The sequence below is a fragment of the Macaca fascicularis genome, chromosome 14 (genome assembly GCF_037993035.2).
Source record: "Macaca fascicularis isolate 582-1 chromosome 14, T2T-MFA8v1.1".
Lineage (NCBI taxonomy): Eukaryota > Metazoa > Chordata > Mammalia > Primates > Cercopithecidae > Macaca > Macaca fascicularis.
The window spans coordinates 127,853,083-127,997,261 of NC_088388.1; the positions used below are offsets into that span (position 1 = coordinate 127,853,083).

The window sequence follows — 144,179 nt, forward strand, 5'->3', positions numbered from 1 at the left end:
TTATCCATTTCTTCTAGATTTTCTAGTTTATTTGCGTAGAGGTGTTTATAGTATTCTCTGATGGTAGTTTGTATTACTGTGGGGTCGGTGGTGATATCCCCTTTATCATTTTTTATTGTGTCTATTTGATTCTTCTCTCTTTTCTTCTTTATTAGTCTTGCTAGCAGTCTGTCAATTTTGTTGATCCTTTCAAAAAACCAACTCCCAGATTCATTTATTTTTTGGAGGGTTTTTTGTGTGTCTATCTCCTTCAGTTCTGCTCTGATCTTAGTTATTTCTTGCCTTCTGCTAGCTTTTGAATGTGTTTGCTCTTGCTTCTCTAGTTCTTTTAATTGTGATGTTAGAGTGTCAATTTTAGATCTTTCCTGCTTTCTTTTGTGGGCATTTAGTGCTATAAATGTCCCTCTACACACTGCTTTAAATGTGTCCCAGAGATTCTGGTATGTTGTATCTTTGTTCTCATTGGTTTCAAAGAACATCTTTATTTCTGCCTTCATTTCATTATGTACCCAGTAGTCATTCAGGAGCAGGTTGTTCAGTTTCCATGTAGTTGAGCAGTTTTGATTGAGTTTCTTAGTCCTGAGTTCTAGTTTGATTGCACTGTGGTCTGAGAGACAGTTTGTTATAATTTCTGTTCTTGTACATTTGCTGAGGAGTGCTTTACTTCCAATTATGTGGTCAATTTTGGAGTAAGTGCGATGTGGTGCTGAGAAGAATGTATATTCTGTTGATTTGGGGTGGAGAGTTCTATAGATGTCTATTAGGTCTGCTTGCTGCAGAGATGAGTTCAATTCCTGGATATCCTTGTTAACTTTCTGTCTCGTTGATCTGTCTAATGTTGACAGTGGAGTGTTGAAGTCTCCCATTATTATTGTATGGGAGTCTAAGTCTCTTTGTAAGTCTCTAAGGACTTGCTTTATGAATCTGAGTGCTCCTGTATTGGATGCATATATATTTAGGATAGTTAGCTCTTCCTGTTGAATTGATCCTTTTACCATTATGTAATGGCCTTCTTTGTCTCTTTTGAACTTTGATGGTTTAAAGTCTGTTTTATCAGAGACTAGTATTGCAACCCCTGCTTTTTTTTGTTCTCCATTTGCTTGGTAGATCTTCCTCCATCCCTTTATTTTGAGCCTATGTATGTCTCTGCGTGTGAGATGGGTCTCCTGAATACAGCAGACTGATGGGTCTTGACTCTTTATCCAGTTTGCCAGTCTGTGTCTTTTAATTGGAGCATTTAGTCCATTTACATTTAAGGTTAATATTGTTATGTGTGAACTTGATCTTGCCATTATGATATTAACTGGTTATCTTGCTTGTTAGTTGATGCAGTTTCTTCCTAGCCTCAATGGTCTTTACATTTTGGCATGTTTTTGCAATGGCTGGTACCGGTTTTCCTTTCCATGTTTAGTGCTTCCTTCAGGGTCTCTTGTAAGGCAGGCCTAGTGGTGACAAAATCTCTAAGCATTTGCTTATCTGTAAAGGATTTTATTTCTCCTTCACTTATGAAACTTAGTTTGGCTGGATATGAAATTCTGGGTTTAGGCCGGGTGCGGTGGCTCAAGCCTGTAATCCCAGCACTTTGGGAGGCCGAGACGGGTGGATCACAAGGTCAGGAGATCAAGACCATCCTGGCTAACACGGTGAAACCCCGTCTCTACTAAAAAAATACAAAAAAACTAGCCAGGCGAGGTGGCGGGCTCCTGTAGTCCCAGCTACTCGGTAGGCTGAGGCAGGAGAATGGCCTGAACCCAGGAGGCGGAGCTTGCAGTGAGCTGAGATCCGGCCACTGCACTCTAGCCTGGGCGACAGAGCAAGACTCTGTCTCAAAAAAAAAAAAAAAAAAAAAAAAAAAAAATTCTGGGTTTAAAATTCTTTTCTTTAAGAATGTTGAATATTGGCCCCCACTCTCTTCTAGCTTGTAGAGCTTCTGCCGAGAGATCTGCTGTTAGTCTGATGGGCTTCCCTTTGTGGGTAACCCGACCTTTCTCTCTGGCTGCCCTTAAGATTTTTTCATTCATTTCAACTTTGGTGAATCTGGCAATTATGTGTCTTGGAGTTGCTCTTCTCGAGGAGTATCTTTGTGGCATTCTCTGTATTTCCTGGATTTGAATGTTGGCCTGCTCTACTAGGTTGGGGAAGTTCTCCTGGATGATATCCTGCAGAGTGTTTTCCAACTTGGTTCCATTTTCCCCCTCACTTTCAGGCACCCCAATCAGACATAGATTTGGTCTTTTTACATAATCCCATACTTCTTGCAGGCTTTGTTCATTTCTTTTTCTTCTTTTTTCTTTTGGTTTCTCTTCTCGCTTCATTTCATTCATTTGATCCTCAATCGCTGATACTCTTTCTTCCAGTTGATCGAATCGGTTACTGAAGCTTGTGCATTTGTCACGTATTTCTCGTGTCATGGTTTTCATCTCTTTCATTTCGTTTATGACCTTCTCTGCATTAATTATTCTAGCTATCAATTCTTCCACTTTTTTTTCAAGATTTTTAGTTTCTTTGCGCTGGGTACGTAATTCCTCCTTTAGCTCTGAGAAGTTTGATGGACTGAAGCCTTCTTCTCTCATCTCGTCAAAGTCATTCTCCGTCCAGCTTTGATCCATTGCTGGTGATGAGCTGCGCTCCTTTGCTGGGGGAGATGCGTTCTTATTTTTTGAATTTCCAGCTTTTCTGCCCTGCTTTTTCCCCATCTTTGTGGTTTTATCTGCCTCTGGTCTTTGATGATGGTGACGTACTGATGGGGTTTTGGTGTAGGTGTCCTTCCTGTTTGATAGTTTTCCTTCTAACAGTCAGGACCCTCAGCTGTAGGTCTGTTGGAGATTGCTTGAGGTCCACTCCAGACTCTGTTTGCCTGGGTATCAGCAGCAGAGGCTGCAGAAGATAGAATATTGCTGAACAGCGAGTGTACCTGTCTGATTCTTGCTTTGGAATCTTCCTCTCAGGGGCATACTCCACCGTGTGAGGTGTGGGGTGTTGGTCTGCCCCTAGTGGGGGATGTCTCCCAGTTAGGCTACTCAGGGGTCAGGGACCCACTTGAGTAGGCAGTCTGTCCGTTCTCAGATCTCAACCTCCGTGCTGGGAGATCCACTGCTCTCTTCAAAGCTGTCAGACAGAGTCGTTTGCGTCTGCAGAGGTTTCTGCTGCTTTTGTTGTTGTTTACTGTGCCCTGTCCCCAGAGGTGGAGTCTACAGAGACAGGCAGGTTTCCTTGAGCTGCTGTGAGCTCCACCCAGTTTGAGCTTCCCAGCGGCTTTGTTTACCTACTTAAGCCTCAGCAATAGCGGGTGCCCCTCCCCCAGCCTTGCTGCTGCCTTGCCAGTAGATCGCAGACTGCTGTGCTAGCAATGAGGGAGGCTCCGTGGGCGTGGGACCCTCCCGGCCAGGTGTAGGATATAATCTCCTGGTGTGCCTGTTTGCTTAAAGCGCAGTATTGGGGTGGGAGTTACCCGATTTTCCAGGTGTTGTGTGTCTCAGTTCCCCTGGCTAGGAAAAGGGATTCCCTTCCCCCTTGCGCTTCCCAGGTGAGGCGATGCCTCCCCCTGCTTCAGCTCTGGCTGGTCAGGCTGTAGCAGCTGACCAGCACCGATTGTCCGGCACTCCCTAGTGAGATGAACCCAGTACCTCAGTTGAAAATGCAGAAATCACCGGTCTTCTGTGTCGCTCGCGCTGGGAGTTGGAGACTGGAGCTGTTCCTATTCGGCCATCTTGCTCCACCCATTCCCTCTTTTTTGTGTTGTTATTGATATGCTTAGTCTATCAATGTTATAAATGTAGCAATACAGTGTTATAATTAATTATTACTTTACCATCTGTGGTCATTTTCTTAGTCTCATACAGATTTGCTTCCTCCATCACCTTTGTGCTATAGTTGACAAATATATTTCACAGGTTAGGTTGGCACAAAAGTAATTATGGTTTTTGCTATTAAAGGCAATGGCAAAAACCACAATTACTGTTGCACCAACCAATAGATTTTATATGTTGTAGGCCCAACAATACATTATATATATATTATTTTATCCAATTAATTTTTAAATCAGTTAATAGAAGAAAGTAGAAAAACTATGTATTTAAACTCTCTTATAAACCCATAATTACTAAAAGGAAAACTATTTCCACTCTACCCTCACACAACATTTCTGACACCAATTCTGTGGATTTTCTACAACAAGAAATTCTCCAGTTCTCTGTCAACACCAACTAGGTAACTTACAATTCAATCCTGAAGCTAACTGTCTGGAATTAGTGCAGACTCCACAGGTTAAGTACTTAGGTCTACAAGACTGAGTACTTATAGATACTACTTCAGATACCAATCAAAGCCTGGGCCTTCTGTATAATCATTCTCCACAGGGGATTGGTTCCAGGACCTCGTATGGATACCCAAATCCACTGGACATTTGTCTCTTATATGAAATGATGTAGTATTTGCAAATAACCTATGCACATCCTCCCATATACATTAAGTCATCTCTAAATTACTTGTAATACTGGCCGGGTGCTGTGGCTCACGCCTGTAATCTTAGCACTTTGGGAGGTTGAGGCGAGTGGAATACTTGAGGTCAGGAGTTCGAGACCAGCCTGCCCAACAAGGGGAAACTCTGTCTCTACTAAAAATACAAAAATTAGCCAGGTGTGGTAGCGCGTGCCTGTAGTTCCAGCTACTCAGGAGGCTGAGTCAGGAGAACTGCTTGAAGCTGGGAGGCAGAGGTTGCAGTGAGCCAAGAACATGCCACTGCACTCCAGCCTGGGTGACAGAGCGAGACTGTCCCAAATAAATAATAAATAAATAAATAAATAAATAAATAAATAACTTATAATACCTGATACAATGAAATGCTGCATAAATAACTGCTATACTGTATTTTTATTTATGTTTTTAAAATTGTTGTATTGTTATTTTTATTGTTTCTGTTTTCTTTTTTTTCTTTTTTCTTTTTTTCTTTTTGCAAACTTAAGGGCTAAGACTGATTTTTTTAAACCTTGAATGGTTAACCTTGGTTGATTGTTTCCAGGATGCAAAACCAGAGGATACAAAGGACTGACTGTATTTCTGATCAACCTGCTATAAATCAGGAGTTTACACAATCCGCTCCTCAGGTATGTTAATTTGCTAGAATGGCTCATAGAACTCAGGAAAACATTTACTTACTATAACTGGCTTATTATAAAGGATATTTTAAAGGATACAAATGAACAGCCAGATAAAGAGGTACATAGAGCGAGGTCCAGAAAGGTCCTGAGCACAGGGGCTCCTGTCCCCATGGAGATGGAGTGTGCCACCCTCCCGGCAGCACATGGATGCATTCACTAATCCAGAAGGTCTCTGAATATTATCATTCAGAGATTTGTTTTGTCTTGAGATGGAGTTTTGCTCTTGTTGCCCAGGCTAGAGTGCAATGGCACAATCTCGGCTCACTGCAACCTCCACCTCCTGGGTTCAAGTGATTCTCCTGCCTCAGCCTCCTGAGTAGCTGGGTTTACAGGCATGTGCCAGCACGCCCAGGTAATTTTTGTATTTTTAGTAGAGATGAGGTTTCACCATATTGGACAGGCTGGTCTCGAACTCCTGACCTCAGGTGATCTGCCTGCCTCAGCCTCTCAAAGTGCTGAGATTACAGGTGTGAGCCACCACACCAGGCCAATTCAGGGTTTTTACGGAGGCTTCAGTAAGTAGACATGATTGATTACATCATTGGCCATTGGTAGTTAACTCAATCCTCAGCCCCTCACTTCTCTCCAGAGGTCAGGGAGTGGAACTAAAAGTTTCAACACTGGAATCACATGGTTGTTTCCTCTGGCAACTAGCTCCACCCTGAAGCTATCAGGTGCTTTAGCCACCAGTCATCATTCTCATCACACAAAAGATTACAAGAGTCTTGAAGCTTAATATCCAATCCCTTACTATTTTCTAGATATCTGTGTTGTATGCATTGAAAAAATCATGTGGTTCTATTGAGTATAGCACACCTCCTCATGTGTTACACTTTCTACATCTGTCAGGGTCTGCTGGAAGTTGAATCTAGTTATAGGTCTAGAGGCAAAGATGGGTGGTGAGGGCAGGAGAATCAGCAGTGTCCTTTGGTGGCCATTACAGGTTCTTCAGACAAAGTAGGGTTAACTTCTTTATAGAGAGGTGGGAGGACTGCTTCTATTGGCTAAAAAACAAAAACAAAAGCAAAAACAAAACTCAACAGAATTTAGGAGTTTGATGGCCCCAGCTTCACCAGGATCTGCCCATATGTCCACATTCCAATTTTCGGGATCTCAATTTTTTTTTTTTTCTAATCAATGCCTTTGCTTTAACACAGATATCCTGTGAAGCTGAGAATTCAATTCATGTCATAATTCAGCCACTCACAGGATGAGGCTGATTTTGCTTTTCAGCAATTTCAGCTCTGCAGCTATGGGAGATGATGGTTTCTCCAGGGCAGATATAGAATCTTTCATATCAGTTTTGTGAAGCATGAGGTAGAAATTAGAATCCCTGAGCTCATCATTTTCTTTCCTCACATTCTCCAGTGCAGTTTTGCACAACTAGTTAGGCAATTATATTATATTCATTAGTTTGACAAAAATATTCTAAGGTGTCAAATACATGGTCTCCCAGAACTTTGCCTCTTACAAGTACTTTATCAGGAGCATCCAATAGTAATATTTTTTGTATCTCTATTGCCACATCATGCCATGAGCTCAGTGGGAATGAAATCACTAGTGCCTTTAAATCAAATTGTATTAGGAAACCAATTCAGGGAGAGTTTTTAAGACTCTGGTTTTCTAGAATCATACTGAGTTCCCAAAATCTGTATTTATCAGAGTTCTCCAAAGAAATGGGACTAATAAGAGAGAGATCTATAGATCTCTTTATCATTTTTAAAAAAGGAATTGGTTCACACAATTGTGAGTGGTGAGGGACAACTGGCAAATTCAAAATTTACAGAGAAGGCCAGTAGGCTGGAAGATTGGAGCAGGAATTGATGCTGTAGTCTTGAGGCAGAATTGTGTCTTCTCCTGGAAACCTCCGTTTTTGCTTTTAATGCCTGCAACTGTCCATTTCCCCAGGCCGATAATGTTTAATTACTGCATAGCTTTTGGTTACATGAATGTAAAGTAATTTACACATTTCACTGCCAGATTATATCACTAATGGTGATGATATGGCTCCGATGACTGGAGGAATACCAGGGTTCTTAGTCTTACACCAATTTTGATAAAACGACACCAACACATGTGGAGTGGTTTTAAGAAGCTGAGAGTTTAATAGACAAGAAAGAGGGAAGAAGGGCCCCCATACAGAGCCAGAGGGAGGGGGGCTCCAAAGCCAAGAGACGAAACCCTGAGTGCAGTGGAAATCAGCCAGTTATATGAGAAGGCTGGAGGAGGTGGTGTCTGATTTGCACAGGGCTCAGCGGATTGGTTTTTTTTTTTTTTTTTTTTTTTTTTAATGAGACAGAGTCTCGCTCTGTTGCCCAGGCTGGAGTTCAGTGGCACAATCGTGGCTCACTGCAAGCTCTGCCTCCTGGGTTCACGCCATTCTCCTGCCTCAGCCTCCCGAGTAGCTAGGACTACAGGCACCCGCCACCACACCCGGCTAATTTTTTTTGTATTTTTAGTAGAGACAGGGTTTCACCGTGTTAGCCAGGATGGTCTCGATCTCCTGACCTCGTGATCCGCCCGTCTTGGCCTCCCAAAGTGCTGGGATTACAGGCATGAGCCACCGCGCCCGGCCAATATGGTCTCTGAACTGATGCTAATACCAAGGTTTGAAATGCTACTATGGTCCACTGGTCTGAAGGGGAACTTACTCAGGACAGATAAATGACCGTGTCTTGCCCTAGTCTGTCTCACTGTGAGTCCAATGGGATTGCAGTCCTATTCTGTGCTTATTTTCTCAGTCCAAGTGCAGTCATTTCTGCATAATGATGTTGATCAACAGTAGACCATATATACGACTATAGTCCAATAAGATTATAGTGAAGCTGCCCTATACAGATGTACCATTAAAAATATTTTATACCCCCCCTTTTTTTATTTACCATACCTTTTCTATGTTTAGGTAAGTTTAGATACACAAATAGTTACCACTGTGTTACAATTGCCTACAGTGTTCAGTACAGTAACATGCAGTATTAGGTTTGTAGCCTGTATGCTCTACCACATAGCACAGATGTGTAGTAGGCTACTTCATCTGACTGGTGTAAGTACACACAGTGATGATCACACAACAGTGGAATTACGTGATGACACATTTCTCAGAACATATCCCCATAGTTAAGCCGTGAATGACTGTATGTATAGCATAGGGAACAGGTATACTTGGTAACTGGCAGAATTCCCACATGGGTTCCCTGACCCATAGATTCCTATAGAGTTTCTCTCAATCCAAATTTTGTTGGCTGAATACTCAGGCATAGTTCAAAATATTCCCCTGTTTTCCTAAACATTTACAGCTGGGTACAGAGCTTGATCTCATTCAGGTTTGATCCCTTTGGCAAGAGTACAGGAAGTGTTGTGGTCTTCATGATGAAGTCCATAGGGTCTGGTAGTGTCCCGTTTTATAATGTTAGCAGTTGTTGATGTTCAAAGGTCAGATCTATTAATTCACTGAGTGTGGCTAAATGCTGATATTCTTTTTTTAAGTCTTATTTTATTTTTTGAGATGGAGTCGCACTCTAGTGCTCGGGCCAGAATGAAGTGGTGGGATCTTGGCTCACTGCAGCTTCCAGCCTCATGGGCTCCCGCAATCCTCCCGCCTTAGCCTCCCCAGTAGCTGGGACTACAGATGCACACCACCTTGCCTGGCTAATTTTTGTATTGTTTGTAGAGATGGGGTTTCACCATGTTGCTCAGGCTGGTTTTGAGCTCCTCAGCTCAAGCAATCCTCCCACCTCGGCCTCCCAAAGTGCTGGGATTACAGGTGTGAGGCACTGTGCCCACCCAATGGTGATATTCTATCATTTATTTTTTTGCTTATTAGACTTCTTTTATAAAGAGGTAGTTCCCCTCGTCTACTATCTGTTATCCAGTGACACAGTTGATATATGAAAGGCAGAGCAAATTTTTGATTCTTTTCTTTTGTTGACCAGTTTTCAGGATAATGGATTTGTTCTTTAACGTGCTCCAGAGGTAACCCTTTAGTTTTCTAAAATAACACTTTGAACTTATAGGGTTGAACATAGTTGAGGAATTCCAGACACTTGCAAGTATGTATTTTCCTTTTTGAAGCTCTGAATGTACCTTCTTTGGCCAATAAAAGCTTCTTCAGTTTGATTCCTGATTCTTTCTTGGCAGGATCCTAGCAGTACTTGACAGCTTCCTTGCTTTGTAGAAAGACAAGCTGTTTTAGGCCCGTCTTGTACATTTCCTTCCCTAGATCTGAAATTCAGCGATTTCTCCAAGAAGCCCTAGTTTCTTTTAGTGGGAAATGATGTTTTATATTGAGGTCTAATGCTCATTGCTACTGGTTTGGTGACTGTTTCTAGGCTTCTTTAATAGGGCTAAGTAAGTTTTATTCCACATTACCTACTTTACAGTCATGGAATAACAACACTAAAGTGATCACCACATATATAATTACTGAAAACAAGTTGAAAATGTCTTCATATAGCTGTACTATATTTTCATCCATATGTGATGGTTAGTGTTAGGTGCCAACTTGACCGGATTATGGAGTATCCAGAGAGCTGGTAAAACATCATTTCTGGGTGTGTCTGTGAGGACGCTCCAGAAGAGATTCTCATTTGAATTAGCACACTTCGTGAAGATCTGCCCTCAACAATGTGGGTGACCATCGTCCAATCCACATGAGGTCTGGGATGGAAAAAAAGGCAGAGGAAGGACAAATTTGCTTTCTTTTCTGGAGCTGAGCCATTCACCGTCTATCTTCCTCTGCCCTTGGACATTACAGCTCTAGGTCCTCAGGCCTTTGGCCTCAGACTGAGAGTCAGACCACTGGCTCCTCTGGTTCTCCCGTCTTCAAACTTAGTTTAAATTGCACCACTGGCTTTCCTGGTTCTCTAGCTTGTGGAAAATATATCATGGGAGTTTTCACCTTCCATCATCAAGTGGGTCAATTCTCATGATAAAAACCCCTCTTGTCTAGATCTAGATGTAGATTTAGATCTATCTGTTTCTCTCTCTGTATATATCTTACGGGTTCTTTTTCTCTGGAAAACTCTGACTAATATAGCATATAACCATTACATACTATCCTCTTCCATTGAATCTTCATTTAGCGTTCACTCTGCAAGTAAGCATATGTTTAATGTTCACCACCAGTGCTTCTATCAATGTCTCTAGTCATCATGGTTGCCTGAAATTGGTTTTCTTGCAGGGCCTTCAAGCAGGGCTCATGAGAGCGATCCTCCCTGTGTTCTTGGAAGTAAGTGTTAGGAACATCACGGCAGTGATGCTGCGCTCTTCTCTCTGCGTTCCATCAGGTAGCACATGGTATTGACTTGCTCCACCTCTGGTGATGTTACTTTGACCCCTTGATTGAAGTGATATCTATCAAGTTTCTCCTCTGCAAACTTATACTTTTCCCCTCTGTACTTAGTCATTATTTTGTGATGAGATATTTCGAACCTATGTAAATGTCCCCTTCCTCGTTCAATGTTAATCCACTAGCTTAGGATGTATTGGTGCTTCTTATCTGAATTAATTATTACCATGATGATTCCCAAATAGTGATTTTCTTATTCCATCATTCCTTCTACATTTACTACTTAGTACTTACCACAGGAAGGCTTTCTCTTCTCCTTATTTATTTATTAATGTATATATTTATGTCAGTGTTGGCTAAGGTATCTCTGTAATATGCAGTGGGATATATTATTTGTTACTATCATTATTTATTTTGATTCTCAATTTGCCTCAAATTTGGCCAGTGGAAGCCCCTTTGTGCTGGTTTCTGTGCCCTTTTGATATGTCCCATCATTCTTTTAATTCTCTTACTTTGTATCACAGTAGGATGCTCCAGGCTCATCCTGTACTTTCTCTGCCACTGTCCTAGACTTAGCCTCTTCTCCTTTTAGTGGAGAATGGCATTTGTAACCCAATGTCTGGGTATGATATGTGCGCTCATTGCAAATTTGTGTGTTGCTGCTCTCATGCAGTCCTAGTGGACAGAGATAGGAATTATATTTACACACACACACACACACACACACACACCCACCCACCCCTGTGTTTGCCTATTCTCTATATATGGAGAACCAAAAGTTCACACCAATACCTCCAATTCCAGTTCAACAACAGAGTATTCCTTCTAGCTTTCCCTCATTGCACATTTATAACTCCTTTCTCTAATCATCTGAAACCTGGTTCTCACTGAGGTTACCTGCTCAATTGCCCTGTGTTACCAATCTTTGGACCTCACTGGTATGACTTGGCCACCTTCCTCACTCTTCCCAATCCCTGCCAAGTAACCTCTCTACTCCATCTCCTTTGCTTGGGCCTGAGGAATGGTTCTCAGACTCAATTATTTAAGAAGGAGGGAAGTTTGTATTATCTTAAAAACATCTTTTAACGTCTTCTGAAATAGAAGTTTACAAGTTTGGACCTCTTTTATGGATAAGATGTAGGCATGTTTTATTGTCTGTGGGAGGGTTTCTGCTGCTCCTTATTCTTTTTATTTCTTCGTAAGAATTTCCAAGGATTCAACTCAATGCTTTCTCTATTGCTAATGTTTATGTGAAATTAGTTTTCCTGAAATTTTGGAAGGAGGCATAGTTCAGAGTGGCCCTTCTAACTTCACAATAGTGTGAAATATATATATATATGGTGGCTTGCTTTGGAAAATTTCCTTTCTCTCTTTCTTTCCCTCCACTGTGTCTGGGATTTTTCTCCCTTTGTCTGTATTATCCCTTCCTGTGGAATGTTGATTTTACTCTTAGGACTTTCTCCTCAGTGTGGGCCTGGTTCTGGGAGGGGGTCTTGGAGAGCCAGTTTTGACAGTGACAGATGTTAGGCTGCTGCAGAACTTTTGGCCTTTACCTTGCGCTTCTTGCTCACCTACCACTGGGTTAGGCAGAACCGCTCAGTTTCAGCTGCTGTGCTCAAGTTAGCTCACCACGCTTTCTGGGGAATACCAGTTGCTATTTTGGGGTTCACCTGTTCTCGGCTTGTCAAATACCATATTGCTTCCATCTGCATTCTCTCACACATGTGCCCATACCATGCGCCCTTGTGCTGTTGGGTTGCCCTCGTCAATTGCATTTTGTAGTTCACGGGGATACCTTGTCACTTAGTTTCCCTGCAAGTGCTGCCCATGGGTTTTTGGCTTTTCTATTAGTTCTCTTTATGTGTTTTTTTGTTTGTTTTTGTTTTTGTTTTTTGAGACAGAGTGTCACTCTGTTGCCCAGGCTGGAGTGCAGAGGTGCAATCATGGCTCACTGCAACCTCCGCCCCCCAGGTTCAAGTGATTCTCCTGCCTCAGCCTCCTGAGTAGCTGGGATTACAGGCGTTAGCCACCACGCCTGGCTAATTTTTGTATTTTTAGTAGAGGCTGGGTTTCACCATGTTAGCCAGGATGGTCTCCATCTCTTGACTTCATCATCTGCCCACCTCGGCCTCCCAAAGTGCTGGGATTACAAACATGAGCCACCGTGCCTGGCCTCTTTCCATTTTTATGTAGAGACTCAGAAAGAATAAAAAACAATGCTGTCACTACTTGTAATCTTTTCCAGATTTCCCTATCCTTTTCAGGCTTTCCTGTTTGGTTCATGCAAGAGTCAGAGGAGTAGTTGAGAATGATTACGGGTTAGGGTAAACTTAATCAGGTAGTGATGTCAATCACAGCTGTGTTTCTGGCTCAGGCATCTTTGCTGGAGCAAGTCAACATAGTCTTTGGCCCCTGGCAGGTAACTATTGACTGCACACATTTCCCCTTTCCACTCTTTTCAGAAAAGATAATTAAAAGCAATTTGCCTTCTCATGGAGGTAATAATAGCATTACTTTTACCACCTTAGAGCTATGTCAAGTCTTCTGCTCTGTGGCATAAAATAATATGGAAAAACTTGATCTTCATATTATCCCACAGAACATCATGCTGGCCCTTGACATCGATGACAGTTTTTTGAGTTGCATCTGGAAAAAGGAATTAGCAAGCATGGTGAGTGCCTTAGTAAGACGCATGCATGTCAGAGAGTGAGAGCTCAAAAGTGCTCACTGCCTCAATGAAATTACTAGGAGTCGAATGGTCTGGGGCATATTGGGATATCTTTTTAGGTGAGACATAGGTTGCTGCACCTTGCACTACTCACCACAAGAAAAAAGCACACAGTCTGTGGGCCTCTTTGGATTCTGGAGTGTCCCATATGACATTGGGCTATGCTGCTCTGACTGGAACCCTGGATTATCCATACAGTTGCCAATCTTGAATGGCACTCAGCACAAGAAATGTCTTGGTGGAGGTCCAGGCACTGTTTCAAACTGCCCCACCAATTTCCTTATAAAATCCAGCAGATCTAAAATTATGTTAAGCATCTGTAGGAGACAGAGATGCTGTATGCATCAACTGGTGAGTTCTAATAGGAGTCCACAGGAAAAGACCGTGCCCTCTCCTTAGGGCAATATTTCCTCTATCTGAAAACAGTATTTGACTTGCTACTGGGCCCTGGCAGAGACTGAATGTCTGACTATGAGACGTGAAGTGATTATACAACCTGAATGACCCACCTTGAACTAACTCTTAACTGCTTGACTAAATTATAACACTGGACCTGCAGAATAGCATGCCACTGTAGGATGGAAATAATATCTGTGAGGCCAAACCTGAACAGGTCCAGAAGGCACGAGTGTTTTCGTTTTCCATTGCTGTGTGACAAACCACCCCAGAAACTAGTGGTTTAAAATATTAATGACTTCTTTTCCCTCAGGATTCCGTGGGTCTGGAATTCAGCCAGGCTCGGCTGGGAGGTTCATCTGCTCCTTGTTGTGCCTCTATGTCGTGAGGTTACTACCTTGTTGAGGCTGGATAGTCCAAAAGGGTTCCATTCACATGCCTGGTGCTCCACCACATGGCCCCTCTCTTGCCACATAGCTGGTCTGGGTCTCCTCCCAACATAGTGGTCTCTGAAGGCAGTTGGACTTCTACATGGTGGCTGGCTTCCAAGAGAAAAAAAGTGGACCTGCCAGTTATCTTAAGTGCTCAGCCCAGAGCTGTGACGGTGTCATTTCTACAGCATTCTACTGGTCAAAGTGAGTTAAGAGGTCAACTCAGACTCATGAGAAAAAGGAAATAAATTCCACTTCTTGACAGAAGAAACAGCAAAGAATTTGTGGCCACCACAGTTAAATTATATGAGCAGGTGGCTCGGATTTCCACAATTCTTTTAGCATCAGCTGTTTCCACACTTAGCTTCCCAAAACTTAGTAGCTTAAAACAAGAACCATGTATGCATACAGGCTGGCAGGTTGGCTGAGGGTTGACCAGTTTTGGCTGAACTTGGTGGAGTGACTTGGTTCTTCTCTGTGTGCCCCTTCTCCTCCTTCTGGGAACAGTGGCTTAGCCATATTTTTCTCATGGCAGTATCAGAGGTGAAAGGTACCAGTAGAAACGGGACAGGTCTCTTGAGTCCAGACAGACATAGAATAGTCACGGCATGACTTCTGCCTCATTTTATTGGCCAAACAAGTTACATTGCTGAATGGAACAGTACTGAAAAATTACATGACAAATGGCAGGAATACAAGAAGTGGTGAATAATGGCGGCTAATAATGCAACCTACAACAGCACCTGAAAAATACAGTGGAAGAATGTGAGGTGGGACATGAAAGCACAAACCAGAGCGTGTAGTGCCTACGGAGTCTGGATATTATTCTACAGGAAGGATTGAAGCAGGGACGATCTGGACCCTGAAAACCTGACTATATTTATCTCCTACTTTCTGTTCCTTAGCAACACTTTTCATTCCATGCTCTATGCATATGGGACTGCTCCTTCTCTGAGTCTTAGTGCCAAAGCAGGCTGAGGTAACTGACAAACCTTCACTTGTTCATCCATCTCCACACCAACTCTGCTTTCTCAGGGAAGCTTTTCATGAATTCCTCAGAAGGACATAGGATTCCCTTCACTTAATGCATTTTGTAGAAACATTGTTATCTCCTCATCTTGTAACTGTCAGTTTACATGGTGAGAATAGCTACCACTCCTTGAGCATCTTTATTATACTTGGTGTTTTACCTATATAATCTCTAAACCTGTGACCATCTTGCTGTATTCATTTTGTTTTGATGTGTAGCAAATTGCCACAAACTAAACTGCCCCAAGCAGCATCCATTTATTCGTTTACAGTTCTGTAGGTCAGAAGTCAGTACTCTTATGGAACTATAAACTAATATGCAGATACTGTTTTAGGCAGTTAAGTTTGTATCAATTTTCTACACATCAAAAGAAAACTAATGCGGCAAGAGGGTCATAAGTTTAAAGATTATATATGTGAAACACCAAATACAATAAAGGTGCTAAACAGGTGGTAGCTATTACCCACCCCGCCGCAAGTAAATGGACAGATACAAGACAACTAGGAACAATATTTCTACAAAATGCATTTTGTAGGTATCACAGGGCTGAAGTCAAGGTGGCAGCTAAGTTATTGTCTGGAGGGTCTAGTGAAGAATTTGCTTGCAAGCTCAATCCTTGTTGCCAGAACTCAGTTCCTTGCAGTTGTAGGACTGAGGTCTCAGTCTGCTTGCTGATTGTCAGACAGGGGCTACTCTCAGCCTATAGAGACGGCCTGCATTTCTTGCCACATGGCCTTCTCAATCTTGAAGCTAGCAAAATGCATCCATTTTTTTCTCACGCTTCAAATCTCTGTCTCTGACCCCAGGCCCCAATTTAAAGTCTCATGTGATTTGGCCAGGACTACCCAGGCTATCTCCTTATTTTAAGGTCAGCAGATTGGGAATTTAATTATACCTGCGAAATTGCGTTTGCCATATAATCACAGGAGTAACAGCCCATCATAAGTGCGGTGCCAGGTATACTACAGAGTGTGTATACGCGGGGTCAGGAATCTTGGAGGACATCTTAGAAGCCTGTCTACCACACCTGCCAAGGAATATTTTACTTTTTTCGTGTCATCTAGTAAGTATTCTTGAATTTATATAATATGAGTCAGTTGGTTCTTTTATTTTTGCCCATGCTGTTTTTAGACTTCTCTAAATTGAGAACCTAACACAGAGATCATCAGCAAGGTCAGCAGCAGACAAAATTGAAATTGGCTCTCCTTTTTAGGATATTTTGCTCATTCTATAATTTGCTTCAATAAGCCAGTCATTAACTTGTAAGGACATTTAAAAACATTTTTTAAAAAAACTAAAGTATAAGACACACAAAGTACACAAATCTCAGGCATATAGCTCCTTGAATTTTTATAAAAGTATAAATTCATTTAATTTCCATCCAAGTCAGGGTATTGAACATTTCCAGCATCTCAGAAGGCTCCTTTATGCACTGCCTGGCAATACCATCTGCCAAAGATAAACATCATTCTACCTCATTGCACTATAGATTAGTTTAGCCTCTTCTTTCTTTTTCTTTTCTTTTCTTTTTTTTTTTCAGACAGAGTTTCACTCTTGTTGCCAGACTGGAATGCAAAGGCATGATCTCGGCTCAATGCAACCTCCACCTCCCAGGTTTAAGCGATTCTCCTGCCTCAGCCTCCTGAGTAGCTGGGATTACAGGCGTCCGCCACCACGCCCAGCTAATATTTTGTACTTTTAGTAGAGACGGGGTTTCACCATGTTGGCTAGGCTGGTCTCGAACTCCTGACCTTATGTAATCCACCTGCCTCAGCCTTCCAAAGTGCTGGGATTACAGGCATGAGCCACTGCCCCCAGCAGCCTCTTCTTTTTTTTTTTTTTTTTTTTTTTTTTTTTTTTTTTGAGACGGAGTCTCGCTCTGTAGCCCAGGCTGGAGTGCAGTGGCCGGATCTCAGCTCACTGCAAGCTCCGCCTCCCGGGTTCACGCCATTCTCCTGCCTCAGCCTCCCGAGTAGCTGGGACTACAGGCGCCCGCCACCTCGCCCGGCTATTTTTTGTATTTCTTAGTAGAGACGGGGTTTCACCGTGTTAGCCAGGATGGTCTCGATCTCCTGACCTCGTGATCCGCCCATCTCGGCCTCCCAAAGTGCTGGGATTACAGGCTTGAGCCACCGCGCCCGGCCGCCTCTTCTTAAACATAATAGAAATGGAATTATACTTTGTAAATCAGTTGCGTTCAGCTTCTATCACTCAGAATTCTGTCTGTGGAATTCATACGTGTTGTTTTACCTGACCATTGTTAATTATTTCTCCTTGTTGTGTAGTGCTCCATTGTATGAATGTAATGCAGTTTACATATCCATTCTCTGGTTGACAAACATTTGGGGTATTTCAATTTTTTTCTATTAAGAATGATGCTGGCCGGACCCAGTGGCTCACGCCTGTAATCTCAGCACTTTGGGAGGCCGAGGCAGGAGGATCACGAGGTCAAGAGATTGAGACCATCCTTGCCAACATGGCGAAACTCAGTCTCTACTAAAAATACAAAAATTAGCTAGGTGCTGTGGCACGCGCCCAGCTACTCGGGAGGCTGAGGCAGGAGGATCACTTGAACCTGGGAGGCGGAGGTTGCAGTGAGCCAAGATCGCACCACTGCACTCCCAGCCTGGGCAACAGAGCGAGACTCTGTCTCAAAATAAAAAAAATAAAAAATAATAAAGAAAAAGAATGATGCTGCTATAAATAAGACTTGTATCCCCATGGATTTTTAATTTTGAGGTGGTATATACGTAACAGTGGAACTGCTGGATCATATGGTAACTCTGGTAACTCTTAGGTTTAACTTTTTGAGGAATTGCTATGCTGTTCTCCACAGTGGCTATGCCATGTTACATTCCCACTAGCAATGTATGGAGTTCCAATTTCTTCACATCCTCTTGACACTTGTTATTTTCTGTGATTTGTTTTCTTTTAATATTATAGCCATCATAGTGGGTATGAAGTGGTACCTCATTGCTGTTTCAACTGACATTTCCCTAATGACTAACAATGTCGAGCATGTTTCTATGTGCTTATTAGCCATTTGCATATTTTCTTGGAAAAAATGTTTACTCAAATCTGTCCATTTAGAAAATAGGGTTATTCATCTTTCTATTATTGAGTTTTATAATTAGATTTAAATTTTGATTCACTTCTCTTAGTGGTAGAATAAGAAAAGTGGTAATGATATAGAAGATTCAAAAAACACAATTAAAATCTAAATATCTTGACCTAATTTATCATATAGAATAGGGATTGACTAAATTTTTCTCTAAAAGACCACATAGTAATTATTTTATGCCTGACAGGGCACAGATAGTTTCTGTCACATATTTTTCTCAATCATTACTAGAATCTTACGATTTTTAATTCCATTTTCCGCTTTCTTCCTTATGTGCTCTTATTGTCCTATGTTTTTACTTCTGCATGTATTTTTAACCAACGGCAACATATTATTATTGCTATAAGCAGTCTATATTTATTTACATTTATCCTTTCTTTTGCTGTTCCATCCTTCTTGAACTTCCGTGTCTCTTCTTTGATCATTTACCTTCCCCTGAGGAACTCACTTTAATATTTATTTTAATATAAGTGGGTAGGGTGCGGTGGCTCACACCTGTAATCCCAGCACTGTGGGAGGCTGAGGTGGGCAAATCACGAGGTCAGGAGATTGAGACCATCCTGGCTAACATGGTGAAACCCCGTGTCTACTAAAAATACGAAAAAATTAGCCAGGCATGGTGATGGGCGCCTGTAGTCCCAGCTACGCAGTAGGCTGAGGCAGGAGAATGGCGTGAACCCAGGAGATAGAGCTTGCAGTCAGCCGAGATCCCGCCACTGCACTCCAGCCTGGGTGACAGAGTGAGACTCCATCTCAAAAAAAAAAAAAGTATATATATATATACACACACACACACACATACATACAGACAATGAAGCCTGTTGGCTTTGTTTTATAGACAATGTCTTTCATATTGCTTTCATTTCAAATGTTCTTTTAAAAAGAACATTTTAAAATTATTATTATTATTTTTTGAGATGGAGTCTCACTCTGTCACCTATGCTGGAGTGCAGTGGCACAATCTCGGCTCACTGCAACCTCTGCCTCCTGGGTTCAAGTGAGTCTCCTGCCTCAGCCTCCAGAGTAGCTGGGACTACAGGTGTGCACCACCACTCCCAGCTAATTTTTTGTATTTTTTAGTAGAGACAGGGTTTCACCATGTTGGCCAGGATGGTCTCGATCTCCTGACCTCGTGATTCACCCCCCTTGGCCTCCCAAAGTGCTGAGATAACAGGCATGAGCCACCGCTCCCAGCCCAAAATTAATTTTTAAGTTTTTATTTTATTTTTAGTTGACAATAATAATTGTGTGTATTTATGGGGGTACAATGTGGCATTTTGATGTATGTGTACATTATGGAATGACTAAACCAACTAATTCACATATCCATCACCTCACATATTTTTTGTGTGTGGCACAAACTTTTAAGATCTACTCTTTTAGCAATTTAGAAATATACATTACATTATTATAGTCACTATGGTGTGCAATAGGTCTAAAAAATTTATTCCTCCTGTCTAACGAAAATTTTTACCCTTTAACCAACATCTCTACCACGCACTCCCCACCCGCCCCAGGTAACCATCATTCTACTTTCTACTTTTATGAGTTCAACTTTTTTTCAATTCCACATATAAGTGAGATCATTTGTCTTTCTGTGCCTGGTTTATTTCCCTTAGCATAATGTCCTCCAGGGTCGTCCATATTGCTGGAAATGGCCCAAAGCAGATCCTGAAATGTCTCAAGAATATTTTTGTAGGATAGATCTTTGGTTGATATTTATCTTTTCCCAGCATTTTAAAGATGTCATTCCATTGTCTTTTGCCTTTCAGGGTTTCTATTGAAAAGTTAGGTTTGTCTCTTATTATTTGCCAGTTAGCCTTCTCTTTTATAACGGTTCCTTTGAAAGTAATGTGTCTTTTTTATTTGACTTTTTAAAACATTTCTCTTTATCTTTAGTATTTAGGATGTTATAATGACATGCTTAGTTGTGGTTCTTCGTATTTATCTTCCTTTGAGTTAGTTCACTGAACTTCTCGAATCTGTGGTGTCATGTCTTTCATCCATTCTTGGTCAGCATTTCTTCATGTAATATGTCTCCTGATTTGAGTATTTGGTTGTAAGACCTTATTTCTAACTTTAAAATATTTTACCCTCTGTTCTAGGAGTTTCAAACATCAAGGAGCAGAAAAGGAAGAGATTTTTAGATTAAAGGACATTTTTTTTTCTTCTTTTTCTTTAAGTTGAAACTAATAGTGAGATGCCTGCTTTTTTCTCCCACTGATTCTCTGTCTGTCTCTCTCTGAATAAGCAAACTGATTAGGTTTGTTTGGTACACATTGCAAAGTTTTTCTGAAGGTTTGTAATCCAAACTTTCTAATTTGAAACAACTTGGACTTTAGGTACAAGGACAAAAAGAGATAAGAAAGATTTCTCTTCTTATTTAAACCTTTTCTGCCATTAGTTTTCTTTCATTAAATATAAAGGAAATTATTATTTACAGTAGTAAAAGATATAGAAAAAATGTCCCTTTTCCCCATAGTGTGTTTTTTCTTTAAATGACTTTTCTTCCTATATTACCCCTCAGACTTCTTTGTGGATGTCTCTGCCTGCCCACCCCTTAAATGTTAATAAAGCTTGAGATTCTCTTCTTGGTTCTTGTATCTTCTCATTTTCATATTCCCCAAATAATTCCATTTACTCTCAAGGCTTTGATTACTATATACATACTGATGGCCTCTGAATTGTACCTCTAATTTAGATTTCTCTTCCAAATTTCAGACACACACACTCAACTGTACACAGTGCATCCCCATTTGTATGTCTGATGGACATCTCAAATTTAACATACCCAAAATGACCTTACTGCTTCCTCCTCAAACTGCTTACTTTCTCCCCTTATATTAGTGAATGGTAGCCCCATCAACTTATTTGCCAAGTCAGAAATCTGACTTCTATTCCTTTTTGTTGTTGCTATTTGTTTGTCTTCTAATGACTTCATTAATCATTGATAATTTAATGACTATTGATAATTTACATACAATACCATTCACAGATTGAAGTGTACAATTCAATGTGAGCTTTTTTTGGTCTATTACATTATTGATTCTTAAAAATTGTGGTAAAATATACACAGTATAAAATTTGCCATTTATGCAATTTTAAAGGGTATAATTTAATGCCATTAACTACATTCACAATGTTGTACAACCATCACTACTATCTACTTCCAAAACTTTTGATCACCTCAAACAAAAATTCTATAATCATTAAACAATAACTTGCCACTTTTCCCTCTCTCTGGCTCCTGGTAAGCACAACTCTGCTTTCTGTGTCTACGAATTTACCTATTCCAGGCACTATGTATAAGTTTAATCATATAACACTTGTCCTTCTGTGTCTTTCTTATTTCAGTCAGCATAGTGTTTACCAGATTCATTAATGTTGTAGCATGTATCAGAACTTTATTCCCTTTATGGCTAAACATTATTCCATTGTATGTATATACTACCTCTTATTTATCCAATTTTCTCTTGGTAAACACTTGGATTGTTTCTACGTTTAGCTGTTGTAAGTAATGGTGCAATAAGCATTTGCCTGAAAATATGTTTGTTTCTGTTTTTGAATTATTTGGGGCATATACCTAGGAGTCGAATTGCTGGGTAATATGCTAAGTCTATGCCTAGCTTTTTAAGGAAGTGCCAAACTGTTTCCCACAGCACCTGTACTATTTTGCTTTTCTGCTAGCAATATAGAAGGGTTCCAATTTCTCCACATCCATGCCAACGCTTGCTATTTTCTGTCTCCTTTAATTGCAGCTATCCTAGTAGGGGTGAAGTGATGTCTCATCCTGGCTTTGATTTGCGTTCCCCTAATGACTAATGTTGTTGAGCATCTCTTCATGTGCTTAAGCCATTTACATATATATATATTTTTTGGAGAAATTTCTATTCAAGTCCTTTGCCCATTTTTTAAATTGAGTTATTTTTTGTTTTTATTAAGTTGTAGGAGCTTTTATGTTCTGGATATTAAATAGGGTTATTCTTAACTTTGACTTCTTTATTTTCTTACATCAAAATAATTATTGGGTTTCATGGATTCTATCTCCTTGAAACCATTTCAGTCTCTCCTTTTTCTTCATCCTATGGCTTTGGAAGTCAATTACCCCTCCCTTGGATTAACACTGAAATACAGTATTTTTTTTTTTTTTTTTTTTGAGATGGAGTTTCGCTCTTGTTGCCCAGGCTGGAGTGCAGTGGCATGGTCTCAGCTCACTGCAACCTCTGCCTCCCGGGTTCAAGTGATTCTCCTGCCTCAGTCTCCCAAATAGCTGGGATTACAGGCACCTGCCACCAAGCCCAGCTAATTTTTGTATTTTTAGTAGACATGGAGTTTCACCATGTTGGCCAGTCTGGTCACGAACTCCTGGTCTCAGGTGATCCACCCACCTGGGCCTCCTACAGTGCTGGGATTACAGGTGTGAACCACAGCGCCTGGCCTACAGTAACTTCTTAACTGGTTTCCTTCCTCTCTATGTAGCTCTTCTTGAATCCACACTCTATAACATTGTGGCCAGGACTTTCAGAAGCACATCTGATTTTGTCACTCTCCTGCCATAAATCATTTAGTGCTTCTTGTTGTTTTCAGAATAAAATCTAAATCAGTAACATAGCATAAAAGATGCTTTATGATCTGGCCCTTCTTTCTCATTTTGTTGGGACACTTTGCTCTTCAAACCCGCACTTCTGTCGCACTCAAATATTGCAGTTCCTAGGACACGAGACACTTTCACTTGCCTCTAGGCTTTGGATGTTTTTCTCGTCTGCCTTCAAATTCCTTTACCCCTTCCTAACTCATATTCTTCCTTCAAATCTCACCTTATATGACAATTCTTTCTGAAATCCTTCCCTTATTTCTTTTCAGACTGGGCTAAGTGCCCCTTCTTTGTGCTCTTAAACCTCCCAGTTCATAACCATGGGTGTAGGCACCTGTTGACTCATCTATCTCCACTACAGGTCTGTTACTGTGAGGAAAGGGAGTGTGTACTGTTCACCACCACATTTCTTTGGACCAATACAGTTCCTGGGACAAAGTAGATGCTCAATAAATATATGTTAGATGAATTATCTCTATATCCAATATGTATACACTTATCTCCACTACAGATTTACAACACGCTGCTACAAGGAAAACAATTCAATGTAATACAAAGAACAAAATGTTGCTATTCAAGAAGGTGTTATTTAAACATCCAGAAATATAACAATATCCTGTTATAAGACTCAGCTATCTGATTGACTAAACAGTCATTAGGAAAGCACCTCAGCCAACTTCACCATTCTCCATAGTTTTGTGGTATTTTTAGCCTGTCCCAAGAAGTGGAGTTTTGTTTTTATTTTTTAGGGGGAAGAATGGTTTGTAGTTATGTATAAACTTGTTTTCCATACCTGGCAAGACTGATTGGCTCTGTGTGTTCTATTGCAGGCAGGGGGGAAATAAGGAAATATATTTTTATAGGAAAATAGCAAAGTCACTACCAATGACTTTGTATTTGTAATTCATAGAGTCAGGGCAGAAAAATTAATGGCAGGAAAAATTGAATTATTTCTATTTCTCTTCTTTTATATTCATCCTCTTATTAAGATTTTACCTTTTACATTTTCCTTTTTTAGCCAGACCCTCCACTCCCTGTATTCAAGAGGGTTTACAACCTAAGTTAAAAGAGACCAGGTGTCATCTATAAATTCAGGGAACTGTAAATGTACCTAATCCACAAAAGCCAGAAATATTTAAGCATGATCTAGAGCAGACAAATGTATACTGGAGTTAATGTAAATGTAATATATGAACGTATTGTTGATCATATTCAAGATTTACCACCGTAAACTAATTAGATCCCTGAGACTAACTTAGGGAAGCAGAGCTTTTGCTTACGGTTGAGGTCCACAAAGCTTGGTTGTACTGGAGCTGCCTTTGCTCTTAAATGGTGATACCAGGGCACAGTCCTAGATCTTAGAGTCGTATGCTACAGACTTTCTACTGGTATTATGTGCGGCTTTCAAATCCTCCTTGTTCAATACCCTTATTAATACAGAAATAGAGTTAAGTCATTTACAATGATTTTCGGTGGAGAATTCAAGTCCTTGATGGTGAGAACGATCAGGACTAACCCTAGAGTGTAGGGCCGGCAAAGAGCCTTCCCTGTCCAGTCTAGAGAGTCCCTTGATCTGTTTTAGGGAAGAATAGCAACAGGTGACACTTCTGACAGTGCTGAGGTCAAGGAGCCCCCCAAGTGGCCTTCCCAAGACAATGTTCTGGGACAGTCATCAGCGCCGACGCAGCACCTCTGGAGAGCCTGTCTCTGGTAATGTACCTGCTCGGTGCCGATAGAGGGAGACCGGATTCCACAGCACACACGCCATGCGTCCCTGCTGTCCGGTAGAGGGCAGTAGCGGCCACACTGCAACCCTGAGAAGTGGCGGGTGCCTTGGGATCCTTTCTGATTGCAGGCGTGGTCCGGAGCCAAACAGGCTTGGCTGGGAGGCTCCGCGAGACGCCGGGGCTGGATTGCTAGGAGGTGAACAACTTTCGAGAACTCCGAGCAATCCAATGGACAGTCCACGTTATACATAATCATCGATCCATTTTCCCTGCTCATGAAATTTCTGTTAATTTTTAACAAGTGATTGGGACGTCTATATTTAGAGGATTACCTAGTAACCAAAGCTCCTGACACATGAGATGGTTAAGTTTTCCTACCAGACCTAACTGTGATATTTCCTGACTTTAATCTGTTTTAATATCAGCCCTCTTAATATTCAGTTTACCTCAGTTTTATCAAATGCTTAGCATTTTTTATGAGGGGGTGGATAAGTGAAAAATAGAAACTCATCAAACTGGAATTTCATTTCTTTTGACAAATATGACTGAGATCAGTGAAAACACACTGTCCCACAGAGGGTATGGTGAACTTGGACTCAAAAGACTCGGGTTTGAGACTTGGCTCTGCAAGTGTAGATGTGGCTGTGTGGGGTAACCTCAAGTAAACCACTTTTCCTCAGTTTCCTTTTTCGTAAAATAGGAATAATAAGACTTGTCTTCTTTCATATATAGGGCTGTATGAAGTTCACATGAAGTACTGCATTTGAAGATTTTCTGTAAATGGAAATGTTATGCAAATGTAAGATATTGAAGTTCACTTTTTATTTTTGAACATAAAGTATTATAATAATTTTGAACTTAAATATAATTCTTAGGGAAAAAAGATAAATGTCAATTGTAAAACAATGTAAACAATATTCAAAACTACAAAGAATAAATTATCAGTACATAGAATAAATAAAACTACATAGAATAAATTATAAAACTACATAGAATAAATTATCACTACATAGAATAAATAAAACTACATAGAATAAATCATAAAACTACATAGAATATTATGGGCTGAGTGCAGTGGCTCACACCTGTAATCCCAGCACTTTGAGAGGCCAAGGCAGGAGAATTCCTTGAGGCCAAGAGTTCAAGACCAGCCTGGTCAACATAGCAAGACACCTATCTCTAATAATAATAATAATAAATTTTTAAAATAAATTTTTACATGTCAGTCATTGTCTAAGCCATTTATATGTATCTTTAGTGTTACAATAGCACTATTGGGTATGACTTTTTTCTCAAAGACACGGAAACTGAGGCTCAGAGAGGTAAAATGACAGATTTCCTACTTTCCTTAAATTATAAGAATAGTTGTAAGAATTCTTACAACTAACATTCTTACAACTAACATTTTTTTCTTCTTACAACCTGTCCCACTTTTATCATTTTTATCTCTTTGGCAACCTGTTTGTCAAACAGCAGCTAAATCAATAGGACTGCCTGTTTTAAAATGTCAGTTCTCACACCTACACATTTCTGGGGGGAGGAAATCTAGGAATGGGCAGTTTTTAAGCAAGCACTCCTAGGAAATTATGTGTACAATCATATTTGAGAACCACAGCTTTGGTTTCAATTCCTAGGTTGGGACTGCTGGATCGATTTTTTGTTTGAGATATAATGCCAAACTGCCCTCCAGAAATATCATACCAGTGTACATTCCCACAAACAGCTTGTGACTAATTCAGTCTCTTTTATGTGGGTCTTTGCACTCCAAAATATTACCTTGTAAATGACTTCTTAGTTTGTCATCAGGACAGTAAACTACTTGTTAGCCTACAAGTATGTGGGGTGTGTATATTCCAAAGCTGAATTCAAGACTGGGCACTTTTTTTTCATTTGTGTTAATAATTTTGAGGTTCTTTGGAACTACCGAATCTGCATATTTTGTGTGATGTCATACCCTCTCTTCTCTTCATACCCTGCTCCATTTCTATTCTCCAAGTCATCATCTTCAGGGCGGTCAAACTTACTTTTCCAAAACTATACTGGATAAATAAAAGCATAAACTCTGCATCATTAGTTCTTACAGAGGGAAAACAAATTCTATTCTGTCCACAAGAAGTTAACAAAGATCTACCCTCCCTAACCCCGGCTTGACCACCTTGGTTTTATCCTATTCTTAGTGCAGGGTCCTTCTGCTAATTCTCCAAAAAGTCTTGATCCTACTAACTTCCAATCTATCTGTGTCAAAACTAAAATCCTCTTTCGGCTACCTGAATGTTATTCTTTATTGGATCCGAGATCTTACTCTTCAGTTCAGTTGAGCTATAGTAAAATTTCTGTTTTCTTTTTTTTCATAAACAAGAGTCTACTCCTACTGAGATTCTAAATAAACCTTTTTCTCTTTTAAAAAAATTACCTTCCTCCTACCTAGAAAACTGAGTTTTAAAAATTTCTTTGTTCTTGAAACAAAGAACTATTTTCTCTCTTAAAGGAAACAGAAAGACTTTCTTGCTAATTCATTAACAAGCAACTCTTAACAATTAAGCTATAGACATTTAACAAGTTACACACAGACATCAGCCTAACAGATCATGTACTCTGGAATATTGAGTAGGAGGGTGAGTCACCTCAGACCTTAATACAAAGTTGATATTATTCAGTTATGACAATAATTGTTCCTAATTATCTCAGGTTTCAAAAAACTTCAAATCTATGTACAGAGAACAAAGTCATATAAAATTAGACATGGGTAGGTTATTTGTACTTAATGTTGCCCCAAATGAATAATGAAACTGTTTTCTTCTTCCAATATGTTTAGTCAAGTGAGAGCTTGTACTCTAATACAGATTTCTGAACTAAATAGTTTTTCAGAATGTTTCATCAAAAATCCTCTGGTCTGAAACATTGAATGAGTATGTAAATGTGAAAGGAAAAACAGGGTAATAGGAACAGGAGCCTGGGCCGGGCTCCTGAATCTCTTCCTCCCTGTATCTGAGCGTTTATTTCTCTTTGGGGTTGTCTGTCACTATGTAGTCAGTAAAGATAATCATTTGAAATTTCAAATATCCATTGAAGATACCATATAAAAGACTGAAGAAATAATAGGACTGCATTAGTTTGATTTTATAGAGCAGCATTTTATTTCACAGAGGTGCCAGTGAAACGCTGTATATTTATCTGTATTTTGTAATTCAAATCATGTGTCAGATTTTGTTAAAGTGAGGACATACATCCATAGGAATGCCGGTGGGTTTTAGGGGAAAAGGCACTATTCTGTGATTTCTAGTACTGCTACTTTTATTTTTCAAAATTTAGCAAAAACCCATTGGCTTAATTCTGACTTGGTCCCAACCTTGAGAACACAGGATTCAAATGAGTACAGAATTGTCTCAGAGACGTGGTTAAGTCCTTTTCATATCCATTACATTTTGGACTATAGATCTGTCAGAGCACCTCCCAAACACTGATAAAAATCACAACCTCCTTCAGGAACTATAAACTGTATTCTGGTTTCAGAAGATAAAACCAAAACCTTTTAAGCTATATCCATGTACTGTCTACCCGGAGAAAACAACCCATTGTTCTGCCTATACAAATGAGTAATTTGACTAATTTTCCCCCCTGACTTGGCAGAATCTTTTATTGAACTGATTGAAATGACCAGATGTTTTGGCAGCTTCTGTAGACATAATCTAAGCAACTCGATAATTGACTTAAGTAAACGTATCAGGATGTGGACTGGCAATAGAATTGGGGATTCTCTTCTGTGATGACTTCAAATTCCATTTAAAAAGGCAAGCTGCTTGCGTAATTGAAACGCAGAGAAATTGGCACCATATCATTCATTTACTTTAGTAATTTATAGCCCCTTTAGATCCGAGCATCCTTGCAACTTTGGAAAGTAATGAAGGAAATGCCACGGCATTAGAGATCTATAAAAACTGTCCTCGTGGCTGTGTGCTCAAAGTGAGGTAAAATATTTCTCTGCATAAAAATCCCCAAATGGAAAAACTTAAGCAAATATTCACTTGACTCAGATTATCATTTTCTTGATGACATTTTGCATTTTCTTAAGCTTTTGAGTGTTTTACCTAAGAATATTCAATACCAGAATTTTCCGTATCATTTTTTGTTTCTCTATTTTGCTTCTAGCATATTTGCTGTGTTATTTCAATTTCTGCTGATATAAAAACATTCTTTATAAACAGCTCACAGAGGTCAATTTTCTCTTAAAAGCCTACAATTGTAAGAAATATTTCAAATTGTGGAATATTTCTTAGAAAGGGAAACAGTCTACATTTCTTTGCACACATGAAAGCCTGTTAGCCATGGCTGAGCACAGGACAGAAAGACGCTACAAATGTGAAACCTCGGGCTGGACGGCTCCCTCAGCTCTCTTTTCTCTTTTTCCACCTATGAGACTGAGGATTCCTCTTTAATTTGTTTAATAAACACGATTTTCAAGTGTTTTCTTTTCCCTTTTTATCACTTCCTTTTGCCTTCTCTTCATTCTTCAAAAAAAAAGAAAAGTTACAAAGTGTGCACAGGGAGTATATGTGCAGGCACACAGAGAGACACACACACACACACTCATATACACATGCATGTCTACACTTCGACCTAAGTAGATGATTAGCACCTGTGTCCAGGAGTTTGTACAAACTTCCTCTTTCTTAAGGACTTGGAGTGCAGAGACCATTACAATTCTCTGATTGGCATATTACACCCAGTGTTCTTGGTAAATATTGTTTTGTATCAGCATAGTAACAATTATGCCAGCAGATTGCATTAATCATCCAAAGCTCTCTTTGAGCATTGTTTTTCCTTCATGTGTTCAGAAGGCAGACTGGCTCTGCAAGTCTTTCCCTGTGCTGCCCAACACGGGAGCCTTCTTGTCCTTGATAACAGGCAATGCTAATGACTGACTGACCGCTTGTTCACTTTGAAATCCTGCCTCGCTGGATGAGGGAAGACTACAGAGAAACAAAACCTAACCAAGGACTGCTTGAGGCCAAGGACAGAATGAAAATGTTTTATGAGATGATTTAATGTGCTGTCACCCAGTGGGTGCAGGATCATGGCATTTTTTGGCAGACAGAAACCATCAGAACTACAAATGACCCAGTCCGCTGTGAAGTGCTGGTTAGACTAACTGACACCTGCAGATGTGCTGAGTCTGTGGCTGTGGGGCCAGATGTTAAATAGCACTTAGGGACTCTCATGGCCAGGGCCATTTCCTTCAGTTAATGATAGTCCTACCCTCCTACCCTACTCCTGCCCCTCACTATTTCTTGGTTGGATCCTGGGTTTTGAATGTGGAACAAAAGCCAACCTCACACACTTATGTATCAGCAGAAGCTGGCTTTGGTGCTTTTAAAAATGCAGTTTTATTTTGTCATGGTTTCTGATAGCAAGTTGCTTATTTTATTGAAAAAGTAAAGGTGGTGGGGAGATTGGCATTTCATAAGTTAGTGTCCTGTACACAATCTCCTGTGAAATCCTCCAGCAAACCCTGAGCTGGCTGTCATTATCCACATGACATGGTTGAGGACTACAGGTCAAGGAAGTTACCAAGTAAATGTGCTAGGAATAGAACCCAGGTTTGCCTGACTCAAAAGTTCTTTCCTCTTACCCCAGGCAGCCAGGACGCTGTTCCATTGCATTTTTATAAAAGTGCTGTTTCTCTCTTGTGGCAGCTTTCTCATTAGTGAAAGGATATCAGGTAGAAAAAAAAAAAGTCAAAGCCAATGATGCCCCAAACATTCATATTTATTTTCACAATATTATGAGAAACTTAGGAAAGATTAAATTTTATTTTCCTGGCTATATCTGTTGGAATAGTATAAGGGCATGGAGTATTGGCATAAATATGGCTGTTTGATGTCAGGATAGCACAAATTTAAAAGGGAGATACTCAGCAAATTTTAATCTGTATGCCAAGCTTCGAATAATTGGGAAACATCTGAATGATTTATTGCATTTTTGTTCTTTGTGTAGATGTTTAGTGCTCTGTAGAAATAGCCATTGTCTTTTTTTCCCCCCTCAACTTAGACTTTTCATCCAGAAAGATGTTTTGAGAAAGGATAGAAAGATGTATTTATTCCTTTCTTCGCTGGGCGTGGTGGCTCACGCCTGTAATCCTAGCACTTTGGGAGGCTGAGGCGGGCTGATCATGAGGTCAGGAGTTTGAGACCAGCCTGTCCAACATGGTGAAACCCCATCTCTACTGAAAATACAAAAATGAGCTAGGCGTGGTGGCACGCACCTGTAATCCCCGCTACTCAGGAAACTGAGGGAGGAGAATCGCTTGAACCCAGGAGCCGGAGGTTGCAGTGAGCCGAGATTGTGCCACTGCACTCCAGCTGGGCAACAGAGTGAGACTGGGTCAGAGAAAAAAAGAAAGAAAGAAAAGAAAAGAGAAAGAAAGAAAGAAAGATCTATTCAGTTCTTTTCAAGTCCATTTGTCAAGTGAATCGCATTTGTGCTTTCTCTTAAAAAGATGGTTTATAGTGTATGAGAGCAGATTTTGTAAATTAATATGATCATTAAAAACAAGCTGGCCTCTGCGTACACCTCCTTTAAGTTGTTATTTGAGGCTGCCATGCTGAGCTCCACAGACAGCAGTTTTGGCATGGACCTGGGGCCCAGGGGAATATTAACTTACAAGGCTTTCCCTATTTTGCTTTTACTTGTCTGAAACTATTTCAAAACGTAGCGACTGAAATACAAGTTGTTAAGTACACTTTACTAGAATCTAAGAAGTGTTTTTACCTCCTCTCTACTCTTTGGAGAAAAGATGGTTGGGGAGCGAATTAGTGCACTCATAAGACATGTCCTGACTGCCTCGGAATATCTATATCGACACATAGCCCAAAATTACAACAGGAGAGTTAAATTAAAAGTCAAGCCAAGATCATCCACAGTTAGATCCTATAAGCAACTTAAGTGTCACCCTAGGATTTTTAAAAACCATTTGTTTTATTAAACTTCATGAGTTCTAACAGAGTGGAGATGCCTTGTGTGAGTTGACATGATAAAGAGGAATTCTTTGGTTTCCAGTTGACAGAAACCAAAGGAGACAAATCTAGAGTTTCCAGTCCTAACTTTGCAAAGATGTCCTTGTCCCTTTCTCTCTGGTTGGGCTGTGTCCCTAGGAATCAGCTGCTAGAGTGGGGTGGGAGTGTGAGGGGCTGGGGTTTGGGAACGGGGTGATCCCCTGAAGCTCCATGGGGTGGGAGCGTGAGGGGCTGGAGTTTGGGAACGGGGTGATCCCCTGAAGCTCCGTGGGGTGGGAGCGTGAGGGGCTGGGGTTTGGGAATGGGGTGATCCCCTGAAGCTCCGTGGAGGGTGCGAATTTTTATTCTTTCCATGTCTGCCTATGTGTGGCTCAGGGCACACCCACCTGTTCCTCCGTGTGTGGTGTGTCCCCACTCCTCCACCCCAGGGTGCAGGGTCAGACACTGCCTGGGTACAGTCACAGGAGGCTGGGAAGTGTCTGTGGGTCTCCAGCAGCTGGAAAAGGTTTGAGTCCCGTTGGCAGATGTTTGCTGTTCCAGCCACTTCATTAACGTTGGAAACAAAACCCCTTACTATTCTGACCAAAGCCCCACTTCATGATTGACAGCTGGGGTGTGCTTCCTCCCACAGAAGCCCTTTACAGTCTGAAAGCAGGAAAGAGGAAGTGGGAAAAAGAAAAGGGAGATGAGGGCGAAAAGGGAATTGGGCTAGACGCCATTGCTAAAAACCCAAAATGAGAGAGGCTCCTTTAAAGAGAAAGACAAACTGAAAACGACTAGTTAAGATTTGATGTCCCATCTAACGTATTATTTTCCCACTCATTCATTTATTCATGACATATTTACTGAGAACCGACTGTGTGCTATACGGGTATTGGTGATACAAATGAATGATATAACATTAGGGAGTAGGCCCACCTGATCATTGTCCAGTGGGTGAAATAAACATGCAAAGGACAATACAGTAAAGGATATGCCACCATAAAGGTAGGAATCGGCAGCCTTGGGGAGTGGGGAGACACTTCACAAAGGAGGTGACATTTGAGATGAGTCTCTAGGTTTTGGGGCAGAGAAAGAGGGGATAGGATGTAGAGGGCATTCCAATGAAAGGAAACAAACTTGTGCAAAGGCATAGATTATGAAAGCCCATCCTTGTGAAGCAGGTTTTGTGGTCACCATTTACAAATGAAAAAACTGAGGCTCAGCTTAGGGAGTAAGTGACAGAGAGCGCAAGGCTCTAGACTCCAAGATCGGGTATCTCTCTCTCTCCACTGCACAGGGGACTTGTGCCCCCAGACCCCTTCTGAGATTTCTTGCTTCTGTAGCGCAAAATAGAAAAGATGGAAAATCCAAGGAGGTGAATTGGAATTTTTACCTCTTCACCTATTAAAACACTGCAGATTTCCAATCAAAGAACTCGTCTGAGGGAGTGTCTGGATTTTGTGAATTTTGTGCCTGTGGCCGAGTGGAAGCGGAGAGGAGTGAGAGCGCTGGGAGACGCGGTCAGCCAAGGCGAGGCCGGTCCCTCCTGGCCCCTGGTCTTGGGCTCTGTCCGTGCGAGTGAGCCGCCTGCAGCCATCTGCGGGGCAGCGCCGCGACCTCCTGGACACGCGAACGCGAGTCCAGACCCGGGTTTGGACAGAGGGAAGGAGGAGAGGCGGAGAAGGGAGGTTAAAAAGAGAGAGGGAGAGAGAAAACAAGGATGAACGATGGGGAGAAGAAGGGAGGGCGGAAGAGAGAAAACAGAAGCGGGAAATTCGACAGAGGAGGAGAGGCCCAAAGTGCGGGGAGCAATGCGCGGAAGGGAGAAGTGGGAGGGAAGAAGAGGAGAGGAGTTAGTGGCGGTGGAAGGAAGGGGAAGAACCAGAGAGAAAAGAGATTGAGGAAAGCAGAGCAGTGCAAAGTCGGGGCCCGGAGTGGTGCCCCGAGTGCGCGCATTCCGTCGGAACACGCCGGGCAGATAGAAAGTATAAACGCGACGCGGTCGGCCCCTCGCCGGGCGTGGGGTCCTGCTGTCGCTCAGGTGCTGGTCCCCAGCTCCAAGCCCGCCTCGTAGCCGGCGCTGCGGGTGAGATCGCCCGCAAGCACTCAGTTTACTGGCAGCTGCCTACCAGCGGCTCACTTTCCTGGGGGCGCCTAGAGCTCCTCGCCCGGCATTGCCCTGGGAGCGAACGCTGAGCCCCTGGACCCCAGCCCCGACTCAGCGCAGCGGTTTCCCTCTCGGCTTGCGTTGTGGAGAACACTCTCCGTCGTGGCGTCGGACGGCGACGCTCAGGCTGAGCGGTGAGCTGTCCCGGGTCCCGCGCCTTGACCGCGGACCAGCCTCAGGGTCCCGCCGCGGAAGCAGGGGGCGAGCCTGGGACCAGCCTGGCGACCCCAGAGTCCGGCGCAGGACCCCCGGCGCCACCCGGAAACCTGGCAGCAGTTCTTGCCTGCCCTTCAGCCGCCTCTGCATGGAGAAAGAGAATGAAGGAAAATAATTATAGATGGAGAGGAGGGGAGGGGAGGCCAGTTTGCAAATACTTCGGGAATGAAGTTCCTCAAAGACGCGTTGCGGGCCTTGTCTAATGCTAGGCTGTGACTTGGCCTGTTAACATCTATTTTCTCACGCCTGCAATCCCAGCACTTTGGGAGGCCGAGGCGGGTGAATCACGAGGTCAGGAGTTCAAGACCAGCCTGGCCAAGATGGTGAAACTTGGTCTCTACTAAAAAATACAAAAGTTAGTAGGGCACGGTGGCAGGCGCCTGTAATCTCAGCTACTCAGGAGACTGAGGCAGGAGAATCACTTGAACCTGGGGAGCAGAGGTTGCAATGAGGCTAGATCAAGCCACTGCACTCCAGCCTGGGCGACAGAGTGAGACTCAGTCTCAAAACAAAACAAAACAAAACAAAACCCCTATTTTCTCTAACAGCCTAAGGATTAGTCCTCTGGGCGTGTCCCTCCCTCCGAGTTTAACCACCGTCCCAGGCGCCGGCACTGACTTGCTTCCGCGGCCACCAGGGCCCCCTGGGCAAGCAGCTCCGCGGAGAGCCCGCCGGCACTCGCTGACGCTTCTAGACTGGGAGCGGGGAGGAAATGTCACCGGCCCCAAACTCGGCCCTAGGGAAGGCCATCCGCGTCTATACTTCTCAGTGTCCCTGTCGTGCGTTTTCCTTCCAACCCCGCACCCACTCATTCCAACATAAAGTCGTGGAAACGGGTGTGCCCTGGGCTGTTCCCGCCTAACACCGGGCGCGACTCAGGCTGCCGGAGGCTTCCCGGGCGCGGAGGCTCGGTGGGATCCCCTTTGCGCAGTAATTCCAATGAACAACTAAAGTCCGTACAGACCCTGATTGGAGCAGACCCTAAGACTAGGAGACTGGAAAGAAAAAGGCAAATCACCCAATAAACACCTGTCTTCGCGACCCTCTAACCCGGTCGTATCGCTAGGGATCCGGAGATTGAAAGCCGCTTTGCCGGAAGGCTGGGGCGCTGGGAGAAGCCCGAATGGGACAGACTACCCCAGTGCCCGCCTGCTCCCTAGAATCGTGCAGCTCTGGCCCTTTCCAACGAGGAAAAAATGTTTTTATAAACAGTGTTTGTTTTTTTTTAAAAAACGCACACTTTAAAAAAGTCAGAATCTCGCTCTTGTCGCCCAGGCTGGAGTGCAGTGACGCGATCCTGGCTCACTGCAGCCGCGAACTCCTGGGCTCAAGATTTTCTCCTGCCTAAACCTCTCCAGTAGCTGGGACTACAGGTTTCCTCTTGCTTCAACCTCTCCAGTAGCTGGGACTACAGGCGTGCACCCCCATGCCTGATTGTTTTTAATTTTTCTTTTGTAGAGACAGGGTCTCCCTATATTGACCAGGCTGGTCTCGAACCTCTGGCCTCAAGCTATCGTCTCACCTCAGCCTCCCAAATGTTGGGATTACAGGCGTGAGCCACCGCGCCCGGCGATAACTCACACTTTTATTAATTTTTCTTTTCTTATCTTTTTTTTTTTTTTTTTTCCTTCTCAGTTTCTTATTAGGGTAACGGACGGGACCAGGGTCATTGGTTTGGGATCTTGGGTCAGTCAAGTTTGCAACTTCAGTGCAGAAGTCCTACGCTTCGAGCGCGCAGGCTCAGCGCTAGCTGCGAGGCTGCGAGTGGAGGGCTTGGGAAGCCGCGGTCTTCGGGAAACCATCCACACAGGGAAGGAGAAAAGCACGGTGGGTCTTCGGGGGCACTGGAGCTGTGGCCCGAAGTCCCGGGAGCCTAGTGACGACTAGACTTCTTTCTAGTAAGAGAACTGAACGTGCCCTCCCGCTGGGTTGCGGGCATTGGGAGCCAGGCCGGCGGGTGGCAGGACAGGCACTAAGGTGAGCACGGGGGACACTGCACGGGGAGCTACCGGCCCGGGCCTTGGCCGCGGCGCGCGCTCCCCGCACCGCGCACACACTCCTGCACACACACCTGGAGCGCGTCCCGGCGGGGAGGGGGAGGAGAGCCAAAGCGAGCGTCTTAAAATAGAGAGGCAGGCAGAGGAGCGCGAGACACCAGAGCTGGAGGCAGCGAGTGAGAGCCGCCGGGCACTAGGCGCGCAGGTCGGCGCCGGAGTGGCACGGGCGGGCGGGGGCGGGGTGGGCGCGGACGCCCCTCGGCACACACTCCGCACCCGGCCCTGCAGGAAGCTCGCGCTGATTGACAGCTGCGTTGTCCCAAAAAGGCTTAGCGAAGATGCTGATCTGCGGGTGGGTCTAAACGCGCTGCAGACGCGCCCGCTACCCGCTCTCCTCCGCGCGCCACCCGAGCCCCGCCGCCTCCCCGGCTGCCGGGAGCGGGGCCGAGGCCCCGCCGTCGTGCCAGCCCAGCGGCCCCGGCCGGCCGGGCACTCGCAGCCGCGCTCGGGCCGGCGGACGCTCGCCCCGGCTCACCATGCACTGCCACGCCGAGCTGAGGCTGAGCTCGCCCGGCCAGCTCAAAGCAGCCAGGCGGCGCTACAAGACTTTCATGATCGACGAGATCCTCTCCAAGGAGACCTGCGACTACTTTGAGAAACTTTCCCTCTACTCCGTGTGCCCGTCGCTGGTCGTGCGACCCAAGCCCCTGCATTCCTGTACGGGTAAGACGCTCCGCTAGGGGGTAAGTGGGGTTCGGTAGCTTTCACGTCCGTGTGGGTCGCCTGTGCTTTGCAACCCGAGGTCGAGAACAAGGGTTAAGTTAAGGGATTCTTTTCCTGCACCTCAGTAAACAGTGGGCATTGCAAAGGCATCTGCAACGCGGCCGGGAAGGGCCACGCAACGTGTGGATCGCACGAGTGGAAATAAAATAAAGGCACCGGGGCCTTAGGAGAGGGAGAGGGCTGCTCGCGCAACGCCTGATTGTCCTGCTCGGAGGAGAACGCTTCCTCGTTCCATGCTGAAAGTTAAAACACTAGACCGGGTTCAGCGCCTAAATCATTGTTTCAGGAAGTGGTGGTGTGAATTTCAAACTTGAGCTTGGCGGCCTTGCATCTCACCTTGAGTTAACTTGTCCAACCTCTTACAGTCTCCTCTGTGAATTTTACAAGTAAATCAATATCCTGAGGTTCTCAACAAAATCCCGAATTCACTGAGCTTTGCTTAAAATGATCGCCCTCTGGGAAAGTAGTTCTGGAGTACGTTGCCTTTGTGGCACAAGCCGAAAAGGTCACCCTCGTTTGTCTTAAGTGACCAAAACCAACAACGATAACAGTGAAAACATTGCTCAGAACTGTTTTTCTCTCTTCACAGGAGCTAAGACCAATAGAAAGGATAAAGAGAACTTAACACATATATTGAAAACGTAGTAGAGTTTCTATCGAAAATAAAGCCAATGTATTTCGAAAACTTTGAATGCATTAAGAGAAGCTCCAAGTTTCAAAGAATCTTGGCATTGTTAGGATTTAGGTTATGGAACGTGGGTATAATAAAACGAAAAAGAAGTAGGAGCACTGTTTATCAGAAAAAAGTTATTAAGTGTGCTTTTCATTAAACGTGAACATAAAGTACTTCCAAACCAAAAGAACCTTTGAGGTTATGTTAGTTGCATGAGAGGCATGAGATAAATTAAATTACACTTACAATGAAAAAATGAAGGGCCAGCAGTTTGGGAAGATATTTTTTGGAACGTTCAGTTGTTAATGCTCAATGCGTGGAATCCTGTGTTTTCTCTTGGTTCCATTGATGGTCCCTATATGACAATCAGTAAACACATGATAAATACATTCAGTGTAGTTCTTTTAAAACCAAATTGTTCCTACATGTATTTGGTTGTAAAATGTATACTGTATTCAGTTATGCCTTTTTAAAGTTATTTTTCTGGAAGGTGGAATTAGCCCTGATATCCCATAACAAGCCTTGTAATACTGAATTTTTAAAACCAAGAAATATATGAAACAAGGAACAAATAAGAAATTTTAAAAACAAGATAGATCTCCTGAGAATTGATATTTTTACATTTGTGTGTAGGTGGTTGTGGACCCTTGGACACATGTATACTGAATAGGGGTGATAGGTTGAATATTGTTTTGAGCACAAATCATCCTTTGCTATAATAATTCAATTCCCTTTGAGGAAAAAAAGAGGATCTGTTTCAGTCATTAACATTGCTTATGGGACATTCCCAGGACAAAACAGAACAACTTCTAAGCACCTAGGTAGAGCCTAGTGCCGACAGAATTTTCAGTGACTTTGTGCTCTGCGTTGACTTGAAGGCAGCTTTTCCTGGCTTATAGGAGTCACAGAATTGGATCATAGAAGAAAACATGGCAGAAGAGGAGTAATAAATAGCTGCAGAGAATAGTCATTCAGTCAGAGGTGGCTGAGTGAGTGCTGTGTTTTATTGAACCTTGTGTGGGAATTAAATCAGAGGAAAATAAAATGATTCATATGTAGTTTTGTGAGTGTTATAAGTGAAATGCACATATGTCACAGACTTAAGTATTGCTCAGTCTTGTGCTTTTCGAAGTTCACTGATGGTTCATGGCAGAGGGTGGTTGTTGGCAATGGTTTTCTGGCCCCATTATTCCAGTGCTTTCTTCTTTCAGGTTGTTAGTTGAAAATGTGTCGTGATTTTGCTCTAGTTGAGAATTAAAATATAGAAACTGGGATTTGCTGGTGGAATTAAACCCATAAAAACTGGCTACAATAGTTCATACTTTCAAATCATAAGCCTTCATTGGGTTTACAGTTACAGTTAAAGCCTTACATGTATTAGATCATGGGAATCCCATTAGTGACTTCTCAGGGCTTTTGCAAATACCATACTTTCAAAGCATTTTTCTTTTTTCTTCAGTTAAGGTCAGGATAAAAATCTTTGATTAGATGAATGTAACCTTTTTTCTTATTAATTGAAAAAAACAACAATAAGTTGCTGGCATCCCGATGGAAACTGTAATTTTTTTCTTTTCTTTTCCTTTTTTTTTTTTTTTCTTTTTTCTTTTTTCCTAGATAGAACAAAATGTTTAGCACTTGTGGTGGAAGCAAAATGCATAAGAAGTTCAAGTGAAAGGCATACATTGGAATTAATGTTATTGAACTTTCTCAGCCTTTCATTTGGTGGTTTAAGATTTAAGTAAGTGTAACAGAAGTGAACTGTGTCAGGTAAAATAATGAAAACTAAGAGAAAAAAGTCCTCAAAATTAAAAACTTACCAGCATGTACAAAAAGTACATAAAATTGGGATGGAAAGAAAACTACAGCATTGGAAAAAAAAAAAAAAAAAAAAAAACAGTGCATAAGGAAACAGTTCATGCTGTGTAGATTTAGCAACCTAAAGGTCAATTTATGATACCAAATATCAGGCGGAATGGCATGTATTCAAGCAAACCGAGACATGGAAATAGTTTTCATCTCAGGCAGATAATCACCTGACAGGATTTTGTTGTTAGACACTTTAGCCTTGATGGAATCTTCACCTTCCAAAAGTTATTGTTTGACAGGCCCTTTCTTATTATAAACACAGTAATTTTAGTCCTAGAAAGCTGTCTCTAAATTTCTTTCGGTTTCCTAGTATGTCTCGTAAATCACCCTAATAGATACTGCGAAAGGGAATCCTTGCCCTGTAAGCCGTGCGGCACAAAGGTTTATCGTTACATTTAAACTAAAATGTAAACAGCTAAGCCCAAAAGAATGCCTCCATTTGACAACAGTTGTCATGCAGGCCATTGGTGAGGGGTGGAATATGTTTAGAATTAAGTTAGTATGTAACAAGTTGGTTTTATTTTTAAATCTGTAAGCAGTAATCCCTGTTCAGAGGGAAGTGTATTGCCATTTAGAAATCAGCAATGAGTTCCCAAACTTCAGAGCACTGACCGTCATTACAAAGGCCAAAAAAGAGGTGCGTTTCAGGATGTCATAAATATGCTTAACTTTAGGATGCTTTATTTTCTTTTTCTGGTTGTGATTAATGTTTCTTGGTGGAAAAGCCCACTTGAAGAAAGCTGGTTTCTTAGGGCCGAATGGTTTGCGGAAGCATCGGCGTGGTCATGTTCGAAGGCTCTGCTTTCTGTCTGATCTTTAGAATCAGGCAGTGTCTAAATGTGAGGCATGTTGAGAAAAAATGGATAACTTGCTTCATAAAAATAAGGATTGTTACAATTTAGCCTAAGGGTTTTCACATGAAGATACTGATAAATGAACCTATGGTACTAATTACTTTTATTACAATTTATGTACTCAGAACCTAGAATTACCTTACATTTGCACATGCACATTTGTGGGGAGGTGAGTGTAGATACTTGGACATTTTACAACCTGAGAACAGGATGAGACTTTTAATTATTCCACTAACTATAATCGAACTCCTTTCCCCTTCTCTGGCAGAATGATTCTGTTGAATCTCTCACCTCTCTCTGATCTTTGGTGGTTAGACCTACAGAGCTGGAGGGGCGCATAAAATCACAGATCAACATCCCCAAGCAGAAGGTAGTTTTTGCAAAGTGCCAGGGTCACGTCAGTGCTTCGGTATCATTTCAGTCCACTGTATGCCACTCTCCTCCCTGTCATAGTACTCAGAAATCAGGAAGACTTTTCCAACTTGGTTACACACCCAGGACTAACCTGTGCAGTCACACCCAGGGGACAGTCAATCAGCCAATTAGAAGGGACATTTGGGGAAGGGTGTTTATCTTTTAGGAGGTGGCATTGAGAACATTTTATCCTTTGGTGGATCCAAGAGAAGCAAGTTCTTTGGGGTAGTGTCCTTGGGTGCATTTTTATCACAAACATTGGGTGTCATCCCAGCAAAAAATTAAATGCAGTACAGGCATGTGTAATGTCTCATTTGGGAGTTCGGGATCTGGCTAGTGCTTTGGCTCTGGTGACTCTCCCAATCTCAGCTTGGTCTTTTTTACTCACAGACCCAAACCCGTAGGATCTTGGGAACCTGAGAGTTGGACACTGGAATGTTAATGGAGAAACATAAACCAGGGTCTGGGAAAAATGATCATTATCAACAAGCATTTGTATTTCTGCCAGAGGCACATAGGCTTTTATTAGCAATTACTCATAACTGATTATCCTGTTCCCATTGGAAGGGTGAATAAATAGAGGGATGCACTGGGTCCGGGACTCATCGACGGTCACAATATATTTGGAGCCGAGCTCTTTTGGGATCCTTAGCTGTTATCTCACCACTCTTTAAGTTTTATAACTCTTTTGTTAGAGATGCCAAGGGATTCCTTAGGAGTCAGTTGTTGCTTTTTTTTTTTTTTTTTTCTTTCAATAGCGCGATCTTGGCTCACTGCAACCTCTGCCTCCTGGATTCAAATGATTCTCCTGCCTAAGCCTCCCGAGTAGCTGGGATTACAGGCTGTGTTTTTAGTAGAGACGAGGTTTCACCATGTTGACCAGGATGGTCTCGTACTCCTAACCTGGTGATCCACCCGCCTCAGCCTCCCAAAGTGCTGGGATTATAGGAGTGAGCCATCGTGCCCGGCTGTGAAGTCAGTTTTAACTCATGAATAGTTCATTAGCAGTGTCTTCTCTGGCTCTGATTTTTCTCGTAGCAAAGGAGAAAATGATTAGAAATTTTGTTCACGGGTTGAAATGCCCCTCCAAATGTCCACTCTTCACTATCATTTAATTCAATAATTTCATTCAACAAATAGTTGTATTTGCTTGGTGATAGCATTGTCATTGAGTACATTGTTTTGAAACTTAATCTAACTGTTGACTAGCAGTTAGGGTGTTTAAAAAAAATTCCTCTCAACTACTTGTAGAACCATTGCTTAACCCTTCTTTGTTTTTATTTGTTTTGTTTTTGTTTGTTTTGTTTGTTGTTGTTTTTTTCCTAGTGTATGTGAGAGGCAGTTGGGATATGGGAACATTTGGAATATGGAATTGGGATATGGGAACATTTAATACTTTTGCTTACTATGTGGAATTTTCTCTTTGAACTCTACCTACAGGGTGTTATCACCAGTAAAATTGTCAAATCAACTTTGCTGAATACAACTCAAATGGAACTCTATTATTAGGCTGATTTCCTACAGATATGTTTGGTTTTTGCTGGTTGTATTTCTGTATCCAAGACTGAATTTGTGATAGAAACGTGGATAGTATAAAGTTGTTAGTTTTAGCATACTCTAGAAATCAGAGTGAAAAGATTAAATGTAACATATCCCAAAAATCTCTATGAAAAGGAGTAAGGATTGCAAAGGATTGTTTCAATTATAAAGAGAGATTAAAGGAGAAAAAGAAGGGAAGAAGGAAAGCAAGAGTGGGTTTCTTTGAAATTCTTGAGGCTGTGCAGATTCAGGGTCATAGCACAGTGTTCCTCCGAAGGGCTCTACAGGCAACACAAAGGTGGCCTGTGAAATTCTGTCACTCCATGGATACTAAATGGCTAAAGTCGATTCTACTTAGACGTGTGCTGGGGCCTCTTCAGGGTTGAGATCCAGAGCCTAAGCTCTGCGCAGCATTTAGCCTTCACTCTGGAAGGCTGAGTAAATGTTAAACCAGAAGCAGTTTTCGGTGTTATTTGCACTTTGTTTTGAGGTCAGGTAGGAGGAGCAACAGAGATGCAAAGGTAGGTACGTCACATGGGCTGAGGCCTCTTCATTTGTTTTTGTTTTTGTTTCATTTTTTTGTGAGACAGGATCTTGGTCTGTTGCCTAGGCTGGAGTGCAGTGGGGCGATGTTGGTTCACTGCAACCTCTGCCTCCCAGGTTCAAGCGATCCTCCCACCTCAGCCTCCCTAGTAGCTGGGACTACAGGTGCGTGCCACCATGCCTGGCTAATTTTTATATTTTTAGTAGAGATGGGGTTTCACCGTGTTGGACAGACTGGTCTCGAACTCCTGACCTCAGGTGATCTGCCTGCCTTGGCCTCCTGAAGTGCTGGAATTACAGGCGTGAGCCACTGCTCCCAGCCGAGGCCTCTTCATTTGTTCTGAGCTTGTGAATGTGCATGCCGTGGAGCCTGAGGGTCCTCCTTGCCACATGTCCTGCCCACGACTGTTGTTAGTGGACTAGAGTTGGTGGGTCTATGGCTAAGCCCATTGACAAGCTCTTAGGTGGAGTGTGGTTAGAGGACTGCAAGGACTCAGATGGGATGCATAGATTGAAGCCTCATTTTGCATCTTCTGTTGGGGATGCAGTTCAGTTTTACACTCTAGTCTTGTGGAACTGGTGTTTCTAGTGTGGCTCTAGGGATGCACTCACAACTGGGTTAGCCACCTTTTACCCGAGAACTTGCTAAAGCCCACAGGTGCTCAAAGGACGGGCAAAAGACCACTGTGCTGCAGGCGGCACGTTCTCTTGGAAGCAGCATGACAAGAAGAAGAAGAGAAGGATTGAGGGCATTCGCGTAAAAACTGCACACGTGGAGAAGCACACTGGGCCTGCCTGTCGGTGCCTGCCTCCATTTTACCTGCCTGAGAGGACTGAATGGTAGTTTTCTGTCCACAGCACAGACGACAAAATCAGAATTCGCATTAGGATTTATTAGTAACGGGATTCAGACTTTGTACAAACTTGGTGGCATTAACAAATACTCTCCAGGAAAAGAGGTGTTTGGTTTGTTTGTTTTTTAACCAGAAAACCTCTGCAAACCCTCAGGATTTAATTTATTTTTATTACAGCTTAATAACAGTTAGAAGAAGAAAAGTCTTGTTAAAATAAATGCTCTAAATAAAAACACAGTTAATTTTCCATTACCGTGTCTAATTACTCATCATCACCAGGGCATTTTTATATGGCAATTTAACTTCTTGAAAGTGGAAACTTGGCACACATTTAAGGAAGAAAGCCATGCACCTAGATAGATATCAGAAGATGGTCTAATTATATTTGGGCTCGAGTTGAATCTTACATATGACTGCTCTGAAGAAGAGAGAAGAGAGGGCCTCTGTTCCTAGTCACTAAGGAGAGCGCCAGTTGAAATTGAATACAGAGGGAGAGAATTCTGAATATTAGATGATGTTCGAGTACATCTGAACAGGGCCCCTGCCAGTCACCAGTTGAAGCTGATTTCAGGACTACTTGAGAGGTCTGGAGGGCAGCTCTGTAGGCCTCCTCGTGGCAGAGTGCACACAGATGACACAGCCTTCCTCCATGCACAGGTCAAAAGACAACTGAAGAGAAGCCAGGCTGGGAGGATCTCAGCACCAAATTAACTACGTTCCGTGTACAAGCAGACACCCTTGCAGGATTCCTTTTTATCGCATCTTTCCAGCTTACCAACATATCCTTAGGAACATATTCTTCTGGAGATTGAGGAAAGATGAGTATTTTCTGTTTTTTTTTTTTTTTTTTTTTTTTTACTTTGAGACAGAGTCTTGCTCTGTCACCCAGGCTGGAATGCAGTGGCACAATCTCGGCTCACTGCAAGCTCCGCCTCCCGGGTTCAAGTGATTCTCCTGCCTCAGCCTACTGAGTAGCTGGGATTACAGACGTCCGCCACCACACCCGGCTAATTTTGGTGTTTTTAGTAGAGATGGAGTTTCACCATGTTGGCCAGGTTGGTCTCAAATTCCCAACCTTGTGATCCACCCGCCTTGGCCTCCCAAAGTGCTGGGATTACAGGTGTGAGCCACCACGCCCTGCCAGATGAGTATTTTCACAATGTGCATTGAATAGGATTGGCTACTGCCTAGGTGATGTCAGTGCACTTCTGATCATTTTTTTAAAAAGACCCAACGTATGCATTTGGTAAGTGATATGATGATTAACCTTGGTTTTTCTTATTCGAGGATTACTTACCATGTGGAGAAATGGAGTAGTCTTGGGCCTGATGAAATTTCATGAAATGGTGGCTATATTTCTGTCCTGGGAAATACCTGGTACTGGCAAGTACCTGATATTGATAACCTGCCAGCCTCCACTGCCCACCTCTTTCTTTCCCAGAGTCCTTTTCATCTGGTGAATTAACCATCCCTGAAACTCAGGATGAGGGGCTTTTCTCAAAAGAGGTCCCAGTCTCGTGTGGATTGAAGGAAGTGTAACTTCCATGCTTAGTTTAACCAATATCTAGGGGAGCTGACTTTGCACATTTCCTTAATGGTAAGTTATAGACAATGGAATGCTGGTATTGTATCTTCTTATCTTGAGGAAATATCATGGGCAAGAAGAGTTGCTGAGACTCCTTTTTCTGAGTCTTACAGTACTTATCCAAAGGGAGCCATAAACTTGAGAGAAATGCTAGAAATGCTTTATACCCTAAACCATATTCATAGGCATGGCAATAATAGTAATAGTGACTTTTTAGAAATTACTTAACAGGTAATAGGCACTAGACTCAGTGCTTTTTGATCAGCTTCGAAATATCCCTATGAAATAGGTTTATCATCTCCTTTGGTAATGGTAGAACCCTAGAAGCTAAAGTCACAAGATATAAAGAGAGCTCTTATGAAGCAACAAGAAAAATGGGCAAAGGCTACAATCAGGCAATTCATAGAAAGGACGATCTCAATGCCCAGTAAATGTAGAAGGATGCTCAACCTCGCTGATGAGTGGGAACACCCGAATTAATATGAGATACCATTTCACCCTCACCGGGTAGGCCAAAATGAAAGGACAATATTGGTTGATGACAAGGAGATGGAGCAACAGACATCCTTCCCACTTCGGCGGAGTGTTGTGTGGTACAATTACTTTGGAGGGCAGTTTGGCAACACGTGGCAAAGCTGCAGACGCACATACCCTAGAGCTCAGCAGTTCCACTTCTGGGTATGTGCCTGGAGAAACCAGGGTATGAGTGCAAAAGGACACCTGTAAAAATGTTCATCTGTGTGTTATGTTAGTAAAAAATAGAAAACAATTTAGCTGTCCTTTCAGAAGGAAAAAGTCAAAATAATATATGCTATATCCATGCAATGAAATTCTATGCAGCAACTAAAATAAATGAACTAGATACACTTGTATTAATATGGATACATTTTAGGAATACAACGTTGAGAAAAAAAAAGTTGTAGATTGATACATACTGTCTGATACCATTTATATAAATGGTTGAAAAGGCAAAAACTAATGCTACATATTGTTTAGAGAGGCAGGGGCATGGGAGTGGGGAGTGCTAACCACAGGTTTTTATTTTCCTATGTAATTTATTTATTTATTAAGACAAAAAGGCCTAGTGCAAATATGGCTAAGTATTACGATGTGATGAAACTTGGGTTATGGCTACATAGAAGTTACTGACATTATTCTTTGTACTTTTCTATACATCTGAAATTTTTCATAACATAAACATTGAAAAGTGGTAGCACAAGAGACCACACATGTCCACAGAACTCTTAATCTTGTGGAACTTTTGATCTTTTTCTTAACAGCTTTTCTATCCTGAAACAGTAGCTTTTAAATACAGAGCTTGTTGTACATAGTCTCACAGTGGGAAACTGAGAACACTTTATAACTAAGCATATGCCCAACTCACACTGAAGCAACCACTGTGGCTTCTGAAAGTGGCTTTTGGATCTTACTAACCTTGCCTGGCTGGTTGAGGGTATTATTTATCACCAAGATAACTGCTGTTTCCCTGGTAATGCTCTGGCATAGAATAAATAGTCTCTGAGTTGGGTACATGCTCTTGAAGGATGACTAATAGAGTATTTGGTCCCCCAATTGTGCAAGAGAGAGTTGTCAGGGTTTTTCTGCTTCTTCTTAATGATGTTTAAAATCATTATAAACTGCCTCTGACTGCACCTTGCTTTTATGAGTATTTGTTGATATGGCAATATCAACAAATTTCACCTTAGCATTTCACCAGTGGTCCTCTGTTATTGACAGTTTCATTTACAGAAATTATCTAAGGACAGCTGTGATTGAACCAAATCATCTAAAAATGTTAACATGTAGCTTCTTAGCAGGAAAGAATAAAGTTGATATTGGCATATTATCTGTCCAAGTTCTCTTTATAGTCCATATCATGATTTGATTTTAAAACTTTGTTCAATATGTGGTATTGGGGACTGTTAGAAGGGATGAATGTTACCATGGTGATCTCACAGAGATGTCTGTTACCAGTAATCAGTGGTCGTCCTGTTGTTTGGAGGAGTTAACCTGGACCACATTTCACTCTCTAATGACAACCGTAGTGGCAGAAGCTTTATTCATCCCAACACCAAAGACATTTTTCTGTTCTCTGCAAAATAGTCCCAATTTAGAAATGTTGCTTTTAGACATTTTGGCAAAAATGTGGCCTTTTGGGAGCTCTATCTTTCTGTGTCCTTCCAAAGAGAAAGTATTAGTGTGGGGGAAACAGTTTGTACAATGAAGAATTTGCCAAAGCATTTCCCCTCCTGCAAGTGCTCCTGTCTGCCTAAATAAATACGTAGACAGAGAAACAAATTAAAGCTCCAGAGGGGGCTTATCCCACCCACACGGTCTGTGGCCAGTGTTGCTGTACTTTCTTTGGTGCTAAGAACGAGGGCTGTGCCCAAGCTGGATGTGATGGAAAGGATGGTGGCTCTATCAGATTCGTTATCAGGGTTCAGACTTTCGTGGGTTACAGGACAAAGTCCTTCTGCATTTTATATTACCCAGGTAGTCGCACAGTCTGGCTGGGATCAATTAGACTGACACTTTGCTTGTGCCTCACTCTTTCGACCTCCTGGAACTCTCCAGTGAAACCGTATTCCTCGTAAAATGAACTAGCCAGGCTTGGGGCTGTGAATGTAGGAAACATGATCAAGGAAGATATTCCAAAGAGCTGCCGTGGGGCTACATAAGTCAGAAAAAATGTGGAGGACTTCCTCCTGCAACCCAGGAGAGTCTGTTCACTGGCAACAAATCTGACAGATCCACTTTTGAATCCTCTGTCTGGGACTACTTGGGAAAAGACAAGCAAGGATTTAGGATATTTAGGGTAAATTTTAAACGTGTTTCACTGAAAGGGAGAGAGAGAGGAAGGTGTTTTAATATGGTTCCAATCTAAGACCTTTCTTTTCCATGACTAAAAATTTTACTGAAATAGTTGGTAAGTCACCCCAGAGGAGTTATTTCGGGAAGGTGTTGTTAATTTTGTTATCCCTGGATATCATGGTAACTTATTAATGCTCTCAGCACGTTAGACAGCTGTGGCTATTGGAAGCATGTTTTCAATCATCAGTTTAGAGCAAGGCATGAAGGAACATCCTATTGGAGTGCTTGCCTTTTTGCCTTTTTTTCTACTAGGAGATTGGGCCTTTGCTGGTTAGAACAATCAGCTGCTGAACAGCATGTTTCATTTCTTAGGGAGCTGCTAAATAGGAATAACAACATTAATAAATGGCGCCCAGCACTGCGCTAGGTGCTTGTGTACATAAATGTGTTCTAGCGAAATAGTTACTATTACCACTGCTTTTCAGGCAGGGAAAGTGAATCTCAGGGAGGTTAAGAAATGGGAACGGGGTCACATGAATAAGTGGCAGGGCTGAGATTGGAACTTGCAACTGTCTCTTTCAATATAGAGTCCAATACTGGATATGTTTATATGAGAATGTGTAAATTAGAACATGTCTGTCTCTTTACATATAGGCAACATACTATATATGTATGTGTGTGTGCGTGTGTGTGTGTGTTTGTACAGATACTAAAAATATATATGGCAAGGCCTAATTAATGTGTCAGCTCTGTTGGAACTTATTTTGAACCTGTCAACTCTTTTACACATATTTATACTAATTTAATGTGTGCCAGTTCATCTTTCATTTCCTGTGGTGATTGGGGTTTCTGAATGATTCCAGAGGGATTCCAAGAGGCAGTGGGGTTTTGGGAGGAAGCGAAGTGACTGGAAGATTGCAGACCTGTTGCCGTCTGGCTGTGTGACTCTCCGCTCACCTTACTGCCCTGGGGTCTGCGTCCGTATCTGTGTAGCATTCGCTACCACTCTGGGTCACGGTGCTTCCATCAGCTGTCATTCTTTGAATAAAGCTTTCCTAGGGGAATCAAGGGTGGAATTCCTTCTCATTCATTCATTATCAACTAGAGAGAAAGTGCTGAACAATTAAAGCCAACCAAATGCCTTCAGAGTTAACACTTGGGATATTTTTCATGGAATACTCATTAGGTTCAGTGAGAAAACATGTCTGGCTGTTGACTGGCATCACTTAAAAGAATGAGATTATTTTTTCACATTGTATCTGGCTGAGCTAGGGTGGATTCTGGGAATCTCTATTTTTAAAAAGCTTTCTGTATGATTACAATGAAAAGTCAACTTTGGTAATCACTATAATGTAGCTAACAACTTAAAGATGGGATTGACGTAATTTGCACCCCATGACTCAAATGTATGAAACCATTTAGTGGAGTGATCCTACTGTTGGGGTTTTGAGTCAGACGGTCCTGGGTTTTATTGCCTGTGTGACCTTAGGTAAATTACTTAACTTCTATGACACTCGGTTTCCTCATCTGTAAAATGAAGATAATAATAATCACGTAATGGTGTTAGTTGTGGAGGTTAATGAGATAATGTGTATAAAGCTCTTAGTATTTTATTGGCCGTGTGACCTTAGGTAAGTTACTTCTATGACGCTTAATTTCCTCATCTGTAAAATGAAGACAATAATAATCACATGATAGGGTTAGTTGTGAAGGTTAAATGAGATAATGTATATAAAACTCCTAGTAAATGAGATAATGTATATAAAACTCCTAGTTTGTGGCAACAAAGTGCTTAGTAATTGATAGCTTCTATTAAAAATAATTATCTTACAATAATAACCTCATCACTGAAGCACAACCCTTTAGGGAAAGATTACCATTATTGGTAAATTAAACTTAAGAAAAACTAAAATCTTAAAAAAACTCCACTTTACTCCAGGGCATGTTTTCAGAGTTACAGCGACTCTAGCTGCTTCTAAGGCCCCTTGCAACCTGGGTGGTCTGTGAGTTGTTTGAGTTCAAGTCTTCGTGAATTAGGTATGTTTCATTCCTCCCACTTTTCTGTTTTGTAATATGAATTCAGAATTTTATAAATTCATGAATGAGTGGCACAAACAGGTAAACACTACAACATCACAAGATGTCCTTTGTTACTTTATTTTTTTTACAAGAGTTGCCTAGGATTAATTGCCCCTAGGAAATGTTTCATCACGCAGCTGTAAGATTCTTGAGAACTGTCCTAGAATAGAGGCAGAATTTCTCAACAGGTTTGATTTCTTTTCTTCTTTCAAGAGTAGAGTTAGGGATAACTTTTCTTTTGGAAGAAAATGAAACTATTCTTTTTTTCTTATTTCCGAGCACTGAAAGAGGAAAATAACTCCATTGAGATGTTCTTTTCCAATTAGGTAGCATGGAAAAAGGTGGCAGTTTGACAACGAATCACTTTCCTAGTATATTATTGGGTCTGTGATTCAGAGTGAGTTCCAAATGAAGTGCCTGTGTGACAGCTTTTAAATTCCTGGTAGGGCTAGCTTCTGAATGTTTTCTAAGTGGTGGTGATGGATGGCTGTCATGTGGAGGAACTGCCTGAGGAAGAGTTCCACATGGATTTTTTTAGAATTGTGTTTCTCAGCTGATCACTGATGTTTTATGAAGTTTAGTATCTGCTGATGAAATACTTTAATTGATGAATCCCCCCCACAGTATGAGAAGAACTCTCTTGATGAGGAGTTCTCACCTTCTATGGTGCAAAGGCATCGCCAATGAACAGGGTGGTGCCTCTGTCCAGCCATTTATAATGATGATTCCGACAGGCAATCTTTAGTGGCCCCATCCAGGTTCTGTGGTGGGTGGGGGCCAGGTGGGATAAGACAGGTGGATGTGTCATCACCACTGAGACCGAGTGGCATGTATTTATGAAGAGTGAGAAGGCTGACTTTGTCCCCTAGGGTCCTCAGAACCGTAGAGTCTGAGTTTTCTGAATTGCTGAAATAGGACTCAGTCAGAGACATGGATCGTTGGCATCTTGTTGAGAATGTTCTGTTCGGCCTATGGATTCAGAAAAACAAAATGCATGTGTTTGTGTTCCAGTAGGAGGGGAGTAGGCAGGAATGGGGTGGGAGTGGAAAAGGAATGTTGGCCAATGGGGAAGGGAGAGTGAGGGGTAGGGAAACAAGTTAGTTCACTGAAACAGGGATCCAAATGCTTGCTCAGCATTTGTTGTCTCCAGGAGAAAAACAAATTGAAAAATGAGAATGGAAGATTTCATTTGGAAATGGCCCTGTGAGTACGTGCTTGTTTTGAGAGGCGTTCCTTGTAACTGACAGCAGTCAATGACTTCTGATTGGGCAATGGCCTGCCCAGCCACACAGGTAGCCCAATCATCATATGTATTAATGGTGCATTCAAAAATTTCATCATCCTGGGTCACAAAAGATCATGACGATTGTATTATCATACAATAATGGTATTCATGCAGTGGCACACAGGAAATTGTGTGTACTTGACGTACAGGCAGCGTGGAAGCAGGGTTTACAGTAGAACTCCTGTCGAACACCTTTCTTCCAGAGCCCTCCACTGCCTCATTCTGTGATATTTCAATACCTCAGTTTCTGCTGTTGGTAAAACACATCCTACCTCCCCAGTATGTTGAGGAGCAGTGATTGATGAAGGAGTATTAATTTGCTGCTTTTTGAGAGGAATTCCCTGAATTCTCCAGGGAATTACATGTATTACGGTGTTCCCAGAGAAAGCTAGACCAGGGATTGGCCAAATCTGGCCCACTACAAATTGTTCCACTGCCACAAGCTAAGGATGGTTTTCACATTTGTAAACGGAGGAAAAGAAATCAAAAGCAAAACATTTTGTGACCTGTGAAAATTAAGTGAAATTCACAGATCGGTGTCTGTACATAAAAATGTTATTGGAACACAGCACATGCACCAGTCTGCGTGTTGTCTGTGACAACTTTCATGCTGTCACAGCAGAGGGAGAGAGGTTGTGACAGACATGGCCCATAAAGCCTAAAATATTGACTCGTCGACCCTTTACAAGGAAGGTTTGCCAACCCTTCAACTAGACTGTTGGAAGCAAAGCTCCTCAGTTATGAAATAAGGTTTTTACTGATCCACAAACTATGATGTCATTCCAGGGCACAAAAATACCTCCTTTGATCCAGGGTTCTGTTGTCATCCTGTGACATGAGAAAGACCCGACAGTGGGAGTTTAGTGGGGAATTTTGCAAGGACTCTCTTAAAGTGAGATCAGGCTCTGGGCTCTAAGGATAAATTTCCAGACCTTTCTGGAAGTAACACAGGATTTTCTGCACTGAGAGACGGGTCAAAAATATTTATAGTAAAGTGGTAGAATTCAATAAAGTGTTTTTGGGACTTTCTCTTTGCTGCTGCAGCCCCGACCGGTTTTCCCAGGGGGAATACGAGGATGGCCCCTGAGGAGAAGCTGGGCGTGTCAGCATCACTGGCATTTTTCAGTTTGAGATTTGGGTGACAGTTTATGCGCTTCTTAATTGACTTTAACTTGTTGCCCATCCCTAGAAGTAATAGTAATGGTAATAGAAGTTACACAATCACATCGCCACAGCTCTGTTCTGAAGGGCTTGCATAGCTGGATGGAGCACTTAATCAGCGTGGTCCACTCTGCTGGGGAAGTGCACGAGACTATGTGCCTTTGGAATTTTCAACTCTTCAGGGCCAGGAGCTGCCAGACCTCTCAGGAAGGACGAAGCCCGACTCTAGTTGCTCTTTTATTTACATGGAGGCCCTTGGGTCAGGGCCTTTGAGCTAATGAAACCCACTGGGGAGTGAGAGATGTGAAATTAACCTGATTTGCTGCAACTTCCTGTGCACTGTCAGGCTTACCAGCCAGTAGAGGCTGAAGAACCCTTGAGATCTGGCCCTTACCATAAAATGGAGAGGAGTGTGCACAAGTGCAGGGTCGACTAATGTCAGAGGAGATGACTGATGTTGGTAGGTAAAATTCCACCTCCAAGAAGAGTATGTGTGGTGCAGGTAACACCTGATTTTCTTACTCCAAATCACAAATGATGTTGAAAAACCAATAACAACAACAATACGCACACATAACAGGAAACACTGGTATAATACTATATGCCAGGAACTGCTCTAAATGCCTTATATGAATTAACATTTTTTTGTTGTTGCTTCTTATTTTTTGAGACAGAGTCTCGCTGTATTGCCCAGTCTGGAATGCAGTGGCATGATCTTGGCCCACTGCAGCCTGTGCTTCCCGGGTTCAAGCAATTCTTGTGCCTCAGCCTCCTGAGTAGCTGGGATTACAGACACGTGCCACCATGTCCAGCTAATTTTTTGTATTTTAGTAGAGACAGGGTCTTGTCCTGTTGCCCAGGCTGGTCTTGAACTCCTGGCCTCAAGCAATCCACTTGCCTCAGCCTCCCAAAGTGCTGAGATTACAGGTGTGAGTCACTGCACCCAGATAACTTATTTAATTATACCACAATCATATGAGGAGATACTATTATTCTTCTCATTTGACAGGTAAAGAAACAGAAGGCTAGATATGGTGGTTCATGCATGTATTCCTAGGACTTTGAGAGGCCAAGACAGGAGGATCATTTGAACCCAGGAATTTGAGACCAGCCTGGGCAACATGGAGAGCTCTTGTCTCTACTGAAAATAAAAATTAAAAAAAAAAAAAAATAGCTGAGACCAGAGGATTGCTTGAGCCCAGGAGTTGAAGGCTGCAGTGAGCTATGATTGCATCACTGCATTCCAGCCTGGGCAACAGAGGAAAACTCTGTATCTACAAACAACAACAACAAAAAGAGTGGAGGAACAGAAGACCAATCCAGTCCTGACCACACTTCGGGAACTCTGTTGTCTAATGTGGCTTAGACTCAATAATTTCTTATTTTGAAAAGTGTGGTGCTGGGTACAGAGTAGATAGAGCCTCAGTAATGCTTTCTAAAAATATTAAATACTTGATATTTAATTTAAATATTTTCTGATTTTCTTTCCATTATTATTGATTTGATTTTCCTTACCTAGTTCTTTCTTCGTAGGCCATTAAAACTATCCCTAGAATGATTAGAACATCCTTTTTTTTTTTTTTTTTCTCCCCTGGAGCAGTAACGTTTTTACATAGCTGAAGTTCTAGGGAATGTATTAGTGTCCAAATTTGCAAAGTAAGTTAATGACAGGGACACAGTTCAATATTTTATCCACAGCCTTAAACTATTCCAGAATGGCTATGATTTAAATTAATTTTATCTTACTGTTAATATTTTTTAAAATTAAATATTAAGTAAGGAAAATGTTTATAAAATATGTGTATAATAAAAAGAATAGTAATACAATGAACATTTGTGTCTACCCACCACCCAGTTTAAGAGTAAGATTTCAGCCAGGCAGGGTGGCTCGTGCCTATAATTTCAATACTTTGGGAGGCTAAGGCAGAACGATTGCTTGCAGCCAGGATTGAGACCAGCCTGGGCAACATAGTTAGACCTCATCTCTATAAAAATTTAAGAAATAAATTTAAACAAAAGAAAAAGACCATTTCTTCTGGGTTGTCTGGGTTCCCCTCCCCGATGCTGTCTACATCTCTCCCCCATTAGAGGTCACCAGTATCTCAGTTCTCAGCTTTTCTCTGTAGTTTTGCCATGTATCATCCCTAAATCATATATTATTGAGCTTTGCTCATTCTTAAACTCTGCATAGATGGGCTCACACTGTACTTTTTGTGATTTGCTTTTTCACACAGCATTGCATTTCCCAGATTCCGATCTGCTGGTGTGTATAGCTACAGTTCACTCATTTTCGTTGATAGAGTGTCCAGTGTGTGCATAAACCACACTGTTTATCTGTTCTGTTGATGGGCGTTATGGTGGTTTTTGCTGCTTTGAACATGCCTGTTAAATTCCTTTTTAGAAAACTAATGATCAGGAGGACTCATTTAAGTGAAATAGTTTTTCTATGAGAAAAGTAGTTCTACAGTTTAATGAAAATTGTAATATCTGTGCCTTGAACAAACAGATGTAGTTTTTATTTTGGGACACATGCTACCTACCTATTAAGTGGGTTTATTTTTAGTGGCCTTTTTGTTGTTGTCAATTTTTTTCCCCAGAGTTGAACGACGATTTATTTTAATTTCTAAACCAAATCAAGGCATTTATTGTAAAACCGCTAGAAAATAAGCCTTCCCAATTTAACAGTATATGTTTTATAAATATTTTAATAAAATGAATTTTAAAATATGAAATAATTTTAGTTAGAATGTGAAGTACTTCTCTAAATTAAACATTAAAAAAGCTTTTTCATCCATAACAACAAAAGAATTGCATTATATAGGTAAAATGGCCTCTGCCCTACTCACATTTATTTGCAGACTGGAGAAGAAATGTTTATTTCTAACATTTTTTAGCTTCAAAAGACCTTAGAAACCTTTTGAAATAATCCACAGAGCTGTGCAAAGGCACTGAGGTTTAGGACAGGCAGGAAGCTATAGTCCACTCAGCATTTTTTTTGTTTGTTTTTTGACTGGAAAGAAAACCAAAGCCCAGAGTAATTAAATTGCTCAACCAAGATCACTCCAAGGCTTGCAATGCCTTTGAAATATAATGACTCTAAAATAGCTGTATGAATCTGTAGTGCCATTTCTAAATTAGAAGCCACAAGTTGCTTTTTATAATAGTGTATTTTTTGCTTCTATGCATCTTAATTCATTTTTTATAATTTAAAAAGCAAAGTCACTAATCAAATCCGTAACAACAGTTTGGGATTTGATTTTTAAAATGCTTTTCTCCACCCTGTTGACTGTGCCGAGTCTAGAGAGTCTATTTAGTTCCCATAGGCTGGTTTCTGGGATTGACAATATTTCCATTGTCTTACAACTGGGCTGTCGCCAGTGATGTTCAAGGACCAGCACTACCCTTGAAGGATCCTGCTGTTGTGTCAACAAATAATGTCACAGGCCCCTCTGACAGCTTGTCCACAGACTGTCCTGAGGCTTTCCGTCTGAAGGAAGCGGCAGCTTTGCAAGAGTGATTTTAACGAGGTCGTTTGGATTAGATTGGGTTAGTGGGCAGTGAGTTCCATGCATTTAGGGTTGGGTGTGAGGCTTTTCATGTTCTTGGAATCTCCTCCGGCCCTCCCGGTCACACCCCTCCAGTGCCACATTCAGCCCTCTCTCTATGCACCCATCCTGAAATAGCCATGGTTCAGCATGGAAGAAATTCACTCCTCTAATCCCTCAGTGCTAGTCAGCTCTGCATTTGCCTAGGGGTGGGTTTTGACTGATTCTCCTTGAAGAGAATCTCTGCACGCGTGAAATCTGTTTCAGGAAAGTACTAGGAAGGCAGCAGGACTTGGAGCCTGACGGTGTGGATTCAGCTTCCAGTTCTGCCTCTCATCGGGTGACCTGGGCAGGCTGCTGATGGTGAAATGGGTACGATAACACCCGTGCTCAGGGTTTGCTATAGAGATTGAATGAGCTCAGTCTCCTGAATCTCGTATGGACAAAAGATTTCACCTCTGAAATAATTGAATAATATAGAATAATATAGAATCCTAGATGTTTCTGTGTGTTTCTACAGCGGAAAGCCAGGAAACACAATCTGCAAGAAGCTAGGGGTGTAATAAAAACCACCAGATTCATCCCTCAGCCGCCCTCTGTCTGTGTGCTCCGGTAGCACTGGCTTATTTAAGGCATGAGATTGACTGTCTCTCTCATGGGGCTCTGAGCTTCCTTCCACCAAAGATTGTTCCTTCATCTTGGGGCCCCTCACACCAGCATATATTTTTGCATTTAGTAGGTGGTCAAAATAGTATGGTTTTGAACCTTACTAAACTGCCTCGTGTTTCTTTACAGCACTTTCTTCCTGTAGGTAATATGTTTTCTCTTACTTGACGTCTCCCTGCTTTCTCCTCACAGTTGAACTTTCTCCTATTTAGGGATCGCCCTGGCCCCACACCTGTGGTTTTCAGATATTGCCACTCCTCCCCTACTCACCTTTTCGTTTTTGTCTAAGTATTTATAATATGCAGTTTGTCACACGTAGCTGGTAGACGATATTTTCTGCAGTGATCTCTTCCAGCTTGGGAATTCTTAAAGGATTTATTTGTAGGTACTAAACAGTCTACTTTTTAAAAAAATTCTCTAAGTTCATATTGTCTGTACTTCATCATGAAGGATAATGGTTCATTTCAAGTTAATCTACACGACTAAAGTGTAACCCATGTGGTGGGTGGGGGGATGGGGTGAGGTGGCAGCTGTTAAACAGTGCATAGCAACTCTTCACAACAGTTTAAACATGAAAAAGGAATTGGAGTAATAGAATATGCTGGAATTTGATGAGGACACTGAGAGCTACAGGACGTGGGATTTGAACTTGCAGCTGTAGACAATGACTGTGTCTCCTAGAACCCCCGAACTCTTTGCCCCAAGATGCCCCAGAAGAAAGACTGGTGGAGTTACCAGCTCATGGATTTTACATCCTATCTATTCTCACACACAAATGAACTCCCGTAAAGTACAGGCAGAGTAGTTCTTGTCACCTTAGTGTCCCATAAAGCTGATGATAATAATTAGAAAACCATTAGAAACTTACAAGGCTGGGCACGGTGGCTCATACCTGTAATCCCAACACTTTGGGAGGCTGAAGCAGGAGGATTGCTTGAGCCTGGGAATTCAAGACCAGCCTGGGCAACATAGTAAGACATCATCTCTACAAAAAATCAAAAGTTAGCCAGGTGTGGTGGTATGTGCCTGTAGTCCCAGCTCCTTGGGAGGCTAAGTGGGGAGGAGCTCTTGAGTCTGGGAGTTCCAGGCTGCAGTGAGCTGTGTTCATGCCGTTGCACTCAGCTTGGGTGACAGAGACCCTGTCTCAAAAAAGAAAAAAAAAATTCAGGGATGAAAAGTGCTAAGAAACTGAAGTAATTAAGTTATCTAATGCATATAACTAGTATTAAGCATCTTTTCATGAAAGAACCTGGCTTGTGCTAGTAGATATTGGAAAATGCCCTAAGAATGTTTAGAGTATCATTTAACAGTGCTGACTCATTTGAAATAAAATTATTCATGAACTCACTTGCCTCTTTTTGTGCACAGGAAATTGTATAGGTGGCTATGATTATTTTTATAAAAAATTGGATTCTAAAGAAGTTTATCAAATACTTAGTATCTACCTTAAAAGCTTTCATGAATTAAATTTAACCCTTAAATGATGCAGTGATCCACATTGAACTTTCTGATTAAAACAAAGGAAAGCTAACAGCACTTACCATTTCAACTAGAGTTCATTAAAAAAATTTTGTGGAGCATTTACCTACCAGGCGCTATGTGAGGACTGCACAGATAATGGTGATGTGAGTGTCAGAGCCCCTGCCCTCGTTCTTGTAGAAGATACAGATGAGTAAATACGCAGTTACCAGAATCATATGACCAATTCCATGATGGGGAAGTTGGGTGTGCTGAGGGACACCTGAGACTGAGACTTGGCCAAGCAGTTGGCGAGGGGAGGGCAGGCTCTAAGTTGAGACCTGCAGGATGAAAGGAAGGCCGAGAGGGTGATCTAGCAGAGACAGCACATTTCTAAAATGAGTTCTTTTCCTGAACACTATGTTGAATACAGCTGAACATTTTCTGATGGTTGAGGATCTCATGACCTTCAGGGTAATTGTTTTTATCACCAATCTTTAGATATCTAGTGCTGTGAATGTCATTGTATAAGATGTAGTAGGCGGCTATTAACGATAACATGATCTCAACTACATCTTTAGAAGTTGTGTTTTTAAAATGAACCTGTGTAAACTCAACCTAATACTTGTATAATGGAAGCATGATGCAGACTGTGATGGTGACTTGGGTGTTTTTGTAGTTACGTGGTTTTGGACTTACTGTTGCTCCATACATTTATAGCTGTTTTGTTTTCTTCTCTTCATCATTGCTGCCTTGGAGGGTCAGAGTATGACCCATGTCTCTTGATGAAATTAGGTAGGGCTTTGCGTTTTACCAGGAAAAGAGGCTCACTCAATTAGGCTGGGTTTACTTCTAGTTTTGTAATGTGCCCCTGGAGTGGCATGGATGAGTTGTTTCGCTTCTTTTGAACTCTGTTTCTCTTTTTGGACAGAGATATTATGCTCACTGGTGAAGTGCCTGAAGATTCTTAAATATCAAATAAGACACTTAGGAAAACACCAGATATGATTATGTATGAACATTTGCCTATTCCAAGCACATACTCAATAAATATTTGCTGAAGTAATTCTAACTGAGAGTTTAAACATTCACAGTTCATGGCAATGCATTGGAATAGTTGCAACAGGTGAACTAAAAATAATCTTATTGCTGTTCCCATTGGAAATTTAGAACCCCATGTTTGGGTATTTTTGATTCGGGTTCATCCATCATTTTGTTAGCTAGGTTTATCAACATTCTGCATGGGAGGTCAGGAAATGTGTTAGCTCACTCTGTGTAGAACACAGTTCAGCATTGTTAGTAAAAGCTGAGTTTGATTTAGTTCCAATAGTTGGCTTAATAGAACCTTAGGAGAACCAACTAGCTAAGCAGGGCAATGAGAGAAGGGATCTGTGTGGTTGTGAGTTTGCTTGACCTCAGAAGCCTGGGGATAACTGTGTTTTGTTCCTTTATAATACAGTTGCTCAGAGAAAGTCATGCTGTACTCTTTACCTCCGTGAGCACCATTCTGGAATTGCAGTTCAACCTAGGGATATTTTCAGCAAAGGAAAAAGCATAAACACTTTTCTCAATGTTCAAGGAACATCATGACAGACTACCTATATGATGGTCCCCTGGGTCGGCTCAGATCAGCCCAGTGGATTAGCCTGTCAGTGGAATATTGAATTCATAATATATAGAGCTTCAGTATTATAGGTTCTCTGGGAGTGCAGTTAATTAGACAGCTTCCTATTTGGATTGCTGTTCTTATGGGAAGACCTTCATATTGACCAGAGAGGCAAAGTGGGGTGACAAGTCGTCCAGAGTGTCAGCAGAGCAAGTTTCACTTTAGATTGGCTGCTGCTTTCTGCTTCTCTTGAATCTAGAGACCTTCTCTCTCTCTCTACCTCTCTGTCTCTCTCTCTCTTTTTTTAAACAAGATTAGGTCTCACTATGTTGTCCAGGCTGGTCTTGACCTCTGTGGCCCAAGCAGTCCTCCTGTCTCAGCCTCTCCAGCAGCCAGGATTGATGCAGGACAGGTGAGTCCCAGAACTGGGGCTTAGTCTGGGTGGGTTCTTGGCTTTGCCCAGAAAAGAATTCAAGGGTGAGCTGGTGGTGTTAGACAGCACCTTTTATTGAAGTGGCAGGGTACAGCAGCAGCAGAGGTACTGCTCCTTTCAGAGCAAGGCTACCCCACAAGCAGTGTGCCCAGAATAGCAGCTCAGAGGCAGTTCTACAGTCACTTATACCCCCTTTTAATTATATGCCAATTTAGGGTCATTTATGCAGAAATTTCTAGGAAAAGGGTGGTAACTTATAGGTCGTTGGGTCATTGCCATGGAAAGGGGTGGTAACTTCTGGGTGCTGCCATGGCAATGGTAAACTGACCAGCACACTAGTGGGCATGTCTTCTGGGAAGGTGCCTCCCATCCCAGACCTGTTTTAGCTAGTCCTCAATTTGGTCTGGTGTCCAACTTCCACCTGTGGTGTCTGAGCCCTGCCTCTGGCCTGAAGTCCCACCTCCTGCCTCAGGATTCCAGGTTTGCATCACCATGTCCAGCTGAGACTTGGTCTTTGATTAGAACCATAGACCTTTAGAGCCAAAGGGTACTTATGACTGCTCATCTAGTGAGCACCTTCATTTGGGAGAGAAGTAGAAGTTTAAGTCAACTCTGAAAACATTCATCGAGTGCCTACTTTTTGCTAGGTTGAGGGAGCAGCTATAATGATGCATTATCCTCTCAAAGAGTTACTGAGTAGTAAAGGGATACAAACATACTAGAGTCAATTTAGATACCCTGGGCAGTGCTGTGAAAAAGGTCGTAAGCAAGGAGGCACCATGGGAGCACGAAGAAAGTGGGATTTAGCCCAGTCTGTGGGGGAGGCTGGGAAAGATCTTCTGGATGAGAAGACCTAAGCTGAATCTTAAGGATGAGTGAGAGTTAACCAGGGGAGGAGACTTCTGGAGTGAGGCTTTGGACATTCTGAGAAGAGGGGAAAATGTGACCAAAGATAAAGTGGTTGGAAACAGATAGTATGTGTCTGGGAACTAAGGGTAGGCCAATATTAATAGAATGAAACGTGTACATTCTATACTCAAGAAGGCTTGTGCCATGGAGATTTTATTCTGTAGGCTCTGGGGAATCACTGAATGGGTTTAAGCAAGAGAATAACATAATTGGATTTGGGTTTGGGGAGAATCATTGTGGAGGATGACTTGGACAGGGATAAGACTGAAGGCAGGAGAGCCTGTTGGGAGGCTCCTGCCATCATCCAGTCTAGAGATGACCCAGGGGGGTGGCAGGAGTGGGTCAAGGATGGAGCAGAGGGACTCCCAGCATGTAATGGGCAGGAGAGAATTAGGTGTCTAAGCAAAAGCCTACCCAGAGAGATAAAGACATATTAGGAAAGAGAGTCAAGAAGAGAATTTCCAGAGGAATAAGTGATCAGCTGTGTTAAAGGCAGCTGAAGGATCCGATGGGATAAAGACTGAAAAGTGGTCAGAGGGCTAATAATGGGCTAATAATGGTGCCCTTTCATTTATAGGATTTTATAAAGAGAAAAATGAGCTATTCATGAAAACACTGTTAATGAAATTTAATGTTTCAGAAATTAAAGCAATCAATTCACGATTTTGTAAATACTGGGGAGACTTCAGTGGTCAGAGGATTAACTGGTTGGTTAACTCCCTTTGTCTCAGGTTCCCAGCAGATCCTCTAAAGGAGGAATCAGTGAATTAATCACTCAGTCAACGACTGCTAATTGAATGCTTAAACTATGGAAGGTGCCATTGCAGACACAGAGGGAGATCCAAACCAAACAGACAACGACAAAAACCCCAAGAGTCCTTGTCCTCAAGGAGCTTAAAGTCTATCAGAACGTAAGACAGCCCAGGAAGGAAGTGATTCAGGCCAAGTGAGGAGCCAAATAGCACACAGTGAAGAAAGTATTCAGAGGAGGAGATTGGTATTTGCAAATCAACTCTATATGCAAATGCATATTTGGAGAAGTAGGCATGTAATAAGACCAGGTGGAATGCTAATGGTGTCTTTGAAAGAAGGCGCAGCTGTCCTTGTGTTGCAATGGCCTCACCTGCAGCTTTGCTGCTTTACAGAGCTCCCAGCTCAAATGGGTTTTTCCAGCCTCTTTGTGTTTCCCAGTCAGGTGGTCACTGTCAGTCATTTACTTAGAATCTATTCCACTCCTTCTTGCTTACAAAATAGGTGGTGGGAGACACTGAAGTGGATATATTAGGGTGGTGTTGCAAACTTCATTTTTATCATGGGAGTGAGATGGCCTTGCACTGGATCACATTTAAAGGCTTGTGTGAAATCCAGATGTCTCTGGATGTTATTCCTGGTTCCTCCAGGAGGCTGCTACTGGTTTCTCAGCCTTCAGGAGAGGCGGCCTTTACTCTTGCACCACCACTTCCCAACATGCTGTGGGCCACAGTCCCCACTCGGCATTCTGGGAATGTTTCCCCAGCTAGAGGTGGTGGTGCCCTGCTTCCCCACATGACTGTCCATTTCATGTTTGCCATACCACTGGCTGGCATTTCCTACTATAGATTTTGTGTGGAATTGCTAGTGCCTGGATGGGAAAACAGTAACTTAGCCCTCACCCTGCTTCCAGCTGAGATAATTGTTGGTTGCTTTCATTACAGTTGGAGTTTGGATCACATGGCAAATTACATTTAAAAAATACTTTTTAGAGACAGGATCTCATTCTGTTGCCCAGGCTGGAGTACAGTGGTATGATCATAGCTTACTGCAGTCTTGAACTCCTGGGCTCAAGTGATCCTCCTGCCTTAGCCTCCTGAATAGATAGGACTATAGATGTGTGCTGCCATGCCTAGCTATTTTTTAAAATTTATCTCAGAGACAGGGTCTTGCTATGTTGCCCAGACTAACTAGTACTTTTCTGAAAGGCACAGAAAGGTCCATAGGTATAAAGACACCACCAGAAAAAGGGTTTGGAGTCCTGCACTGGAAACCCACTCTAATGAATGATTCTATCGAAGATTCCATGAAAAATAATCCAGTATCTATGTTGCCCTGAAATTTTCAACAAGGAGCACTGTGGAGACCCATACGTACACACGTTGCTGTGCAGCCATTTTGGTCATGGTTCTGAATGACGTTGCCACGTCCTGAAGTAAACCCCAGTCAGCTTGGAGAGGGCAGCGAGGGAGGCCGCAGGCTGATGGGGTGAACAGTGCACCATTCACAGGTTACAAGGACATGCCTGCCTCATGTGCCAACCAAAATGATGGTGGGAATCAGTGTCACTCCATGTGACACTTTTCACCTTGCTTCGGGTGATTAGAACCAATTGAGAGGGTGACACAGAGCAGAGATGGAGAAAGAAAACACAGCGGCGTCAGTTTTTTCCCATTTGCCCAAGAGAGAAAGCAAGTGTCTGCCATCTGCCCACTTCCTAAGTCCGCTTTCAAATTGCTGGATAACCTTTAGTTTGTCAGTTGACCTTTCCGGGCTTTTCCCTGCCTCCCACTTGGTTCATAAAACATCAATGATGTTACCTGTTCGGTAAGAGTAAGGTTGTTTCAATAAGCCTGGTGGGAAATGCTTTTCTCTTCTGAGGGCCTTGCTGTTATTTCATGTTTCATTCCCAGGAAGACACAAAGCCTGTCCATTTGGTGTGAGCAGTGAATGGAGGATTCCGACAGGTGCCCTCGCAAGCTTCCTGGTGGAGGAGCCATTCCGAGGGCATCAGTCTTGTTTTGATCTTTGCTCAGATGCAAGGCTTGAATGGAGCACTCTCTCAGCCTGGTTAGGGGGCTCTTTGATCTTGGTGTGCCTAATAGGCAGAACTCTCTTCTCTTTTTCCTCTGAGGACAAAAATAAACAGAGACGCTGAGTTTGTGAACAGCTGCATAAACAATGCAATTTGGAAGTATGCAAAAAATATGTGGGTTATATATACATCCATACGTATAGCCTCTTGATCCGACTTTTGTATCCTTGTGACCACCACTTGATCTGAGAGACATTTCCATCTGATGCAATGAAATCCAGTCCCTTTTAATGCTCCGAGGGATTTAAGGCCTCAGAGCATTTGGGCAGAAGCATTTCTTTCCTCTGGATGTGGCTCAATTCTGGGATATCCCAACTACAGTACAATAAAATAACTCTCCTTAATGTGCCAGGAGTAGACTGCTCACTCTTGAGGGTAGGCGACTTGGGTTAATTTTCTTGAGGGTAGGCGATGATAGAGTTAGCAAGTCTGAAACCAAACTCATCAACTTTCTGCTACCGCTGTCTCCTGGGGAACCCTTTCTTTTGACATCCATCCCTATTTATTTAATGCCATCCCCATTTGTCCCCTCACATAGGAGGCATGGGGCTCCAAGTACCCTTTATTTATCTCCTTCGCTCCTTACCTCTGATTAGTCTTTATAAACTGTATAGTTCTTTTTTGTCTATTTCTTCATTGACACTCTTAGTTCAGGCCATTTTTACCAGCACTAGTATTGTGGCAATTCCATAACTGATAATATAACTTTGCACTTTAAGATGATAGATAAAATGTGATTGTTTGGGGAATACAGATGACAAAACAGAGAATGCCGACATATCCTTTAGGCTCTCGGGAGAACATAGAAGAAATGATGGCTTTCAATAGGCAAAAATGGTTTAAAGTTTAGAAATTCTATTTTGCATTCTGACCCTAGTCTCCACGTCATACATGGTTTTGTATTTGTGCCTCTATTGTGGTGTCCCCTCTGCCTAGAATGCTTGCAATTCTTCCTTCTACCAATCAGAGTTCTCTCTGTTACTCAGAGTCCAGATCATGTACCGTCTCCTTCCCTGACCACTCCAGGCAGAAGTATTTGCTCTCACTGCTAATTTCTAGGACTCTTGTATTCTTTAGTCCACATTTAAGTGATTGTCTTGCTTTATAGGTACCTATGTATGTTACTTATCTATCTCGTTACTAGATGATGAATTCCTGGACAAAGAGGTTATTTTCTTAAACGTATTTGTTACCTGCCTGAGCATAGCACAGTGCCTTGCCTATGGTAGCTCTAAATCAATATTTAAAAAATAATAAATGGATGGTACTAAATCATGATAAACGTACATTCATCTGAAATTCCTTGTGCCCATTATTTTAAACAAACGTTTAAGGAGCTCTTCATTCACAAAAGTCACACAAATCTCATTTAATTCTTACAGCAATCCTACGGCAAGGTTATTACTTTTGTCTTCATTTCACAGTTTAGAAAAACGGCTCAGAAAGACTAATTCCTTCGGGGCTACCCAACTTGGTAGTGGCAGAGTCTAAACGCAAATTCAGGTCTGTCTGACACCAGAGTGCACACTCATTCCCAGGCTGTATTGGTCCTTGGGTGACCTATGTAGAGATACAAGGTGAATAAGGCACAGTTCCAGCTTCTAAGGAGCCTCCAGCTACTGGGGAGACAGATGTGCAAGCAACAGTTGCATTGCAGTAACATAGCTAGCGTAGGAGAGGTGGCTGCTGTGACAGTGTTTGGGGAGGTGGGGAGGGAGGACACTGCAGACACCTCCTAAGACTCTGCTATCTGAGAAGGGACCCTGAAAGAGGTGGAACCCCAGTCCTGGGCTAACCAGCCTCAACAGTGATTGAGTCCATAACTGCCTCTTTAGTTCAGTTGAGCCTGCATTCATGACAAACTAGGACATCGACCCTCAGTTTTTGGATTCACATAAAACAGTTGATGATGATGATGATGATGATGATGATGATGAGAGAATGGGAGCAAAGGGACCACGGGAGTAATTAAAGAACCGGTTTTATAGGAAGATTTTAAAAATCAGGTTAAAAAATGCAACTGTGACTTTCTTTTGTTTTCAAGTATCCAACCCATGGAGTTGGAAGCACTCAGTGGGCAGCTGATTAACAAAGCTGACACCGGTCTGCAGGAAGGATGTTCTAGGATTTGTTGGGCAAACACCTCTGCTCTTGCGTATATTCCAGTATAGACTCAAGTCCTACAGCTTGCTGGATGGGACCTCAGAAGTCACTTGTTTAACCTCTGGCATGCTGCAGAGTCTTCACCCACAGAGCCTACAGAGCCTCATGTTGGTCTCAGCCTCTGCTTGAATACAGCTGGTGGAGAGGACTGCTTCCTATAACCCTGCTCAGTCACATCAGACCAAACTGCTACATCTTCATGTAACACGTTTGAGAAACCCAAGTTGAGCACCTATTTTGTGTATGATGCCATTTACTAGGGATACAAGTTGAAGAAGACACAGTTTTCCCCCACTAGGGGCTCATTTAGTTCTATTAGCAGTTCCTTAGATGACATTGTTTCCAAACCCATCCCTGTTCTCAATACCCTCTTCTGCAGAGTTACATGTCATTCAAAACCTGACTTCAAAATTGGGCACAACACGTTATGCACAGTCTATGTTTTGCACTTCCATTGGGACTTGAGCTAGGATCAGCCCAAATCCCATGTTTTACTCATCCCCACTTCACAGATAGCTGTGAAATCAGATGTTTTTCATATTATACTTATTAGTGGATAATAAAGTTCAGTAAACTTTGAGTACCTACTAAATATTCAGCACTCTACTAAATGTTGTTTCGAAAATATGTTTCTGGACTAAGATGCAGTTTTTGGGCTTAAGTTCAGTCCAGTAGGAAAGACATGCATAAACAGAAATCATCCATACAGTGTGGTAGGGATGTGATAAAAATGCATGCAAGATGCTCGTCAAACACGGAGGAAAGGCTCTTACCCCTCACTTGCAGTGGAGGAGGGTGTGGCGGGGGTCAGAGAAGCGCCCTGGAGAATTTGGTACCTGTGTTAAAGGTTGGAGCACAGGCTGGGTGCGGTGGCTCACGCCTGTAATCCCAGCACTTTGGAAGACCAAGACGGGGCAATCACCAGGTCAGGAGATTGAGACCAACCTGGCTAACATGGTGAAAACCCGTCTCTACAAAAAATACAAAAAAATAGCTGGGCGTGGTGGCAGGCACCCGTAGACCCAGCTACTCAGGAGGCTGAGGCAGGAGAATGGCTTGAACCCGGGAGGTAGAGCTTTCAGTGAGCTGAGATCGCACCACTGTACTCCAGCCTGGGTGACAGAGTGAGACTCTGTCTCAAAAAAAAGAAAAAAGGTTGGAGCACAAATGAAAGCTAACCAAGTGAAGAAGGAGAAGCGGGTAAACAGAACAACCTTTGCAGGAGTGTGGCATGAAAAGGTCTGGGGCATTTGGGGGACTGACAGAAGGACTAGAACAATACATTCAGGGATAAGAGAAGAAGCTAAAGAGATTGGATTCCCGAAAACCACTGGAAGATATATTTGGTTCTGTTGATGTTAGTCCATTTTAAGCTTTAAAAATCCTGGTTATGTCATGCAATACATTATTTGTTTTGTGACATGAGATTTGATAGAATACCTTTTGTTTCTAGACACATTTTAGTAAAAATATTGAAAAAGGAATAATAAAACAAGGACCACAGCCCCTCACAGGTCCTGGAAGATGGCCATTAATCAACCCGCACAGGGATGTTTAGCTCATGGTGTGTCAGTTTTGTTCCTGCATGACCTGGCCCTGCCTGTCTCTTCGCTGTGCTTCATCCACATCCTCCTTGCTGTTCCTAGAACATACTAAGCTTTTCCGTGTTTCTGGTTCTTAACCTATGTTGTTCCACTATCTGGAACAGTCTTTCTCTGGCTGGTGCTTTTCAGCCTTTTGATTTCTTCTGAAATGTCTCCTCTTTGGAGACTATCTCGGCTTCCCCACCTTCAACCTCACCCAGACATGCTCCATCACTGAACCCTGTTTATTTCTTTCATGGTAGGGTATTTACTCCAAGTTATGATTAAATATCTGTTTATGTACTTCTTTATTGGATTATTTGTTTGTTTTTCTCTCTCTAGACTGCAGGTTCCTTGAGCAGACCATGTTTATTTTGTCTACCACAGGTGCTCAATAAATATTTTTCACCATTTATTACATGAGAAAGTTTCCATGCAAACACCCATTGAATATGATTGAACCTGAACCCTAAGAGATGGGCTGTGATCTTTGCTCCCCTCAAACTAATCAAAGGGGAGTGGGATTCACCATCCAGAATCTGGAATAACTTAGACCTCGTGGGCCAGGAGATACCCATATGATAATACAAGAGCTGTCAGAGAAATCATGGAAGTTTTGAGCAATCCGTCTCTCCCTTTGCTAATTTACTTTTCAAAACTGAAATATAATGGAATAACTTCCCCACCTCTCAAATGTCAGCATTCTCTGAAATTTCATGTTCTCTCAGGGGAGAGATTCATGTTTTCCATCCCACCCACCATTCTCTGCCTTGTGTTTAAGGATGTGAGAGATAGTCTATCTACTAGGATGCTACTAAAAAGTAAAGCAACTAAGTACTTGCTTTTAGTGAATTTTTCAGTCTGTTTTTTTTAAGGGCTCAAGCACAGTTTTTAAATGGTCTGTTCTAGGATCTCTACCATCCCCCACCACATACACATTCCCCCCACGCTCCAGGGGTTTGGTAACCAAACTGACTGAACCATAGACTCGTTTCTCTTTTATGAAACAGGAACATCTTTTAGATGACATGGTGAAAAGTGAATATATTTGATGGGATAATTGCTGTCCATTCACCATTTTTAGGATTGGTAACTTTGGAAGAGCTGGTAAAGGTTAAGTTCTGCCTTAGAGAAACTTTTACCAGTAACTGTTCTTTTATTGTGCTTTCATTATGATATCAAAAGTGCACGTGGTCTGGTTTGATTTTTTTCCCCTCTTTGGAAACTTTTAGGACTTGATTTCCACCCTGTTTTCTGAAACTTTAAAATGATCTGCATTTTGGTGAGTCTTTTTTCATTCATTGTTAAGATGGCCGATTCATCTTATTCACCTTCATTTAAGAAATATTCTATTATAGTCTTTCATTTATAATTTCCTTCAATATTTTTTCTTGGAATTTCTACCAATTGGATATTGCAAGTCCTAGGTTGACCCACTAATTTTCTTATCTTTCTCTTCCCATTTCTCTACTTTGTATTCTGGCTCTGTGTCCTATCTTAGAACCTTGACTTAACTTACATGGGCCTTAATAGCCTCATCTGTAAAATGGAATTATCGACAGTACCTTTTTACAAAAATCAAATGTCAATGTACATTTACAAATGAATAGAAAATGTTTATGGAACAGTACCTAGTATTGTTGTTAATATTACTTTCTACAGATTTGTCTTTGCTGTACTATTGTTAATATTATATTCGATATCCATGTGTTTTAATCTATTTTTTATTTTTTCCTCAATTTGATCTTTCAGCTGTCTTCTGCTTTGAAAATTCAGCTATCATATTTTTATTTTCCAAAAGTTCTTTCTTGTTCTTGAATTGTTTCCTTTTTGAAATCACATACTATTTCCTGAATACAGTATTTTTTTCTCACCTCTCTGAGGATGTTAATGATAGCTTTCTTTATAAGATTTTCTTCTACTCCCTGAATTACCTCTGATTATGCCAGCTTCCTTTTTTCTACCTGTTTGTTTGATTTCTATCTTTCATGTTTGAAGCTTTCCTCAGATATTTAGTGACTTGGGCTGTCTCTTTATCTGCAGGAATGAAGCTCTGAGACACTGAGTGGGAGGGGTGTGTGGGGCTGTGTGTGTGCATGAATGAAGATGTGCACACCCTGTGGACCAGCAGGCCTCCCTGTAGGGTCCAGGCAGGGAGCAAGCTGTTAGTTGGGGACCTGTGAACACCAGGGCCAAGAGGTCATTTGTGGTGGCCATTTGGTTTCACTGAAGAATCCCCCAGTTTTCTGCCAGCAGGTGGGGTGAAGATACATGTCTGCTTCTGGGATTCAGAACCCCAAAGTTCTGCACACAGCCATCCATTAAACTGTCCGCCCTCTGCTGTGCCTGACTCTGCCTGGTCCAGAGCCTCTTCAGATCCTGAACTATTGAAATCATGTTCTCCTCACAATATACACTGTGCAGCCACGGTATAGACAAGCCCGAATTATAACGAGATTCTTTCCAAGTACATTCTTAGACAGGCTGGAAATAGGTCTGTAATACACAGATGTCCCAGTCTCTCTGTTGGTGCTATGGTGACACTCTATGTGGAGCGGAGTGTCTAAAGAATAGCAGAGGGGCCAGGCGTGGTGGGTAACACCTGTAATCCCAGCACTTTGGGAGGCCGAGGTGGGCAGATCACGAGGTCAGGAGATTGAGACCATCCTAACACGGTGAAACCCTGTCTCTACTAAAAATACAAAAAATGAGCAGGGCATGGTGGCGGGCACCTGTAGTCCCAGCTGCTCAGGAGGCTGAGGCAGGAGAATGGCGTGAACCCGCGAGGCGGAGCTTGCAGTGATCCGAGATGGCGCCACCGGACTCCACCCTGGATGACAGAGCGAGACTCCGTCTCAAAAAAAAAAAAAAAAAATTAACAGAATAGCAGAGTGGGTATTACTGAGAATAACATGGACATGAAGAAGTTTTGCTCAGCAAGTAGCACTTTCAGGGGAGCTTTGCTTACATGGCAATTCTGTAAGTGAATTGCGGGCTCATGGGCTGGATGATATCAGGAAGAAAATAGTAAGAATCGGGATGAAGCCCATGTAAAGGAAAGCTTGGAGAAAAAGCGTTCACATACCCAAAGACAGAAGCACTGAGAGACTTCATTATAGTTTGCAACTTGCCAATTAGCAAGTCAACAAGAATTTGTTGACTTTTGATATGTGCTGGGTGCTGAGTTACTTCTCAGCTCTGGCTACACAATAGAATCACCAGGCCCTGCCACAGGCAAATTAAATTAAAATCCCTGGGGGTGGAGCCTCAGCATTAATATTTTTTAAAAGCTCACAAGGTCTTTTGATTGCAGCTGGGATTGAGACTCATAGGAATGGCGCCTTTCCGGAAGAGCATCAGATATAAGATAGGACTCCTGTCCTTTTGCGGGACTCAGTTGGAGCTTGAAATTTAACACACAAAATTTAAGCAACATATAAAGTGTTTATAAGTGCCAAAGAAGTAGTTTATGGCCGGGCGGGGTGGCTCACACCTGTAATCCCAGCACTTTGGGAGGCTGAGGCAGGCGGATCATGAGGTCAGGAGATTGAGACCATCCTGGCTGAAACGCCGTCTCACTAAAAACACAAAAAATTAGCTGGGCGTGGTGGCGGGTGCCTGTAGTCCCAGCTTCTCAGGAGGCTGAGGCGGGAGAATGGTGTAAACTGGGGAGGCAGAGCTTGCAGTGAGCCAAGATCATGTCACTGCACCCCAGCCTGGGCTACAGGGCAAGACTCCATCTCAAAAAGAAAAAAAAAAAAAAAGGGGGAAAGAAAAAAAGAAGTAGTTTATAAAATATAGGTAGATGATTTTGGATAGGGAGTTACTTTGGTACTTGGAATGTTTATGATTCAGGACAGGCAAGACCCCAAATTGGGACTTAGCCTGGAAGGGTTCTCAGCTTTGCTTAGGAAAGAATTCAAGGGCAAGCCAGTGGTATTAAACAGCAATGATTATTGAAACATCAGTGTACAGCGGCAACAGAGGTCCTGCTCCTTGCAGAGCAGGCAGTGTGCCCAGAGCAGCAGCTCAAAGGCAGTCTGCACTCACATTGATACCCACTTTTAATTATATGCAAATTAAGGGGCAATTTATGCAGAAATTTCTAGGAAAAGGGTGGTAACTTCCGGGTCATCTGGTCATTGCTGTGGAAAGGGGTGGTAACTTCTAGGTGTTGCCATAGCAATGGAAAGCTGACGTGGCACACACTGGTGGGTGTGTCTTATGGAAAACTGCTTCTGTCTCGGCCCTCTTGCAGCCCTGTTGTCACTTTGGTCCGGTGTCCGAGTCCCGCCTCTTACCTCAGTTAGGGACTATTAATTATGTGTCTGCCCCTAAAATAAGTTCTGAAGAGGTTCAGAGGAGAATAATACAGAGTGTATGTTCTCAAGAAACTTCTATTTTAGGTAGAGGAAAACCAAAATATAAAGCTTAAAAAGAACCAGAGAGCTATTTGATGCTAAATTATGTTTGGAAACTTAAGTGCAGTAGGAGTTTGAAGATAAATTCTTAGATATGTTTGGAAAAAGTTTCTAGTTGTAGGTAGAATTTGAGTTTTGCCTTAAAAAGCTGCAAAGAATTCATCTAATTTCGTAATTTAAAAAGTGAATAATGAGTACATGCTACTTCCCAGGCACCGTGCTAAGCATTTACATGGATTATCATATTCTCACAATATATTTTTGAGCTATGCATTATTATTTTCTCTGTTCTACAGGTAGAAAAACCAAGGCTTATCAAACTTAAAGAAATTTGTCAAAAGCCACGCAAGTTGTTAAGTGGTGGAGCCAAACTCAAAAGCAGGGCCGTATGGCTCTTGAGCTGGGCTTGTAACCACTATCTGTAGGACCAGAGTCGGCAGCAGAGAGAGGCCAGAGCGTGGCAAACGTATTTCTTGAATATTGAGTAAGTGGCAGGTTATGCTGAGTAGATATTTGCTTAGAAAGGTGAATTGGGGCCCAGTTCAATTTGTCAGGGGTTTCGACGACCATTTCACGGAATTTAACTTTGTTTTCTGGACACTGGAGAGTCCAGAGGTTTTTGAGGCAGGGAATACAATGTTGGAAAGCATTTTCTAGGAAACCGTAAAGACCGGAGACAGGGGAACCAGGTAAAAAGATATCTCAGTGGTGAAGGCATGAAGCTTAGGGGCCTGAGAGAGGTGGGTGGCACGGAAAATGGTGGGAAAGGTGTCGTCGGCACCGTGAAGAATGTTTCTAAGACAGCAGGGATATGAGAAAGGACAGTAATAGCTCAGGGGTTATTTAGGTTTGATATCGGTTTGAACTTCCTTATGTTACAGTGAGGAAGGGAGGTTTGAGAATGTATTAATACATTCTTCAGAGACTTTTAAGGAAAAGGCAAATTGTGATTTTTTTTCTGATTTGGTTTAAGTTCTATCTACATTAGTTCTAGGCTTGTAACTATTGTATGAGCTTTGATTCATTTCAGTTCTGGATATAATTTAATTTAGGCCCTGTGACTAAGCTGTTTTATATGGCTTATCTAAGAGCTACTGAGATAAAGGAATTACATAAGTACAGTCTTTCATTCTAATGTTGGACTCTGGTAATACTTCTCAGAATGCCAATAAACCTTTTTCCCCGTTCCCCTGCCTTCTTTTCTTTAGTATTAATGATAGCTACTAGGTTGGGTGTAGATCTCAAGGCCTTTCTCTACTGGGTGAGATTCTCTCCAAGTCTTAGATGAGAAACTTCCATAAATCCTTTCCCTAGGCTTCCATAACACTATGGTTACACCTAACCCAAGTCCTCAAATCCCATATTAGCATGACATGCAAATGACGACAGTGGGGAGAAGCGGGGAGTGAATCAGAGCCTGTTGATGGCTCTGTTGTGATTGTAGCCATGGGTTTCCTTAAGAAAGATACTGTGCCTTCATTGTGACTGGCATCAAAGGTATGTGAAGATACTACCTCAGCTAGGTATGAGAAGCCCAAATACATTATTACTAATGATTTTCATAAGGGCTAAAGAGTTTAGGCCAAAAATAATTAAAGGGAACAACAGTGCTGCCAATAAAACTCTTAAATAATGAGATAGTAATTAATGGATGAATGATCTCATTGTTCTTTTTGGCTCTAGGCATTAAGCATCTCATTTTAAAAGTTGTGATAAGTAGTGCAATATTGCTCATTTATATTTTTTAGTACTGTTAATTTAATTTTAATTTATTTCACTTTTTATTTAATCTTAAATCTTCTATTTTAGTATAAAAATTGGAATGATCCTCTCCTTCCCCGCCCCCCCCATTATAAACTTTACAAGCACGATTGCTTTTGGTGCTTCGGAACTTTCTCAGTTCACTCCCAATGATAGATCCTATAATCAGGCTCTTGTTTTGATGGTGTTATTGATGATAGTGATGAGTTTCAGGTGTGTTTTTGTTGCCTAATAATACAGATTCTTTGGTGTTTTCTATGACTCCATTGTACGGGGTCAGCCTGGCCAGTTCTCCTCTTGGTCCTTTCCCCCTTTAAGCCCCAGAAGCCATCAGAAAAGCCTTTCACCTTATTTTTTCAGCAAAGCCTGCAGGATGCCATGGGGGATACTCTTACAGGACTATTCCAGGCAGCAAGCTTTCTTCATACAGTGGTTCAGAGATTTTGGATAAGCAATGAAGACTGTTCTGCTGGGCCCACTGGTCATAACTTGTCTATTAAATGCATCTCCCATTACTTTTGGTATGTCTCCCTTCTCCCCAGGAAACATCAGATGCTTGCAAACCGTTTTCCCAATCACAGAGCACTGGGCCCTGGAAGCTTTCTTGGGCCCCTTCTTGAGACTAGATTGCTCAAAGAGTTGTAGGCCAAGGAATGAATGTATCCTGTGTTACACAAAATAATTTAAATATTTATCAAGACTTAATTTAATAAACTTTTCTTCCCTTGCTCCAGCTTTCCTTTGTATCCCTCCTCCTGAAGAAAAGGTGCCAACATTCCACTTTAAGTCTAAGCTGAAGTCATAGATGATCCTAAGTGTTTTAGAAGCAAATTAGTGACTTCAGTCCCACTAATTTTCCTGTCTTCCAAATGACACTGTTTCCTGAGGCTTCTGATAGGATTTGATGTGACTGGGGCTTTTAGCCCCCTTCTCAGGCTCCTCAGAGTCCATGCGGAGAATGACTCAGCCAATTTCAGAGATATGGATTCCTTTTGAAGACCCCTGTTTCATCTTTGACTCTTACAGGAAGGACTGGATTGGATGGGCTGGCTGTTCTCTGTGTGGGCACTTGAAAGGCAAGGCCTTCGAACTTGGCCTTCAGGTGTGTTCAGGGCCAGGGGCTGGTACACGGAGGAAGTATGGATGTGCTTTTTAAATCTTAGCACTGTGACTTGAGTTTTGCCATTTCATCTTGTAGTGTTTGGGAATTGTGTCATAGATTGTTTACCTAGCCTTGACACTCAGTGGTTGTTGAGGAGTGAGTAGGGTGTGGTTAGGGGGCGGAGGCGGGAATGTTGGTTGAGAAAGACTACCAGAATGTTAGTGTGTTGAGAAGTAAGAGGAACAGTGCTTGGGCATGGAAAAGTTTGGCATGACAACCTCTTCCTACAGACACTTTCCCAGAAATTTCTCAGGAGGAAGGAGTTGTTTCCAGTGGATTATCTTTGTCTATGATGCCCAAAGAATCTTGACACTAAGGATTTTTAGCTTTTACTAGTTCAGAATATTAAGAAATAGTAGAGTCCGTTAAAAATGCTTGGAGTTTGTTGATCTGTTAGGGGCTGGTCATTTCCTCCTTGAACTCTGACCTGCTAGAAGTTCTAATGAGTAATGAATGGGCTAATGAGTTGTCACCTTTAGTTGATATTTAAATACTACCTTAGAGATGTGAAAACTTGAACCTGACTCTGATAGCTTCATTATGGACCCACAAATGTAACCACCTGGATGGATGGTTTCCCCTGAGATTTTGGCTTGGTGTCATTCGGCGGCTGCTTGCGGCTATTTTTGGAAGCTTTTGGAGTGTCGTAAGAGTACATCTATCCAGTGTCTTTATTTTTATTTTAAAAGACATTACAGCGCTCCTGTCTTCTGCCAGTGCTTTGCTAAGTTGTGGGATAAGCAAATGGACACAGCTAGATAGGAAGGGTCACTGCTTTGCCCTGACTAAACTCCATTCCCCAGGACAGGGAGGCCACGTCCCCTGAATATTTCTTATCTCCTGCTCTCAGCTGCGTGGTGAGGAGGGAAGGCAGATCTTTCCTGAAAGGATCAGGTGGCAGCTGGACAGAGAGTGGTGGGCTTGGGTCACTAGAAGAGAGCTGGGGCCCAATGAAAAGAACGCGTGCCTGCAGGGCAAACTGCACTTTAAACGCTTCTCTTTCAGGGCCTAAAAGTTGCTTTTGTCAAAAATCCTCTTTTCTGTGCCAAACCTGAATAGCAGAGATGAAAGCACGCTGCAGCTGTTGGGGGGTGTAGGTCTGCTGCAGAATCAGAGTCTGTGTTGGTTACTTGGTGTGGGAACTGGGTTCTCCGATGTTGACTGCAAGAGAGGAGATGTTTGGCAAAGGATTGTGCTAGTCCAGAGTTCCTCTGTCATATAATAACAGTAGCCTCCATTTGTATGGCCTTCGCAGTTTACAATAGTGCCTATAAAATAAAATATGTCAAATATTACATGCCATTTTCATAAGTTACTATTTTCTGATACAATTTCAAAACTTTGTCCTCATATCCATCTTATTAAGTAGGCAGAAGAGATCCTACATTTTAAAATTAAGATACTTTAAAACTCTGTGCTTCGAAATAATCTTGGTAAAATTCGACACTGCAGTTTATTGACCTTATTTGTCTTTCTGTAGAGAGAATGATGATTTTTGACCCTGTAACCCTGAGCTTAGAATCTAGGGAGAAAAGGAAGCATTTATTTGTTTTTGCATTTTGTTTTGTACCACATTTGGTAGCTTGTTACCAGCTGAGGAAGTAAATTGACTAATTAGGGGAAACCCAAAGCACTATTGATGTCTATCTCTAGGCGTAATGGTTGCAAGTTCTATAAAAAGGCCTACTTCTCATGTGGTCAATAAGGAAATGGCTCATGGAAAATGAGAAAATACCTGAACAGCTGGCTGCCAATCTGAGTTCTCTGCCCATGGGTGTGGCTTGGCTCAGTTCTTTGGACTTGGTAATGGGGTCATTATTTCTGTGTTCGATGGATTTCAGAATGTCATGTTATTTCAGCCCAAACGGTTCCCCAGGAAACATAACGATTTGCCCTCTTCTTCCGGGCACTGAAACTAGAGCGCCTTCTTTCTTCCAGGCAGGGAGACACCTCTCCAAATAGGGCCTCCTTTATCTTGTACAAGTCGCTTAGTTTTTCTGTATGTGGGAACATACGTAGCTTTCTTTGGTGTATACATTTCTACAGTTTGAAAATTTCTACATTGAAACATATTGTTTCCTATTGAGAAAAAGTTGATGTGATCTCTATCACAGAAATGAAAACATATCCTTTATACTGCCTTTTTCTTTTGGGAATTGGACACCCTGTCACGAGAATTATGGGGGCCTATTCTCATGTGGTGTAACCAAGGCCTGGCATAGCTCATTAACACACCTTACAAGGTCTTCACTATGTTGGAAGGCACATCAGCTGCCTGGAAGACAGAATGTCAGAAAGGAAAGCCTCTAGTAAGTTGTATAGAAAGTCTTCAAACAACATCGTTTCATTCAATGTTGTTTCATTATAATGTTGATGAAAAAAATTAATCTTGGCCTGGCCGCTGTCTGTGTGGAGTTTGCATGTTCTCTCCATGTCTGCGTGGGTTTTCTCTGGGTCCTTCAGTTTCCTCCCACATTCCCAAGCTGCGCGCATGAGGTGAACAGGCGTGCCTACATGGTTCCAGTGTGAGTGAGCGTGGGTGTACATGTGAGTGCGCCCTGCGATGGGGGGTGTCCTGTCCAGGGCCGGCCCCCGCCTGGCACCCTGAGCTGCTGAGACAGCCTCTAGCCACTTGCACCCCTGAACTGGAATAACTGGGTAAATACTTACCCTACTTGATTTTATTAATCATTCTTCAGTGTTTCTACAGTTCATATTTATTTCAGTGTTTAATATTAGAAATGTCTTTGTCTCTGTTTAGAAGTTTGATATTTTTTGTCACTAGAAACGTACTGTAGGAACTTCACTCTTGTTTATGTCAATGAGCCTGTGGGAAAATTGGTTTCTTATATGTCGTTTCACTTAAAGCCGAAGTTTCCAAGAACCTTTCTATAATATTAAGTGAGGACTGACTTTATTTTAGAATTTGGGGAGGTAGCATGATATATACTTAAAGGAGGATGGCCATGAATCAAACAGACTTCTGTTCAAATCCCAGATATGTGACCTCATCATTGGATAATTTTTGTGTGGAGTGAAAGATGTATGTGCAAAGTCCAGCCCGTAGTGGTGCCCGGTGAACTTTCCTTCCTTTTGTCCCTCTGTCCTTGGCCTTGAGACTTGTGGGGGAATCTAAGAGACAACAGGCTGATTTAGCGGCTCGTCAAGCCTCTCAGCTTGTGAGCGGTTGACCCTTCTGAGGCCGTCACCACAGCTGCAGCATTACTAGCAATATTATTATTGTTGCTGTTTTTGAGACGGAGTCTCACTCTATCATGCAGGCTGGAGTGCAGTGGCAGGATCTCGGCTCACTGCAGCCTCCACCTCCTGGGTTCAAGCGATTCTCATGCCTCGGCCTCCCAAGTAGCTGGGATTATATGCATGAGCCATCATGCCTGGCTAATTTTTGCATTTTTAGTAGAAATGAGGTCTCGCCATGTTGGCCAGGTTGGTCTCTATAACTTCTGACCTCAGGTGATCCACCCACCTCGGCCTCCCAAAGTGCTGGGATTACAGGCATAAGCCACTGTGCCCGGCCTATCAGTATTATTTTTTAGTGAACAAATCAGTGTCAGTGTTGTGGGCCTTTGGGTTGTAATGCAATCCAAGGTCTACTGTTCCTTTCCCCCTCTCCTCCTAAACACATATTAGCCAAATTTGGGGAAATCTTCCAAGCAGAAGCTTTTTGGATTGGGTGTTAATACATCAGACCATTAGCTGTGAAACTCGGATACACTCAAGCTCTCTCCAAAATAGACCACATGAAGGAGGAAAATGAGAACCCGAGGCCGTGCAAGCACTCAGTATTTGGTGGCTCTTGCCCAGAAAGGCAATACAGCGATGTGAACAGAACACTCGTTCTCTCCTCTGGAGGCCTGAGCTCTGTTTCTATTTCAGACCTCAGCTTTCTTCTGTGTGACTTTGTTTAATGCCCTCTGCCTCATCCATCAAAGACTGGATTAGAAAAAATAATCTGTGTTCTGTTATTTAGTGTGTTATTAGGTATAAATCACCTAATCTCAAAGTCTTAATTATGTATGGTACACCCATGGGAATATCAGGTAAGTAAATAGTTTATAGTTTATTACCTCACTTCCTTGTGAACTGAGATAATTGAGCAGAGCTGGAGAAGTTTATATGCATGCATTAATATTTTGTTCTTTGCACACGTATTCAGCTAATATTTGTTCAGTTGATATCCTGTACGAAGTACAGGAAGAACCCTGTGGGAGACAGAAGTAAAAGGCAAAGACTTTAAATGCAGTTGAGAAATATTAGAGAGACACATGTTTTCTAGTGTGATATTATTCATAAAATCATTGTACCTTGGTATCAAAAAGGGACCTTCAAAATCATCTCATTCCCTCATTTACAGATGAGGAATATTCAGAGCAAGAAAGGCCTCACTGTGGCCCAGAGGCTGAGCAAGTGTAATGGGGTTGTCAAGGCCAGAGTTCAACCTTCACAGACAGAATTTGGCTCCGTGCAGGGAAAGAGAAAGGCCTTCTTGCTGTGGGGAGCAACTGTCTTTGGTCCTGGTAGCCAGGTGGATACCATGGTCTGCGAACTGATGTGCATTGTGTTGCAAAATCTTATTGCTGTTATTCTTATGGTTACCCCTTATTATAGTAGTGTCTTCAAGAGGAAGACTCAAACATGAGTAAATACTGATGTCTCGTGTAAAAATTTTCCCTCAACTGTTTGGGGATACACTGGCTGCCATTTGTTCTTAACAGCATAAATAAAAGAGAAAGGGAGAGGAGCTCTCATTCTATCCAACAAGATCCTTCCATCAAACACAGCTTCCCTTTCCTCCTTACTTCACCAGGTAGATGCCTTCAAAGTTGGAATCCTTTTTGCAACATAGGTTTATGGCCCCTGTGTGCATTAGCTGCATAACCACTAAGGATACACATCTATTAGAAATTAATAGAACACGAAAAAGAGAAAATCAACGGGATTCCATAGAAGTCATACAACTGACTGTGTGACATGGAAATGTCCTGATGGAAATGCCTGTATGATGCCAGTCATCACAGCCATGGGAAATCTTCCGATCACTGACTATATTTTGGGGGCCTTGCCAGACACTGGTCTGTTTGCAGGTGCTCCAGTTTAACAACTTGCCTTCATATTCCAGCAGAGAGCTCTTCCTGCTTGTCCTTACTCTGCGGAACCAATTCCAACATCAGAAGGTGAAATGAAGCACAAATGCCTTTTCCGCTGTTTTCTCTACTCCTGAGGTTTTTGGTTTTACTTTTTTTTTTGGACAGTTATAATTCGGCAAATTTGTCTACTTTTATACTGGCATATCTTAAACTTTTACCTGTTGCTTTTTATCATTCAGTTTGTCTCAGATTGGAATCTCAGCTAACCTCATTCCTAGAATGTCAGTTAAATGCCACTCTTTCAGGAGAAGCCTGACAGCCTATACGTGGTTAGATCTTCCTGAATACTCTTTTTCTTCCCCACAGAGATGGGGTCTTGCTATGTTGGCCAGGCTGGTCTCAAATGCCTGGCCTCAAATGATCTCCAGCCTCATCTTTCCCGAGTGCTAACATTACAGGCATGAGCCACTGTGCCCAGCCCCTAAATATTCTTTATAGCACCTGCACTACTACTTTTTAAATCATCTGCCATCCTGGCTAGACCCTAAGGTGGGCAAGGACCTGGTCTGTCTTTTATGCATTTATTTAGTTAAATTTTCTTCTTTTTCTTTTTTTTTAGAGATAGAGTCACTCTTGACACCCAGGCTGGAGTGCAATGGTGTAGTCATAGCTCATTGCCACCTCCAGCTCCTGGGTTCAAGTGATCCTCCTGCCTCAGCCCCCCAAGTAGCTAGGACTACAGGCACACACTACCACACCTGGCTAATTTTTAAAATTTTCATTGAGATATGCTCTCACTATGTTGCCTAGGTTGGTCTCGAACTCCTGGCTTCAGACGATCCTCCTGTCTCAGCCTCCCAAAGTGCTGGGATTACCTGCGTGAGCCATCGTGCCCAGCCAGGACATGGTCTTCTCGTGTATTGTTTTATCTCCAGTTAGTGTATAGATCTCTTGTATCTACACTAGGGATTCCACAATTTATTTAGTTGAATTAGATTTTATTCTTTTTTTTTTTTTGAGATGGAGTTTCGTTCTTTTTGCCCAGACTGGAGTGCAATGGCATCATCTCTGCATGAGGTGAACAGGCGTGCCTACATGGTTCCAGTGTGAGTGAGCGTGGGTGTACATGTGAGTGCGCCCTGCGATGGGGGGTGTCCTGTCCAGGGCCGGCCCCTGCCTGGCACCTGCAACCGCTACCTCCGATGTTCAAGTGATTCTCCTGCCTCAGCCTCGCAAGTCGCTGGGATTACAGGTGCCCAACACCACGCCTAGCTAATTTTGTATTTTTAATAGAGGTGGGGTTTCACCATGTTGGCCAGGCTGGTCTCGAACTCCTCACCTCAAGTGATCCACATGCCTTGGCCTCCCAAAGTGCTGGGATTACAGGCATGAGCCACCGCGCCCGGCCAGATTTTATTCTCTTTTATCTCCCTTTGTTTTTAATTCTTTGCAACTAAGGCAAGCCATAAAGAGATTTAAGTCAGGATTAGAATGTGTAGGGAAAAGAATGAAATCAGATTGGATTTTTTTTTTCCTTTTTCAAGACGAAATCTTGCTCTGTTGCCAGGCATGATCTCGGCTCACTGCAACCTCCGCCTCCCAGATTCAAGCAGTTCTCCTTCCTCAGCCTCCCAAGTAGCTGGGATTACAGGCACCTGCCACCATGCCGGGCTAATTTTTGTATTTTTAGTAGAGACGGGATTTCACCATGTTGGCCAAGCTGGTCTTGAACTCTTGACCTTGTGAGCCACCCACCTCGGCCTCCCAAAGTGCTGGGATTACAGGTGTGAGCCACAGTACCCAGCCCGGACTGGATTTTTAAAATTACATTTTTTTTTTTTGTATAAAATATTCTGAGTTTGGCAGATGAATTTTCCTTCTGGGTAATCAGGAACTTGTCTGTGGACCCAGGGGGCCATGTGCAGAAAGGTAATCTCCAGTGGCTTTTTCTGGTAACTGGGTCCAGTGCCCTGCCATTAGCACATCTCCTCAGCATGCCTGGTGGAGATTCCTAAACCAGGACTAGAGTCCACTTCCAGGTCCACAGAGATGGGGGAAAGTTTCAAAACATATGTGAAAAGGTTAATGAGTAACCTTGTTGAATGTTTATCATTCTTGAAATTCTCTTTGGCCATTTTCATTGGTCCTGTACTCTCTGGCTTCTGCTACTGCCTCTTAGGCTATATAATGTCTGTCTCTTCTATTGATCATTTCCTTTTCCAGCCCTGTTGATGAAGACGTACTCCAAGGTCTAGTCTTTCATCCTCTGTTTCTTCCTCTCTCTCTCTTTTTTTTTTTTTTTTTTTTTGGTTGCTGTTGAGATGGAGTTTCGCTCTGTTGCCCAGGCTAGAGTGCAGTTGGCTCACTGCAACCTCCACCCCCCGGGTTCACGCCATTCTCCTCCCTCAGCCTCCCGAGTAGCTGGGACTACAGGCACCCACCACTATGCCCGGCTAATTTTTGTATTTTTAGTAGAGATGGGGTTTCACCATATTGGCGAGGCTGGTCTCAAACTCCTGACCTTGTGATCCTCCCACCTTGGCCTCCCAAAGTGTTGGGATTACAGGCATGAGCCACCGTGCCCGGCCCATCCTCTGTTTCTTAAATCTTTCTTCTTGGGAGATGAATTCTGCTTTCAACCCTTCAACTTTGGCTTTCTGTGAATTTATGCATTCATCTCAGAGCCCTTCTGGGGAGCATCAGCTTGTGACTGTCTGACTGTCTTTGATACTTGGGTGTGTGATTGTCACTTCAAACTGTAAGCCTCATGTTTTCTCCCAAAACATTCCCACATTGCAGACATCAGATTTCTCTCAATGGCCCCAAATCCAGCAGTCACCGCGAGGGTCTTGAGTCTTCCTCTTCCTGTGTGTCTGCCTGTCTTCTCCCCACCCTGCAGGTGGTTTCCAGATACTGTTGGGTTTTCCTTGACAGTGCCTTCCTTCCCCTCCTGTAACCCAGCTCCTGCTCTTTTCACAGCTCACTCCATCGCCAGGCACTGTACTCTAGAACCCAGCAGTCTGCCCTGAGTTCCTACGGTTCCTACACCACTCAGTCTTTGCCACATGTTTCTTAATTTCCCTCTTTACCTTTAAATAATTAGTTTTTTGAGGGCAGAGATCAGAAATTGCTTCTCTTCCTGTCTCTACCAGTTGGCACAGAGCAGAGTAGCTGTTCAACAGAGTTCCCTAATGATGATGACAGTGAACCAGAGGATTCCTCCCAGGAAATTTTATGTGTAGACTTTGCCTCCGTGAACGCCAGGATGTCAGCTACAAATGATTGAGCACAAGGTGTGAGGCAGAGGGATGGATGAGGTTAGCACAACAAAGCAGTGTTGTGACTTCTTAGTGAATAGAGACATCTTTACAATATGGAACATTCATTGGGTCTGCTAAGTTGGGTGTTTGAAAAAAATCAGTGCCTTTTTTGGAATAGTTCTTCATTGTCTTTCATACTCATTTCCAATGTTATCCTCGAACAAGCTTGTAGAGAAGTGTTAGTATTGCCACTTTATAGAAGAGAAAACAGAAGCTTCGAAATATGACCAAGGTCGTAGAGCCCAAAAGTGTCAGAACCACATCTCCAGCCCTGATATCCTGATTCCACGTAAAATCAATGCAACAGAGCATGGAGTTAAGCACCAGGAAGATGGAGTTTCAAATTTGTTTTTTTCCTAAAGAAGCTTTCAATCTCGTGAGAAACAGATGGGTAAACAACTTAAATCCTAATTCAAGGTTTTAATTAAGTAAGAGTGAATAAGGACACAAACAAAATGTGTGGGTGCATGAAGGTAGGAGTGATTAATTCTGTCTTTGTACTAAACAGCAGCTGTTCTCGGCAGCTTTCCGTCAGGGAGTGCTTGTGAAGCATGGATGAAAGCAGGTGTGGGTGTATATGGAAAACAGCATGGCCGGGAGGAGAACGACCACGCCATGTCCATGTGCTCATTGACCAATGGAGGTGAAGGGTGGTGGAGGCTGCAGGCTGGGTGATGACCGAATTAGGTGATGTGACATTGTAGGCAGCATGGAAAAGTCTAGAAACCTACCTGTTGGGTTAGTTAATTAATCTCCCCTAGCTCCCAGCATTGCTGAGTGGTTTTGTGGGTGTCTACAGTGCTAGTGATAGTGCAGGGATAAGGTGATAAGGCTTGGCTTGTCTCTGCAAAATGAAGAATCTGAAAAGAAGGTGTAAAGCCATCACCTTCCAAGATCCCTCTGATGTCCTTTGCTTATTTTCCAAACTTTCTTCATTTTTCTGAATCTCCCTAATCTTTTCTCCCCACTCCACCTCTCTGCCCTTTATTTTTAAACCTTTGTAACCTTCTTAAGTTTTTATTTAACTAGAGGGTTATTCCAGAGTCTGTATCATGGTAGTCTAATGTGGATTTTAGAATACATTTATTCCGTGTTTCTAATTCATTTACATTTAATTCACAAAATACCCTTCCCTCCTCTTTTTTCTTTCTTTCTTTCTTTTTTTTTTTTTTAAAGAGGTAGTTAATGGCTAAGACATTTTGTCAGCCTTTGTGTTGGCCTCTTAAAACATTTTCTGTTTTCTTCGGTCACACAAAGCTGGAATCTGTAGAGAGTGCATCTGTTTCATTCACTCTTGCTGGACTAGAAACTGGTGAATCACAGTTAAAAGGCTACTCAGGATCTCTTTGTATTTCATCCCTCCCTCTGTCCTCCTTTCTCCTAGGCTTACAGATTATGTGTATGGGGACACGGTCATGGAACTTTCATGTCTGGTGACCACCAACACTCAGCTCTGCCTTAACGCAGCTCGCTCTCAGCATAAGACAGGGCAAAGTAACTTACTTTAACCACTCTGTATCTGTTTTCCCTGCAGGTTTTGTATGTTTGTTTGTTTGTTTGAGACAGAGTCTCACTCTGTTTCCTAGGCTGGAGTGCAGTGGCACGATCTCAGCTCACTGCAACCTCCGTCTCCCAGGTTGAAGCGATTCACCTGCCTCAGCCTCACAAGTTGCTGGGATTACAGGCATGCACCACCACGCTTGGCTAATTTTTGTATTTTTAGTAGAGATGGTGTTTCGCTATGTTGGTTGGCCAGGCTGGTCTTGAACTCCTGACCTCAGGCGATCCACCTGCCTTGGCCTCCCAAAGTGCTGGGATTATAGGCATGAGCCACCACACCTGGCCCCTCCCTGCAGTTTTTAAAAATTGACTTTGGTTCTGTCTTGTGACCCCAACTCCATCCTTCCTTGCCTGTTACCAGCCTTGAGAAGGGCTGTGCCTTGGGACTTTCAAACTTTTCTGTGGATTTTTTTTTTTTTTTTAAACAGATCTACTAAACCAAAGTAACTATTTGGGAGTGTTGGTGGTTTTAGGAAGATGTCCGCCAGGTGAGCTTTTCTGCTGACTTCTCCGAGCTCCCTGGTTGCTGTCAGGCTTGGTACATGGCTGCAAGGGCATTGGAAGCCTTCCACTGAGCAGAGAGAAACTGGCTGACTCTGCTATTGCTGAATCTCGCTTTGCATGTGAATGCACAGAGGATAAGAAGATATGTATGCATGCTTCACAAGTAGGTGTGCTTTCTTGATAAGAAAATTAATCTAATTTGGCTCAATCACCAAGCATCATGAAACTAAGTGAAGGGAGGGAAAGAAAGGGAACCAAGTGCCCCCTGGGTACTTCAGATACATTAATACCTTTCATCCTCACAATAATCTAGGAGGGAGAACTGTTATTGGCCTGACTTTATGGGACATTGAAACTAAGAAAGTTTTGGTAACCTGCTCATCAGGGTCACTGCGTGAGTCAGGAATAGAGGCCCTATTTTTTCCACTACCCCAAATTACCAGCCAGTTGGTAGGAATGGGAGCTTAGGGGAATACTTCGGTGTGGGTGATTTTATGTTTTTTTTCTAGAAAACTCAGCTATAGCTGCCCAGTTGTCCATGGCGCCCGTCTTCCAGGTTTTCTGCATACTTCAGAACCTGTGTCTTTGTGTGTGTGTGTTTATGTCTCTCTGAAGCTTTCTGTGTGTATATAGGTCACACATTCCTGCAATGTAAATCAGTCAAGCAGGCAGCTTAGAAATTCTTATCCATTCAGACCTTTGGCCCTTGCTTGTGTAAACCGGAAATGTGGGTGTGGAGAGTCAATCTCGGGACTAGAATGTTGGAGAATGGAAGAGAAGCCCACTGGAGGTGTGTGAAGGCAGAAACTGTACTTGGGGGATTTTGCTCTGAGGTTCAAGTATGGCTGTAGCTGCGGGCATCTGGCTTCTGCCATGAAGGAGGACTTAGATGGAGGAGCTGTGCCAGGAACCAGCAACCCTGGAGTGGGTACATGCCTGGCCCAAGCATGTTTACATGCACGAGTTCACTGACAGCTTTCAGAACCAGCACGACTGAAAAGACTGTTTAGCCTACCAAATGTTCCACATCTCCCCAAGCTCCCTGGATGTCCCCGGCATTCGCCAGCCACTCGTGTACTCAGGTTTTCCAGAATCCAAAAACAGATTCTCAAAAAGGCCGAACATTTGGCAGGGAAGTATTTCTAGGTAAATGATACACACAGTTATGTGATCTCCATCCTAGAGGAAAACATTGGTTAAGGGGATTGGTTGAAGAAAAACAACTATTAGAAAATGTGTTCCATGGGGTCATGTTGACGCCCCTTTTGTCAACTAAAACTGCGTATGTTTAAACAATGTCTTTGGTTTATTACAGTCATCACACTCTCAGTAGCAGATAATGTGCTTGAATTTCACAAGTGTATGTAAACGATCTAGGGTAGCAGGGCAGCTGTCCCCAGTCAACGTTTTCACATTGTGATAATTCTCAGGAAAGAGAAAGACATACTTAGAGTTGTACGTTATCTGTCTTCTCAGTAACCAAAGTGTCTCCTAATGTATGCGTTAATTTATAATTTTGCACTGTTTTTAAAACCTGGGTTTGATTTTTAGTCAAAATACAGATTTATGGTGGAACTCATTTCACAGTACTTTTTTGCAAGAGTAGGAAATGTTGGAATGCAAGCACTTTGTGAAATTAAAGCTCTGGGTCAATGCTACTTTGTTGGAAATCAAGTCATATATTAAAATTAGAAAAGACAGCAAGCAGCTGGCTCAAGTATATTTTGTCTCACTTTTCTGCTCCCCATGGGTTTGCTTTTCAGGAGATCCAGTGGTTTGTAGCATACACATTACCCACCAACTCCCATTCCAGCCGTGCCTGTTCTTCTGAACTTTAGAGACACATATCAAATACCAAGAGCTCAAGACAGTGCCTCATTGCGATTCCATTTACTGAAAATGGTGGTCCTTTTAAGATCCTGAAATGTTTCTCAGCATCAGAGCAGCTTTGTGTGTGCACCTCCAACTTCAGGAGGGTGCTCTCAGCCAGTAGGGGAGAGTACACTCTTAGAGCAGAATTTGCATCAGAACATTGGGTCAAGATTGCTGAAACAATGGGTGATAAGGATGTTGCTTTAAGTAACTATTAGTTATCAGAAGTTGTTTTTTTTTTCCCCCATGAAGATTTTTCATTAGGTTTAAGCTTTATGGAACCAAATTGCCCAAATCTCTAGAAGTCATTTTTAAATAACCAGCAATTGCTTTTCAGCCTGCTAAAGGACAGGATCACCAGTAGAGTCATTTCTATAAATTAATCTGTAAGGTTAGTGTAACTCTAATCAAGTTTTTAATGGGACTTGTTTTCTTTAGATTCTAACACATTGATTTCTAAAGTTCAACTGGAGGCCGGGCATGGTGGCTCACACTTGTAATCCCAGCACTTTGGGAGGCTGAGGTGGAAGGATCACTTGAGATCAAGAGTTTGAGACAAGCCTGAACCACACAGTGAGAGCCCGCCTCTAAAAAAAATGGAGTGTGGTAGCATGTGCCTGTAGTCCCAGCTACTTGGGAGGCTGAGGCAGGAGGATTGTTTGAACCTAGGAGTTCAAAGTTATAGTGACCTATGATGGCACTACTATACACCAGCCTGGGTGGCAGAGGGAGATCCTGTCTCTAAGGAAAAAAAACAAAAGTTCAACTGGAAAAATAAATTAATGACAATAGCCAAGAAAATTCTGTAAGAAGACTAAAGAGGGGGACTCATTCTACCAGATAAGAAAACTCCCTAAAAACCCACAATCATTAAAGTGGAGTGATCCTATAATAGGACCATATATTAGTTCAGTAGAACAGAACAGAATCTGGGAATAGACCCATGTATACATCATATAACCTAACTATTTCTAGGGCCCCATATAGCCTAGTGGATGTAAAACAGAAATCTGACTATGGAAGCCTTGAACATGAAGATCTTTCTTTTACTTGTTCTTAAAGGAGTATATTCATGGATTTCACAAAGTATACTCCCTAAAATATTTTCCAGAAATCTTCTCTAAATAGCCTTCACTCTCCTGCAAGGTGCAAACTCACAGCAGTCTCTATAAATGTGTCCCCATCTCTCTGGTCCTTGTGGTTTTCTAACTTTCTCTTCCCCCACCCATTCGCTGCCCCCCATACATTGTGTTCCCAGTTTGTGACCCCCTCCACAGAGGGCAGCCCTTGGGAAGGGTAGTTTTTTCCCCAGTTTGGCTGCTTTTCTGGAGAGCAGGAGATTCTCAGAATTCTGTGGATGGAAATTCCCCAGCAGACTCTCAGAATTCTGATGAGCAAAAATTCCCAACTTCATTTCTTTGGGAATTTACTGTATCTTAACCCTGCCATTTTAAGTCACTGAACTAGTCAATATATGGTGTTAGGGTTTTTGGCTATCCATTCAGAAGAAATAATGTGACACATTTATATTTTGTAAAATAAGCATTTTGTAAGCATATATTTCAATAGATTAACATACATATGACTGGATTTAGGTCATATATATATGTACATAGGAACAATTCTGTAAGTTTATCTCTAAGATTTGGGGTTGAAAGCAGTGAGGGGAGTCTTCTACTTTATGTAGTTTTGAATTGTTTTAAATTTATTTTGTAGCAAATATGTGTAACATTTTAATTTCTTTTAAAATTTCCTTTTAATTTATATTTAGTAAAAATTCACTATTTTGGTAGAAGAACAAGTTTCGACAAATGCAAAAAATGATATAACCAACTCTGGTTAAGATCCAAAACAATCTTAGCACCTCCCCTCGCATCTCCTCCAGCCCCAGCCAGTCCTCCTGTGCTTCCCCTTTGTGGTTATAAGCTCTTCCCCGACCCCTAACCTCTGGCAGTCTATTCTCTATTCCTAGTTATGCCTTTCCCTTAATGTCCTATAATAGAATCATATAGCCTTTTGAGTCTGGCCTCTTTCACTTAAGCATAGTCATTTGAGATTCATCCACTATTCATCAATAGTTTTTTGTTTTGTTTTGTTTTTTGAGACAGAGTCTCACTCTGTCACCCAGGCTAGAGTGCAGTGGCATGATCTCGGCTCACTGCAACCTTCACCTCCTGGGTTCCAGCGATTCTCATGCTTCAGCCTCCTGAATAGCTGGTATTACACGCATGCACCACCATGCTCGGCTAACTTCTGTATTTTAATAGAGACAGGGTTTCCCCATGTTGGCCAGTCTGGTCTCAAACTCCTGGCCTCAAGAGATCTACCTGCCTCAGCCTCCCAGTGTGAGCCAATAGTTTTATCCTTTTATATTTCTGAGTAGTATTTCATTGTGTGTCTGTACCCATTTTTGTTTATCCATCCCCAAATGAGGAACATTTGGATTGTTTCCAGTTTTTGGTAATTAATAATAATTCTGCTATAAACATCTGTATACAGGGTTTTGTGTTTTCTTTTCACTTGGGTTAATAGCTAGTGGGGGTTTTGCTAGGTCACATGGTAACTGTTTGTTTAACTTTATAAGAAACCACTAATTCTCTTTCCAAAGAGGCTGTAACATTTTGCATTCTCACCAGCAATGAAGGAGAGTTCCGGTTGCTCCACATCCTCACCAGCACTTGATATTGTCAGTTCATTAAAAACGTCAACCATTCTAGCAGATGTGTAACAGTATCTCTCTGTGGTTTTTAATTGGCATTTCCCTCATGACTAATCATCTTAAGCATCTTTTCATGTGCTAATTTGCCATATATAGAACCTCTTTGGTGAAGTGTCTTTTCAAAACTTTTGCACATTGTTATGGGGTTATTTTTTAATTGTCAAACTGTGAGAGTTCTTTATGTATTCTGGGTAAAAACTCATTTGTCAGGTGTGAGATTTGTCAGGTTTCGCAGTGTGCAGCTTTTTTCATTTTCTTTACAGTATCTTTTACAGAGCAAAAATTGTTAATTTTGATGAAGACCAGTTTTTTGCCTTTTTATTTTATGCATCATGCTTTTGGTGTCATGGCTTAGAGTTCTCTGCCTAACCCAATGTCACAGAGATTTTTCTCTAATGTTTCTTTCTAAAAATTTTATACGTTTGTGTTTCTACGAAGGTCTATGATCCATTTTGAGTGAATTTTTAAAATAATTTATGAGGTCAAGGCTTTTATTATTATTATTATTATTATTGTTTTATCTGGATGTCCAATTGCTCTAGCACCATTTTTTAAAGCAATTTTTAAAATTTAATTTAATTAATTAATTTATTTATTTTGGAAATGGAGTCTTATGAGTGCAGTGGCATGATCTTGGCTCACGGCAACCTCTGCCTCCCAGGTTCAAGGGATTCTTATGCCTCAGCCTCCCAAGTAGTTGGGATTACAGGCGCGTGCCACCACACCCAGCTAATTTTTGTATTTCTAGTAGAGACAGGATTTCATCATATTGGCCAGGCTGGTCTTGAACTTCTGACCTCAAGTGATCTGCCCACCTCGGCCTCCCAAAGTGCTGGGATTACAGGTATGAGCCACCACACCCAGCTTCATTTGTTGAAAAGACTTTTATTTCTCCACATTAAATGATGTTTCTTTTAAAAGAATGAATATGGTTCAAGAACCGAAACATCTTTTGACATAAAGGGAGAAAATTGACATAAAAGGAGAAAATTCTCTAGACCTTTGGATTCTGAATGGGCTAAAGAGCCCCCCTTTCCCAGGAGAACACCCGCAATGTTTGTTTTACTAGAAGTGTCATAAAACTAAACATATTTTATACTCAATTTCTGGGATTTCTAGACTGATTTTCTTTGCCTAGCTTTTAGAAGAAGTTTTAACCACTCCTTGGGATCAAGGGTCAACAAATGATTATTCTTTTTGACAAACTGAACATAAAACAAAACTTTAGAATGAGAATGAAACTTACAACTCATTTAATGTAACTTTCCTTTTAAAAAAATTTTTAAAAAGATACACACCTGTGCAAAATGTGAACAATGCAGAAGTATCATCTAGATTTGGGGATGCCGAGGGACATGGGTTTCCTACTGCTTCTCTGTCCCCTCCTCAGTGTCTTTGGCCGGCTCTTCTTCCTCTCTATAACCTCAGATGCTGACGTGCCCCAGAGTTCAGCCCTTGTATTTCTTCATTTTTTTATTCTACTCACTCCCTTGGTGATCTCGTGCAATTCCATGGCCCAAAATGCCACATAGACTCCCAGGAGCTGTGTCTCTAACCCAGCCTGTATCTGACTGACTCCTCAACACATGCAAGATGTCTAATAGCAACTTGTCTAACACAGAAATCATGGTTTTCTCATTCAGTCCTGCTCTTTGCCCAGTCTTTCCCATCTTGGTAAAGGGCACCATCCTTCCTCCAGTTGCTAAGACCAAAACATCAGGCCTCTCCTGGCGTCTGTCTCTCTCATACCTGACATTCAGTCCTTCAACAAGTCCTCTCAACATTAACTGTAAAATACACCTCCTCTCACTGCTGTAGCTGCTGCCTCTGGTTTAGAGGAACACAGCCTGGTCTCCTCACTGGTTTCTCTGCTCCCACCCTGGCCCCTGCAGTCCAACCTCCTTAGGGATCATTAAAGACATCACTCAGATCCTCCTCCCTCAGCTCACATCTTGCCAATGGCTTTTTTAAAAATCACATTTTGAATAAAATCCAAGTGATTTGCCCTGACCTACAAGGCCCTGCGTAATCTGGCTCCGACAGATCTCTTCCCATTTTTCTCTCCTGTGACTTCTGCCCTTGCTTGCTCTGCCTTTCTGCTGTTCTTTCAACCCATGCTCATTCTGCCTTTAGGGCTTTGTCTTTGCTGGTTCTGGGGCTGGGGTGCTTGTCCCATGCCTTCTCCAGGCTGTCCTCTGCGTGGGGGCGCTCACCTGCAGAAGGGTCATCTTCCCACCATGGCCTTCCCTGACTCCTCATCCCCAATACCTGCCCTCTGCCCCACCTGCCCCATCTTCATACTTTGCTGTATTTTTCATTATAGTTTATCACTACCTGGCATTATTTACATATTGACTTGTTGATTTGTTTGCTGTCTGCCTCCCCAAATGAATGTAAGCTCCATGAAGGTGGGACTTTATAGTATTCATTGCTATCTCCTCAGCTTCCAGAGCAGAGTGTTCCCCATAGCAGATGCTCAGCAAATATTCATGGCTGGATTGAATGCAGGATTAGATGCAGATGTGTAGATTCCTTTTCACCCTGTTTTATTCCAAGCCTTTCCTCAGAGGTTATCACTGTCAATAGTTTGATAAGTAGCTTTCTAGACTTTTAAAAATGCATTTATAAATGCAGACAAAAAAATCATAGTTTTAAAGAATAATACAATTTTTTTTTTTTTTTTTTTTTTTTGAGATGGAGACTTGCTCTGTTGCCCAGGCTGGAGTGCAGTGGCGCAATCTCGGCTCACTGCAAACTCTGCCTCCTGGGTTCATGCCATTTTCCTCCCGGGTTCTCCGCCTCCTGAGTAGCTGGGACTACAGGTGCCCGCCACCACGCCCAGCTAATTTTTTGTATTTTTAGTAGAGACGGGGTTTCACCATGTTAGCCAGGATGGTCTCGATCTCCTGACCTCGTGATCCGTCTGCTTCAGCCTCCCAAAGTGCTGGGATTACATCCAAATGATTTTACATCGTGTTTTTCTCAATAATACATTAGGTATTTTCTCGTATTAGTTTATATAGAGAGTATCCATCTATTCATCTCTCTTTCTCATCAGTTTGTGTCTTGTTTTTTTCTTTTTAAGAGACAGAATCTCTGGCTTGGCATGGTGACTCACACCTACAATCCCAATATTTTGGGAGGCTGAAATGGGAGGATTGCTTGAGGCCAAGAGTTCAGAACCAGCCTGGGCAACAGAGACCCTGTCTCTACTTTAAAAAAAAAAAAAAAAAGAAAAAAAGTAAGGAAAAAAAAAAAAAAAAGAAAATAGAGACAGAGTCTCACTCTGTTGCCCAGGCTGATCTTGAACTGCTGGCTTCAAGCAGTCCTCCAGCCTCAGCCTGCCAAAGTGCTGGGATTATAGGCATGAGCCACCACACCTGACCTAGATAGTCCTTTTTAATGGTTACATTGTAGTTCATACTATAGATGCACCACAATTTATTTAATTATTTTTCTGTTGAGAGATACTAATATATAGGTTATTTCCCCCATTCATGATTATAAGCAAGACTGCAGTGAATATGCTTGTACATAAATCGTTGTACACGTAGACCTCAAATTGCAAAATTCCTGTCAGTGACTTGGTAGATACTGCTTTATTTTTCCTCAAAGATTATAGTATTTTACACTCCCACCAACAATATATGAATGCCTGTTTCCCCATATGGTTGCCAATGCTAGATATTACCACACTTTCAAAATATTATTCCGTGTTGGGCAAAAAAATGTTTAACTCTTACAAAAGAGGAAGGTGATACAAAGCCTTACTTACAGGTGGATTGTTAGTCATATCCTATAATGATAAGCTTCTTAGTTTCTAGATTACACATTAGCCTGCTAAAGAAAGATAGTCTCTTTTGAAAGAAGTGACAGACTTAAAGGAGTAAGGTGATTTGAGATGAGAAACATCTTGTGCCTTTTTAAGAAGCTTCCAACTTCTTTTTCAAGAAGTATCATTTCAGGATGTGTGCTGTGAGATCCAAACCACAAGCCCACATATCCTCATTTTCTTGCTATAAAATATCATTCCCAAGTGATTTTTTTTTTTTTCTTAAAAAGAATCCACAGCACAAAACGTCAAGTGTTGGAGTTGGCTGGAGAGTTAATAGAAGTTGTAGCAAGTGGTGATTTATTGTTATTTAACCACTTTGTGGTTTCTGTTGGGCCTTGCTAGAAGTGTACTCAAAGAACAAGAGAGGTTATTTGTCTTAATAACTGTGACTGGGGTCCAAACAAAGGCATGGGAAGGAATAAGAAGAGAAATGCCAACCCAGAGAAAAGAGCTGGAACACAGGTAGTACCTGGGTGCTTCTGTGATGTTAGTCGGTTTCAACTCAGAGCTAGTGTGAATGTTGGTTGGCTCAGATGCTGGCTGTGGCCTTGAAGTCACTTTTTAGGGCTGGACTGAGTCGCAAAGGGCAGCCCCTGGGTCTTCTCCATTTTCATCAGATATCAAATGGGAAGGATGAGAGGTCCTTTTGTAGCATCAGTATATTAGAGTTTGAAGGATTCTTTGGAATCAGCTACTTTTCTTACTCACCTTATAGATGATGAAACCGAGAGATAAAATGATTTACACAGGTAATGATCCAGACATTTTAAGCTCTATGTTGAATAATCAAAGGAAAAAGTTGTTCACTTGAACTTTACAGATTTAACAGATTGTTGGACAGAAAAGGACTTTTGCCTTGAAATTCCTAATGCAGGAGTGGCATGTAACTGCTATGTATGCCACCATACCCTGTCCCGGCCACATGCTCATAGCAGACATTGTTAATCGACCCCAGCATCTTTTCCTCAGCCCAGCTCTGGCCAGCCTGAGAATCCTCCTTAACATAGTGCTGGAGGCGCCAGGCATACCGATCTGACCTTTCATGTTATTTAAAATCTGTTTGTCTCCCTCTTCTAAATGATGTAGCCACGTGATTCATGATGTGCTGATAGCATGGGACTTCAAGCCAGAAGAACTTGGTTTGACTCCTCCATCTGCTGCTTCCTCGTTACATTATCTTAGGCAACTCACTTAACCTTTCTGGGGCAATTCACTCCCTCTGAGATGAGAAAGTTGAATTAAATAATCCTAAAGCATCCTGTCAAGCTCTGAAAAATGCTATGATTCAAGGTACACAGACTTCTCAGGAGGAATTCATAGCTACAAGCATGTCTTTTTATAAAGACCACAGGTGGTTCTCAGGAAGTTTGCATATTACAAATCTATTTCGGGTTTCTGAAATATGTGTTTCTAGCTTTTCCTGACTACTTCTTTTCATTTGCCTGGTCCCGTGGACCAAGAATTTAGGGATTCCGAAGGGAGAGAGAGGGGAAGGATCCGCTTAAAATCAGAGGACTTGCAGGAACCTCTTCTTGGCGGTGGGCTTCATCCTCCCCCGCCAAGCTGAGCAGATCTCTGTGCCTGCCCTGCAGCTGTAGGTCTTGAGTTACTTCTCCTTCCCCTTCCTCCATCTGTGCCTCCTTAGGAACAGGGTCCTCCCTGTCAGACGTCAGCCAGTGGCCCTCCACAGGTCCTGGCCTGCTTCCCCACACCGTTCCCTGTGGTGACCTGCCTCCCTGCTTGTTTTCCAGGCTCCCCTTCTCTGCGGGCATATCCGCTCCTCTCGGTGATCACCCGCCAGCCCACCGTCATCTCCCAGCTGGTCCCCGCCACCCCGGGAATCGCCCAGGCACTGTCCTGCCACCCAGTCACCGAGGCGGTCTCTGCTGAGGCCCCAGGGGGCGAGGCCCTAGCCAGCAGCGAGTCAGAGACGGAACAGCCCACGCCCCGACAGAAGAAGCCCCGCCGGAGTCGCACCATCTTCACCGAGCTGCAGCTCATGGGCCTGGAGAAGAAATTCCAGAAGCAGAAGTACTTGTCTACCCCGGACAGGTGAGGACGCAGGGAAGGGACTCTCCGCAGCTCTCCGCAGTGAAGGCCCTTGAGGATGGGAGACTTGCTCCCGTTGTGGGCCATGGAGCCAGAGCACTGTTGCAGTGAGGCAGGACACTGTGGCAGGAATCCACTCCTTGGCTCAAGGCATCTTAACCTTGGTTGACAGAACCCAGCCTATGTGAATCCACCACACAGTCCCTGGAGCCTGCCTGTGGCTGAACTTAAACTCGTCACTCTATCTCCATATTTGAACTTAACTATTTCAGTATCATAAACAAGGTCGAGTTTAGCAAATTGTTGCTCAGGTGGTCAGCTGGGAAACAGGCTTGGTTTTTAAGCCACTCACTCTTAGGATTGGAGGCAGCAGGACTAGATCTGGAATTAGGATTAATGATCCTCTCAATCTTCTCCACAGCCTCCAGCTGATTCCCCACTGACTCAGCTTGCTGGCCTGGCTATTGCTTGGGAAGGGCTGGAGTGATCCAGTTGAGGAGGTCAGACATGTTGGTGAATTTGATGGATGTCAAGTCAGAACCATTTGACTGAGACCCAGGAGGACCTGGATGAGAGCCCCTTCTTTGAACTCCTCTGAAATCCATGTTGGGGAGGCTGTGACCCTTGCTTTCTTGGAGGCCTCAATGCCTCACCTCCTTTTCTTTAATTTACTATTTTAACTGGAACATATGCCAGAGTGTGTGTCTGGGCCGGGTATTGTGGCCCACACCTGTAATCTCAGCAGTTTGGGAGGCTGAGGCAATAGGATTGTTTGAGGCTAGGAGTTTGAGACCAGCCTGGGCAACGTTGTGAGACCCCATCTCTACAAAAATTAAAATATGAGCCAGGTGTGATGGCATGCACCTGTAGTCCCAGCCACTCAAGAGGCTAAGATGGGAGGATCACTTGAACGCAGGAGTTTGAGACTGCAGTGAGATGTGATTGCATCAGATTACATCACTGCACTCTAGGTGAGACCCTGTCTCCAAAAAACAGAAACAAAAACAAAAAAAAACAAACAATAGCTGGGTGTGGTGGCTCATGCCTGTAATCCCAGCACTTTGGGAGGCTGAGGCAGGTGGATCATGAGGTCAGGAGTTCAGGACGAGCCTGGCCAAGATGGTGAAACCCCATCTCTGCTAAAAATACAAAAATTAGCCGGGCATGATGGCAGGCACCTGTAATCCCAGCTAGTTGGGAGGCTGAGACAGAGAATTGCTTGAACCAGGAGGCGGAGGTTGCAGTGAGCCAAAATCATGCCACTGCACTCCAGCCTGGGCAACAGAGCGAGACTCGGTCTCAAAAAACAAATTGTGTATCTCAGTGTCTCATCTTGTTCTTTCAAACTGACTCTGGAGATAGCCGAGCTAATAATGTGTGATCCTATTTATTGGGGAGATTTTTCAGGTCCTTTTTCCTCTTCTTTTGCCTACTGCCTTGGCCATATCAGGTTGGACACTAGTCCTATCAAAAAGTAAAGGAAGGAACCTCAAATGAATCTCTTAGGCTATGTAGTAGCTCTTTGATACAAATTTAAGTGACAGAGGAGTCTGCATATCACCGACTAAAAGGGGATTTAGCTTCTGATTCCGTTAACGAGGCACCATCAGCTGTTTGGTACGGGTCTTCTGGGTGCCACTGGGGCACTGTGGCAGGGATTATGGGTCCCGAAACAGTCGAGAGAGTCCTGTTGTGACAGAAAGGGATCATGGGGAAGGAACGACTACAGGAACAAAGGCGCAGCAAGCCAGGCGCTGGTACCTGTGAGGTGCTGAGTGCAGTAGGAACACAGGGTATTGCTCAGCATGGGAGACGGGGTTAGGGAGGCTTCTCAGAGGAGGTAACATTTAAGAAGAGCTTTGATTCCAGGCGGGACAGGGCGTCCTGCACTAAGGGGTTGGCACACACAAGGCAAAGAAGCGTGTCTCGTCGGGTATGTGGAGGAAACTGCAAGTAGCCAGGACATCTCCAGCTTAAGGTGTGAACAGGGAAATGGTAGAGGTGAATGAAGGGTGGGAAGGACCTCGTATGCCTGGCTGAAATGTGAACTTGGTTGTTTAAGCAGTTGGCACTGCCTTTATGAGCTGGAAGTGCATGACCTGACTTCTGTTTCAGAACTGTCTCTGTGGTGGCACCATAAATGATGGATGAGAGAGGCCAGAGGTGGAGCAGGGACCAGTTAGGAGAGAATCCAGTGATCATCACTGAAGACTTGAATTAAAGGGTGGCAGTGGGAATGCAGAGGCAAGAATAGAGAGGAGGACAATTTTTTACTATTATTATACTTCAAGTTCTGGGATACACATGTGCAGAACGTGCAGGTTTGTTACATAGGTATACACGTGCCATGGTGGTTTGCTGCACCCATCAACCCATCACCTACAGTAGGTATTTCTCCTAATGCTATCCCTCCCCTATCCCCCCACCCCCCCGACAGGCCCTGTGTGTGAGGTTCCCCTCCCTCTGTCCATGTGTGAGAGGAGGACAATTTTGAAGAGAGAATTGGCAGAATCAACATTGTGGGAAGAAGCGAGAAGGGAGTTGAGAATTCTGTGGTTTCTGGACTGGGCTAGCAGGGGGATAGGGACACCATGACCTGAAGTTGGAAGACAGAGGACAGAGTAGACTTAGGTGGCGAAAGGTTGGGTTCTGTTCTAGACCTGTGCATTTGGGGTGTCTTTGGCAGATGATGGCGACGGGTCTGTGAACCAGAGGTTAACAGATGGCATCTCCAGGTATGACATGGCTGTTTTCACTTCCCTAGCATATCCCCTGGGTGCATGAACGTGTGCACCCAGGGGAGTGGGCACCACTGTCTATGGTAGCATGGTGGCGTGTCAAATCGGCTTCAGCACGCATGGCTAACATTTTGGGCTGATTTTTCAGAAGTCAGATAATTTTTTTTTTTCACAGAAATATTAGTTCTTCATAAATCTCCTGGGGCTCCCTGGTACTTGCCCAGGCATCTCAGGTCACCTACACAGGCTTGATTCACTTGTCTGGGAGGACACCATCGGCTGGCATGGAAGCTGCCATCTTCACCCGCCCTCTCAGATGTTCCTCGCCTCCCTACGTGACCAGGGCCATGAGCACTCCCTCCTCCCGCAGCTCTCGCCCTCCTCCTCTGTGTTTGTTTCTCCAGTTTCCTAGGTGACCCCATTTAAGCAAATATGCAGGGAAGTGAGAATTTGTAACGGTGGCAGGTAATGAGAGAAAGCTGATGACAGTGAAGCATGTTTCTGTAGCCAGAGTGAGTCAGGGCTGCATTTTTCCCAAGTGAGCTAACACTGTTTGCTAATGCAGTGGCAGAGCTGTGAACTGAGCCTTCCATTGACTAATGCACCTGATGGCCTCAGGTGAACTGGGCTCGGGAAGGCGCCGCCAGAACCGTGGAGGACCCTTCTCCAGGGAGGCCTGGGAGACCAGAAGTCTGTGGGGTGGCCCCCTGGGTTCTTGGTTCTCAATGAGTGGCTGCCTGGGCAGCAGTGCTGCGTTTGTGGGGACAGCCAAGTGCTGTTGGCACTGGGAATTTATTGGCTTTAGCTTGTTAATCACTTTCAATAAAACTGCCAGCTTCTAGCAGTCCTTCTACAGGGATAACCAGATGGATGTGAGTGCTGATTTAAGACCAGTTCCAGGGTGCCCTGAAGGAAGACTCTGTATTATTGGGGCTTTAAATTATGCAGCCTGGTCAGAGCAGGGCGACCGGGCAGCTGCACCTGAGACTGTCAGGGCCGGTCCCTGCGGACCTCCCTGATGGTTAGAGCGCCCCAGGTGGAGAGCTGCAGCTGAGAACCCACACCTGAGGCTCCCCATGAAGCAGGCAAATGAGACTGCCTGTGGGCCCGAGATTCGCAGACGGTAACCTCAGAAACCCAGGGCCTTTCAAAAAGGGGGGGGGTCGCTGCCCAAGCCCTGTCAAGGGCAGTTGTCCCAAGTTGCTGCATTCAAAGTCCACGCTGCTTTGCTGAGCAGGGCTGGCGTGGCAGTGAGGCAGCTTATGTTGGCTTAAGGAGGCGGCTGTCCAGTTGGTGCTGAGGTAGACCTGGGGTTCTTATCCTGTCAGGTCAATGGTGGTTGTCTCAAGGACTGACGTTGGAAGCCTGGCTACAGACTTCCCTTTCTCATTCCACTTGTCCCACCTGGTTGTTCGCTGCTTCTTGGGATGAAGCATCCCTGTGATTCCCTTTGACAGGCTCAACTTGTGCAGATACAGTGTGGGTGGGGGTGAGCCCCAGCGCAGGAGCTGGTGTACAGGTCAGACATCATGGGTTTGAATCCTGCCCCACTTCCTAACTCTGTGATCATCTGCCAGAGGTTGGTAAAGGTTTTCTGGGCAGAGCCAGACAGTAAATACTTTACACTTTGTGTGCCATATGGCCTATGACCACCACCCAATTCTGATATTGTAGCACAGAAGTAGTTTATTTTTTATTTATTAATTTTTTACAGAGTCTCACTCCATTGCCTAGGTTGCAGTGCAGTGGCACGCAATCTCGGCTCACTGCAACCTCCGCCTCCCAGGTTCAAGCATTTCTCCTGCCTCAGCCTCCTGAGTAGCTAGGATTACAGGTGCCTGCCACCACACCCAGCTAATTTTTGTATTTTTACTAGAGATGGGGTCTCACCATGTTGGCCAGGCTGGTCTCCAACTCCTGAACTCGGGTGATCCGCCCGCCTCGGCCTCCCAAAGTGCTGGGATTACAGGCATGAGCCACTGTGCCTGGTCTGTTACAATAAAACTTTATTTACACAACCAGGTAGCAGACAGGGTTTGGCCACAGTTGCTGAGAGAGTCTAATCTCTCCAGGCCTCAAATCTCTTATCTGTAAAATGGGAATAATTATACCTACTTCATTGTGTTGTGAATGGGATAGATAAGACAGCAAGTCAGGGGCTTAGCATGCAGCCTGGGATGCCGTGGTGCTCAGGAAATGGTGGCTGTGTTGTTAGATTTAGCCCCAGAAATGGATTTGGCTTTTAGGACTTTACAGAAGACTACAGAGAAGTACACAGTCACGATTAGCAGTAGAATGGAAAGCAGGAAGGGCTGTGGACTTAATGTTTGTTTTGGAATCTTTATAATATTTATACCATTTTAATTGTTATAACAATTTAGGGCAGCTACAGCGATTGAATCAATCCATCAGGAAGTATTTTTTGAGCACCGGTTCTGGATTTAGCAGTGTGATGGGCACTTTCATGGGTAGAAAAGAAGTGGAAGACATAAGCTGCTCTGACTGCTGAGTTAGGGAGGCAGAAATAACACGGTGGGAGTGATTAGAGAACAGTGGGAAACGTGGCACCATCTGGGTGACTGCTGGCCTGTGGGAGGGTGCAGAGGAGATGAGCTGTGGGAGCCAGGAGACTCACCTGCCGGAGCTGGGACCACAGCTGGGTCTGGAGTGATGAGTGGATTCCCATCAGCAACATCGGCTTTGCCTTTTGTTTCCAGTTTGGATGTCGGGCCAGAGGGTCAGAATAAATAATCTTGTCAAGCCAGGAAAAGGACTGTGTGATGAAGGCCCAGGCATCCTTCTCAGGTCCCTTGCAGACCATGAATGTTTCAGAATGGGGACTGGCCCAGGTATCCTCAGCCATGGTCATCTATTTCTTAGTTTCTCAGCTTCCCAGTGTCCTCTGTTGGATTCTTGGAAGGAAAGAAAAGCGCTTTGGGGAAGACCTCGTTTCATGAGGGAGGTCAGAGCCTTGATAGCCAGTGCTGGGGCCTGTCTGGGGCCTGTCAGCAGGATCCCATCTCTCCCGCTCCTCCCCAGCCTGCTCACCCTTCCTTTGTATCTTGTGCCTTCTAGGTTGGACTTGGCCCAGTCTCTGGGACTCACTCAGCTGCAGGTGAAGACCTGGTATCAGAATCGCAGGATGAAATGGAAGAAAATGGTAAGAAAGGAGTGACTAACCATGATCCCATCCTGATGGAAGAGGACTTTTCCTCCAGGGCTGTGGGGAGGGAGGCCGGACCATGTGGCAGTTTGGGCTGTGGAGACTGGAAGGCCTTCTGTGCTGCTGGCTTGTGGGGAAGCTGTTGGATCTGTAGGTCGAGCTATTCCTCTTGACCTGGATTTCCTAAACAGAGGGATATTCTTTTTCTGTTTCGTTAAAAATCAAAGGAAAAAAAAGCTTACAGGCTTTTAACTTGCTAGTTTTTGTTTTTTGTTTTTTATTGTACTTTAAGTTCTAGGGTACATATGCAGAACGTGCAGTTTTGTTACATAGGTATACATATGCCATGGTGGTTTGCTGCACCCATCAACCCATCATCTACGTTAGGTATTTCTCCTAACTTGCTAGTTTTAACCCTACCTGCTAGCCTTTTCAAACAACTTCCTTCTTCCTCCCACCAAGAGCTAAAAATAGAAGTCAGTATTCTTTGTTTATATTGACGTAGAGGATGCATCTGTTCTTTTGGCTGTGCATCCTCTAACGCAGTGATCCTCAAACTTTGGTGGGCATCAGAGTCCCCTGGGTAGCAAGTTAAATGCAGAACTCTAGGCCCCCTCCCAGGATTCTGGCCCCAGAGGTCTGGGCCAGGGCTGGGAATGTGCATGTTAACAAGCCCCCTCGTTATTCTGAAGTGCCTGGTATGATGACCACAGTTTCCATCATCCTGCTCTAGTGCCTAGCTAATGAATATTTCCATCTTTGATTTTTAAGTTAGAATATATACATCCCTACATTTTCAGGAACTCAATTTCATTATCATTTATTCTTTTCATTTAAGAAAAGCACTATTAAATCAAAATTTTCCAAAGTAGTCAAGTGTTGCCTTTCTCAGCTTTGTAAACCATTGAGACAAGGTCAAAGCCCAGAGCAAAAGAAAAAGAGGAGGGGTGGCGATAAGGGAAGAAGCGCTGCTCTTCTCTGGAGCCCAGGTGCTACCATGTCACCTGCCGTGGGCTTCTTACCCCCTCACCAAATCTTAGTGGCTCTTTCGCCTCTCGTCCATTCCATGCCTTCATGATGACATTTGCTAACCCATCTGGTCACAAGCCCTATTTCTTGGTGTTTCAGGGCTGAAATATGATGTTTTCACAACAATCAAATAACTAAGGTGTTCTCCCGACCCCAGTTTTTGGGGGGGGGGAAAAAAAGGTCAGCGGACAGATGTTTTCTCAGTGCTGTGGTTTTGTCCCATATTGTTCTTTCTTAAACTTTTAGTTCTTGCTATTCCTTGCTATTTTCTGCTAACAATGAGGGGAAAAAACCCCAAAACAAGTAAATTGCAAATGAATATCAATGGGAAAAATTAGGAAAAAAGTCAACAAGCAGCAATTATTATATTCCCAAAAAAGAATTTCCTGGGCAAATCTTGTAATTTCCTTTGGGGGACCTGACCCTGAAATGAAAGAGTTTTCCAATGGAGGCAACTTGGCTCATGAAGTGCTCACGAATTAAGGCAGAGATGTCAGTTATGTGTTCAAACACACGGATATTGCATGAGTCAGCACATGTATTTTGTGTCTCTTGTGAGCCATTCCTTGTCCTAGGCACTATAAGAAATAATAAAATAAAATATCACCCTTGCCTTCATGGAATTTATGATCTACTCAGAGAAACAAGGCCCAGGAGGTAGATGCTGAGCATGTTATAATTAAGTGCTGGTTGTTGCGGATTTATAAACCTGTCGGAGTTCAGAAGAGAGGTAGTGGAGAAGGTTGCCGGGAGAAGTTGAAATTGAAGGAAGAGGCCGGGCACGGTGGCTCACGCCTGTAATCCCATCACTTTGAGAGGCTGAGGTGGGTGTATCACATGAGGACAGGAGTTTGAAACCAGCCTGGCAAACATGGTGAAATCCTGCCTCTACTAAAAATACAAAATTAGCTGGGCGTGGTGGCGGGCGCCTGTAATACCAGCTACTCGGAAGGCTGAGGCCAGAGAATCACTTGAATCCAGGAGGTAGAGGTTGCAGTGAGTCGAGATCACACCATTGCACTCCAGTCTGGGTGACCGAGCAAGACTCCATCTCAAAAATAAATAAATAAATAAATAAATAAGTCATAAAAATAAAATAAAAACAAGAAATTGAAGGAAGAATGGATTTGGTTAAATAGATAGTCTTGCAAACACTCTACAGTGCTAAGTACACATGGACACCTTTTAGGGGACTGGTTTCTAAAGAACTAGACTTGGGAGTGAGAAGCACCAGGCCGTGTTCCCATGCTTGCCCTTCCCTGGTTGATTTTGGGCAAGTCCCTTCACTGCTTTCTGTGCAAGATCCACCACCCACCTTCTTCCTCATCAATCATCAGTCTTGAAATCAATGTCTCCTGAGTAGCAGAGGCATTGTTTAAATTGGTTATCAGCAATCTTTTCATGAGTCAGATGATTAAGGAATTGACAGGCAGCCTCCTCTGCCAGCACCGCCCAGTGCCCGTGGGACAATGTGTGTGCCTTCGCCTGTGACGTCACTTGTTTTTCACCAGCAACAGTGTTGCTGGCATGATTTTAGGCCAGTTATTGATGGGTATAAATGTCATGTAAACCAAAATGGAAGTAACTTAGCAGATTTAACCTCAGAGAACATTCTGCAAGCCAGTCACCTTCAGGTCCCTTTACGAGCCAAGAGGCCCAAACTGTCAGTTCACTTTTGAGTTAATTCATTGAGCATTTAACATTTATCAGGCCCTGGAGATGCAAAGGTAAGACATGAGCCTGTCCACTAAAAAATAAAATTGTCAAAAGGTACTCAGTCAAGTGCGGGAGACAGACCTGCAAACTGGCATTATTATTACACGGAGCGGTCAGTGCAGCGGCAGGGAGATGTACAGGATCAGCGCAGAGAGTGGAATAGCAAGGCTGTGGTGTGATCCTGATTACTTCATCTAGTTTCCCAGTAAAACTCTTTCAAGGCTCTCTCTTTAGGTACTGGGGAGGAAAAGAAAAAGATAATTGGGTAATAAAGATGTCTCAAGGCTAGTAACCTAATTGGAACTGGAAAAAGATTAGCAGTTGATTGTCAGACTTATTCACATGGCTGCCAAGGGTAACCTTGCCAGAACCAAGATAGCATCTCTGACGAGTTCTGACCAGTCAGCACTGGTAACCCGTAGCGGGTTGGGTCAATTGAATCTTGCACATTAAGATGGGATGTGCACCCTCTATTCCATGTCTGTTGGCTTCAGTTCCAGCAGGACCTACAGTGTTTTGCAATAGGCTGAAAGAGCCTCATTATTCGGTGGTCTCTTTGAGCTCTAAAATGCAATTCTGTTCCATGAGAGCATCCAAACAGATACCTCCTTTCTCTCCTAGTCACAGAATTGGGTGGGCCCCACACTATGCATGGTCACTATCTTTCTCGTGAATAGTCCCCAGGTAGTTAACAACTCCATGAATTGTTACCAGTAGCTCTCTGTGTAATCTTGGGCAGGTTACTTAACCTCTGTGTGCTTGTTTCCTCTGCAGTAAAAGGCCTAACACGTACCTCGTAGGGTTGTATTATTAACTGAGCTAATCTCTGTGAAACACGTAAATAGGACCTGCCATATAGGACACAGCTAAGAGATGTTTTTGCCATTATTATTATCATTATTCGTATTTTTATTACCTCTTCACGAAATCCACGTCTTCAGAGAATCCAAATATTTGGAGGCCAGGAAACACAAGCCAAAAGTGAATTCTGTGAATCTCAGGGTCTCCACGCAGCCCTGAGTGTTTGTCCTTTCTCAGTCCCCACTTCCCAGTCATCTCCAAGTCAGCGCCTTGGCATTGGGGGCCCTGCTTGAGGTCCAGTGGAACAGCACATCTTCAGGTTGAGAAAGTTAGCTAAGGTGAGCAGCAGTGTCTGGGAGGAGATTCATGCTGGGGAATCCAAACTTGTTTCTCAGCTTCATGGAAACAGTCATCAGTTATGTGGCCCTCGCTGCCCTATGAAGCTGCAGAGAGAGACAGAGAATAAGGAGGAAAGTTCGCCCCCCACTAGTAAGTCTACTGCCTGGAGTCTGCTGGGAGGTTGGGTAATTGCAAATAAATACCAGACATAGAACAGTGGCCCATTTTACATATCCCTTGCACATTATGCTGAATGCAATACTGCTAAGGCTGTTAGATTCAAATGGTCAGGAGGTTTGTGTTCAAATCCCAGCTCTGCCCTTGGCTTGCTCTTTGATACTGACAAACTCTGTCAGCTCAGTTTCCTATCTGAAAAGTAGAGGGAAGGAGAGAGTTCCTTCCTGCACTGACATTCCCTGCCCCCTACTCAGGCTGCTTGGAGGGAAGCAAAAGGCCCGGTCTTAACACCCTCAGCAACAGAACATCTGAATACCTCGTTTCAGAGTTTGGAGGGCTGTCACCAGGCACGGCTAATAAAAGTGGATGGTGTGCTAGGTGTTCTTCTGAGAGGCAGAAGGAGGCCTGCGGCCTCTTGGACAAGGAACTCTCTGGCTTCTCTGGACCAATGGGACTAAACTGGCTCAAAGAATAAATGGGGAGAGGGCTCCTGGGAGGAGGGCCACAGGGTGCATGTGAACGGGTAGCTCCTGATGGAGGGTGGTTCTGAGATAATTGCATGTCTCAGGTGCGCTGGAAGGCAAGGGGCCAGAGGTTGAGTGCAGAGAGCAGCCAAGAGGGTAGTTATCTCCTAATTATTGCTTGTGCTGGAATGTTTTATTCCATTTAGAAAATGGTCTAATTGTTTTGGGGATTTTTTTTTTCCTGCAGTAGGAAAACAGCCAGGTGGGGTCCGTCCAAACCGTGTGGGTGGTGTTCTCTAATTGCTGGGCTGGACTTTCTTTTGCCAGTTAGGTGGCTTCCATAGACCTGCCCTTTTCTAGTTTGATTACTACATGGGGCAACTTACTTTTGTATAACCTCTTTCATACTGAGTGGATCTGCTTTCAACATGTAAATTCCATCTTGGCACAATTGGGTGCTTTCAAAAGCCTACACTCAGACTGAAATCAAAATCAGATAATGAACTTACGTGAAAAGAAATACAAGGAACATCTTCTCCCCAGGGGTGGTTTCCGTCAGCATCTCTACCTTGTTAAAGATCCCCTTAATATCTGTGTGTTAGCTGTTCATGTGGAAAGGACAGTGGTTGAGCAGACTTTTAGCTAAAAGGAGGTGTTTACTGAGAACTTCTTGGTTTTCTCACTTTATACACAAAAATTAACGCAAAATGAATCATCATCTAAATGGTAAGAGTGAAAACTATGAAACTTAGAATATGAGTAAGTATTCATGACCTTGGATTAGACAAAGTGTTTTTCGTTATGACAGCAAAAGCACAAGCAACAGAAGCAAACATAAACTGGGCTTCATTGAAATTTAAAAATTTTGTGCTGTGAAGGACATCATTAGAAAAATGAGAAGACAGCCCACAGAATGGGAGAAGCTTACATCTGATAAGAGACATGTATCCAGAATATTTAAAGAACTCTTACAACTCAATAATAAAAAGACAACCAAATTTAGAAATGGGCAAAATATCTGAATAGACATTTCTTCAATGAAGATATACAGCTAGCCAATAAGCACTATGAAAGATGCTAAACTTCAGTAGTCATCAGGGAAATGCAAAGCAGAACCACAGTGAGATACCACTTCCCACCCTCTGGGACGACCGTGGTCAAACAGACATCAACAAGTGTTGGTGAGGATGTGGAGAACTGGAACCCTCATATGCAGCTGGCTGGAATGTAAAATAGTGCAACTGCTTTGGAAAACAGTCCTTAAAATGTGAAGCATAGAGTTGCCGAAAGATCCCACAATTCAATTTCACTTCTTTCCCATGTTCATAGCAGCTTCATTCACAGTAGCAAGCAACCCACATGTCCATCAATTGATGAGTGAATGAACAAAATATAGTATATCCATAAAATGGAATATTATTTAGTGACAAATGCTACAACATGGATGAACATTGAGAACATTATGCTAAATGAAAGAAGCCAGTCACAAAAGTGCACATATTATATGATTCTGTTTATATAAAATGTCCAAAAATAGGCACATCTGTAGAGACAGAAAGCAGACTAGCAGTTGCCTAGGGCTGTGGGCAGATCGGTTAGGGGTTGGGGGAAAATAGGGACTGACCGCTAATGCTATGGGGTTTCTTTTTGGGGTGATAGAAGTGTTTGAAAATTGCATTGTGGTGATAGTTGCACAATTCTGTGACCATCCTAAAAATCACTGAATAGTGCTCTTTAAATGGATTTGGTATGTGAATTATATCTCAAAGCTGTATAAAAAAAAGTTATGGTTTCATCCTTAAAATTCAGCACCTGGAGGTCCTCTGCTGCTCTTGAAGGAAAGAGGAGCAGTCAATAAATATTTAGGGACTGCATAGAAGTTAGCTGGAAGTTTGATTCTTGGAGTAATGGAGAGAAGCAGGGTTTGTCTTCCAGGAGCTTATATACAAATATAGAAGATAAGATTAAGCTAGGTTTATAAATAGCAAAAATATCTCCCACCCCTAATCATCTGTGCTAATCCAGGTCCTCTTGAAGCCCTTCTCACTAGCTGCCCAGAAAATCAAGGACTATGCCAAGCCAATGGAGGAAGGAGTGTCTATTACATTCCAAAGTAAAATATAAATATTTTTAAACTTATCCCTGTCTACCTCCTGGGACTCTTGTGTGGGTCACAAATTGGGGTAATAAGGGTGCCAGGCCTTTGAAGTCAGCCAAGGCCATTTAGGGTCCAGTTATTTGGCTTGCTTTATATCTTTCCTCGACTCCAGGGAAAGGTTTGTTGAGAAAGCCTAGTTAATTTGGTAACAGTTGTCAAACACCTGCTACATGCAGGGACTGAGTGAGAGGGGCAGCAGGTAAACATGCAGTGACCATAGTTTCTGAAAAGTGCTCTGGTCGGGACAGTAGAAGCTGCTCCGAGGGCACATGGCAGAGGGCCTTTAACCTAGACCTGGGGGATCAGGAAGGCTTCCAGGAGAAGTTAGCCAGGAGAAGGAGGGTGGATGGTGTATATATTCTGGGCAAAGGAAACCTACCATTCAGAAGGTGCCGTTCTGGTCCTTTCATACACATTATCTGTTGGTCACTCTCACTGTCACCCTGTAATACAAGGTATTATTACTCCCATTTTACAGATTAGAAAACGGACACTTGGGGCCTTTAAAGGACTTTACAAAGACAAAGATGATAAGTGGCAGAGTTGGAATTTAACCCAGTTTTTCTACTATCAAAGCCAAAATGCTTTTTAAACTCTGCTGTACAACTTCTACAAGACTACATGCTTTATATTTTTTCTGATTACAGAAATACTTATGTTTGATCATTGTTGAAAGTTTAGAAAATATAGAAAAAACATAAAGATTAAAAACGATCCGTGATCCTGCAAACAAGGTGGTGTATAGGCTGTCTAGCCTCCAAACTGGATTATGCTAAGAATCTGCTTGTTACAAAACTATGTTAATATTTTCCATGTTATTAAACATTCTCCTATATAGTAATTGTAATGGTTGTCAAGTATTCTGTCTTTGGGATTTACTATAATTCTACCCAATTTACATGGCCAAACCTTTAGGATATCACCCCGCTCCAACTTTTGCTGTTATCACCAATATTGTGATGAGTATATTTGCAGATCAATCTTTGTCTCAGTCTTAGATAATTTTTTAGAATTTAGCCTAAGGAATTTCTGTGTCAAAAAGCTCTGCATATTTTAAGGCTTTTGATTTGAACTCTTAGGTTGTGTTGAAAAGGTTGTAACAATCACACTTTCACATAGTGTGTTTTTTTCCTGCTTGCTACAAATATTGTTGTCTTTTTAGCTTGTCAACCTGATAGTTATTGCATTAACATTTTAATTTTCATTTCTTGCCTTATTGTTGAAGTTGAATTCTGAAGCTGCTTATGATTATTGTATTAAATGCCAAAATATATAATATTGACCAAAATGCATTGAACATTTAAAGAATGGAGGTGTCTTTGTAGACCAGAGGTGATGGATTCAGAATATATTTTGCCAAATCCTGCAATTTTACTGCCAGAACAGATGGTTTAGATGCAATGTGAGGTTATACTGGGAGTGGAAAGGCGGAGGGGCAGGAGTTATTTCTTAGATTTAATAACAATTTTTTACTCACGTAGGTTCTTAAAGGTGGACAGGAAGCACCCACAAAACCCAAAGGTCGCCCCAAGAAGAACTCCATCCCCACATCAGAAGAGATTGAAGCGGAAGAGAAGATGAACAGCCAGGCCCAGGGTCAGGAGCGACTGGAGCCCTCCCAGGGGCAGGAGGAGCTCTGTGAAGAACAGGAACCGAAAACACATGATGTCCCCTTAGAGATGGCAGAGCCACCAGACCCGCCCCAGGAGTTGCCAATACCCTCTTTGGAACCCCCACCATTAAGCTAAAGTAAAACCCTTTTGAGAGTAGAGGGAGACTGGGGAGAAGGGAAAAGAGGGAAGGCAGGGAGGGAAGGCAGGGAGAGTAGGCAGAGAAAACTTTCTAGCAGCCCAGTAAACTGGGGGAGAAGAGATCTAGCCATCTCCCTCCCTCCCACAGTTCCCAGTGGCCTTGTCATTGCAAGCATTTGACAAAGACTTGCTTGTCTTGAGCCTTTCTCTTCCTGAAAGGCTGCTTTAGCCGTGGATGCCCTTGATTAAGGGAGAGAGCACCTAGGAGTTGCCTGCCCCAGCTGGGGTGACGGCCGTGGGGCTGGGGCTGGGTCTGTGTTGCAAGCCCTCTCCCAGCATGCAGTGGAGAGTGCTTAGCTCTCTCCCTCCCGACCTCTGGGCAGCCAGTCATCAAAGCAGAGAGACGTGGCGGCATGTGGGCAGCATGCCCAGGTTCCTTGCTGACTCAGCACTTACTTATGTAGTTTTTAAAAAGAATTTAATGTTTTCGGTTGTATTTTTTTGTGGGGGTGAGGGTGGGCAAAAACGTGGGGGGAGTTCTGAGTTGTTAGAAATGTTTCTGAATCAAGTTTGTTTGAAGACACGTGTGCCTTTGTACCCATTATAAGATGGTCATGAGACCCAAGAACTGAGAAGCTTTGTTGTTGTTTTTTTTGCTTTATTTACCCATTTATGCCTAGTGTTCCATTATTGGAACGCTAAGCTTGTGGGAGTTATTTCTATCCTACTGCTCAAGGTCATCGCCAAGGTCTGATTTTTCATAAAAAACATTTGTGACCTTCAGCATAAATGGGTTAAGGTGCCATCCCTGAAGCTGCAATGCAGATATGTTCAGATAACTTTTATTTTTTAATTAAAAATAAATCTTTCAGAAGGACTGAGTGTTTTGTGTCTTCTAAGGAGTGTATCTAACCCTTCCCGAATGTGTCCTATGGGAAGGGAGACCCAGAGAGTGAACCAGACTTGGGGGACCACCTTTTCCCCATCTATACTGCAAAGGATTGGGCCAGGCCATTGGTGTCCAAGTGCTGAGAGCTGTGGGAGTGGAACAGAGCCTCCGGGATGAGGACAGGGCAGAGAACCTGGGCTGTCCCCTCCACCTCTCCCACTGCCTTCTGCCAGAGCAGCTCCCTTCTCAGCCACTTCACATTTGGGGCGTCCAATGGTCTTACTTTTTTAAAGAGGTAAGAAATGTATATGCTTCAAAAGTCAAAACCAAAAAAGACGACTTGGGCTGGGTGCAGTGGCTTACGCCTGTAATCCCAGCACTTTGGGAGGCCCAGGCAGGCGGATCACCTGAGGTCAGCAGCTCGAGACCAGCCTGACCAACATGAAGAAACCCTGTCTCTACTAAAAATACAAAATTAGCCGGGTATGGTGGTACATGCCTGTAATCCCAGCTACTCGGGAGGCTGAGGCAGGAGAATCGCTTGAACCTGGGAGGCGGAGGTTGCAGTGAGCCAAGATCGTGCCACTGCACTCTAGCCTGGGCAACAAGAGCGGAACTCCATCTAAAAAAAAAAAAAAAATCTTGTTTCCACCCTGCCCTCTTCTCCCCTGAATCCCTTGTACGTAATTATTTTTATTGGTTTCTTGTTCATCTTTCCAGGGCTTCTTGACTAAGTATTCATTTGGATGATGGGCTCTGCAACTGTTAACAAAAGAAGACCTGAGAACTACTTGACTAGATGTGCTGGGTGATTTTAAATTTAAAAATGGTGTTCCACGTTAATTTAAGACGAAAAAGAAGGAGGCTCTAGACTTCCTAGCAGGACTCTGCCTCCGTTTGTCTGATTCTCATGCATTCTGGCCCAGAGCCTGATCTCAAGAGGTCACCTTTATGATCACCGCTCCGGCATGCTCACCTGTGATGCCTTCCAGGGCCGAGTGCCCGTTTAGTGGACTCTCAGTTATTAATTACACAGTAACTCTGCCCAGTTGCAGGCTTGGAGAATACCAACTGACTTTCAACAGTGGCCTCAACAAGGAAGCCAAACCTGTTACTCGTTCTGTAAAACAATCACATAATTCATTTCAAAGTTAAACAGGAAAGATCCGCGTGTTTTCCATCACCTGGCAGGCCGCCTGCTTTTCTCCATTAACAGTCAGAAAGTGACTGCAATTTTGACTTTGCCAAAGCAGTGCCTCATCCCCTTTGTTATTGAGATCAACAGAGAAAGCAGTCTTTTTCTTAACTCTTGTGAATAGACAAAGGAGGGGAGGATTTGGCTTCTGAGAACCAGTCTGAGCAGACCACACCTAGCTGCCTGTGCGAGGTTGCTTGTACCACGCGGGCAGAACGCCGTCTCCTCCACGTCCGGCCCGCTCCACGGTACAGTTTTATGATCTGCCTACCAGGTGGTGTCACAATGAGCCAAGAATGTGCACAATGGCCAGAGTAAGCCGGTGGGTCAGTGCTAGTTCTGTTCCATTCACACTACCCCAGAGAGGCCTCCTGTCTGGATGCTGGCTTCCCAGGATGGTGTTCCATCTCTTGTCCTGGGCTCCCATGATGTCCTTTTCTTTTTTTTTTTAAGTTCAGGGGTACATCTGCAGGTTTGTTCCATTGGTAAGTTTGTGTCATGGGGGTTCGTTGTACAGATGATTTCATCACCCAGGTATTCCAGCCTAGTACCCATTAGTTATTTTTCCTGATCCTCTCCCTCCTCCAACCCTTCTCCCTCTGATAGTCCCCAGTGTATTTTCCCCCCTCTATGTGTCCATGTGTTTTCATGATGTCCTCTTCTGAGGTGCCTGATAGTGACTGTCACCGCACAATATATGTGTCCATACGCAGTGATATTCCTGAGCGCTGGGCTCTGGGTACTATTTCTGACCTCCGACTCTCGCTCCTTGGCATGTGGCCTGTGCTTTTTGTGTCTTGCCCATACGGGTTGAATTCATTGGTGAATGTAAGACCTCTGATGATCTTTCCTTGTATTTTGGAGGATCCAAGCTCAAGCCCTTGGTTTGTCTTCCAGCCTCAGTTATGCATGGCATTGCCTGGTGACCCAAAGAGGCCAGGCCGGGCCTTTTAAAATGTTATTTTTTTTAATTGACAAATAAAAATTGTGTATATTTATGGTGTATAACATGATGTTTTGAAACATGCATGCATTGTGGAATGCCTAAATCAAGCTAATTAACATATGCATGACCTCACATATTTATCTATGGTGAGAGCACTTAAAATCTACTCTCTCAGCGATTTTCATGTATACAATACATAATTAACAATAGTCACCATGTTGTACAATATGCCTCTTGAACTTATTTCTCCTAACTGAAATTTTGTAGCTTTGACCAACATCTCTCCAACCTCTCCCTACTCCCACCGCTGGCAATCACTATTTTACTCTTTGCTTCTATGAGTTCAACTTTTTTAGATTCCACATGAAAGTGACCTAAATGCCCATCAATGATAGACTGGATGAAGAAAATGTGTTACATACACACCATAGAATACTATGCAGTCATAAAAAAGAACAAGATCATGTCCTTTGCAGGGACATGGATGGAGCTGGAGGCCATTATCCTCAGCAAACTGACACAGGAACAGAAAACCAATTACCACATGTTCTCACTTATAAGTGGGAGCCGAATGATGAGAACACATGGACATATGGCGGAGAACACCACACACTGGGGCCCTTCAGAGGGTGGAGGGTGGGAGGAGGGAGAAGATCAGGAAAAACAACGAATGGGCACTAGGCTTAATACCTGGGTGATGAAATCATCTGTGCAACAAACCCCCATGACGCAGTTTTACCTACGTAACAAACCCACGCTTATACCCGGAACTTAAAAAAAGAAAGTGACAATATGTGATCTTTGTCTTCCTGTATCTGGCTTATTTTCCTTAACATAATGTCCTCCAGGTCATCATGTCGCCACAAATGACAGGATTCCCTTCTCTTTAAAGGCTGAGTAGTATTCCATTGTGTATATAGACCACATTTTTTCTCTCCATTCATCTTGTGATGGACACTTAGGCTGTTTCCATAGCTTGGCTATTGTGAATGTGGCTGCAGCAAACATGGGGTGCAAGTATCTCTAACACGTTGATTTAATTTCCCTTGGTGGACACCCAGGAGTGGGATTGCTGGGTCATGTGGTAGTTCCACTTTTAATTTTTTGAGGAAAGGGCTGGCCTTTGAATGTGAATAGGGACCCTGCTGTCTGTGCCCTGCTTAAGAGCCAAGCCCCGCTTCTCCAGCTTCATCCTTCCCCTTTTTTCCCCAGTTCCCAAGGCTTGTGACTGGCATCCAGAAACCAGCTTCACAGCTTTGCTCTGAAGCGTATTGAGTCGGAGGCAGTCCTGTGTGGGTCTGGAGCAGGGCTACGCAGTGATCTCCAGCATGGAGCATACTTTCCTCTCTCAGCTTCTTTCTCTGGGTGTCTCAATTTTTGCTTTCCCACGGCCATTTACCTTTCCAGGCCTTGCCAAACAAAAGCATCCTCTCCCTTCTCTGGCATCCAGGATGGTGGCCTCCGCAAGTTCAGGGTGTTACGCAAGGGTCCGATAATCTGTTGCTGTTTTGAAGTTTTCTGGAAAAAGGAGAGAGCCATGACAAGTCCTCAGGAATCTGACTTGGAGAAGCTGACCTCTGAGGGACTTTAGCTCTCTCCTCGAGAAGTGCCTTTCCTCTAGGAGGCTTGGAGTGCACTTTCGCAAGCACACTGCCCTTCTGCTGCCCCCCTGGGCTTTGAAATGGGCTGTTTCCTCCAGTTTTGTACAAACCCATTAATCACAGAGAACTGAATGCCTTTCCTGGGGTCTTATGGTTACTCAGGAACCTTATGGTTCCCTTGCTGGGAACCAAGGTCCCAGGCCAGACTCCCTGCAGTGGGTTTTTGCCATTAGCATGCCTTCCCTCCTCCTGGAAACGCTGCAGCGGAAAAGCTCCTTGCACTCAGATTTCTTCCCAGTGCAGGGATTTGGAGGTGGGGGTCTCCTGCCTCTGCCTCCGCGGTGTGCGTCTTAACTGCTAAAGAGCGAAGAATTTCTGGAGCAGGTCCCAGACTCCAGGTCTGCGTGTGTGAGTTCCTGTTCTGGATCACTGTGCCCTCAGTTTGCTTACACAGGGTCGGCAAAGGTTTGCTAAGACACAACAGCGGCCCTATCTTTTTTTTTTTTTTTTTTTTTTTTTTGAGACAGTCTCACTGTTGCCCAGGCTAGAATGCAGTGGCATGATCTCGGCTCGCTGCAACCTCTGCCTCCTGGGTTCATGTGATTCTCCTGCCTCTGCCTCCTGAGTAGCTGGACTTAACAGGTGCCCGCCACCACTCGGCTAATTTTTGTATTTTTAGTAGAGATGGGGTTTCACCATGTTGGCCAGGCTGGTCTTTAACTCATGACCTCAAGTGATCTGCCCGCCTCAGCCTCCCAAAGTGCTGAGATTACAGGTGTGAGCCACTGCGCCCAACCCCAGCAGCCCTACCTTGACAGCCAGTAACCACATGGGTTTCATGCTATGAGCCATGAGCCCTCAAACTCGTCTGAACAGATCTATCCGAAACCAGCCTTACTGAGGCTGGTTTAAGGTTTCTCTGAGTCTGGCCCGTTCTAGAACTGTCTTGAAGTGGGGGTATGAGGGCACTGTGAACCTCTTCTCCCATCCACAGAGTGCTTAGAGTTCAGCTGCCCTTCTCACGACCCTTGAACTTTATTCCACCTCAGCCTTGCCCCATGCCCCTGGGCTGGGTCTGGCTTAGAACTGGACTGGAGGCTATGAAGCTCTGTCCTCCTCAGAAATACTGTTTTGTTAGCCTGTTCTAGTGTCGTCTGCTCAGCAGAAAGTGAGGAGGGACTTAGCAGTCACCTGACTGATAGTCTGCATTAAAGACCGTCCCAAGGGCTTCCCCCCCATTCTCTCTCCCACCTGGATCAACACTAGCTGGTAGTTGGATCCTCGGGCAGTTTTCCTAGGTGCTACCTAAATCTTCCCCCACATTATATTTCAAAGGAACCTTTGAGGGGCAGGTAGTGTTGGGGTTAAAGAGCTAAAATGCGCTTTGCACAAAATCTTGTTTCTCAGGATTTTTACTCACTTAATGGCCTGTGTTTGCCTAAAGCCCTGAGTGGCTACTGCTGCTCTTTGTGTAAATGTCTCCTCTTCCAGCCCCTACCGCTCTCCACGTGGTAGACCTCGTTAGTGCTGCGTCCCTTCCAGGCACAGCAGTATCTATCCTCCTCTTTTGACTCTTCCAGTGCGGCTGAGAGAGGTTCTGCCCTAGTGTGCCTTGTGGCCAAGGGTCCTTTCTTCTGGCCACCTGGCTCTCCTCTTTCTTAGGCTTCTCAGCATAGTGGTTTGAAATCATCTTTTCCTGCAAGTGTTCTTAATTGACCTGACCTTTTCTCCAGTCTATTCTGTTAACTCCTGCCTCATCTCTTCCTCTTAATGCACGCTTTGTAATTATCACTGCGGTCCTGACATATTTCCAGGGGACATGGACTAGTTTTGTTTCCCTACTAGAGTATAAATTCCTCAAGGCATTTTTTTCAGTTTGTTTGTTCTGAGTTCCTTTTGCTGTGCTGAAGTCTCCAAAGCCCCAAGACAGGACTTAAAGGATCTGGATTCTCATGGTCTCCAGCTGACTTGTCTTGGAGGCTTCTCCAGGGACTCAGCTTTCAGGGTTGGAGCCAAAATCTCAGAATGAGCAGCAGCCAGAGACGTCCTTTCCACTTTGCAGAGGGGTAAACCGGAAGAGATGGCAATGACTTGAGAGACGGCCTCAAGGCCAACCAGGGCTGGAGCCAGTGCAGCCCTGCCCTTAGAAAGCAGTGCCTGGGACTTCCTACTACCAGAAGCACATTAGCCACCATCCATGCCAGCAAGTATTTCTTCAACATTTATTTTGTGCCTAGCCCTGTGCTAATACTATGGGAGGAAGGTGGGTGGGAGGGGGAGAAGGGGGCAAAGTAACCTGTCCCTGCCCTCAAATACGCTAAAATCTTGCTGGAGAAACTTATAATCTAGTGAGTTTGGGGGTGGGGCCCGGGATTCCAGCCAAGGTTTTGTAATATCTACGCCTCCCCTTATGCTGCACGATGGCGTTCTTTCTGGGCAAGATAGGTGATTCATGGAAGATGCATTCCTAAGCACGTCCTCACCAGGCTAAGACACTGAGAGAGGGTTCATGCCTTAGGCAGGCCTCTGGTGCCCCTGGAAGGGTGATTAACACTGGAATAACAGGTGTTTGCTAAATTCACCTGAATATGCCTCTAATCCCAGATTGTCAACCAAATCCTGGGTGGAGAATGGTTTGGGACAAGCAGACAGATCCAGATAATACTGTCTGTAATCTGGGCATGGATCCTGAGGAAAGTGGCTGCCACCAGCCTGGTTTCCCTGCCTTGTACTTTGCCTTTGCCTTACCAATGGGCAGTGGATGGGACACCCTTCCTGCTTCCTTTCCCACTCACTGCTTGCACTCCACCCAGGTGTGCTCTGGCGCTGGCCTCCACCTGCTGCTCTGTGCTGTCAGCCTCTGGCATCTGCAGGTCAGCCATGGCCAGGAGGGGCTGGGGTGGAAACCGCCTGCTGAGGGGGGCTGTGTAAATCACCGTGACAGGCTCCTTTCATGCCTGCCGGCCTGGCCTCCTTTCTTTCCTAACCCCTCTTCCTTTCTGTTTATTTTTGTTGCGGATTTATTAGACACACAGTTAAGTGCCCATTTAGCTCTGCAAACTGTCATCATGCCTGCTTCATGAATAAGATCATTCACTGACAAAAGCCTTTAAACATGTTTTTAAAGAGGGTTGGGGAGGCACGGGGGACAGGAGAGGAGGAGGAAATCGTGCCCCAGGTTAGTGAGGAGGCCAAGAACAACCGAAACCCAAGCAGCGGCCTCTCCTGTAGCTCAAGAATGTAACAAGGGCTCTCACAGTTGCCCTGAATTTACCCTGTTTGTCAAGACGTGTGTCATCTCTCCTGTAGGATTCTGAGGTCTAGAGTTCTTCTTTGGGCTGCCAGAGAGCAGACGGTGTGGGGTGGGCTCAGTCGCTGCTGTGCACCTGCTCAAAATGGTTCCCAAGAACCTCGGGGCATGTCAGGCCGAATCTGTGCCCCTTTGGGATCCTCAGTCAATTTCCTCAATCCGAACTCTCTTGGTTTCCCCAGGGCTTCCCTCCTTCTGGCGGCATCTCTTCCCAAGCACCTGGCTCCTTAAACACACCGATTGCTCGGCTGAAGGTAGCAAGAGTCCTAAGTGTGGTGGCTCACTCCTGTAATGCCAACACTTTAGGAGGCTGAGGCGGGAGGATTGCTTGAGCCCAGGAGGTTGAGACTGCAGTGAGCTGTGATCATGTCACTGCCCTCCAACCTGGGCAACAGTGCAGCCTTGCCACACACACACACAAAAGGTAGCAAGAGCCTGGTCCAGTGTCTTTTTAATGCATGCAGACTAGACATCAGGCACCAGAACAAGGATGTTCTTTACATCATCACATTTCATCACCTCAGCAGCCCTATGCAGTAGGTCCTATTACTGTCTCCATTTCAGAGGTGGGGAGACTGAGGCTTAATGTGGCTAGGTAACTTGCAGAGCTATCAACATTGCTGGGAGGTCTCTTATCCCCAAATTGGGCCTGTGCTTACTTCTAAGGAGTCTGAGTTGGCCAAGCCTGATCTCAGAGCAGAGGATCGAGGCAGGCTGACCCTGTACCCCCCAGCATGGGTGGGCGCCCCTGCCCCTACACAGCTATAATGGGGTCATCTCTCACAGCCTACTCTCACGGGGTAGGGTGCAGTCCTCCCCTCGAGTGTGAATGATCAAGCCCTCCACCCACTCACCTGTACTAGCAATAAGTCCGGGTCCCCCGCCACCTCTTTGGTTGTGTATCAGGGGCTCAGGAACGTTTGAGGGCATTGAAGTGTGTTGGCATGTGCACTGACCTTGGGAGGGGTGCTAGCCTCTGGAGGAACTTGGAGGGCGAGCTCCTATTTGAAGCACAGTAACAGGACAGCGTCCTCACTGGAGCAGTAAGCCTCGTTAGGGGACATGGCCTCCCACATCAGAGCAGGAGGGGCACAAGTGGAAGTGTGAACCTCGGTTGATGCTCCTGGAATGCTGAGTCCTCTCTCCAAGCTGCAGATGCGGATGCTGCCCCTTCTCAGCCATTCTCGCAGTGACTTCTGAGGTCTCAGCAGCCTTGGGGCCCTGGCTCTGGCCCCAGGATCACTTGGCTTCTGCTCCTTAAAGGCCCGGAGCTACTCTTCCTTTTGCTGCTCCCCCATCTCCTTTTCTTCTCTGGTTTCTCTTTTGGCATTTCTTTTTATTTGCAGTGTGTTTTCAATGCAAATAAAGTCCATAATATGAAAAAGTTACTATGAACAGAATATAATTACACACACACAATGAACAATCAAAACAGATGTTCCACATGCAAATATGAAGCAAGAAGGGGTGTTCATTCACCCATACAAAAGCTTGGGATGTGTTGGAGCTGGTTGTTTTGTACTGCTTTCTAAGGATGGCAAATATTTGCTTTTGTTATCAAAGTTACTATGCTTGCTGGGCCCTGGAATACCAGTGTGCGGTCATGGGAATCAGAGATTTCAATGGGTGCATATTTCTAAAGGCTTCTGCCCTCGGAAGCAGCTGTAAAAAACTTTCCAGAATTGAGCCAATTCTAGACTTAGTGGCAGGATCTGACTATTTAAAGCACCAGCTGATACGGAGTGCTCCAAAGACAGCTAACTTTATCCATAAAGGTGAAAAAAAGTATTTATAGACGTAGCATACCAGAATTTTTGTGAGGTGAGTTTCCAATGTTCAATTTACTTTATTTTTGACTTTTTGAAAATTAAATTAATCTGCCACAATTTTACATATATTTTACATATGTTGAAAGAAAAAGCACTAATTTAAAGTTATTTGGGGTCATATCCCTGTAGTTAAAAGAATCCAGCTCTCTTTTGGTGAATGGGGATGTGTGAAAGGAAATATCTAACTTTTGACCTTTTTAACATATAAGCAAGATTTAATAACTAGCCTTAGACTTTGAGTAGCTTCCAATCCATCATTGCCCTGGCACATGTCAATTACTTATAGCAAGTTAAATGCCAAACACTAGAAAAGACAATTTAGTTCCCAAGAGAACAGTAAAGGCTTAGCAATGGAAAACTTTAGAGTACATAAGTACTAAATTAGCGTCGCTGACACAATATGAAACATGGAAACTTTTCATATTATCTAAGACTTTTATAAAGCCTTATAAATTTCATAAGCCAAAGTGAAAACTGAATCTCCATTCTACATCCTATTCTTTTACTCTAGATCAAAGCAAGACTTCTTATTTTTATTCCCAAGGCAGAGCATTTAGATGTCCCAATTTCCTGAGCCATATTTAATACATTTACATCTCCTTTCAGTCTTGTGTGAAAAATTCCATTTTCCTGATTTATCGTTGGCATCCACCATCCAATTAAATTCCTTTGATATTCTTCAAACCAATCACATTTGGGATTCTCAATATTTTCTTAATCATATTTATGTCAATAAAATTAAAAAGTGTGACACCTCCATCTTTGTTCTTTTTGCTCAGGATTCCTTTGGCTACTCAGACTCTTTTTCAGTAGCAAACAACTATTAGGATTATTTTTTCCATTTCTGTGAAAAACTTCATCAGTATTTTGAGGGAGAATCTATATATTGCTTTGGGTACTGTGGTCATTTTAATGACATTAATTCTTCTCATCCATGAGCATGGGATGTCTTTCCATTTGTTTGTGTCCTCTTCACTTTCTTTCATCAACGTCTTGTAGTTTTCCTTATAGAGGTTGTTTTTTGTTTTTTTTTTTTTCCTCCTTAGTTAAATTTATTCCAAGATATTTTATTTTTTGAAAGCTATTATAACTATTGTAAGTGGGATTGCCTTCCTGATTTCTTTTTCAGCTAGCTCACTATCAGTGTATAGAAATACTACAGACTTTTATAAGTGAATTTTATATCCTGCAACTTTACTGAATCTGTTTATCAGTTATAAGAGGTTTTTGCTGAAGTCTTTAGGTTTTTCTAAATGTAAGATCATGTCATCTGCAAAGACGGACAGTTGCCTTTTATTTCTTTCATTTGATTGCTCTGGCTAAGATTTCAAGTACTCTGTTAAATAGTAGTGGTGAAAGTAGGCATCCCTGTCTTGTACCAGTTCTGAGAGGAAAGGCTTTCAGCTTTTCCCATTCAGTATGTTGTTTGCTATGGGTTTGTCATATATGGCCTTTATTATGTTAAGGTATATTCCTTCTATGCTTAGTTCATTGAGTTTTTCTCATAAAGGGATGTTTAATTTTATCCAGTGTTTTTCTGCATATATTGAGGTGATCATAGAGTTTTTGCCCTTCATTCTATTGGTGTGATGTATAACATTTATTGATTTATATATGTTGAACCATCCAAGCATACCTGGTATAAATCACACTTCATCATGGTGTATTATCTTTGGATGTGCTGTTGGATTTGGTTTGCTAGTACTTTGTTGAGAATTTTTGTATCTGTTTTCAACAGGGATACTGACCCGTAGTTTTTCTTTTGTTTTGTTTTGTTTTGTTTTTTTCTTGTGTCTCATCTGGTTTTGGTATCAGGGTAACACTGGCCTTGTAGGATGAATTGGGGAGAATTTCCTGCTCTTTAATTTTTTGGAATAGTTTGAAGAGAACTGGTGTTCTTTATATGTTTGGTAATTTGGCATTAAATTCTTCTGGTCCTGGGCTTTTCTTTAGAGGGAGACTTTTTTATTATTGATTCAATCATTACTCATTTGTTTAGGTTTTCTATTTCTTTCTGATTCAATCTTGGTAGGTTGTATATGTCCAGGAATTTATTCATTTCTTCTAGGTTTTCCAGTTTGTTAGTGTGTAGTTGTTCATAATAGTCTCTGATGATCTTTTGTATTTCTGTAGTATCAGTTGTAATGTCTCCTTTTTCATTTCTAATTTTGTTTATTTGAGTCTTCTCTCTTGGTTAACCTACCTAGTGGTTTGTTGATTTTGTTTATCTTTTCAAAAAGCAATCCTGAGCAAAAAGAATACAGCTGAACACATCACACTACCTAACTTCAAAATATGTTACCAGACTATAGTAACTACATAGCATGGTATTAGTATAATAACAGACACATAAACCAATGGAACAGAATACAGAACTCATAAATAAATCCACACATTTACCGCCAACTGATTTTTTATAAGGGCACCAAGAACATGCACTGGGGAAAGGACATCCTCTTCAATAAATAAATGGCGCTGGGAAAACTAGATATCCATTCACAGAAGAATGAAACTAGACCCCTATCTCTCATAATATACAAAAAGCAATTCAAAATGGATTAAAGACTTAAATTTAAGATCCGAAACTATAACACTACTAGAAGAAAGCACAGGAGAAACATTGGTCTAGGCAAAGATTTTATGACTAAGATCTAAAAGCATAGGCAACAAAAATAAAAATAGACAAATTCGACTATATTAAACTAAAATCTTCTACACGGCAAAGGAAACAATCAATAGATTGAAGAGGCAACCTATTGAATAGGGAAAAAATGTTTGCAAACTATTCATCCAACAAGGGACTAATATCCAGAATATACAAGGAACTCAAGAAACTCAAGAGCCAAAACCAAATAATCCCATTTAAAAGTGGGCAGAGTAGCTAAATAGATATTTCTCAAAAGAAACAAATGGCTAATAGTACATGAAAAAAATGCTCAACATCACTAATCATTAGGGAAATGCAAATCAGAACCACAATAAGATATCATTTTAATCCAGTTAGAATAATTATTATCAAAAAGACAAAAACGAACAGATGTTGACAAAGATGCAAGAAAAGAGAACTCTTTTACACCATTGGTGGGAATGAACATGAGTATAGCTCTTGCAGAAAATAGTACAGAGATTTCTCAAAAAACAAAAAAGTAGAACTACCATATGATCTAGCAATTCCACTACCAGGTATCTATCAAAAAGAAGAGAAATCAGTATTTCAAAGTGAAGCCAGCACTCCCATGTTTATTGCAGCAGTATACACAATAGCAAAGATGTGGAATCAACCTAAGTGCCCATGGATGGATGAATAGATAAAGAAAATGTGGTACATATATGCAATGGAATACTATTTGGCTATAAAAAGGAATAAAATCCTGTCAATTGCAGCAACATGGATGGAACTGGAGGTCCTTATGTTAAGTGAAATAAACCAGGAACAAAAGGACAAACATTGCATGTTCTCACTCATTTGTGGGAACTAAAAGAACTGATCTCATAAACATAGAAAGTAGAATGATTGTTACCAGAGGTGGGGATAGGTGTGTGTGGGCAGGATGGATGAGAGAGGTTGGGTAATCAGGACTAGCATATACTTAGAAGGAATACTTTCTAATGCCCTGTAGCAACGTAGGATGACTATAGTTAACAAGAATGTATTTTATATTTCAAAATAGCTAGAAGAGAGGACTTAAAGTGTTCTCAACACATAGAAATGATAAATACACAAGGTGATAGGTATACTAAATACCCTGACTTGATCATTACATATCATGTACTCCAGAAATATATACAAATACTATGTAATAATTTTTTTAAAATTGTAAAAAGGTAAAATTTTTAAAAATTAAGGACTAAAAGTTAATAGATTTGGTAAGAACATTTTGAGTCTTGATTTCTTTTATTGCCATTCTGGACTTCGAGAAGTAACCTTCCCAATTTTAGAAGATGGGTTAGTGAAGCATGATAGCGTTTGGCCGGGGCCAAGGACTTAAGAGCTGCTATTTCCCTTACGTCTCTTTTTATCCACAGGTTTCTCTTCCATCTCTTTCCCCCACCTTGAACTTTTTTTGGAAATTGAATACATCGTTCCCATGAAATTTAAAGTCATTGATATCAGAATGAACTCATGATGTATTTTATATTTTTAAAAAGTGTTTTCTAGCATGGTTCACTCAGTGGCAAGGAAAACTCCTAGCACCTAGATGATAGTCTCTAAATTCTACTTCCCACTAAAAAGAACCAAGACTTCTTACAGGAATGGATCATCCAGATCTGGGGCAGGCCTTGTGTAAGTTTCACTTGGAATATCTTATCACGCCAGAAAGCAGTGAAGCTATCAAACGCTACACTAGGTCATGTCAAAAGGATGTAGGGGACAGAGGAACTAACTTGAGGAGGCTTCCATCAACTTAAAGTGGAACAATGCAAGTATCAGTAAGAATAATAATTGTAATGGGTTGTAGCACATCAAATATGTAAAAATCCATGTGTTCAGAATTTTAAAAATAAAACTAAATTCTTATCTTCAGAGGGAAGCTAGGAAACCAACTCACGGTTTTGAAAACTAGTAAATAAAGGTGGGAAAGTTGTCAGAAGCAAAACAGAGTCACTTACATCAAACCATAACACAATGAAGCCAAGAGGCCATGAAGAAGGGGGAGGGCTCACACACAATTGCCTGATAATAGAAACTATCCCAGGAGACTTTGCTGAATGGCAATCCTCTTGCTGAAGGCCACTTAGAAAAAGATACCAGATACCAGCCCAGCAACTGCCTGTTCAACCTTGGACAGATGCTACCCTTGTTATTAATCATTGTAGCTAAGGAAAATTGTTTCAAAACAATGTACATAACCCTCCTCACTTTGCCTTTAAAAGTCTGCCCTACCCAGCCTCTCCAGATATGCCTATGATCCATTATGACTTGTGCATCCAAACTGTAATCCTCGTCACTCCCAAATAAACTAGTACGTTTTTGGAGAGCCTGCCTCTCTGTCATTAATTTAGGTTGACAAAGGGAAAGCATCAAGCATATATTCTATATAACCTGTGCCTGCAGGTAACTAAATAATTGATAAGGGGAAGTTTCTCTTTATAGAATATAATAAGTGAACAAGAAACGACTAATTTAGAATGTTACCATTAGGAACCTTATTGAATTAATGAGTCTAGGTGATGTCAGCATCTTCAGACATTATGTACATCCCAATAAAAGTACACACCACTAACCACAAAGGAATCTTGCACAAAAACAAACAAACAAACAAACAAAAACCATCAAACCTGGGGGTTTCCCAGGCAAGATGGCCTAATAGGAACAGCTCTGGTCTGCAGCTCCCAGCGAGACCAATGGAGAAGGCAGGTGATTTCTGCATTTCCAACAGAGGTACCTGGTTCATCTCACTGGGACTGGTTAGACAGTGGGTGCAGCCCACAGAGGGCGAGCAGAAGCAGGGTGGGGCGTTGTCTAACTTGAGAAGTGCAAGGGGTCAGGGAACTCCCTCCCCTAACCAAGAGAAACCATGAGGGACCCTGCTGTGAGGGACGGTGCTATCTGGCCCAGATACTACGCTTTTCCCATGGTATTCACAACCCACAAACCAGGAGATTCCCTTGGGTGCCTATACCACCAGGGCCCTGGGTTTCAAGCACAAAACTGGGCGGCCATTTGGGCAGACACTAAGCTAGCTGTAGCAGGGTTTTTTGGTATCCCAGTGGCACCTGGAACACTAGCAAGACAGAACCATTCGCTCCCCTGGAAAGGGGGCTGAAGCCAGGGAGCCAAGTGGTCTTGCTCAGTGGATCCCACCCCCATGGAGCCCACAAAGCTAAGACCCACTGACTTGAAATTCTCGCTGCCAGCACGGCAGTCTGAAGTTGACCTGGGACTCTCGAGCTTGGTAGGGGAAGGGGCATCTGCCATTACTGAGGCTTGAGTAGGCAGTTTTCCCCTCACAGTGTAAACAAAGCCCCACGAAGTTCAGACTGAGAGGAACCCAACACAGTGTGGTAAAGCCACTGTGGTCAGACTGCCTCTCTAGATTCCTTCTCTCTGGATACGGCCTCTCTGAAAGAAAGACAGCAGCCCAATCATCGGCTTATACATAAAACTCCCATCTTCCTGAGACAGAGCACCTGGGGGAAGGGGCAGCTGTGGGCCCAGCTTCAACAGACTTAAATATTCTGGCCTGCTAGCTCTGAAGAGAGCAGCAGATCTCTCAGGACAGTGCTAGAGCTTTGCTAAGGGACAGACTGCCTCCTCAAGTGGGTCCCTGACCCCCGTGCCTCCTGACCTCCCAGCAGGGGTCAACAGACACCTTATACAGGAGAGCTCCAGCTGGCATCTGGCAGGTACCCCTTTGGGACAAAGCTTCCAGAGAAAGGGGCAGGCAGCAATCTCTGCTGTTCTGCAGCCTCTGCTGGTGATACCCATGCAAACAGGGTCTGGAGTGGACCCCCAGAAAACTCCAGCAGACCTGCAGAAGAGAGGCCTGTCAGAAGGAGAACTAACAAACAGAAAGCAATAGCATCAACATCAACAAAAAGGATGACCATGCAAAAACTCCATCAGAAGGTCACCAATAGCAAAGACCAAAGGTAGATAAATCCACGAACGTGAGGAAAAACTAGCACAAAAAGGTTGAAAATTCCAAAAACCAGAATGCCTCTTCTCATCCAAAGGATCACAACTCCTTGCCAGCAAAAGAACAAAACTGAATGGAGAATAAGTTTGACAAACTGATGTAAGTAGGCTTCAGAAGGTGGGTAATAACAAACTCCTTCAAGCTAAAGGAGCATGTTGTAACCTGATGCAAGGAAAATAAGAACCTTAATAAAAGGGTAGAGGAATTGCTAATTAGAATAACCATTTCAGAGAAGAACATAAATGACCTGATGGAGCTGAATAACACACCACAAGAACTTCGTGAAGCATACACAAGTATCAATAGCCAAATGGATCAAGCAGAAGAAAAAACATCAGAGATTGAAGATCAACTTAATGAAATAAAGTGTGAAGACAAGATTAGAGAAAAAAGAATAAAAAGGAACAAACAAAGCCTCCAAGAAATAAGGGACTATGTGAAAAGACCAAACCTACGTTTGATTGGTGTATCTGAAAGTGACAGGGAGAGCAGAACCAAGTTGGAAAACACACTTCAGAATATTATCCAGGAGAACTTCCCCAACTTAACAAGAAAGGCCAACATTCAAATTTAAGAAATACAGACAACACTACAAAGATACTCCTCGAAAAGAGCAACCCCAATGTTGCGGGAAGTCAGGGACCTGGAACAGAGGGACCAGCTGAAGCTGCGGCAGAAGAACATAAATTGTGAAGATTTCATGGACATTTATTAGTTCCCCAAATTAATACTTTTATAATTTCTTACGCCTGTCTTTACTGCAGTCTCTGAACATAAATTGTGAAGATTTCATGGACACTTATCACTTCCCCAGTCAATACCTTTGTGATTTCTTATGCCTGTCTTTAATCTCTTAATCCTGTCATCTTCGTAAGCTGAGGAGGATGTATGTCACCTCAGGATCCTGTGATGATTGCATTAACTGCACAAATTGTTTGTAGAGCATGTGTGTTTGAACAATATGAAATATGGACACCTTGAAAAAAGAATAGGATATCAACAATGTTCAGGGAACAAGGGAGATAACCTTAAACTCTGACTGCCAGTGAGTCAGATGGAACAGGGCCATATTTCTCTTCTTTCAAAAGCAAATAGGAGAAATATCGCTGAATTCTTTTTCTCAGCAAGGAACACCCCTGAGAAAGAGAATGCACACCTAAGGATAGGCCTCTAAATGGCCCCCTTGGGCACAGCTGTCTTTTACGGTTGAAGCTGAATGGATGAAACAAGCCCCGGTCTCCTGTAGTGCTCCCAGGCTTATTAGGATGAGGAAATTCCTGCCTAATACATTTTGGTCAGACAGGTTATCTGCTCTCTAACCCTGTCTCCTGATAAGATGTTATCAATGACAATGCGTGCCCAAAACTTTATTAGCAATTTTAATTTCACCCCATCCCATGGTCCTGTGATCTCGCCCTGCCTCCATTTGCTTTGTGATATTTTATTACCTTGGTGAAGCATGTGATCTCTGTGACCCATACCCTATTCATACACTCCTCCTCCCCTTTTGAAAATTGCTATTAAAAACTTGCTGGTTTTACAGCTCAGGAGCATCATGGAACCTGCCGACATGTGATGTCTCCCCTGGACACCCAGCTTTAAAATTTCTCTCTCTTGTACTCTTTCCCTTTATTTCTCAGACCAGCCAACACTTATGGAAATAGAAAAGAACCCACGTTGAATACTGGGGGTGGGGTTTTCCCTGATACCCCAAGACACAAAATCATCAGATACACCAAGGTTGAAATGAAGAAACAAAATGTTAAGGACAGCCAGAGAGAAAGGTCAGGTTACCCACAAAGGGAAGCCCATCAGACTAACAGTGGATTTCTCAGCAGAAACCCCATAAGCCAGAAGAGAGTGGGGGCCAATATTCAACATTCTTAAAGAAAAGAATTTTCAACCCACAATTTCATATCTAGCTAAACTAAGCTTTATAAGTAAAGGAGATAAGCAAATGCTGAGGGATTTTGTCACCAACAAGCCTGCCTTACAAGAGCTCCTGAAGGAAGCACTACATATGGAAAGGAAAAACTGATACCAGCCACTGCAAAAACAAACCAAAAGATAAAGGCCATTGACACTATGAAGAAACTGCATCAACTAATGGGCAAAATAACCAGTTAGCATCATAATGACAGGATCAGTTTCACACATAACAATATTAACCTTAAATGTAAATGGGCTAAATGACCCAATTAAAAGCCAAAGACTTACAAACTGGATAAAGAGTCAAGACCCATCGGTGTGCTGTATTCAGGAGACTCATCTCATATGCAAAGACACACATAGGCTTAAAAAGAAGGGATGGAGGAAGATTTGCCAACTAAATGGAAAGCAAAAAAAAAAAAAAAGCAGGGGTTGCAATCCTAGTCTCTGATAAAACAGGCTTTAAACCAACAAAGATCAAAAAAGACAAACAAGGGCATTATGTAATGGTAAACGGATCAATGCAACAAGAAAAGCTAACTATCCTAAATATATATGCACCAAATACAGGAGCACCCAGATTCATAAAGCAAGTTCTTAGAGACATACAAAGAGACTTAGACTCCCACACAATAATAGTGAGAGACTTTAACACCCCATTGTCAATATTAGATAGATCAATGAGACAGAAAATTAACAAGGATATTCAAAACTTGAACTCAGATCTGGACCAAGCAGACCTAACAGACATCTACAGAACTCTCCACCCCAATTCAACAGAATATACATTCTTCTCAGCACCACATAGCACTTATCCCATAATTGCCAACATAATTGGAAGGAAAACACTTCTCCGCAAACGCAAAAGAATGGAAATCATAACAAACAGTCTCTCAGACCACAGTGCAACCACATTATAACTCAGGATTTAAAAACTCACTCAAAATTGCACAATTACATGGTAACTGAACAACCTGCTTCTGAATGACTACTGGGTAAATAACAAAATTAAGGCAAAAACAAATAAGTTCTTTGAAACCAACGAGAACAAAGACACAATGTACCAGGATCTCTGGGACACAGCTAAAGCACTGTACAGAGGGAAATTTATAGCACTAAATGCCCACAGGAGAAAGCAGGAAAGATCTAAAATCGACACCCTAACATCACAATTAAAAGAACTAGAGAAGCAAAAGCAAACAATTTCAAAGGTAGCAGAAGACAAGAAATAGCTAAGATCAGAGCAAAACTGAAGGAGATAGAGACACGAAAAACCCTTCAAAAAAATCAGTGAATCCGGGAGCTGGATTTTTGAAAAGATTAATAAAATAGATAGACAATTAGCCAGACTAATAAAGAATAAGAGAGAGAAGAATCAAATAGACACAATAAAAAATGATGAAGAGGCGATCACCATGGATTCCACAGAAATACAAACTACCATCAGAGAATAGTATAAACATCTCTATGCAAATAAACTGGAAATCTAGAAGAAATGGATAAATTCCTGGACACATACACCCTCCCAAGACTAAACTAGGAAGAAGTTGAATCCCTGAATAGACTAATAACAAGTTCTGAAATTGAGGCAGTAATTAATAGCCTACCAACCAAAAAAGACCCAGGACCAGATGGATTCATGGCCGAATTCTACCAGAGGTACAAAGAGGAGCTGGTACCATTCCTTCTGAAACCATTCCAAACAACAGAAAAAGAGGGACTCGCTAGTCCTACCAGGGGGGTGGTTCCAAGATGGCCGAATAGGAACAGCTCTAGGCTACGGCTCCCAGTGTGAGCAACACAGAAGACAGGTAATTTCTGCATTTCCAGCTGAGGTACCAGGTTCATCTCATTGGGGCGTGTTGGACAGTGGGTGCAGGACAGTGGGTGCAGCCCACCAAGTGAGAGCTGAAGCAGGGTGAGGCATCGCCTCACCCGGGATATGCAAGGGGTAAGGGAATTCCCTTTCCTAGCCAAGAGAAACTGTGACACACAGCACCTGGAAAATTGGGTCACTCTCACCCTAATACTGCACTTTTCCAAGGGTCTTAGCAAACAGCACACCAGGAGATTATATCCCGTGCCTGGCTCGGAGGGTCCCATGCCCACAGGGCTTCCCTCATTGCTAGCACAGCAGTCTGAGATCTAACTGCAAGGTGGCAGTGAGGCTCGGGGAGGGGTGCTTGCCATTGCTAAGGCTTGAGTAGGTAAACAAAGCAGCTGGGAAGCTTGAACTGGGTGGAGCCCACCGTAGCTCAAGGAGGCCTCCCTCCCTCTGTAGACTCCACCTCTGGGGACGGGGCATAGCCAAACAAAAGGCAGCAGAAACCTCTGCAGATTTAAATGTCCCTGTGTGACCGTTTTGAAGAGAGTAGTGCTTCTCCCAGCATGGAGTTTGAGATCTGAGAATGGACGGACTGCCTCCTCAATTGGGTCCCTGACCTCCAAGTAGCCTAACCAGAAGGCACCCCCCGGTAGGGGCAGACTGATACCTAACACAGCCGGGTAACTCTCTGAGACGAAGCTTCCAGACGAATGATCAGGCAGCAGCAATTGCTGTTCAGCAATATTCACTCTTCTGCAGCCTCCGCTGCTGATACCCAGGCAAACAGGTTCTGGAGTGGACCTTGAGCAAACTCCAACAGACCTGCAGCTGAGGGTCCTGACTGTTAGAAGGAAAACTAACTAACAGACAGGACAGCCACACCAAAACCCTATCTGTACGTCACCATCATCAAAGACCAAAGGTAGATAAAACCACAAAGATGGGAAAAAAACAGTAGGAAAGCTGAAAATTCTAAAAATTAGACCGCCTCTCTCCCTCCAAAGGAACACAGCTCCTCGCCAGCAATGGAACAAAGCTGGAGAGAGAATGACTTTGACGAGTTGAGAGAAGAAGGCTTCAGACAATCAAACTTCTCCGAGCTAAAGGAGGAAGTCGAACCCATCACAAAGAAGCTAAAAACTTGAAAAAAGATTAGATGAATGGCTAACTAGAATAACCAATGTAGAGAAGTCCTTAAATGACCTGATACAGCTGAAAACCATGGCAGGAGAACTACGTGACAAATGCACAAGCTTCAGTAACTGATTCGATCAACTGGAAGAAAGGGTATCAGTGATTGAAGATCAAATGAATGAAACGAAGTGAGAAGAGAAGTTTAGAAAAAAAAGACTAAAAAGAAACGAACAAAGCCTCCAAGAAATATGGGACTATGTGAAAAGACCAAATCTACATCTGATTGGTGTACCTGAAGTGACAGGGAGAATGGAACCAAGTTGGAAAACACTGTGCAGGATATTATCCAGGAGAACTTCCCCAACCTAGCAAGGCAGGCCAACATTCAAATTCAGGAAATACAGAGAATGCCACAAAGATACTCCTCGAGAAGAGCAACTCCAAGACATACAATTGTCAGATTCATCAAAATTGAAATGAAGGAAAAATGTTAAGGGCAGCCAGAGAGAAAGGTCAGGTTACCCACAAAGGGAAGCCCATCAGACTAACAGCAGATCTCTCAGCAGAAACTCTACAAGCCAGAAGAAAGTGGGGGCCAATATTCAACATTCTTAAAGAAAGGAATTTTCAACCCAGAATTTCATATCCAGCCAAACTAAGTTTCGTAAGTGAAGGAGAAATAAAACCCTTTTCAGACAAGCAAATGCTGAGAGATTTTGTCACCACCAGGCCTGCCCTACAAGAGCTCCTGAAGGAAGCACTAAACATGGAAAGGAACAACCAGTACCAGCCACTGCAAAAACATGCCAAAATGTAAAGACCATCAATGCTAGGAAGAAACTGCATCAACTAACGAGCAAAAGAACCAGCTAACATCATAATGACAGGATCAAATTCACACATAACAGTATTAACCTTAAATGTAAATGGGCTAAATGCTCCAATTAAAAGACACAGACTGGCAAATTAGATAAAGAATCAAGACCCGTCAGTGTGCTGTATTCAGGAGACCCATCTCACATGCAGAGATACATATAGGCTCAAAATAAAGGGATGGAGGAAGATTTGCCAACCAAATGGAAAATGAAAAAAGGCAGGAGTTGCAATCCTAGTCTCTGGTAAAACAGACTTTAAACCAACAAAGATCAAAAGAACAAAGAAGGCCATTATATAATGGTAAAGGGATCAATTCAACAAGAAGAGCTAACTATCCTAAATATATATGCAAACAATACAAGAGCACCAAGATTCATAAAGCAAGTCCTTAGAGACTTACAAAGAGACTTAGACTCCCATACAATAATAATGGGAGACTTTAACACCCCACTGTCAACATTAGACAGATCAATGAGACAGAAACTTAACAAGGATATCCAAGAATTGAACTCAACTCTGCACCAAGCGGACCTAAAAGACATCTGCAGAACTCTCCACCCCAAATCAACAGAATATACATTCTTCCCAGCACCACATTGCACTTATTCCAAAATTGACTACATAGTTGGAAGTAAAGCACTCCTCAGCAAATGTAAAAGAACAGAAATTATAACAAACTGTCTCTCAGACCACAGTGCAATCAAACTAGAACTCAGGACTAAGAAACTCACTCAAAACCGCTCAACTACATGGAAACTGAACAACCAGCTCCTGAATGACTACTGGGTACATAATGAAATGAAGGCAGAAATAAAGATGTTCTTTGAAACCAATGAGAACAAAGATACAACATACCAGAATCTCTGGGACACATTTAAAGCAGTGTGTAGAGGGAAATTTGTAGCACTAAATGCCCACCAGAGAAAGCAGGAAAGATCTAAAATGGACACCCTAACATCACAATGAAAAGAACTAGAGAAGCAAGAGCAAACACATTCAAAAGCTAGCAGAAGGCAAGAAATAACTAAGATCAGAGCAGAACTGAAGGAGATAGAGACACCAAAAAACCTTCAAAAAATCAATGAATCCAGGAGCTGGTTTTTTGAAAAGATCAACAAAATTGATAGACCACTCGCAAGACTAATAAAGAAGAAAAGAGAGCAGAATCAAACAGACGCAATAAAAAATGATAAAGGGGATATCACCACCAACCCCACAGAAATACAAACTACCATCAGAGAATAGTATAAACACCTCTACACAAATAAACTAGAAAACCTAGAAGAAATGGATGAATTCCTGGACACATACACCCTCCCAAGACTAAACCAGGAAGAAGTTGAAACCCTGAATAGACCAAAAATAGGCTCTGAAATTGAGGCAATAATTAACAGCCTACCAACCAAAAAAAGTCCAGGACCAGACAGATTCACAGCCAAATTCTACCAGAGGTACAAAGAAGAGCTGGTACCATTCCTTCTGAAACTATTCCAATCAGTAGAAAAAGAGGGAATCCTCCTTAACTCATTTTATGAGGCCAACATCATCCTGATACCAAAGCCTGGCAGAGACACAACAAAAAGAGAGAATTTTAGACCAATATCCCTGATGAACATCAATGCAAAAATCCTCAATACAATACTGGCAAACCGAATCCCGGAGCACATCAAAAAGCTTATCCACCATGATCAAGTGGGCTTCATCCCTGGGATGCAAGGCTGGTTCAACATATGCAAATCAATAAACTTAATACAGCATATAAACAGATCCAAAGACAAAAACCACATGATTATCTCAATAGATGCAGAAAAGGCCTTTAACAAAATTCAGCAGCCCTTCATACTAAAAACTCTCAATAAATTTGGTATTGATGGAACGTATCTCAAAATAATAGAGCTATTTATGACAAACCCTCAGCCAGTATCATACTGAATGGGCAAAAACTGGAAGCATTCCCTTTGAAAACTGGCACAAGACAGGGATGCCCTCTCTCACTACTCCTATTCAACATAGTGTTGGAAGTTCTGGCCAGGGCAATCAGGCAGGAGAAAGAAATAAAGGGTATTCAATTAGGAAAAGAGGAAGTCAAATTGTCCCTGTTTGCAGATGACATGATTGTATATTTAGAAAACCCCATTGTCTCAGCCCAAAATCTCCTTAAGCTGATAAGCAACTTCAGCAAAGTCTCAGGGTACAAAATCAATGTGCAAAAATCACAAGCATTCTTATACACCAATAACAGACAAACAGAGAGCCAAATCATGAGTGAACTCCCATTCACACTTGCTTTAAATAGAATAAAATACCTAGGAATCCAACTTACAAGGCATGTGAAGGACCTCTTCAAGGAGAACTACAAACCGCTGCTCAATGAAATAAAAGAGGACACAAACAAACGGAAGAACATTCCATGCTCATGGATAGGAAGAATCAATATCGTGAAAATGGCCATACTGCCCAAGGTAATTTATAGATTCAATGTCATCCCCATAAGCTACCAATGACTTTCTTCACAGAATTGGAAAAAAACTACTTTAAAGCTCATATGGAACCAAAAAAGAACCCGCATTGCCAAGACAACCCTAAGCCAAAAGAACAAAGCTGGAGGCATCACGCTACCTGACTTCAAACTATACTACAAGGCTACAGTAACCAAAACAGCATGGTACTGGTACCAAAACAGAGATATAGGCCAATGGAACAGAACAGAGCCCTCAGAAATAATACCACACATCTACAGCCATCTGATCTTTGACAAACCTGACAAAAATAAGAAATGGGGAAAGGGTTCACTATTTAATAAATAGTGCTGGGAAAACTGGCTAGCCATATGTAGAAAGCTGAAACTGGATCCCTTCCTTACACCTTATATGAAAATTAAATCAAGATGGATTAGAGACTTAAATGTTAGACCTAACACCATAAAAACCCTAGAAGAAAACCTAGGCAATACCATTCAGGACATAGGCATGGGCAAGGACTTCATGTCTAAAACACCAAATGCAATGGCAACAAAACTGAAAATTGACAAATGGGATCTAATTAAACTAAAAAGCTTCTGCACAGCAAAAGAAACTACCATCAGAGTGAACAGGCAACCTACAGAATGGGAGAAAATTTTGGCAATCTACTCATCTGACAAAGGACTAATATCCAGAACCTACAAAGAACTCAAACAAATTTACAAGAAAAAAACAAACAACCCCATCAAAAAGTGGGCAAAGGATATGAACAGACACTTCTCAAAAGACGACATTTATGCAGCCAACAGACACATGAAAAAATGCTCATCACTGGCCCTCAGAGAAATGCAAATCAAAACCACAATGAGATACCATCTCACACCCGTTACAATGGTGATCATTAAAAAGTCAGGAAACAACAGGTGCTGGAGAGGCTGTGGAGAAACAGGAACACTTTTACACTGTTGGTGGGACTGTAAACTAGTTCAATCATTGTGGAAGAGAGTGTGGCGATTCCTCAAGGATCTAGAACTAGAAATATCATTTGACCCAGCCATCCCATTACTGGGTATATACCCAAAGGATTGTAAATAATGCTGCTATAAAGACACATGTGCACGTATGTTTACTGTGGCACTATTCACAATAGCAAAGACTTGGAACCAACCCAAATGTCCATCAACGACATACTGGATTAAGAAAATGCGGCACATATACACCATGGAATACTATGAAGCCATAAAAAAGGATGGGTTCGTGTCCTCTGTAGGGACATGGATGCAGCTGGAAACCATCATTCTCAGCAAACTAGCACAGGAACAGAAAACCAAACACTGCATGTTCTCACTCATAGGTGGGAACTGAACAATGAGAACACTTGGACACAGGAAGGGGAACATCACACACCGGGGCCTGTCGTGGGGTGGGGGGAACAGGGAGGGGTAGCATTAGGAGATATACCTAATGTAAATGACGAGTTAATGGGTGCAGCAAACCAACATGGCACATGTATACCTATGTAACAAACCTGCATGTTGTGCATGTGTACCCTAGAACTTAATGTATAATAAAAAATAATAATAAATAAACAAATCTAGTCCTACATCTTACAAAAAAAAAAAAAGAAAGGAAAAGAAAAAGAGGGACTCCTCCCTAACTCATTTTATGAGGCCAGCATCATCCTGATACCAAAACCTGGCAGAGACACAACAAAAAAAAGAAAATTTCAGGCCAATATCCCTGATGAACATCAATGCAAAAACCCTCAATAAAATACTGGCAAACTGAATCCAGCAGCACATTAAAAGTTTATCCACCATGATCAAGTCGGCTTCATCCCTGGGATGCAAGGCATAGGCAAATAGTTCAACGTAGGCAAATCAATAAACATAATCCATCACATAAACAGAACTAATGACAAAAAACACATGATTATCTCAATAGATGCAGGAAAAACCTTCAATAAAATTCAACACCCCTTCATGCTAAAAACAATTAATTAGGTATTGACGGAACATATCTCAAAATAATAAGAGCTATTTATGACAAACCCATACCCAATATCATATTGAATGGGCAAAAGCTGGAAGCATTCCCTTTGAAAACCAGCACGAGACATGGATGCCCTCTCTCACCACTCCTATTCAACATAATATTGGAAGTTCTGGCCAGGGCAATCAGGCAAGACAAAGAAATAAAGGGTATTCAAATAGGAAGAGAGAAAGTCAAATTGTCTGTTTGCAGATGACATGATTGTACATTTAGAAAACTCCATCATCTTAGCCCAAAAACTCCTTAAGCTGATAAGCAGCTTCAGCAAAGTCTCAGAATACAAAATCAATGTGCAAAAATCACAAGCTTTCCTATACACCAATAATAGACAAACAGAGAGCCAAATAATGAGTGAACTCCCATTCACAATTGCTACAAAGAGAATAAAATACCTAGAAATCCATCTTAGAAGAGATGTGAAGGACCTCTTCAAGGAGAACTACAAACCACTATTCAAGGAAATAAGAGAGGACACAAACAAATGGAAAAGAAATTTCATGCTCATGGATAGGAAGAATCAATATCATGAAAATGGCCTAACTGCCCAATGTAATTTATACATTCAATGCTATTCCCATCAAGCTACCACTGACTTTCTTCACAGAATTAGAAAATACTACTCTAAATTTCATATGAAACCAAAAAAGAGCCCAGATAGCCAAGAAAATCCTAAGCAAAAAAACAAAGCTGGAGGCATCACACTATCTGACTTCAAACTATACTACAAGGCTACAGTAACCAAAACAGCATGATAGTGGTACCAAAACAGATATATAGACCAACGGAACGGAACAGAGGCCTCAGAAATAACACCACACATCTACAACCATCTGATCTTTGACAAACCTGACAAAAAGAAGCAACAGGGAAAGGTTTCCCTATTTAATGAATGGTGTTGGGAAAACTGGCTAGCCATATGCAGAAAACTGAAACTGGACCCCTTCCTTACACCTTATACAAAAATTAACTCAAGATGGATTAAATATTTAAAAGTAAGACCTAAAACCACAAAAAGCCTAGAAGGACACCTAGGCAATACCATTCAGGACATAGGCATGGGCAAAGACTTCATGACCGAAACACCAAAAGCAATGCCAACAAAAGCCAAAATTGGCAAATGGGATCTAATTAAACTAAAGAGCTTCTGCACATCAAAAGAAACTATTATCAGAGTGAGCAAGCAACCTACAGATTGAGAGAAAATTTTTGCGATCTATCCATCTAGCAAAGAGCTAATATCCACAATCTACAAGGAACTTAAACAAATTTACAAGAAAAAAACAACCCCATCAAAAAGTGGGTGAAGGAGCCTCGGGACAGTGGCTCATGCCTGTAATCCCAGCGCTTTGGGAGGCCGAGATGGGGGGATCACTAGTTCAGGAGTTCAACACCAGCGTGGCCAACATAGTGAAACCCTGTCTCTACTAAAAGTACAAGAAAACTAGCTGGACATGGGGGCAGGCACCTGTAATCCTAGCTACTCGGGAGGCTGAGGCAGGAGAATCGTTTGAACCTGGGAGGAGGAGGTTGCAGCGAGCCTAGATGGCACCACTGCACACCAGCCCAAGTGACAGTGCAAGACTCCATCTCAAAAAAAAAAAAGAAAAAAAAAATAGTGGGCAAAGGATATGAACAGAAACTTTTCAAAAGAACACATTTATGCAGCCAACAAACATATGAAAAACAGCTCATCATCACTCATCATTAGAGAAATGCAAATGAAAATCACAATGAGATACCATCTCAGTTAGAATGGCGATCATTAAAAAGTCTGGAAACAACAGATGCTGGCGAGGATGTGGAGAAACATTTTACACTGTTGTGGGAGTGTAAATTAGTCCAACCATTGTGGAAGACAGTGTGGCAATTCCTCAATCATCTAGAACCAGAACTAACATTTGACGCAGCAATCCCTTTACTGGGTATATACCTAAAGAATTATACATCATTCTGTAAAGACACATGCACACGTATGTTTATTGCAGCACTATTCACAATAGCAAAGACTTGTTACCAACCCAAAAGCCCATCAATGTTAGACTGGATAAAGAAAATGTGGCACATATACACCATGGAATACTATACAGCCATAAAAAAGAATGAGTTCATGTCCTTTGCAGGGACATGGATGAAGCTGGAAACCATCATTCTCAGCAAACTAGCACAGGAACAGAAAACCAAACACTACACATTCTCATTCATAAGTGGGGGCTGAACAATGAGAACACACGGACACAGGGTGGGGAACATCACACACTGGGGCTGGTTGGGGGGTGGGGGCCTAGGGGAGGGATAGCATTAGGAGAAATACCTAATGTAGATGACAGGTCCATGGGTGCAGCAAACTGCCATGGCATGTGTATACCTATATAACAAACCTGCATGTTCTGTATATGTATCCCAGAACTTAAAGTATAATAAAAAATAAAAATAAAAACAAAACACAGACATCTAAGCCTCCTCCTCCAACAATTTTAATCTGGACAGCGGGGGTAACTGGCTGTTACACCTGCTTTTACCATGCTCCTCAGTTATTTTGGAGCCTGTCTGAAGTTGAGGACAGTCATTTCTTCCTGCCTTCAATCATTTGATATATATTATTGAGCTGCTGTTTAGAGCACACAAGAGTGAGTGAGGCAGACATGATCCCTGCCCTGCAGAGCTTTCATCCTGGACAGGGTGACAGACTAATCAGTGCTTTAAGTTCATAGAAAACTGAAAAGCCTCCTCAACCTGGAGCTGCAGAAAATCCCTCCAGAATAATCAGGGAGGGAGGCTTAGGCCAAGCCAGTTGCAATCCTAAGGTGTAAGGATCATCTCCAGGCCAATGGAATCTCAATTTTCCAGTTCTCTACACGTGAACCCTTCCAGCTCTCTACTAGTCTCCCATTGGTTTGGGGTTGTAATTTGAATTTTTTATTTTAATACATAGGGTTCTGATTTTTCCTTTCTGCTTTGCTGTTTCATTTGATCTCCATTTCAAATCTGCCTTAAGCCTGAGACTATCGTGGTATAATTTGAAAAGAATTCCACAGGGGGGTGGGAGGAAGGAAATAGTGAAATGGCTCTCAGTAAACTCCTAAGAAATGTAAACTTCAACATTGAAATGGCCTCATTTCTCCTCCTGCAACTGTGTTCATTTCTATGGCTCTTCAATAGTCCTTATAATTCTATCCCTTTTCTTTCAGTTCTGAACAAACCAGGTGAAAAGACACACCACGAAACTTTATGAGGGCCTCATGAAGGTGCTCTCTAAGCCGATGACAGTACCTGGTTCGGTTTCTGAAGTCCTTCCTGTACCGAGTCTACCCCGAGACTTGGGTCTCTAGAGGCCAACTTTGAAAGGGACCAACTGCCCCTTTTTACTGTGTATTGTAGTTATAGTGACCTCCAGTTCTCACCCAACATTAGGACAGAAAGAAACTGCAGAAGATCGTTTCATTGGACTTCTTCATTTTGACAGACGTGGAAACTGAGGCCAGAGAGATAAAGAGTGCCTTACTTTACTGGATATGTTTCCTCAAGAGCTGTGCGCAGTCACCTTCTTCTAAGTATTATTTTTCTCTTGACCTTAGAGTGTTAGGGTTATCTTATTCTTTTCTATTAGTGTATAACCCATAAGCAGTAACGACACTTACAGTGACCCCAGGGTCATAGGAACCTGGCTGTACCTGGTTACCTCTGTAACATCTGTAGTGCTCTTCTAGCCGTTAGTCGGAAAGGACAACCCCAAGGAGGGCAGCCAGTGCAGGTGCAGGACACACGACGCTTGCGGCCTGCTATTCACTTACGGTACATACACAGTCAGTCGCGGAGTGAAGGGAGGAACCTTTTGGTTCCTCTTTTCAAGCTTTGCTGTTTCCACAACAAACACCATCAGGGAATTCTGTCTTTGCTGCTGCCTCACTCACTCTCTCTCACCAAGCAGGCTTCCAAAAACACCTGGCTTTTCTTCCATATAGTCTCCTCATTTTAACTCTTTCTCCATCTTCTACGTGACTGCTATCACCTCCTTTTTGCAAAATCTCAAATTCCTGTATAGGTCTACTTTGAAAGCCATCTCCCTTTGGCTCATACCACGTCTTTCTCTTGCCTCAGCATTCCCTCACTTTCTGTAGGAACCGAATCAAACATTTATCAACATATGTACATGTTATGCCTCTTCTTCCTCCCGCTTCTAATTTCTTCACCTTTCTAGAAGGTTCATATCTGAGCCTCATTTATTCCATCCATGTCATTCTGATTCCTAGTTACAGAAAAACAAACTGTTATAGCTGGAAGGGAGCTAAGAGATTAGTGGGCCCAACCCCCTCAGTTTACAAAAGAGGAATCTGAGGCCCCAAAATAGTTCAGAACATATCAGGCACAATTGTAGGCAGGTGATTGGTGAAAGCAGGACCAACATTCTGGTGTGTGTTGTGACTGTCACTCTGCCCCAGGCTTCTTTCTGCCCTACCATGACTGGACTTAGAATGAATGTCCCATTTATTTATTCATTGTTCATTCTCCTGCCTCAGCCTCCCTAGTAGCTGGGACTACAGGCACACACCACCATACCCGGCTAATTTTTTGTGTTTTTAGGAGAGATGGGGTTTCACCATGCTGGCCAGGCTAGTCTCGAACGAGTAGGAGTGATTTTTAACATTCATCTTTGTTTTCCAAGAGCCTATCTTGGGGCCTGGAAATGTTGAATGAATACTTTATTTTAGTTACAATATGTTGCAAAAATCTTTTTTCCAGTGTGTGGCTTTCCTTTTTCACTTTGAGTTTTTAAAGTTCTCTATATCTTCTATAAATTTTAATTGTTTCCTTTGAAAAAATTAGTCTCTCTGAATTTTTGTATCGTGTGTACTTTTTGTATCGTGTGTACTTTTGTGTATCGTGTGAGGTAGGGATACATTTTCTCTGCCATGTGGATAGGTATCATTGGTTAAATACCCAACCCATTTTCTACAGATTTGGAATGACACCTCTGTCACATACCAAGCTTCTATATATATTTAGGGCTGTGGGTGGGCTCTCTGTTCACTTCATTTGTCTTTCGCCTATTCTGGTGAATAAATACCATGCTTATTTTATTATCTGCTTTTTTAGTGAGTCTGTCTGGTGAGATTAATTCTTCTTCATGCCTCTCATCTACATAATTGTTTTAGATATTTTTAAATATGAAATTTAGATTAGCTGAACAAGTTATGTGGGGAAAAAAACCCTGTTGGTAATTTGACTGAAATTACATTAAATTTGTATATTAATTTGGGGGAATATAGGCTTCTTTTTAAGTTCTTTAAATTCTTTAAGTTTCTTTTAATAACTCAAAAATATTTTCTCCCCAAATGCCTTGCATATCACTTAGAATTATTCCTAAGTACCTTATAGTTATTGTTGATATTTTTTAAAACTTCTTTTTAAAATTATATTTTCCATTTTAAAGTTGTTGGCCTATTAAAACACTGATGAGTTTTGTGTATTGACTTTATATACAACTTTGTTAAGTTGTCTTATCAGAATTGCAGATACTCTCAGGCAGTTTGGGTGAACAATTATATCCTCTGTGAACAATGACAATTTTGTTTTATGCTTTCCAATTTCCTCCCTCCCTCCTTTCCTTCTTTTGGGTTAGTGAAAAGGATAAGATTTCAGTGGAATGTGATATTAAAGTCATGATATCAGGAATTATTGCTTTATTCCTGACTTTAAAGAGAATATTTCTAACTATTTAGCATTAAGTAAGCTGGTGTTTGTAGGTTTTTGGCATATGTGCTTTAGCAGATTGAAAGGTTGTGTTCTATTCTTATTTGTTAAGAATTTATCGTTTTTTGGAACCATGCATGGATGCTGTATTTTATCAAATACTTCTGAGTGTGATCATATGACTTTATGACTTTTCTCCTTTCATCTGTTAAGATTTTCTAATATTAAACCATTATTGCATTACAGAAATTAACCTACTCGATATGATTTATTTTCACATACATTGATGGATTTGATTTGATAACATTTTATTTAGAATTTTGTACTTATGAGTGACACGTTATGAGTAACATGAGCTTACATATCTTTTTTTTTTTTTTTTGAGACAGAGTCTTACTCTCTCACCCAGGCTGGTCACCACCTGACCTGGTTCAAGTGATTTCCCTGCCTCAGCTTCCCGAATAGCTGGGATTACAGGTGTGCACTGCTACACCCAGCTAATGTTTTGTATTTTTAGTGGGGATGGGGTTTTATCATGTTGGCCATGCTGGTCTCTAACTCCTGGCCTCAAGTGGTCTGCCTGCCTCAGGCTCCCAAAGTGTTGGGATTTCAGGCCTGAGCCACAGCACCCAGCCGAGCTTACGTATCTTTTTGAATTATTGCTGTTTTTTGGAATCAAGGTTATATTAACTTCAAAAAACAGTTATATCTCCTTCCCACTTTTTCTCCTCTCCAGAAATTTTTATGTAAGATAGAGATTATTTCTTGCATATTTGGAAAACTTTTGTGCATAAAATCTAATCACTGAATTAATTTTGACAACCATAGGTTGATTCATATTCTCTTTTTTTTTTAATCTTTTTAAAATTTATTATTATTATACTTTAAGTTCTAGGGTACATGTGCATAACGTGCAGGTTTGTTACATATGTATACTTGTGCCATGTTGGTGTGCTGCACCCATCAACTCGTCAGCACCCATCAACTCGTCATTTACATCAGGTATAACTCCCAATGCAATCCCTCCCCTCTTACCCCTACCCTCTCCCCATGATAGGCCCCGGTATGTGATGTTCCCCTTCCCAAGTCCAAGTGATCTCATTGTTCAGTTCCCACCTATGAGTGAGAACATGCGGTGTTTGGTTTTCTGTTCTTGTGATAGTTTGCTGAGAATGATGGTTTCCAGCTGTATCCATGTCCCTACAAAGGACACAAACTCATCCTTTTTTATGGCTGCATAGTATTCCATGGTGTATATGTGCCACATTTTCTTAATCCAGTCTGTCACTGATGGACATTTGGGTTGATTCCAAGTCTTTGCTATTGTGAATAGTGCCGCAATAAACATACGTGTGCATGTGTCTTTATAGCAGCATGATTTATAATCCTTTGGGTATATATGGGTCATATGGTACATCTAGTTCTAGATCTTTGAGGAATCGCCATACTGTTTTCCATAATGGTTGAACTAGTTTACAATCCCTGTAGTTTACAATTCTGTCTTTTCTTGAGATAGTTTTTATCATCCTATTTCCCTAGGGAATTTTCCAATTTGGCTAAGATTTTCTTTTTAATTTGTTGGTTTAAAGTTTCCACAACGTATTCCTAACATTTTTTAAATGTTTATTTTATTTGTAGTTTTTTTACAT

At 42.6% G+C, this 144,179-nt stretch overlaps 1 protein-coding gene and 1 long non-coding RNA gene across 2 annotated transcripts; one reads left to right on the forward strand and one right to left on the reverse strand.

Moving 5' to 3' along the window:
- Positions 1-35,999: 35,999 nt before the first annotated feature.
- BARX2 (BARX homeobox 2) lies at positions 36,000-111,028 on the forward strand. The gene is made up of 4 exons (XM_005580162.5): positions 36,000-36,571; positions 95,517-95,817; positions 101,628-101,712; positions 109,881-111,028. The coding sequence occupies exons 1-4, from the start codon at positions 36,385-36,387 to the stop codon at positions 110,145-110,147; spliced, it is 840 nt and encodes a 279-aa protein (XP_005580219.2). The 5' UTR covers positions 36,000-36,384; the 3' UTR covers positions 110,148-111,028.
- LOC141408543 (uncharacterized) lies at positions 105,337-109,336 on the reverse strand. Its single transcript, XR_012423932.1, has 2 exons — positions 108,779-109,336; positions 105,337-105,704 (listed from the first exon to the last, which is right to left on the reverse strand). It is a non-coding gene; the product is annotated as an uncharacterized lncRNA (long non-coding RNA).
- Positions 111,029-144,179: the final 33,151 nt, after the last annotated feature.

Bases quoted from the DNA above. Each gene is read 5' to 3' on its own strand.
- BARX2 (XM_005580162.5), top strand. From the start codon at position 36,385: ATGCACTGCCACGCCGAGCTGAGGCTGAGCTCGCCCGGCCAGCTCAAA. The intron at 36,572-95,516 runs GTAAGACGCTCC...CTTGTTTTCCAG, and splicing joins GCCCCTGCATTCCTGTACGG to GCTCCCCTTCTCTGCGGGCA. The intron at 95,818-101,627 runs GTGAGGACGCAG...TGTGCCTTCTAG, and splicing joins TACTTGTCTACCCCGGACAG to GTTGGACTTGGCCCAGTCTC.